General features: G+C 36.0%; 2 protein-coding genes across 3 annotated transcripts; both read left to right on the top strand.

Moving 5' to 3' along the window:
• The first annotated feature begins 8,870 nt into the window (after window positions 1-8,870).
• On the top strand, window positions 8,871-9,419 carry LOC145689254 (uncharacterized). The gene has a single exon (XM_081763392.1). The coding sequence runs from the start codon at window positions 8,871-8,873 to the stop codon at window positions 9,417-9,419; it is 549 nt and encodes a 182-aa protein (XP_081619518.1).
• A 15,579-nt stretch (window positions 9,420-24,998) lies between these two features.
• On the top strand, window positions 24,999-131,363 carry puc (dual specificity phosphatase puckered). 2 transcript variants are annotated; one of them, XM_081765042.1, is made up of 4 exons: window positions 24,999-25,131; window positions 78,934-79,578; window positions 117,447-117,803; window positions 128,738-131,363. In XM_081765042.1, exons 1-4 carry the CDS (start codon window positions 25,044-25,046, stop codon window positions 129,034-129,036), a joined length of 1,389 nt encoding a protein of 462 aa, XP_081621168.1. In that variant the 5' UTR covers window positions 24,999-25,043; the 3' UTR covers window positions 129,037-131,363. The 2 variants fall into 2 exon arrangements, with proteins under 2 accessions (XP_081621168.1, XP_081621169.1); XM_081765043.1 differs by lacking the exon at window positions 24,999-25,131 and adding an exon at window positions 71,685-72,042.
• Window positions 131,364-144,179: the final 12,816 nt, after the last annotated feature.

Below are 144,179 nucleotides of genomic sequence, written 5' to 3'. Positions count from 1 at the left end.
TGAAATCCAGAATGTTTTTACTAGTTTTTTTTTTTTTTTTCGTTTTAAAAATAATTCACATACCAAGCACAGCAGAATAGAAGGAGCATTTAAAACCGTCGTCCTTCTAAATATATGAAAGACAGGAACTCTCCATTAACTGAAATATCTATCTGTCCGTGTATGAGTCACCAGGCATGAGCGAAAAGGAGAGAGAGAGAGTGAGAGAGAGATTTCTGTTTATATAAGTCTGTCTCTCTCTGTCTCGGTCTCCCATCAGGATGCTGGCGCTCAGATTAGTTCACACTTGTTTGCTCTGTTCCCAATGTTTGTGTTAAACACTGATCAATAACACAGAGAAGGATGACACGTAACACACACACTTGTGTCCATGGCTAATCATATATATATATATATACGTAAATATACACATATATAGCATTTACAGACACCACTGAGGAATATGTATAGACTCATTATCATCTATATTATATTCATGCTACTGTATCTAGAGATAGTAAGAGATAGATATATGGAGACCAGTGGCGGCCGGTGGATTGTGGTTTCGAGTGTTGCAGTACGAACGATCGGAGACAGAGGATATAAACTGCACTAATCTTAACTAATCAGCTATAAACTATATTAACTAATATAACTATACTAACTAATATAAACTATATTAACTAATCAGCATAACTTTAGATGCAAATGCTATGTGACGTGTAAAATTAAATAAAATTCTGATTTTTTAAAAAAAATAAACAATACGCAGAACATTTTATCACATTAGTCACCTTATTTAATTAGTAGGCCTATTCTCCTCTCTCTGATTGGAGTAAATTTGTCTAATACATGTTGGTTGAACTCTGGTATTCCCATTATGAGGTCTTTTTCGATGGAAAGCATAACCAATGGTGGTAACCTTTCTTAGAACATTCAACTCCTTTCTTTTCGATGTGGAAAAATGCCTGTTTCCTTTTGCTGACGTCATAGGCATATTAATTTCAGGAGCTTTATAAATTCAGTAAATATTTTTTTTTTCTAGATTATTGCGAACAACTCATTCTAGCAAATCCAGTCCCTGACAATGATCAAAATTCCTCTGCGGCGTAGAATGAAGACAGTTCGTGCCAGAGATTACTGTTACTTAAAAAAATGTAAATTGAACACACTTTATTCACAGTTTAGCTAGGAAAATTTAAAACAAATTGCAGAAATATATCTAAGGCAAACAACATTGCTGCCGTAAGATTTCATGTGAATTTAAACCGGATTTTTTCGAACACTCTTCTGAATTGCCCTTTGCTTGTTTTTTCTAACCCCAAATTGCAAGTTTTCCTCAGTGGAGAGCTGGGCTTTTTCTTTTTTCTTTTTTTCTTTTTTCTTTTTTTGCAGGTTATTTACAGAAGACATGGTATAGAATTCATTCAGAATTTGTAGGTTATTTACAGAATTAGAGAACACACAACTCAAGTAAATACTAAAACTCAAAACAGCTGATTCACAAAAGACAGCTGATACAAAAGAGGTATATGAATCGCGAATGTCACATATACACCAACTCACACACGCGAGTAAAAGAAAAACTACATTCCAAATCATCAGTCTTGGTTGTAACCAATGCACGATGAACACAATATGCTTCCACACGAGGCGAAACAATGCTTATTAATGTGATACGTTCTGGAAAGCATACCTTAAACCCGATAGATGTAAGATCAGCATGTAACAGCTAAAAGTCAAAGAACATCAGAACAAACAGCATTGCCAGTTCTATACCCAGAAATGTTTTCTGGGGGATCCAATACGTCTATGTAATATCGAACCTGTCTTATTCTGCACCCGAAAAGATGATAAGTAGTTAATTACTGTTACCTATATTTTTTTTTAAAGAAATGATAGAACGGTTATTTTTATAAGAAAAGAAAGAGTACATGATGAGGCGTAAAATAAAATATTTAGCCTACATCTATTATTTCTCTGTTAAAAAAGAAAGTATAGTTAAGAAAGTCTACAAATGTTAGTCGAGTTTCGAAATGTTTGGGAGGTCCGGATCCGATGGACCACCCTCGTGCCTGCGGCCCTGAGCATTGCTAATTAGTCCCAAATTCAATGTGGCATTTCCCATCATACAAATTTATGTGGAAAGCTATCAAGAGTATAAAAAGAAGTAGTAAAATACCATCTACAGAGGGGGGATTCTATATATTGACTTATTAATATCTGGTTCACAAATTGCTGTACAAGAAGCCTTAATATAAGCTAAGAATTAACTTGTAAATGCGTATTTACTTTAATTTGTTTTCCACACTATTACATATTTTCTTTCTTATTTTGTAATTCTGGAATCATTTTTTTTTTAAATTGTTATTATATTGATTTGCTTCAGTATAGTCCCGTAATTTAAAAATATGAATGCATAAAATTAAGTTCCATTTGTAATTGGTAGTGAAATAAAATTCAAGAATCTTATTTAGCGTGAAAAATCTTCTCGTTCACTGGAAATCGTGCCGCGTTGTTGCAGAAGCTCTGCAACGACCATTGTTGCCACACTTGGTACAATTATACCAAATTCAGCCCTTTTTGTCATTCATTGGCCCGTTGGTACCACGCTGGCATTTTCAACCACTTCTGTGAAAAAGTTGGTACAATTCTACCTAATTCAGCCCCATAGATACCACTGTGACTTAAAATTGTTAATATGTTGTGATATCTTTCACGGAAGGTTCTAGGACGCTGGACCGGTTTTACATTTCTTTTTACAAATGTCAGTTTACTTTCCTTATATTCTTCTTACAGTCTATTATCCTCCTTCGGTCGTGAAATAGGCGAGAATACGGTGTAATAATTTATATTTTAATGTTTTATTATAACGTATTGTTTACACACGAACTCGGAGATGATTGATTTATTGCTTGTTTTATTTATTTTTTTCTTATATGACCATAATACTGTTTTGATTTATTTGTCACTTTGAAATAGAGGCGCGTTTGGTTTCCCTACAATACACACCGAAGATGATAATTGTTTTCCCTTTTAATTTGCGGCCTCTGTTATACTTCCTACGTGCGAAAAAAAAAAATCATCTACTTCCACGGTTGTTCGGGGTCGTCCTATTTGGACGTTTTTAAAAAGATCACTTTCTTGATTTGGACTCTTGGAAGAGGAGGGGGGAGAATGTTCTAGAACTTTACCTCTTTTAGCTTCATGTTATTGAGCCATGTATTACACTGGTATAAAATAATGAATGCAGCCCTTTTTGTTTCAATTTGGTACTATTTTTCAGCCCATTCGAGACCTAAGACTGTGGCAACACTGGCAACGACCAAAGTATTTAACTATTGAGATAAGGGAAAGGAGACTTAACATTCGCTCCAATTGCCGCGCTGAAGAAATGTGGTCGTTGTATGCTCGCTAAAACGCGATATAAATTAGAGACTCTGTGACGGATTGTTTTTTGCGTTTTAAAACGGATTAATGGATTTTACAGTTATAGAAGTAAAAAATATGTTATTTAATGTATATCGGAGTATTAGAAAGTATCTTTTTTTCCTGTTCTTTACTACTACTGCTAATAATATTTTTTTTCTTGAAATACTTTGGATGTTGCGCAACGCTGCAACACTAACATTAGCCGCCACTGATGGAGACACAAAGAGATAAAGGAAAAATAGTTTATAATTTTCGTAGTGCCATCTATACTCAAACACAAGATCTAACCTCATTCTCACTAAACTTCGCATTGTGCTTTGTAATTTTTTAATTTTTTTTTGTTTCATCTTTTATTTTACTATTTTTCTCTTTTATTGGATCACTTTTTCTCACATATTCATTATGACTCTAAAAATTTTTGTACAGGTATGCATATGCAATGACAACACTCAATACAATATTTTTATATAATTTTTCGCTGTAGATTATCTGTTTTACTGTAAAAAAAAAAAAAATCATTATTCTATCCTATGCCATTATGCAACCCAAAATGCTTTAAAGCTGGTATGTACAGTGTAACATCAAGAAGATCTTCATAAATAAGTTACGGTTTCTCATTGTTGAGACTACGGTAGGATAAAACTTCAAAATATGACTGGATAATAACATAACCAAAAGTAAAAAAATAACAATTGTAAGAAAGATGTGTTTCTTACAGTGCTTCAGCTTCTATAACAACAATGCTTCTATTAAAAAAAGCACGAAACCTTTGTTTTTTTCTTGGGGTAAAATGAAGAGATGAGAATAAGACTATTATAAAAACATTGGACCCAATCGATTATAATGTCCCCATGTTTTGCTGTGGGAAATATTTTGCATCCTTTTCTCTGCATCTTTCATATAAAATTCATGTAAACTCTATTGTCTCACACGACATTCGAATGTCTTGTATATGTATATTCGAATGTCTTGTATATGTCTTAGGAAAACACCTTTCACAGCTCATTTTCTTTCCATTCTAGCCCAAATATCTAAAAACGCTGAAACATACGTTTAATTATTTTAGATGAAAAGTTCAAACATAAAGTTTCATGTGTCTAACTTTACGGGATCCTGAGGTATGGATGTCTTATTATAATGATTGTAAGCCCACCCCTTTCTTTGTGCCCATCCATTTTCTTCTCTTCTGGTTATTTTTTTTTTTTTAAAGAGTTAAGCACTTGTTTTATTGTTTTAAATGAGAAATCCAAATACCTTTTCACCATTTTTTTCTTCCCCTCTATGTCGAATATCAAAAAAAACTTTGAAACATGTGTCTTATTATTTTAAATGGGAAGTCTAGATATTTACGCAGGACACTGGTATCTCTCCGTGACAGTCGGTCACGGAACGTAAAGTCTGCTCTGGTATGACTCCACAAGGAATCAGATTTCCAACATCAAAGGTGAGGAAGGCATTGAACTACAAAGGTACTCCATGTTGAGAATTGGACAACTTAGTCGGAATTATGAACGTAAATACCAACGAAATCGTTTAGTGTTCTTCCTTAAGTAACCAACTTATGTATGCACTGTGGACCAGTTAACTTAAACTAATCGATAAAAATTGGTATGGTTTTGGTAACATGCAAATGTCAACAATAGGATATTGTTTGACATATTCCATAATATACACTGATTAACAATGTTGCTAACCAACAAAATTATGTTTGTGTTTTGTGAGTTTTTCTGCGCACTTTCAGCAGGAATTCATAATAATACGCTGCTGTGACACTTCTTTCACATGAAACTCAGTCCCTGATTATAATGCTTTGGCGATCATAAACAAAAATCATTACTTTATCAACCTTTGATTGAGATCGACTGCACGTGTTTGCTTCTGGAGAAGATGGAGCTTTCCACTCGTTCGATTGTGATTTCAACTCCGGCTCGAAGTCTCTGATCCACGTTTCATCAATAGTAATAATGCGGCGCAAAAAGTCCTCACTCTCAACGTTGAATCTTTATTTTATGTGTCTGCTTCTGTTCAGCCATCAAGAAATAAGGGACCCATCGGGCAGAAAATTTTCTTTTCTGTAAATGACTTGTCAGAATTCGGTATACTGAAGCAGATGGATGTTGGAAAGTTCCTCACATGTCACACTTCGATCTTGTTCAAATGCATTTGCCACAGATTGCATACTTCTTTCACTGGTTGATGATTTCGACCTTCCTGGTTGTTACATCATCCTTTATGCTCACACGACCACTACGGAAACGAGTAACCCAACGAGAAACCTTACTACGGTCTACTGTTGTCTCGCCACAAACTTCACGCAAGGCACTGTGAATTTTTGTGGTGTTTTTACCAAGTAAAGTTTCAGTCTTTATGTACAACCTCTGATTTTCATTAGACACGTTATCCGTGATACCTGCCGCCTCCATTTCCAACACTTGGCACAGCCACGTGTCTTCACTAGGGAGTGCAAAAGCACACGTCCTGCTGCCTCAGGATCTCAGCTTCAGCTCACGAAGTACTTATCTGGATTGCATCATTCACTCTGCAGTGTTGTCACTCCGTAGTGCGAATTATTTATGAAATGTTCCTCGTAATTGCAAGAATTTGTTACAATTGCAGATACCATAAAAAGTTGCTGTAACACAGACGAAAGTAACATTGTTTACAATAATTTCCCAATGTTTTCATATCTCCGCAATTGTTTGAGATATCAAATTGCTGTAAACGGTATTAATATATTCACGTCTACTTAAACAATTATCGCATCCAATTACGTAGATTTTTCTGTAAGTATTTTAGCGAAATAAAAGTTTTTTTTTAAGCCAAATTTTGATTGAATCCTTTGTAACTTTGTTCATATTTGTTAGATATACGTTATATGATGATCATAGTATTTGACACAAAAATATTTGTGATGTGCATTCATACGTCCGTATCACATGCGTTATTGTTGTTGTAGAAGCCTCCAAATTTGGATCTTTGCGATATTGTAGAGTCATTACTTAGTAATACTGAATAATTAATGTGGTATTGTAAGTTTTAGTTTAAGATGTAGATTTGAAATATGTAATAATTTGACAAAATGCCATTTAAAAAATAGCTACAGTTCTTTGTTGAGTTGACAACACTCTTAATCTGCTAGTATTGCGGAGCATGTGAAACAATGTTTCAAGTGGACATTTGTGTGTTTATTAAAAATGTTTAGCAATTATTTTAAAGGTTACAAGCGCGTTTTAAGATAATGGTTCGCTCTGTACATTAGTTGTTTGTTGAAGTTTAGCATCGTTTTTTAGTACCGACGTTATATAAGATATAGACCTGATGTTTGAAGTGGAATTCACAGTGACGGATTTAGCCCGTTGCCGGGGACAGGGCTATGCCCCCAACTTCTTGACTAACAAAAATAATTTAAGCTATTATTTATATATTTTTGAAAGTTTAAAGCAAATTTATGATATACCTATCATAATCTGGAGTCTGGCCGCCCCTTCCAGTTTTTACCTTCTAGATTCGCCACTGGGAATTCGAAGCACGGTAAAGCATTCAATACTCCCTCATCCCCACGAGGAATCGAAATGAAATGAAATCTTTGAGTTTTACGTCCCACGGCTATGCCGGTTAGGCTAAAGGAGACGGTGATGATGAGTGATGAATGAAATGGTGGAATGAAGAAAGTGGGAGGAAACGGGAGAACCCCGAGAAAACCCACACACACGGTGTTTGTCCACCACAAAGTTCACTTTGCGGGGGCTGGGATCGAACCCGGGACCCCAAACACCAGAGATGAACGCTCTACCACTGAGCCACCGCGGCCCCCTCCACTAGGAATCGAATCCGACACAAAATCACGAGACCACCGGAAAAGTAAAAATCCTCCTTCTTGTTCTAGGGTTAATGTCATAGGTCAATTTTAATATTTTTCTTCCTCTCCCTCGTTTTCATTCCAGAATACTTTGTAATACACCTCTCAGAATGCAATTTCTTTTCAAACCATTTCCTACTAAACAATTTATGTTCCTCATTATTTCTAACAATTGTTCTTCTTTCCTCTTCCTTAGTTTTTCGGTTAGTTCTTCATTGTACTTTCATTTCATTCAATTGAGAATACGGTAATTCAGTGATAAAGTGCACAATTCTGGTGCTAAAGGTCTCTGATTCGATCCCAGGCCATGTAAGTCTGTGTTGAACAACATCGTATCCGTGAGTTCTCCCGTTTCCTCCCACATTATAATTTCAACAATTCTTACGTAATTATATATATATATATATATATATATATATATATATATATATATATATATATATATATATATATATATATATATATACTTTCAATAACCATGTGTCCCCTTTGCCTTGCCCCAGGGCATAATTGTCGGTCGTGAAACGAGAAATTTCATCTCTTTTTTTTTTCTCACCAGTTAATTTTGATAAATTTAAAAAAGCATACATTGTATTGTCGCTATAGTATCAAGTCGGGGCGCGGACAGTATCCCACTGAACAAAAGTCCACCGGCAAGAAGCCCACTCTAAATTTCAAAAGATAGGACTAAAGAACACCAAAAAGTTTTCTTGACTAGGGCAAAAAGCTCAAGACATTTGACGAGTAAACATTAAATACGCACTGTATATAGGAAACCAGTGTATACATTAAAATGCATTAAATTCGAATTCGGAATTCAGTATACAATTACTACTTTATACAGTATATGATAAGGAAATCGACGTATCTAAGCGAAAAAAAAAAAAAAGCAAACACGAAAATTAAAGAAATAACACTAGATTACTAATGTGATATGCAACAATGTTTGGAACTCTATTAGAAGAGAACACTTAAAAAAAAATAATGTAAAGTTGTCAGTCACACAGGCTCTCCCTGAATTTCGGGGCCTGGGGACTGCAACCGCTCTTAAATGGACTCTCGCGCTATGTACAGAAAAACAGTGTATAGACACATTAAAAAAGTAGTATACTTCAAATTCAAAGAACACCTAATTTATTTAGTATCATTACTACATTATACAGCACAGTATATTTTAATAAAATTGATACAGTATTTACAAGCGAAAACAAAGTGTAATCAATAACCATAGACTACTAATCTTGTATACACAACAATAGGTATCCACAGTCCAATAATATAAGGGGCGATCAACTGAAACCCGTTCGTTCCAAGTATTATTGGTATAGTGTGTTGGAGGATATTGTTTGTTCAATAGCGTGTAATAGCTAATGTCCCTGTGTTGGGTGTAGGAATGTTGTTGATATGTGTTTCCGTTTTGCAGTTATAACAAGTGAAAGATGGCGTTCAAGATCCCCAATCCGTCCAAACAGGTTCAGCGTGCCGTCATCCAGTTTCTGCGTGCCGAAGGTTGTCAAGCAGCTCTGAAGTGTTCCAGCGTATGAAAGATGTGTATGGAGATGCATGAGTCTCCAAAACAACAGTGGTGGACTTTGCCAGAATGTTTCGGAAGAGGCGTGAAAAAACCACTGATTATCCCCGTCCTGGTCAAGCCCATGTTGTTGCCACAGGAGACATGAGTGAAAAGGTGAATGCGGCTATAGCTGCGGATAGACGCATTAGTATTCAATCCATAGCGAACGGGTTAAACTTGAGTTATGGTACTGCTCAGAAAATTGGGAAGGATCTGGGGTATCATAAAGTGTGCGCGCAATGGATCCCCAGGGTGGTGACGGAAGACCAAAGGTTGGAGCCTATGTTTTGCGCCATTGAACATTTGCCACGCTACCATTTGGAAGGTAACGACTTCTTGCTGCGCATTGTTGCTGAGGATGAAACTTGGTGTCATCATTTTGAACCGAGTTCAAAGTCTTCCAGTATCCAGTGGAAACATCCCTCATCTCCACAACCCAAAAAGTTCAAGACGCAACCGTCTGCGGGGAATGTTATGGTGTCTGTGTTCTTTGATTGCTATGGACCATTATTGCTCGACTTCAAGGAACCAGGACAGTTCCTCAACGCCGCATGCTATTGTCAGACCTTGACATAGTTACGGAGAGCCATCAAAAACAAAATACCTGGTTTATTGACCGCTGGAGTCCTTGTGTTGCATGACAACGCGTGTCCACACATTGCAAACCAAGTGCAGAATTTGTTTCAACGATTCAAGTGGGAAATGTTGCGACATCCCCCCTACAGCTCTGACCTTTCACCTTGTGACTTTCACATCTTTGGGCCTCTAAAGAAGGTATTGAATGGTCAGAGATTTCAGTCTGACGCTGAGGTTCAGGACGCTGTGTGTGATTGGTTTGATAGTCAGCCGTCCAAAGTTTACATGAACGGCATTTGTAAGTTAGTGACACAGTGGGATAAGTGTCTCAACACTCATGGTGACTTCTTCTGAACAATATTTTTACTGCACGCTAACCATAGACGCCTCTAGATAGTGTACAAGTTGCCGCTCGAAATAAAATTTATTTCATGAATTATGACCACTGAACAGGTTTCAATTGATTGCACTTATACTTACAAGGGAAGTACATGAAGTGGTACGTGAGGATCTATATGTGTTATATTAAATCATTGGAAAGATCACACTGAGTACACCTCACATGTAAAGTATCTCTCTTGAATGGGACCTGTAGGGGGCGTGGCTACCATTTGAAGATCAGAACAAGACATGTTCCGAAGCACTAGAAAACGTGGACAAAATAGGAAGCCATGATATGATTATTCTGGGATGTGGTATATACCTAGGTATAGGTTTAAAAAGTAACTGAATACGAATCTGACATCAAATGTTTACAAATCCAAATGATGAATCCAACATGGCGGACACAAATTATAAATACAAACTATGGATCTGAAATTAGGTAGAGATATTCGACGTCGCTATGTATGAATCGAATACCAAAAATGTAAAATTCTAAATGGCGGATCCAAGATGGCGGACAAAATGCAAAACACTGCTATGGAACTGAAAGCGGGTAGGTAGAGGTTTTCATGTTCACGTAGTACGAATCCAATGTTCAAAGTGCAAAATGTAGTATGGCGGACAAAAAGTTGAAAAGTGCAAGAATGGATCCCAGACAGCATGCTTGTTTGCCTGTCGCTTTCATTTGATTTTTTCGCTTTCGCTTATACACAAAATCTTATTTTTGCTTAGCGCAAGCTTGCGGCGAAATAGTATGCTTCACTTGCGAGACGATTTTCTTTAAATTGAGGTAAAAAGCCTGCGCGCTTTCGATTTTCAGTTGTTCTAAAAAACCACGTGACTCTAACCTCTTAACTTTCGGCGCCAAGATGGTGTTACCGTTGTTAGCGTCTTTTTAGCATTCACCTTGAGTAAAGGACAAAATTTAATTATATATATATATTTTTAAATTGTGCTGCCTAGTACTCTAGTCCCACGTACCTATAATATAGCTCTTTATTTCCTCATATTTCGGTAACTGAGATATAACGAATTGCGGTATTTATGTATACAGCATAAATGTGAACATAGATGGAAGCAGATTTGAGCCTACTTGTTTCGCGAAAGAATACAGAACTGTTGCGGATATTTTAATATGAGCTTAAAGTTTAATTTTACATGACTGCTGTGTTTAGAGTTTAATTTTTTTCTGTGTTTTCATATAAAAAGGTAGAAATTTCAAGTACTCGCGCCTCGCGGCTAATATAGCAAGATGTTGGATATTGTTAAAAAGCAACGCCGAGTTGCTCATCAAAATAAAATCGTTATGATTATGATCATTTTAATTTTGTATAGAAACAGAGCGCAGTCGTGGATGTTTTCATGGCTGTACTTTTGCTTTAATTGTTGGACACGCTGAGATGTCATAGATATTTTTTATGTGTTCAAGAAATGCGGCATGGATTTCTTACTGTTTTATATTTTATCCAAATTTGCCTGCCTCAAGCTTGCATATGGCTTGCTTGGCGTGTCTTTCGCTTGCATTTAGGCTTGTCATTGATGAGTTTCGCTTGTACTTGACTAGCACTTGAGATAATATTACTGTTGTGTTTCATTTGTGAAGACAAGCTTGCAGCAATCCTTGCCCTGATGTAACTAGCTTGCCACAAGCTTGCCACAAGCAAATTGGCTTGCATAGTAAAGCTTGACCTGCAACGGCAAGTTTGGTGCAAGCTTGCAGCAAATTTAAATTGCTATCTAGATACGAGCCTGGCTCTGTATATCGAGACGAGCCTGGCTCTGTTTCGGTCTCGAATTAGGGACGAGACCAAGACGAGATCGAGACTAGTCTCGGTGTCGGTGCCATCCCTACTCATGAGCGTGGACATTTGTCATACATATGGATCACAAGTGTACACGGCATAATGTGAAACCAGAAAGAGTGTTGTGGAAGCTTAACGATGTTTTAAACTCCAACGCGCACTTTTCACAACCATTGTTCGGATCTTTCTGCAAATAATCGCGTACCCTACAGGCACGATTCAAGAGATATGTTACAGATGTATAGTGTATCCGGTGCGCGCTTTCCAACGACGTATAACACATGCTGATCCCCGCTTATCTCTTCTGGGGAGGGGGAAGGAGTTGGTAGTAAAATAATTGTTGTCTATGATTGCAATCTATTCGTATCATAAAACTTTCATGTGATCTACAAAACGTGCCATCCATTCCGTACCTCTGGCATGATTGTATACCAAAACACGCTACCTGTTTGTTGTAAAATATCACCTACCCTACTTGCCCCGTTATGTACTATAGGTATTTTTCTATTACATGTGTAAGAATCGCAAGTGTCCGTTCCGTACATACTTTTTGTATATTTTGTCAGCCATCCGATATATTGCACTTTGCACTTTTACTATTGAATTCGTACTCAGCGACCACGAAAACCTCTACCTATCCGCTTTCAGTTCCATAGCAGTGTTTTGCACTTTGTCTGCCATTTTGGATCCGCCATTTTGAATTTTACACTTTTGGTATTCGATTCATACATAACGACGTCGAATATCTATATACCGAATATGAGATCCATAGCTTGATTTTTGTAATTTGAGTCCGCCATGTTGGATCTGCCTTTTTGATTTGTAACATTTGACGTCAGATTCGTATTCAGCTACCATTTCAATCTATATATACCACGTCTCAAAATAAATACATCATAGCTCCTATTTCGTCCACGTTTTCTGGTGTTTCGGAGCGTGCTTTGTTCTGACCTTCAAATGGTAGCCACACCCCTACAGATCCCATTCAAGCAAGATATTTCACATGTGAGGTGTACTCAGTATGACCTTTCCAACGACATATAACACATGTCGATCCCCCTGTACCACTTGAAGTACTTCCCTTGTTCCCTTGTTAAATACTTTATGTACAATCATATATCTAATAATCAGAGATTAATACATAGTAGTACAGTACACAGGAAACTCTGGTCACTAGACATTACACATTGATCACAGAGCAAAACCTAATTGTTTGAGCAACTGAATTAAAAAAAAAAAAACTCGGAATGACTTTTGTACCATCCCTTATCTCACAGCATAAATTATGCATTATGTTATCTAATTTTAAGTGTTACCTCTTCTTTATTTTTGTAGGATACCGACAGTGACGTAACTAGGGGGCAAACGAGGCTTGTGCTGCGGGCGCCGGATTTGGAGGGCGCAAAATTGGGCAAATATTTGGGGTTGTATTTTGGTTTGGTTGGTCAGAAGGGTGCTAAGACGAGTTCTGGCCTCGGACGACAACTAGCGTATTTGCATCGCTGGATACCGACCCAATTCCAACTGAACGGTACATGTAACTGCAATAGTTGCTTTTTTTTTTTTTTTTTTTTTACTTAAAGCCGGCCTCCAAATTGATGGCTTACTAACATCAACCAAAGTTGTAAAACAACAATTCCGGTAATCTGGGGCATTGTGGAGATTATTGATAAATACTTTTGCCGCCCTTACTATTGAAGATAGAAGCTTGAAATTTTTTACACACATTTAGTGCACCCGTTAGTACTTTTCAGTTGATTTCCAGGTCTCTTGTGTTAACACAGGGGGTCCAGCGGGCTCAAAATTTAAAAAAAACTTTCAGAGAAAAATCCCAATTTCTCTGAAAATTCCCCGCCTCAGGGAGATAGTAGGGAAATGTGAATGTTACCATTTGAAAGGTTGCTCTATTGTGAAACAAAATGAGGTATGAACCATGATCCTACGATAAATAGGGATGATGGTATAGCCGCTTGACTGAAAGTCTATAATTTATCTTTAAAAAAAAAAAAGCCAGAATCCAAAAGAGTTAGGTAAAGTAAACCCTCTTCTACCATATCGAGTGAGAGGAGAACTACTGGGTCTAGCATCCCACAAAATTATTTGGTATCTTCTCTGTCCTTATATATACTCACTGTTGGATTTTTCTCCAGGTAGACTGCATCAAATGGAAAAAGCATCCCTTTAGATGAACACTATCGTGAAACACTGCTCTCACTGTCTGATTCAAAGCCAACAACTATTTTTTTTTGGGGGGGGCGGGGTAATATTTACATTTCTTATAACTACGCAATGACTATAATCAAATGCAATGACGTATTTACGATTTTGTTTCGGGGGGCTTTGCTATTTTTTGGGGAGCGCTTTGCCTGAAAATGTGAAAATTCTGCAAGATATATCATATACTTTACTATAGTAAAGAAGATTTCGGGGGGCCTAAGACCGGAATCCCCCCCAAATACGTCACTGATCAAATGTCTAAAATTAATAGCATTAGTAGTTTATCTTTTAGCGTGTTGAAAATTTAGAGTGGACTTAGTCCGGTGGGTAGGCTTTTGTCCTATTTTCATCAAGTCTGTAGCAATCGGGAGCTTACGAGACCATGTTCTAATTATACCTTCCTGAACAGCAATCAAAAAAATGAACTCTTTTATAGTTTAGTTGAAATTCTGATTTAAAGATTTGACTGAACCTCGCAAAACATATTTGTGTGTTCTGCCCATCTTAAAGATAACTGCTGGTTATTGACTTGAGCAGCAATAATTCAGGAATGTTCCAAGTATATTATTCAATTGACACCACTGTTTACATGTTATAATAACATACTGTATGTACATTATGTTATGATAATAAGTAATATACTATATATACATAGATACATGACCAAATGAAGGACTTTTAGTGCTCTCAAAAATAAAGAGTGAAAGCAGGAAGTGTCCAATTGAAGAGCATGGAGAGAGAAAGCATATATGTACGTAGTACACGTACGTGCATACGGCTAATTTTCGTGCATCTAATTTTTCTGGTTTCCCCAATTGAAGAAGACCCAGATCATGTATTATGTCTTCAGCTCATAGCAGAAGATGTCGTTTAACACTTGTCTGTTGCTTTTTAAGAGAAAGAGAGAAGTCACGTGTTGTAGTCGCGTGGAATAGGTGATGACTCATCAGCTGAAGAACGTAAAATAGCTTCACTACAACCAGAGAAAGAGAGAGAGAGAGAATGTATCACAGAACAATCCTCTCTTTCTCTTTGCTTACTTCCAATCAGTGCCAGAAACCCAACTCTTTCGCTCAGACCATTTCTCTTAACGAGATTCTTCAGTTTTTAAGAACACAACAAATGTATGAACAGATTCAGAACTAATGCCAACGACGTGTAAATGCTGCTGCGTACTGCTTTCAATAAAATTTAGTGGGTGGGGATAATGTAGGAAAAGAAGAGTTGTGCATGTAAGTATATATATGTTTATTTAAAAAAGATTTAAAAAAACAACCATACTGATTTAACATCTGACTGCCAAAATTACATCAATTCCTATCAAATAACTGGAGTCAATCAGTGCTGGGTCTGCTCATTATTTACACAGATGACAGTTGGACACGTCCAAAACCCATGTATAGCCCAATGTTGGACTGCCTATAGTCACCATCCTGCCAATTCCTCAATTCCACGTCGATACCAAATGTCGTCCTTACAGGTAAAAATGTCAGTCACCTCTATTTCCACCTCCTGCAGGTTAGTGAAGCATCGTGATTTCAGGAAGTGCACCATGGACCGAAACAGATAGTAATTCGAAGGTGCAAGGTCAGAACTATTTACCGGCTGTGGTGTCAGTTTGATTCCATCAAATTCCTAGTTTTTTTTGCAGCAAGTGTGGTTTCGCGTTATTCTGTTGCAACAACTCACTCTTTCGGTTCACGAACGCAGGACATTTTTGGTGTAATGTGGCATATATCTGCTTCAACTGTTTAGAATAAAGGTCGGCATTGCTGGTATGGCCTTTAGGAACGAACTCAAGTGAATTACATCCTCGTAGTTCTATCACACACAGAGTATGACTATATGGTCGAAACAGCCATGTTTGACGACCGGTTTTGGAAGTTGGCCCTTGCTCAATCAATGTTTATGCATATTCGGATTTCGGGGGGAAAATTTTACTTTTCGTTTCATGTGACAATCTGTTTCAGCAAACGCGCATCACGCTTGATTTTGCAGCAGTTATTGGCACAAAAATACTCTCCTCTTGTCCTGAGCTAGGGTCAACTCATGTGACACAATACGGCAGCTCTTGATAGTTTTTCCAAATTCATGAGGGTGATGCATTACAGTGGGCTGGAACATGTAGAATTGGTTTGTTAATCGTTGTGTGCTGGTGGATAAGTTTTCCTCAGTGGCATGTGGTATGACCTCAGAATCTGTTATCCTCGGGTGACTTGACCTTAACTGATCTTCGACACTGTCATAACCTACACGAAATTTGCGGAACCAACTAGTTGCTGTGCTGTAGTTCACTGTACTTTGTTCTTTTAAGTGACAAGTGTTTTGGGTTGCTGCCGCAGCATTATTCTAGAGTTTGTACTCATATGGTAACGGTTCATGTATAACACTTCGTTGAGCACTCATAGTCACTGTTTCTGAAAAGCTGACTGAAGAGACTGACGGAGTAGTAGCCTCGGTGTTGAATAGTCCGCTCAACATACATCGTCTTGGGCCAATTATAGCGTATACACGCGCCTGATGTTTGGATTGTGGAAATATTGCAAGAGTTATGATTCACCTTGTATATAAAAGTGGGGATTTGTTGAAAGATTTCTTAATGACGACAATGCTATCGTTGGCTAAAAATTCGAACCCAAGAAGAAGGACTACAGAAATATTAGTCTCATATCGCATACAGCAATAATTGAATTGTCTGAAGCTAGAGCAAACTAACTTCTGTGTGTGTGTGTGCAAAAGTAGTGCTATGGAAAGAGACGATTTGACTTGAATTTATGTCATTGGAAAATGGATTTCGTGCGACTGTTGCGTCAATTTCTACACTTAGTTTTTTGTAGCATAAGATATGGTGTGAAATACGTGAAACTCAAATGGGTTCATGCTTAAACGCAGAAGTCAGCGAAAATATACTTAGTACACTCTAGTTTCAGACAGCTCAAATAATAATAATAATAATAATATTGTTGAGTGTAATAATTATTATTTGTTTTCTTGTTTTACACGGATCTGAAATAACAAATGCAAACTATATATATTGGCAGCACTTTGCGACAAGTTGCTACTGTTTCCATAAGGGCTAATTTCCCTCGCATGCAAATGTAGTTTTTGCACTCTGGCTTCACTTCAGAGAGCTCAATTATGTCTCAGATACTGAGCAGAAAGCTGTATGGAAGAACAAACGACGAAGTTGAAGAAGAATACTTTGAGTTCAGGAAGAGTAAAGATATAATAGATACTATTCGTTTGTTATGTGGAAATGGTGCAAGGTTTAGGAAAAGAATAAGGAATTGAATGTTTTGTTCATTGTTCTAGAAAAGAATTCTGATTGAATGAACTGGAAATTTTGATGAAAGCTCTACAGAAGGTTGGGTTATAAGAAAGTGCCCAAGACTAATAAGAAGCTTATGTGTACATCAAAATGCAAGTGTTTGAAATAGGAAGAAGAAATGACAGGAGAACGCAATTGGAAGAAAAGTTCGAAAGAGATATTGCCTCTAACAAACTTATTTAACATTTATCTAGAGAAGATAATAAGCAAGTGCTTGTTTATTGAAGATGTTATTTGGGTAGGAGATAGAGGTGTACGGTATGTGGTTTGCAAATGATATGGCTTCTATTGTGGAATTTGAAAAGAAAACTAATAAGTAATTAGAAAACTCGGGGAAAGCTTGAATAAGTGGGATGAAAATAAACATTAGAAAGACAAAAGAAGTGTTAATTGAAATGAAGTAGTCGATATCAAATATAGAAATAGGAGGGAAGAAAATAAAACAGGTGACTAGTTTTCAGTACTTTCCGTACTTTTAACCCGGACGGTCCCTTTTTTCTTTCAATTGTTGTCCGGTTCCTTTTATTTTTCGATTCTCAAACGGGATCCCTAAATGTCCCGTTTTTGAGCAAATATGAATATGAACGAAGTGTCCCATAATCGTTATTCACTCGTCCAGAGGTCCAGAACTCGTCCTCTGCATGACAATTCCGGTTTCTTTGAGCCTCGTATAACATTACCGGATTGTCGGACGTAATGGGGCTATGCGTCTGTAACTCGTAGGTCCTAAGTTCCGCATGACCTGGATGGCAGATTTGGTATATATCCACCATTCCACACACTGTGCCATTTTTGGGGGGTTGGCCATTTTCGTCAGTGCATCACCTACGAAGACAACAACAAAAACAAAGGAAATTAGAGAAGAGAGTTGTTGGAAGTGTTGGTAAAGAACGAAACTTTAGGTGTGTGTGAACATTATACCGCAAATCACACTTTTCAATCTATCCCCATTTCCGACTTGGACTATTCTTCTTCAACTTCGTCATACAGCTCCATACAGCTTTTCGTTCAATGTCTTAGGCATACTTAAGCTGTCTGAAGCCAGAGCGAACTACATTTGTGTGCTAAAGGGCGATCAGAGTGGGAAAGATCATTTTGGAACACCCGATATAAATGATCAGATAAATTCTACACTCGTGCATTAAAATGACTGTGTATAGAGTTATTTTTGGTATCAACACTGATTGGGAAATTTTAGGCTATACCTAGAACTGGCAATTGTTGGGTATTACTTAAGAAATAATGCGGTACCACCTTTACTTGTTTGTTTTGTAGCTATAAAACATTAATTATTATTAGTAAAGACAGAAAGTGTGAATATGAAATAAAAGCAAGGATTGGAATAGTTAAAGAAGAATTTAGGAAGAAGGTAAGTATTTCTACGGGTCTTTGGCTAAAGACTCATAAAATATATCATGTGAAGTATTGCATTGGGAGCTACTTAAAGCGATGAAAAACACTTAGAGCCTTTCGTAATGTTCGTGTGAAGTAAATGAAGAAAATTAGCTGGGTCAAACTAGAAATCGATGAGTAAAGAAGAGAATAATATTGGTTTCAAGCAGTATTGTAGACCTAAAATTTTCAGAAGGTATGCGCTGTTTGTGAACGTGTATAATGGACATAAAAGGCAATATGACGTTAGGGAAAGCATTTTTTTAAAAGAAAACTAACGATGTGAAACGCATGCTTTAATAATTCCATAATTATACAGAGGACTAGCAAAGCCAGATGAGACTTTTGGAAGGAACGGATCGTTCCCTGGACGATTAATGTAGGCTTGAAATATGGATTTAGGATTTTAGATTTCTATGCTTTCTGTATCTAAGGCTATTTAGACCGTCACGTTTGAGGGATGACGTTCCTCGGCGAGCACACTATCCGGGAAAAGGGAAGGAAGAAAGGTTTGGAGAAGGAAGGAAGTGGCCTGGGACCTATACGTCAGGTACCACTCCGACAGTTGCCTGGTGTGAATGAGGAAAACCTCATTCAAGGTGCCTGGCCTGAAAAAGCGTTTTATACTTTTTCGACCGAGTGCCTTCACACTTGAAATATGGAGTTTTACATCAAATTAAAATAAAGTAGTATAATATTGTATATATGGAGCTATGCAAAGATAGCCTTTACGAGAGTCACCCTCACCACCCTTTCCTGGATTCGTCAGTGTTAGGGAGTGGCTCAAAAAATGTGTACACTGTTTAATTGTGAATAACTCTCAAGTGGGTTGACGAAAACGCCTCATTTTTGGTAGAGTTATAGTTTAATGTTCTGTATTACATTAAAATCCGTGTCGAATAACTGATATTACTTGTAGTATATATGTTCAAAGTGTTGGCCTTTAGCTTCAAATACACTGGCGATGCCGTCGAGCTGCTGCACGAACTACCGATTACAACGTGCCAACTTCGATATCTGCACAGGAACTTTCGATGGCTGCTCGTTGGTTATGCAATATACCAGGCTTTTATCCATAAACAACGTTCTTGACAGTCTTCCCTAAGTAAAAATCTGGAGGACTGAGGTCTGCAGGAAGTGGGGGATACTCGACAAACCCTCTTCGATCTATCCATCGTTCGGTAAAATTATCATTGAGAAAATCCCTGACAAGATTGTGGTAGTGTGGTGGGATACCACCTTGTTGAAGATCAAAACCTCCCGTCACCATAGAAGTCTCTGATGGCAGGTAAAATGAATGTCTCTGGCATCTGCAAGTACTCCTCATTGGCAGATGTGCTGTTAAAGAAGAACGGTCCAATCAAACCACGATAAAAAAGACAACGTACACAAAATATTCAGCACATATTTATAAATTCAAGTTTTTATTTATTTATTAATTTATTTTTGACGTCGATTTCCGGATTTACAGCGGGTCAGTAGTCACAACGTGTCGGTTTATTGTATCATTGAGTTTGAATGTGGCCCTACCAGACCGCACGACCATCTCTGCAAACGTTTCATCTTTGTCACAATGTTTTGAAACCACTCGCAGTACTCCAATCTATGATTTGCTATGTTGCTTTTGCTACACAAAAGTTGAAAATGCAACCATTTATTTGAGTGCAATGTAATAACATAACAAACATAAAACTATAGCAGTACCAAAAATGAGACATTCAATGATACAAAATGAGACAAAAGAGACAATAACTGAAATGATCAATCCATTTCAATTATTCACAATTAAACAGTGTATACATTTCTTGAGCCACTCCGTATATAGGCTGCGTATAAAGGCTCCGCATGAAGATTTTATCGTCCGAAAGCATTTTATGCTTTTCTTGATGATACTACTTAGATAAATCACTCCATTAATAACATAAATGAATGTTGGTATGTAGTTGGAATTAACCCATTGCAAGAACGAACAAAGAAAACCACGCGTGATTTACCAGAAAAAAAAATATGAAATTTGTGAGGAGTAGGATGAGAATAAGAATATCATGGTTAAACCTTGTTTATGTAATGATGTTCACTAATCAAAACAACAGAAACAGAGCTGACGTAATGTTTTGACTTTCTTCTTTGCCTCTCTCCGTCCATTCTCTTTTGTGATCACAAGAAAAAAACGGACTTTTCCGCATGTTCGATATCAACTAGCTCAACGGCTAAGAATAGGATAGAAAAGAAGGCGTAATAGTCAATTTATCACTAGAGTCATGACCCAATTAATTAAATAAATATATAGAAAACAGAACGAAAGTACTGTATGTTTTGAAGCAGAAGGTATACCCTAATGATATGACTAAGCAGAGGGTATATAGTATATATCGTTGTATTTTGAAAATAATGTCACACGTGTTTTCCTGCTTTCATATTTGTCTCACCATTTCAGATTTATAGAAATGGCCATGGACTTTTCAATTAAGCTTTTGTTTAAATTTTGACCCACCGTTATTTTACATAGGATTGTCGTAGGGAGTCGAGGCTTGCTCCATCTTCTTTCATCTCGTAACAACTTTCAAATGATGTGCTACTTAATCCCCACTTGCCATTTGGAATTTTCGAGTTGGACCCCTCTGGGATCCTGCGGGGTACTCTGGGGCAAACTTTTTTACTCCAAAGAGTGTGCCCTTGGAAATGACGGGATGCGTGTTCGTCAAATTTTCCATCTATCCAACCGTTTCCGAACAAATGACCCGCTTCAAACTATTCTGTCAGCTAAAAGCTTTTAGAGTCTACATTACAAACTATGTTCTAACTCACGATATCCCGTCCGATGGCATGTATAACTTAGGGATTCGTCTAGTTATAACATATCAAATGAAATCACAATTATCTCGTTTGGATCTCATCGGAACCAGTTCATGATCTTTCCTTGTCAGTAAAGGTAAGTTAAGTGTATTTGGTTGCTTAATCCTGGATGAAATTCCTTGTAACAAGAACATAACATTTCGGAGTTAATCAAGCATCGTGATATAATTGGGAAATCGTGTACTTGAACTAAGAAGCACTCAACTTCGTTCTTGTAACCCAGAAATAACAACGTTGGTAATCTATTCGATGACCACGCAGATGAATGTACAAATATTGAGGCATCAATTGCAATTAGCACTTGAATCATAATCGCTCGCAGGGAAGGCAAAGAAGTAGGAGGCAATTAGCTAACACATGATTTTCGAACAAGGTTCACTTTTTCGAAATAAACATCAAAACATATTACGAAATGTACTTACTTACATTCAGTAGTACTTAATATATTTACTATAATATATTTACTATATATTTATACTAGCTGAAATACCCTTCTTCGCATGGGGAGAATACGTTTGTGGGAAATATTTGGATTCCCCTTCTTTCTTAGAATATTTATTTCAAAGCAAGTGTAATGGTAAAAACACAGAACATAATCTGCTTTTGGCATAAATATTAGAACAATATACCTCACAGAATACACATTTAATCAAATTGATATGATTTAAAAACCCAGCTTGAAGTGAGAAATAGCTATCTTTCAAAATTCATTTTAAACTGGTCAGATGTTTTCCCGACCTTGAAAACTATAAATTCGATACAGATCTCAGCCGTTTTTAACATTTTATTTTTCATCTCCCCCATCCCACCCTCCACAGATGGGGATGAGCTTGACTTAAATTGGAAGAGTGATTATTCTCTTCAGCGATCCCGAAAACTATGGATTCGACACTAATATCGACTATTTTCAATTATTTTTTCATATAACAATTTCATCCCTCCCTAGAGTACTAATGATGCTGTATTTGTACTTCGAATATAAATAGTATCTGGAGTATCACTCTTTATCTAAGCGACCTCGAAAACTATGGATTCGACACCAATATCGGTCGTTTCTTATCATTTTATTTATCCCTCCTCCTTTCCCCCTAGCACTGCTAGGCGGTTTTACCCCAACTGGGAGTTGACCTTGGACTTAAAAGGCACTAAAACTGTCACCAATCAACTTAGGGACCCCGGAAACCATGGATTCAACATTAATATCGGTCATCTTCAATTATTTTTACATCTGACCATCCCCCTTTCAGGAATACTAATGGGGACTGAATTTGAATGTAAACGGCATCAGAAGGATCATTGTTCGCCTCAGTGACCCCGAAGACTATGGATTCGACAGTAATATTGGTCATTTTCAATTATTTTTTCATGTGACCATCCCCCTCTTAGGAGTACTAAGAGGCTGAATTTGAATTCGCCTCAGCGACCCCGAAAACTATAGATTCGACAGTAATATCGGTCACTTTTGATCATTTTTATATATCTCCTCCTCCCACTCCCCTCTAGATGTGCTAGGGGATACCCTGACAGTACACTTTTCTAAACTGTAAGTAATAAAAATTATGTGTACCAAGTTTCGTTAAAATTGCTCCAGGTGTTCCAGAGTTATGGTGGAAAATACACACCTAACCTATGCATTTACACAAATATACATCCATTTATATACACATAAAGATTAAGTACTATGGTATTGTATTTATTGTCCATACCACTGTATTTGTAACGCACCGAGAGACAGAACAAAGTAAGAATCAAAATTGGGGACTATTTTCTTCTTATCCCTCCCCACTGAGGCCAGCGTTTGCTGTACGTGCGTAAGTCATCCATTTTTTTTAAATCTTTGTTATATTCCTTGCAGTGGCTGTTTTAGCGGTTAGGCCGGGTAGGCACGGACCTACAAAATTTTGAAAAATATATAAACCCTAAAAGATACAATACAGAGTAAATATATTTTCCACTATTTATATTAATGGTAGATAATTATTTAACAAATATTATCAACCACTACTGTCAAAGTAATTTCCTACTGTCATTAATCAATCAAATGTGTAGGGTAAGTAAGCCTAATTTCGCAGTACCCCTAGTTTCACAGTACCATGTAATGTGAAGAATTACGAACTTGGGGAAGGTTATGGAATAGTTCTCTGCATGAGTAATATATGGCAGGTACTCCTTTATGAGAAGAAATGTTGTCCTGCTCTTCCACCTGCAGGGTCCCTCAGAAACTAGACGAAATAGAAAAAGTTGTGAAATAAAAAAAGTTGTGAATTTTTTTGTGCTCGTTGGGACGTGAAGTACAGCTGCTTATTCACCAGATATTTGTAATATACTTTAGGTGTTAGAGCATAGTATGTTATATGCATGTAAGTGTGTAGAGGAAATTACAAGGAATATAATGATATATGCAAAATATCTCTAGGCCATCGTATGAAGCTCAGTACTGCACAGGCTTAAGTTCGGTACGGCTATTTGAAGCCCCGGTATACAAGAAAACGACGCGATATTGGCCAAAAAATAGTTCCGATTTCGAGAAATTTAATGAGCTATATTTCGGGAACCGTAAGTCATAGAGAGATCATATTGGTGTTGATCAATACCTAAGAGGATGGTGAACACTTTGGTACCAAATAGTAACCGGAGCCACTGGTCAATTGGCCACCGTTCCCCAGATATTGACCAAAAGTGTTCGAATTTCGGGAAATTTAAGGAACCATATCTCGCGAACCCTAAGTCATAGAGAATTGATATTTTCCGAATTTTTGGGAGAAACAGAAGGTCCGGAAAATAAGATTTACTTTTACATGTAGGAACAATCACAGTTATCCTTCCCGATCCATCTCTTCATTTTTTTAAAGTTTGTTCTGGCATGCCCTTGGAGTATTCTGAACTGATTTACTTTATGCTGTGTGCGCAATAACTGTTCTTTTACATAAAGTATTATTTGAATGCGTTTATCAAGGTGTATATATTCTCGACTGAATTTGTCTGTTGATGTTTTGCCCCGTCCCTCTTTGGAATAATAACCGTGTGTGTGTCCGTGGTTTCAATTTTAGAAGAAAAAGAAAGGGAAAAAGTCACTTCTGGATTACTCAGTGTGTGTGTGTGTGTGCGTGTGTGTGTAAGAGTGTGTAGGATCCCTGCCTTAAGTTATCTACAAAAATCATTCTTTTTATCACTGTCACGTGTATAGATAAATCTACTCTAATCTCTTAATTACTCAGGTTAAAAGTACGCCTACCTAAAGAGAGAGAGAGAAAATAAAATATCACAGTGACTACATGTTTTAGGTTTATTTTTAAGAAAAAATTGCCAAAAAATGAGTAACTTTCTTGTTGGTCATACCGAGCTCAGTGACAATGTCTTACAAACATTTGGGAAATAATTTGTGTGTGTTTCATGCATAATGACACACAGAAAAGAAACATAAACAAAACGCGTACCGTATGTCTTTTGTTTTTTTCTTTTTCTTCCTTTAAATACAATATTAACAATTGTATTACACATCGGTTAGTGAGCTCTTCTTCGTGACGTCACGAGTATTTTGTCTTTCCGCTAAGTGACGCAACGACCTTGCATCATGGTCGATGCGAGGTTATAAAAGGGGATTGGTTATGCGTCATGGCGGAATAGTGATATCGAATTTGGATCATGAAAGTTGTAGTTGCTTGTGCTGTGAAAATGAAGCGGCGTTTGAAAAGATCAACAAGTTGTCTAGGATTAAATATTAAAGCAAGTTGTAAGTGTTAATTAATTATATATTTTTTCATTTTTTTAAACTGTACTTCAAGTAGCCATTTTATTTTCGCATCAAGAAAATAAACAAGTTTTACATTTGTTTGTGTGGCTGAATAACAATATTCGATATTTATGAGCAATTTTTTTTAAAGTTTGTTTTATTTAGCACGGAATGATATAAGTTAAGATCAACATAGATATTTTTTAATTATGTAACGGCGAGATTTTTTGTCCCATACGACCTATTTTTCGGATGATGATTGTCAACTGTTTTGTGTTTACAACTGCTTTTCTCTCATGATATATCCATGGTATCAAATGGGACCCAATACGATTGCTCTGTTCGCCAGCAAAATTAATATTAATATTGCATTGTATTTATTTATTTACTTTATCAGTGTAAATTGAGACAATATTCACATTTATATTGAAGTAGGCCTAATTGTGACAATATAGAGAGAAAAGAATGACAATATTCACAAGAAGTAAATATGTATACGTCAGAAATGGAAAATATCAGCAATCAGAAATCAAATCAAATCACAGCTTTGTTTACGGAAGTTAATGACGGATTTAGCCCGGGGCCAGAGGTGCCTAGCTCCCAATTTTTTTGAGTGACAAAAATGATTTAAGTTATTATTTGTGTATTTTTGAAATAGTAAACTCATGATATACAGTACCTGTCAGTTTGAGTTCTGGCTGGCACCCCCAGTTTTTACCTTCAAGATTCGCCACTGACGGAAGTATCTGATGTACACAGAATCATTTTGACGTTTTATTACTGTTATCTTATGTTTGTTTTAGGATAAAACACAAATTTAAAATCATACAATATTTGTATTTCGCAAATTACATAGAAGGCAGAAACTTTTTTAACGTCCCACTATTATGTGCCGAAATTTAGGGATTTGAAAGCGAAGCTATATGAGACGTGAACCTACAAATTAACGTGGAACCCGAACCACATGAGCTCCTGCCTGGCCAAGACTAAGGGAGACGGTGGTGATGATAATAAAGTAAATATGGAATGAAAAAGTGGTGGAAACGGTGGAACTTATGCATATGGTGTTTGTGCACCACAGTCCACTTAACGAGAGCTTAGATCGAACCAAGGACCCCACGCACGACAGGTGAGTTCTCTACCAATGAGCTATCGTGGCCTGCTCGTATATATATTCGTAGATATAGACAAATATTTCGCAAATTTTGGTATATCTTACTACGATCAATATTTTTCCCACCTTCTTTCCCACGAACCGTCTCTCCACGCCTTCCGTATTGAATTTGTGTCTGGAACAAAAATTATAGTTTTTAAAGCAAAAAACCTCTCTATACCAAATATCATGCATTTATTTCCAGTGATTTCCAACAAACATCTAAAAATCTTAAATATCCCCTTCACCTCACCTCTTTGCGACGGAATTTCCACTTGTGCAAGAGACACAACAAATGGGGATTTTCACCCCTTAGCAGAGGTTTTGCATTGTTGCCAACCTTATGTTCAACTGAAATTTTCATTTTAAAAAAAATCCAGTGGGAATTGAATGGGAACTCCGGTTGCCAATTATTATCTCTTATGATAGATTATTGCATCCTTTTCTGGGTTATTCCTTTATACAAGTTTTTAAAAAATCAAAATTTGATCAATATTTTTAGCGTGATGAAGATACGGATATAGTGACGTTTATTTACGAACATTCTAACAGTGATAATAATTGGTTTCTCTTGGTTATTTAGGCAGTGTTAAACTTACACTTCTTTTTTTTTTTACTTCGAGTATCCTTCTAAACTAACTAAATAGATATTAACTAAAACAGTGCAAGCCTAGTCTCTCTCTCTCTCTCTCTCTCTCTCTCTCTCTCTCTCTCTATATATATATATATATATATATATATATATATATATATATATATATATATATATGTATGTATGTATGTATGTATGTATGTATTACACTACACAAATAATGCAAAATATATTCTTGCATAAAATTGAAATTTCAATCACAAAATTTGTCAATGACAAGTTTCCCTGAATAAAGTCCACGTGTCTCAATTCCATTGGTAAATTCAATTACATTTTATCACCACATTAAATATTATTAATTACTATAAAAATAATACAACAGTAGCATGATTTTATACATTCCTAATGGTGATAGATAATAATACATTAAATACATGTTAATGTTTCGTCTAAAATTACATGAATGCCTTCTTTTTGGGAGAGAAAAGGGGCAATAACGTGTCATTAAACCACCTTGTTTGTACGGAGAAAATGTAAATCGTGTAAGTGTGTATTTTGGTTATTCAAATCTCCATGTGATACATTATGTTACAGTTTAAAATGAAAACAGACTTGCATTGCTTATAATTAAATTGCTAATACTATTAGAAATTAAATACGTGTGTTTGTGACTATAAAATTTTACGCAACTTCCTTAACTCCCCAAAATAATAAAAACAAAACAATTATCATTGTTCAAATCTTTACATAAACTATTATCTACAGAAATATCCTTGTTCTGGGAATTTTATATTTTAGTAGTGAAAGTGCTATAAAGGAATAGTGGTAATTCTATATATGTTCCAATCATTTCTAATGAATAAAATTGATTTTTTATCACGAAAGAAAAAAGGTATAAATATATAGGATCTGCATGTTAAAGAACAAAGAATATGTTTTCTTCTTAATGTTACAGAGTTTTAATTTATATTTACACTAGCAGCATGTCTATTTTTCGCACAGGAAGAATAAAAATTTTGGAAAATATTTGAGAGGGATAAATGAAGAGTTTCTGGTTCCCACACACTTGTTGACGCAAGTCCGATTTCACTGGAATACATAAACGCTCATAGGATGCAAGATATAAGCATATTGATAGAAGGTTTTCAACGTTTTCTTGGGGTTCTCCCGTTTCCTCCCACTTTCTTCATTCCACCATTTCATTCATTTCTCATAATCACTGTCTCCTTTAGCCTAACCGGCATAAACGTGGGACGTAAAACAAAAACTAAAGGTTCTACCTTTAATAGTATCGGAGATCTGCTGAATCCCACTAAAATATTCAAACTTTTCCGCCCTTAAAGATCGAAATATTCGAACTCCCTACTCTCTTACGGCCTTATCTTGCAAAATCACATCTTATCTATAATTTAGGATGCAAGGAGAATATTTACAGTAAATTTCAAGGTTCTACACTTAATGGTTTCAGAGATTTGATGAACGAAAAAAAAATCAAGCCTTCCGTTACAGATCGCATTCCGTAGAACTCCACCTTATTATCAGACTAGGGTGCAAGGCGAATATTTATGCAGAATTTTAAGTCTCTTGACCTAATAGTTTCAAAGATCTGTAGAATGTTAAATAAATAAATAAATAAGTCCCCTTTCTCCTGCTGAGTTACGGTATTTCCCAAAATCCTGTCTTATTTTTCAAAATCCAGAGAATATTTATTCAAAATGTTAGGGTTCTATGCCCAATATAGTTTAAGGAGTATGTTGAACTGAAAAAAAAAACTTTCAACGTCCCCCCTCTTTGACCCGTTAGGGGTCACATTTGCAAAAACCAATTTTACCTACAGTCTACGGTACAAGAAGTATACTTTTCACTCATACGTAACTTCAAGGTCCTACGTGTAATAGTTTCGCAGATCTAATAATGACTGAATCATTCGATATGAGTCAGTGGACATTTGCAATTTTCAACGAAACATTCTTACTCAAAGTTGTTAAATCAAGATATATATATCGATTTATACCTTGTACAATGAGAAAGTGAATGTTTGTGTGAAATTTCTTTGATCAAGTATCGATTAAAAAGTGTAAAAGAGGGAAAAAAGAAACAAAAGAAAGAATGTGGTTTAATTAAAGGTCTCAGCGCATATTATACCTATTATATTGAGAACATCCTAACTTTCACCACATAAGCTGTCCTTGTTAAATTCCATTCAATAAAAAACTTAAATTGCGTGTTTTGAATTTAGATTGGAACTGTTCTTCCGCTGTTCAGGGTTTGTTTTTGCAGAAGTATTAGTATTGTTGAATATACAGTAGATGTTTTGTGTATGCAATGCTGGCAATTCAAGGCTAGATTGTGCTATGAATTGTTTTGTCTCATCGAAACATCATTGATTAGAAAGTAGTATAATCTTTCTGTTTATTTATTTTTTTTTAATTCTTTTTTCCTCTCTTAAAAGCGCAAAACAATGCATTTTCCTTCCTTTATCACAAGTAGTAATTATATGAGTAAAGTGTAGGGTCATCATTAGGAAGAGACAAGCAACAATCTCCTGCTTAACAATGTATTTTCATAATACAGTGCATAAGTAAATATAATTATTTTTACACAACATCCCCTTAGGAGTACTAACGGGGGCTGACTCTGGATTTAAACGGCATCAGAAGTGTCACTGTTCGTCTCAGCGACCTCGGAAACTATGGATTCGACACTAATAACGGTCATTTTCGATTATATATATATATATATATATATATATATATATATATATATATATATATATATATATATATATATATATATATATATATATATATATATATCCTCCTCCCCTAAGTTACACAGTCAAACTGAAATGATAAAAACCATCCCAGGCTCGAACTTCATCTCTTGAGAATTTGATCTAGATCGGTCGGGTGGTTCAAGAGTTATTGTCACAAACATAATCACTTGAATTTTTATATATAGGGTGTTTCAAAATAACACCGACAACGTTTGGGAGGTGATTTCTGAGGCCAATATAAGACAAAAAGTATAGACCATCCTGGGTGCATTTCGGAGTTATAGGCTGCCGAAAACACGAAAAAATGAACTTTAAATGTCCATAGCTCCAAAACTATGGGACCTACCATGGTCGGGTTAAGACTTCACTTAGGAACTAATATTTACACCATCCAAAAGTACATGTTTCAGAAACCTGCGGTACTCACACAACAATTTTTATAGAGAGAGTTTGGCTACGGGTATATAATTTGAAGTACTCATCAACTATCTCTTTAAAGTTGTTGCGGAAGTACCACAGGCTTCTGAAACATGGATATTTGAACAGGGCACACTAAGTGAAGTCTTGACCCGACTACGGTAGGTCGCATAGTATTGAAGTTATGAACCTTTAAAGTTCATTTTTTCATATTTTCGGCAGGCTATAACTAAGAAAGGAAACATTTGTGATCCCAGGATGGTCTATACTTTTTGTCTTATCTTGGTGTCAGAAATTACCTCCCAAACGTTGTCGGTGTAATTTTTAACACCCTGTATATAGATAGATAGATTACCTTGACAAGTAGTAATCACCAAACACAAAAACTACAAATTCTTCAATATTATTAGCATTTGACGAAAAAATAAATGTTTGAAAGATAGGCGTCATCGAACGGAACGGAGTGTAAATTCTCATGAGTAGTTTTTGAGAAAATCAAGAAAACTTATTTATGGTTTATAAATCCAAATGCAATCAAGATAACCACGTCGCCTACTAAGGTAAAACTGACACTAATCCAACTTTTCATTGTGACATTAACGGACAGTATATAATATGGATAATGACATTTATAACCTAAAATTATGACCAAACTTTTCAAAATTTTTATTTTTATTTTAACTTTTTAACTTTGTCCAGCACAAATATGACATATATCAATTAATAGATCACATCTAGGTAAACAAAATGACATGATTAATTGTAAATTCTTATGCGTAGTTTTTTGAGAAAATCGCGAAAAAAACACTTTTAAGTTATTAAAAACCAAATCCTTTTTGTCGACAATTTGATGTAGTTGATAGTGCTTATATGGTCGGTATACATTTGTTTTTACTAATTTAAGTACTGTATGTTAAAAATATATGATATTACTGTAGCAGGTTGTATGCACTGTGTGTGATTTCTGCAACCTATGATGCACATACTACTTCTAATTTAATCGAATCAACAACGAATATGGAGCACTATAATTCTAATTAATGTAACTCCAAAAATTAAGATTTTCCAGGAGATAACTTTTACAACTTCAATATCTAATGTAAATCGCATCAAGAGTGTGTTTATTAACTACACAGCAAAAAAAAAAAAAAAAAGTGTTGAAACAACACAAAATGAGTACCACTTTAGCGTGTAACTTGTGTGTCAATTCAACACCAAGCGCATCGCCTTCAGAGCCTGTCAGAAATACCTCCTTACTGGCTGTAAGTATTTGCACTGTTTTCTATTGTTTGGTATGAGCAAAGCTTTGCGAAATATATTTCGCATTTACGGCAAGTAACTAATAACATTCTATGTTTTCTGTAATCGGTCACAATAATATTGTTGTAAACCTATGAATCATCTGACAACAGTTACACAGATAGCACTGCTTCCATCTATTTTCTTTATCTGTTATTCTTGTGTCTTAGCATGTATGAACAGAAGATGGCAGAACTGTTGCCTGTGTGACGGTTGTCAGAGGATTCACAGGTTTACAACAATATTATTGTGACCGATTACAGAAAACATAGAACATTATTCGTTGTTTGGCATAAGTGCCAAATATATTTCGCAAAGCTTTGCTCATATTAAACGATAAATATCAATACAAATTATCTCAGGTAGTAAAGGGTTATTTCTGATATGCTCGGAAGGCGATGTGCTTTTTGCTGAATTAACACACAAATAACACGCAAAAGTGGTAGTCATTTTGTGTTATTTCAACACCTCATTTTTTTAAACAGTGTATCAACTTTGCGAAATAAACTTCATAATTGTATTTTTGGTGGCAACCGTAAAAATGAATATGGTTTTTTCAAGAGATATCGAACTTGAAAAGTTCTCTCCTGTAAAATATTTCCATTTTGGAGTTACAGTACTTGGGAAAAAATGAAATGAAATCTTTCAATTTAACGTGCAACGGTTATGCTACGGTAGACAATTATTAAAGCAAAAGAATGATGATGGAGGATTTGGTGGAATGAGAAAGTGGGAGGAAACAAGAGTTCCCCGAGAAAAACCACGGACACGATGTTGTCCACCACAATCTTCGTTGATCGGGGATCGAACCAGGCACCTCACGCACTAGAGCTAAGCGCTCTACCACTTTTTTTCGTAAATCGTCCCAGCCGGAATATTAGTCTCCATGGTAATCTCACGTACCTTCTACATAATCCAAACACGGCAAGAACACCAACACAGAAACGTCCAGGAGAGTTAAAAATTCCGTCGTTGCTACCACAAAGGGATTCGAACCCCCAATGGGTTTCACCTCACGATCGTCAGCCTAACGTCTCAGACCGCTCGGCTACATCCACCGGCTACCACTGAGCTACACCACTTGGGATCATGCGCGCCAACTACGGTACGTGGGTGCTCCGGGGCTCCAGCACCCACACAGATAATCTTGTGGGTACGGCGGCGTACCCACAAGATTTTTAGTTCAATAGAAACAAAATAACATAAATATTTGTAATTTGCCGGTATCTAAAAGTGAGGAATTAAAACACTGAGATGGAAGTTAAAACTTCTAACCTCTAAAATATAATTGTTTGTTTCAAATGTGTTTGTGCAAAGCAACCAAGCAACACGCTTACCCCCCTTCTTGTCTGTCTCTGGCCAAGTCAAAAGCAGTCCCACCCCCCCAAATAAAAATGGATCTATATTGTGAAAACAATCGAGCATAGCCCTTTATGACAGTGTTCATAAAATATTTTAACTAAAAGGAAATCAATCAAAAAATATCAAGGTTTCCCTGAAAACATATAACACGGCCCGCTATTGAAATGTACCCACATAAATTTTGGAAAGTCGGCGCCGTTACTTGGCATCCAAGCAGTCCATATTATTATTGGGTTCTCAACTTTTTAAATGTTTTTTCTGCGCATTTGCTAGTATCTTTCACAGTTTGTACCATCTATTTAGATGAAACGTAACAATTACCTTTACATGTAAATAACATCTAACAATAAAAAAAGGTTAAATATAAAATTCTACGATACTACCACCATCTAACGGGAAAAGGATGTTTCAAAGATGAGACATATATACCAATTAATAGATTTTATTTAGCTGAACAAAATGGTATAAATTAGTGTAAATCCTCATGCGCAGTTGTAGATCAAAAAGAAGAGAAACGAGTATTTATGGCAGTAGAAAAATATGTAGTTTGTTACCATTATAATAATATCATAACTGGTAACTTTTATTCTGTTGTAACATATTGTTTATTTATTTTTTATTTATTAATTTGCTGCATATGTAAAAGTAAAATTAATGTTAACTGGTAGATTGTGTCTGTCTTCTAACAGTAACACAATACTCCTAACAGTGATATAGATATTATTTGAAGGTTCTAAAGTGATATCGAGTTGGAATTTAGCCACTATCTCAGAGCATACAATCAATGCTGCCGAGAAGATAGCTTCGTAAACGAAGATCTGCTGTCTTCTTGACACTATAAGTGAGCATATGTGGGAGAAATATTAAGCTATATTTTGAAATTGAATATCTGTTCAATGAAACGGTAGTTTCTCAGTTCTGATATCGTTAATCTTTAGAATCTCAACTCTTCCTTTACTTTAGCTTCATAAATTGTTTTGAGCCACGAAGAAGAAAAATAAAACTGGCAAACGTACTTGTGTTTTACTGGCTCGATGGCTTAGCCTCGTTTTGATAAGTAAACTGTCTTAAAATCTGTCTGCACGCAGAACGCTAATATAAGACTGAAAATCCTTTTCGTAATTAACGGAAAATATGCCCATTATTTCATTGAAACAATTTTTAAAGGTTCCTTCTGGATATATGGCTAGAGTACGTGTCTTCAGCACGAGAGGCGCGGGTTCGATTCTGACGAGAGTTTCGAATCCCTCGTTAAGCCATAGGTCTACATCTCATTTAACCTCAGTGGTGAAAGTAATGCTACTAAAGTCTAACCCAACCAAGTAAATCATAGAAATATTTATTTAATGATGCGTACGGGTGGCTACGGGTCAAGACTTAAGGCTGTCTCGTCTCGAAAATTAAACCTCGTCTCGTCTGCTAAACAATCCTAATCGTGTGGCTACCAACGTATCATAAAAGTGCAGTAAAAAAAGGTGAAAAATGGTACATAGAAGGTGGAAATGAATAAAACCTGTGAAAATAAAAGTAAAAGGGCCGAGTGTAATGCTCATGGCATTACCTTCATGAGTGCCAAATTAAAGAAAGTAGGGATGGCCTTTTTCGAAAAGTCTGTTTTTCGATTTTCGAAGATTTCACTTTTCGTTTTTTTTTTTTTTTGAAAAATTTTACGTTTTTAGTTTTTCGAAAGATTTTTCGTTTTTCGTTTTTTCGGAATTTTTTTCGTTTTTCGCTTTCCTAAAAAAAATTTTCGTTTTCGAAAAAATTTCGTTTTTAGTTTTTCGGAAATTTTTTTCGTATTTCGTTTTCGAAAAATTCATTTTTCAAAGAAGTATTTTTCGAAAAGATGTGGCCATCCCTAAAAGAAAGTATGCAGGTTTTCATGACCTGTCCCAAAAGTAGACATATTTCACATAGCCTATATTATAGAATCATTCATCACTATTATATTGAGTTATAAAGAAAATCGTTAAATACGCTTTTTGTGAAATATTTCCGTTTCTCCTTGAAGAACAAAATTATTATAGTAAAATTAGAAAGGAAGTTTTTTTTTTTTTTTTAATTGAGGGAGTTCCGATTGGTTGAACAATGTATTAGCCTGGCTTTCAAATACATGCCCGGTGCCCATATACTGACTTTACATCCCAAATTTACTTTATCAGTGTACTATTACCACCACAAAAGTTTAAATCCTTAGATATCTCGAGTTCTGTCTTTTCTCTCTTTAAAACCATTAAACAGGCTTTCACCAGGCCAGTAGTACCTACAAAAAGTGAGTACTGTTGTTCTTATGCGGGACATTATATTCAGTATGTTGTATGTAATATCATATCATGATTAATATTTTAACGTAGCTGTGTTTAAAAGGAAATGTCTGACTCACACCTTTTAAGTAGACCACTCGTGGCGGAAGAACAGGTGTACAAGATTTTGTTTTAAAAGAGAAAAACAATATACTACGCATTAAAGTAATTTTAGGTTTCTACGTAATTGTTTTCTCGCAAATTTCGTTACTAATTTCATTTACCAAGAACTCCTTTATACAGGACGTTTCAAAACAACACCAACAACGTTTGGGAGGTGATTCCTGACACCAAGATAAGACGAAAAGTATAGACCATCCTGGGTGCACACAAATGGTTCCTTTCGGAGTTATAGGATGCTGAAAACATGAGAAAATGAACTTGAAAGGTCCATAGCTTCAAAACTATGGGACCTACCGTAGTCGAGTCAAGACTTCACTTAGGAACTAATATTTGAGCTATCCAAAAATACTTGTTTCAGAATCCTAAGGTACTCACACAACGATTTTTACAGAAGTAGTTTGGCTACGAGCATATAATTTGAAATACTCAAAAATTGTCTCTATAAAAATTGTTGCGAAATTACCACAGGATTCTGAAACATGGATAATTGGATAGGGTACATACTAGTTCCTAAATAAAGTCTTGACCCGACTGCGGTAGGTCCCATAGTATTGGAGTTATGAGCTTTAAAGTTTATTTTTTCATGTTTTCGGCAGCCTATGACTCCGAAAGGAAGCATTTGTTCACCCAGGTTGGTCTATACTTTTCATCTTATCTTGGTGTCAGGAATCACCTCCCAAACGTTGTCGTTGTTGTTTTGAAACACTCTGTATATTCACTCTGTCCAGGAGAAACAAAACCTCAAGAACTACAAATGGATCATCATCAATTTTGGCCTGTGAGAAGAAGGTCAAGAAATGGCAATCGAGTTTGTCGATGGAGATAATCCATTTAGTTGATCCCAAGATATGGACAATGAAAACTCGATTCCCAATTTGTTCCTATGGGAGTTACTATGGACATCATCCTTACTTGATAGACTACCCGCAGTTCTATTCAGGTTAGCGGGTTAGTATAATACTCAGGCTTAAAAATATTAATCTATCCGGGTGGTGCAGCTCTAAAATGAAACTGATGAATTTCTACTCAACAAATTTTAAGACAAATATTTTCAAATACTCATTGATCTTAAAGGATACTTAATTTAATTTAAGGTAAAATCCTATATTAAAGCCTAGGCTTGGTAAAATTTAGCATGTTAAGGTGTTTGGTTTACCGCCCCCCCCCAAAAAAAACTCCTTTACGTGGTGTACACTTAAAAGCAGACAATTCCAGAGAGGCCAGCAGCAGCTTTCATGCACCATGGTCATCGCAGTCTTTTCATGATTATTATTCAATTCTCTAGCGTATAACAAAAAAAAAAAAAGTCCAAAGATTACCCACACTCCAATCGATACATCTCATTCAGTTGAACAAGCAGGGCCGTGCTGTGGAAGGGGGCGAGCGGGGCAAAAAATTCGGGAGAAAAAAGGAAAAAAGATAGGAAAAATTGCTTGGAATATATGTATGGGGCGCCGTCGTATACTCTCGCCCCGGGCGCTGATTTTCCACGGCACGACCCTGTGAACAAGGCAATATAAATCGGTTTAAATCCTCCGCGCACATAGTTTTCGAATTCAAAATATGGAAACACCAAAGTAAAAGGCAGGATTTTAAAAGAATTTGAAGAGGAACATTGCATGTTAGACTAACCAACACGACAAAATACAGAGATGAAATTTCTAACATCTGGATGTAAGGTTACAAAATAATTGATATAAGAATAGTCATTGAACTTTTCTATCCAGAATATCGTCCAGTAAATATATATAAAAATCCCTTTAAGATTTTCCAGTTTGCCTGCGGCTTAAATCTGGCCGCAAATTCAACCCCTTAAATGTCGAAGTTTCTGCATATACACAATGTGCTAGTAAGTAAATTTTCCGTAACAAAATTCGTAAGAATTATAATTATTAGGGTTAGGATCTTGATGATTTTACATCTTTTTTCTGGATTAGTATAAACATTGCTCGTTGTGTTATAAATTCTGTTTTATTAAAAAGAAGTAATTTAAGACAAACTTGTTTGTGCATTTTTTGCATTTTTGCCCATTTCTGTATATAAGTGCATTTTTTACAGTTTTTTGGTCATTTTACATGCGTATTTAGTATTTACTCTTACTTTTAACTGCATAATTCTCATTTTTCTTATAAAAACAATAAATTGAAGCAGAATGCTTCCGACTACACGATTGTAGTTTGAAGATTCGTTGGAGTAGGCGCAGCCAATGTCCGCAGACTGCAGTCTCTGGCGATTAGTGACATGAAGCGAAGGAGCGAGAGTTCAGTGACCTTGACATTCACTGTTTTGGTGAGCTGTTGGTAGACGCCTAATTCTACAGTTCATCTGGTTAAAATGCCTAAGATAAAAGAGAGTACTGCTTCCAGGCTTAAACGATTTGTGAGTGAATTTGGAGGTGAAAAAGTATTTACAACAGATGGAAGTGTTCTCTACTGCAAGGTGTGTGATACGGCAGTTTCAGCCGAAAGAAAATTTACCGTTGAACAGCATGTTTCAAGGGACAAACACACACGGGGACTTAAGTTACGTGCGAAACGAGAGGCAAACGCCGCGCAACAACTTCCCCCGCAGTGTGGTACATCCAAAAATCATTCTGTTTTTTTCGAAGACTTGTGCGAAGCATTTATTTGTGCTGACATTCCGTTGAACAAAGTGGACAACGTGACATTGCGTGCCTTTTTGGAGAAATACACTTGTAAACCCCTCCCCGATTCTTCGACATTAAGGAAGAATTACGTGAACAAACTACGAGAGAACAATGCAGTGTATTAGACAAGAAGTGGACGGAAAGAAAATATGGGTGTCCATGGATGAAACGTGTGATTCGGAGGGACGAAATGTAGTGAATGTTGTTGGAGTGATGCAGGAGGGTGGGCCGGGTAAAACATTTCTTTTGAATTGCGAAGTTTTGGAAAAGGTCAATTATTCCACGATCAGTAAGTTATTTGATAAATCAATGCATCTCTTATGGCCTAATGGCGTCCTTTACGAAAACGTGCTGCTCTTTCTAACCGATGCTGCACCGTATATGGTAAAAGCAGCGAACTCACTGCAGGTGCTATATTCGAAAATGATTCACATTACGTGCCTCGCGCTTGGTTGCCATAGAGTGGCTGAAGAGATACGTGTGCAGTTTCCTGATGTGCAGTACGCTGATAAACTCATAGTAAGCGTAAAGAAAGTGCTCAGTAAGGCCCCATCACGTGTAGCTGCTTTTAAGTCTGAGCATCCTGAACTCCCTCCACCACCTCGCCCCGTTCTTAGCAGGTAGGGAACGTGGCTAGAAGCCTGTAAATACTATTGTCAAAACTTCGAAGCTGTGAAGAAAATGATAGACTCTTTCGACCCCTCCGAAGCTTGCGCGATTCGAACTGCACAAGAGAGACTGGCCAATTCTGAAACTCAAGGTAAGTTTGTGTACATTCAATCTAATTTAGGATTTCTACCAGGTGTGATTACTTCCTTAGAGAAATCTGGAGAAAAGTTGCAAACTTCATTTGACTCAATCAAAAATGCAGTAAGTGCATTAGAAAGTGTTCCGGGGAAGTAGGACTGGAAAAAAACTCAGGTTACCATGTTTTGTGTGGGATAGTAGACATTCTTTTAGGCAGAAAATGTGTACTGCCCAAATTAGAAAGTGATTTAGGAATAAGTGATATGGTCTATTTCGAATATGCTCCGGTGGTTTCCGTAGAAACTGAAAGAACCTTTTCAATGTACAAATCGTTATTTGCAGACAACCACCATGCATTCCAGTTTGGAAACCTTCATATGATTTTTGTTGTTTATTGCAACTCAGTGTTACGTGACTCTTTTGAGAAAAACACAACAGAGTAGAACCACACACACACACACACACACATATATATATATATATATAGGGAATACACTAAAAAATAGTAACGGATGATTCTCTGTGAAAGCATTTTTTTAAAATTATAGTGCATTTTTTTTAGATTTTTAGTGCATAATTGCATTTTTTATTTTGCATTTTCCACGAATTTATAGTGCAATAAAATCCTAACCCTAATAATTATTATACTTAGATATAATATGACTTTCTTTTCAATCTGCCAAATCATCACCATTTGAGGGAGGGGGAGGAGAAGGGGTTGAATTCAGTCAAGAGTAAGCGGATGAATTTAACCCAACTTCATGGGGTGTGTTTCAGAAATAAGTAGTTCACTGATGTGTTGTATTCTCAGAAATTTCACGTTTTAATTTCCAGAAATATCTCAAGAGATAAAAGAAAAAAATGAAAACTGACCATTCCAATTATGTATGTAAATTTAGCAGCTACCTGTAGACACAAAACGAGCTTCTTGATTTAACTTCACCGGTTACAAAGAAAGAAAGAAAAAGGAAATTAAAGAAAATACCTAAACTACCTTGTTCAACTCTTCTTTATCAAAGAGGGAAGAGTCTGAAATTAAAGAGAAGAAAAAGGGGGGGGAATAAGAAGGTTGTTTGATGCCTTAAGCGACTCTTTGTTCTTGAAAATCACAAGGTAACGAAAGGGCCAACCAGCCCATTTACAATACAATATTGTTTCCTGGTATAGTGATGGTGCACACCTCTAGGCCGTTGAATGTCCGTTCGAGCAAGGTTCGATGATTCCAGCGGCTGACCCTGGAAGGTCGAGTGGCTGGAAAAAGAAACAACTGCTTTGTGATGTGACTGACTGGAATACTATAAAGCATCAACTCTCAGGATGAGAAGAATTTTAACACACTATTTTACAGCATGAATTTAAATCTTTTATAATAGTAGGGTATTAAAGTTAAGTAAAGATTGAACTAACAGAACACTTCTCAGTGGAAACCTCTCATTAACGGAAAATATTTCCAAGTTCGTACACAAATTTCCACTTATACATAATCATTCCACACAATTAAAACTGTATTACGCGGAACCTATTTAACGCGGAAATCGAAAAGCACAATGATCCTTAATAATGGACAATGTTCTGTACATTCATAATCCACTTGTTTTTATTTCTTTGTACATTTTCTACTTATTATTAGGGATTTGATACGTGTAGCTTTCGGATAGCGATGCTTGGGTGTTGGGTGTTTAGTATTTTGTAGAAATGTCGTACAGCAATGTTCAGGTTTATAGTACAGAACTGTCGGACAAGTGACACTAACGTAAGGTGACACCAACCACAGGAAAATGGCAACAGAAGCCAGTCATTTTCGAAATATGAACTGAAAAGTTAATTATGGATTTTTTTTTTCAATATTTTTGAAGTTATTCTTTGTGAAGACTGAGATTGTATGATTTTCACCTGCAGATTAAGAATAATGTTTGTCATGAATTCTGTAGGCCGTCATCATCCTGGACCAGGGGCGTCATTTGTGACTCCGGGGCTGAAAATTATCCTCCCTCGGCGTTTGAGTTTTATATACATTTGAATCAATAAGATAATAATATACCAATACAAAAAAAAAAAAAAAAAAAAAAAAAAAAAAAAAAAAAAAAAACGAAAATCTGCTTACATCGGTAGATCTTGTCTCCCAAGCAAGATCTGAAATAATGGTACTGTCCCGGACACTTTTCTTCGCAATGCATCTAACAGACTTTCCAGGTTAGATACAGTTGATTTGAAAACCAGGTTAGATACCCTGACCTAGAACCAGATACCCTAAGCAGTAGATGTGAAAGCTTTACCACTGATCCACTGCGGTCTTCAGTTTATTGTACTTAAGACGTAAGTTCTAAATAGCGGTAGCTAAACAAGTATTCAGTAGGAAAAGAGGACTGTTAACATCAAGAAATGTGTCGTTGGACGTTCGAAAACGATATATTAAAAACCCTGGTATGGTGCAGTGTTGGGTAAGTTACTTGTAAAAATGTAACGCGTTACAAGTTACTTTACTTTCTCTTAAAATGTAACGCGTTAGTAACGCGTTACTCGCCCCCCAAAAGTAACTGTTACTTTACTTCGAAAGTAACGCGTTACTAACGCGTTACTTTTAGGTCCGAAACTTTAAAAATGTGAAAAAAAAATTATGAGTTCAATTTTCCGTACTGCCATTACTACCGCAATAATAATAATAATAATAATAATAATAATAATAATAATAATAATAATAATAATAATAATAATAATAATAATAATAATAATAATAATAATAATAATTATTATTATTATTATTATTATTATTATTATTATTATTATTATTATTATTATTATTATTATTATTATTATTGCACGTTCTGAATCGCTTTATGTAAATGCAAGGACAAATTTTTACTTGATATATGAACGTTTTCATATAATGTAACATTGATAAAATGCCATAGCCTACTGCGTTACTCGTAGGGATGGACACGAGCGAGTTTGAGCGAGACAGACATCTTGACCTTAACCTGAGAACTCGACTCGAAAAATTTCCTCAAATTCGACTCGAATTGGGGTCGAGTTCCAAGTCGACTCGAGCCAAATCCGGTGTGTAGTTTCGAGTACATTCTTCAAGTATATTACACTAGCAGCGTTCACCCCGCTTCGCTGCGGTCACCCCGGAACGCAATAAACTTTGTTACTTAGATAATTTTTACTTTTTCGCTTTCAAATTGCAGTAAATGTTAACATTATAGCGCCTGTCATTTATGTTAACCCGCCGAGTGACACGGTCATGCGGGTTGCATATAAATACGTTTATTTTTATACCTATGATGAACTAACAAAGGATTTGTACGTTATGGACACTTGAATGGTCAATTATCTCAAGACACTGGTAATTAAAAATTAAAGTGATATGATAAAAACCATCTAGGGTCCAAATCCTAATAACCCCCCAAAAATGAAAGAAATTGGTTCAGCCGTATTAGCGTGATGAGCTAACAAAGGATTTGTGCGTTCTCTTTTATATAATAGATAGACAGTATAATTATTATCAATGACACTACTACTACAACAACTTTTATTATTATTATTATTATTATTATTATTATTATTATTATTATTATTATTATTATTATTATTATTATAACACTGTATATAAAAAGAAAGATAGGCGGTTTGTATTTGAATACTAAAAAACTAGTTGATTGCCAACCTCGGTAGTCGTGAAGTCTAGTAGTCAAGGACATTGTTCACGAGCTTCTGAATTTGTATTGAGGGTCTAGGTTGAGTATTCGGGCTCGAGCCAAACACTGTTAAAAGTTATAGAGACTGGCCAAATATCTTTAAAAGTGCTCGACCCGGGTTTAGAATTGCCAACGACTCGAACAGCTCGGCTCACAGCTCATTCACTATCGACCCGAACCGAGAAGTGAGCCGAGCCAACAGCTTACCCAGCCGACTCGGCTAGAGTCCTCGGCTCAGTTGAGCCGAACCGAGCAAATGGCTCATCCCTACCAAGCCAGATCGAGCCGATGGTTCACCCCAAGTGAGCCGGCTCGTGCCATCTTCTCAGTTGAGCCGAGCCGAGCTGAGCTTGTTATTAAAAATCTCTTGTGGTCTCGTTATCGAGACGAGACCGGATTCGAGCAGTGTCCCCTCTCGTGAGCAATACTATAAGTATTCCATGGCTTTCGTTTTCCAGTGTAATCAGGCCATGATTTCAAGACGACTTAAAACGAACGAGCCATTTATCAAACTCCACTGGACTCGAAACTCGACGCGAAAAACTGAATCGGCTCGGAACTCGACTCCAGGATATTACCCTTGACTTGACTCTAAACTCGACTTGAATTCGAGTCGTCGAGTCGAGTTTTAGCTTGACTTGTGTTCATTCCTATGCGTTAGAAAAAATGGTTGCTTATTATTATTCTGCTAAACTAATTATATAATAATAACAATGTTGTTATGTAAAATTAAAAATAAAGAATAAAGAGAAACATTACACTACTCTATAATCAACGGGACTCTAGGATAAGCAAACTGATCTGAAAGAACTCCAATATTACATGCATCGACAAACTATTTTCTAGTAATAAAGTAGGCCTGCTCATTAAAACACAGTTTATTCATATTAACCCCTTACTGTAAATCGTTAATTATGACACCCTAGCTGTTGATAAATATTTTCCGCCGGGGCACTTCAGACACTTTACTTTTAAATTCTGTCCACCATCATCCTCAGCACTAAAGAAAAAAGTATTCTTTCAAATGTTCGAACGGTAAAATATTTTCGTTCTCCATCTTTATAAAAACAACACCAATGAAAGTAAAATAGACTACCGGTATCATTGCACTACTAGTTCACTCACTGAATGTATTGATTTCTAGCTGTCAAAATCTACGACAAAATCTTCCAGATGCTTGCAATCAGTACACGTGATTTCCCTAAGGCTGTCCTCATCTTCAAAAAACAGCAAATGGCACTACGAACTTATCTGTTTCTCCGTGTGACCGTGACTGTCGGTCACAGACATACGTAGTTCATGCTCGATTGTTTCATTCTAAGAAATTCACTTACAGGAAAGAAACATTTGTTTCCGAAAAAAAATATATATATATATATTGTAGTTACTCATCCAAAATGTAACGCGAAAAAAAGTAACGCAAACTAGGTACGTTACTTCAAAATTTGTAACGCGTTACCGTTACAGTTACTTTGGAAAAAATGTAACGCGTTACTAGGAAACGTTACTTAAAAAGTAACGCGTTACAAGTAACGCGTTACTTGCGTTACGTTACTTCCCAACACTGGTATGGTGCGTGGCATTTTACGGATCAGAGACGTAGGCATTAAGAAAGCTGAAATATCCAAGCTGGAAGCATTTGAAATGTGGTGTTGGCGCAGAATGCTGCGCATATCATGGACCGAAAGGAAAAGGAATGAAGACGTACTAAAGGAAGCTAATGAAGGACGACGGGTCATGAAAATAATAGGAAAAAGAACAAACAGCAAGCTTGGCCATCTTATAGATAGAGAGAAAGGCAGAAGGAAAACCAGGAAGAGGAAGACCAAGGGTAGAGTACCTAGATGCAGTTACAAAGAACAGGCATTATCAAAGTATAAAACAGCTTTCCCAAGAAAGAGAAAAGTTTTAAAGTATCCATGTTGTTCACCAACCTGTGGTTGAGGTGAGAAAGAAGAAAAAAAATCTAATAAGAAGCAAGTATAGTAAGTGCGAAGTATTGAAGTAATATAAATAGAAACCGGATGTTGGGCAAAATGCCTATTTTTTAATATTAAAGATATGAGCAAAAATAACGTTTTAAAGTTTATATGGGAGGTTATAGTTTCGATTTAAGCCAATTTTATTTTGCCTACTTCGACCTTTACTGCCTAAAGAATTGCTTTAGTGCCTAATGTTGCCTATCCTATGCATTTTCTTCAAAATAAGCCTTCATTGGAAAAATATATAATTAATATAACATAAATAATACACACATAATACGTATATTAGGTGTTTGTAAACACAAGCACGTGGTACGTTACAATCCTGTCACCTCTTTCAGAGATCTTGGTGTTATTGACAGTAAGCTTACTTTTGCAGATCATATAAGCACAATATCTTGTACTGCTATGAGAAAACTAGGACTCCTTTATCGCTTCAGTGACATAAAAAATTCTAATTCCTTAAGCTTGTTCTATAAGTCATATGTTGCTCCCACTATTGAGTACTGTTCTCCTATCTGGTCTATGGCCTGCCCTACTCATCTGAAAAAATCAAATTCTGTAATTAATTTCTTTTTAGCCATTGTATCCTACCGAGTACCTCACCTCCGATCACTTCCAAAAAATGACGTTTTAACATTTCTCAAAATCAAACCTCCCCTAGTGAGAAACAAAATTTCTGACCTAACAAAGGTCTCTTCTCAACCGAATTGTTAGCACGTATAATCAGTTACCAGAAACTGTAGACGTTTTTTCAAATGAGCATACCTTCAGGTCATCTATAAATAAACTATCTTTGTAATGTTACTATTTTGATTTCAAACTGTTAGTCTATTGTTATGTTACATAATTGTTAAAATGTTTCAGTGTAAAATGGCCTAGTGCTGTATCTGAAACCTATTATAAATAAATAAATGTACAGGGTGAACTTCAAAGATGTGCACATACTTCGGGAGGTGATTTTGACATGAAAAGATATGACGTGATTTTGACATGACATTTTCATATGAAAAGAAGACCAAAAAAAAAAACCCTCTTGTATTTTGGCGAATTCCGTGTCGTATACAAATACAGTGGTGCCAACTTGGAATCGAAAATCGAATCTTAACAATTGGAACGGAACAGAAAGATGTGCACATACGTTGGGAGGTAATTCGTAACATGAAAAGAAGACAAAAGATCCTGTTGCATGTTGTCGAATTCCGCATCGTGTACGAGTGACAGAGGTGTCAACTTAAAATCGAAACTCGAATCCTGACAATTGGAACGGAATCGAAAGATGTGCACATACTTCGAGAGGTGATTCGTGATATGAAAAGAAGACAAAAAAATCCTCTTGAATGTCACGAATCACCTCCCGAAGTATGTGCACATCTTTCAAGTTTACCCAGTATATGTGGAATGCATAACAAGCTTCGTTTTTCATATATACAATAAAAGAAGATATTAACAAACAAGTATGTTTCTATCTTCTTTGAACATTATCTATGACGAATCTATTTTTGAATGGTATTGAGTATTTATCTTCATTATTTCGAGTTACATTTTAATGCCTATTTTTATAAATTTTAGTGCCTATTTGCTGCCTATTTTCCAGGTTTTTAGTGCCTAAACATCCGGTCTCTAAAGATAAACAATTATGTGCATAATAATGTCATTATGAGTGATAGTAGTTATTGGCTTAAGGAACTCTGCTTGGAGTGCCAAATCACAGACATCTTACAACATATCATGATAAGATCGTTTATCGTAACACATGCTTGAGGTTATTTGCATAATAGTTAAGATAAGAAAAATAAAAATTTACAAGGCCCATGTCATTTTGACCCGATCGTGGCGCTCTAATGGTTAAGTTCTACTGTATACTGTCTCTATGAGGTAGATGCTTATCACAACCAAAATAATAATAATCTCCTTCCTGACTAAGCGGTTAGCATACGGGCTTTTGGCGTGGAAGACCCTGGTTCGATTCTCATTGGAAGATCATGTGGTTCGGATCCCATGTTAAGCTGTAGGTCCACGACCCATACAGCCTCGCTGCTAAAAGGGACGTTGAACTCTTAATCAAATCATCCAATCGAAATAAAATACGGTACTCTGGGCATTCTTTAAATGCATGTAACTCTATATTTCAATACCAAGCGAGTATAGTTGAACATCCATCCATCCGATGTGCGCAGAATTTCGTCAAGGAGGGAATGGGGCACATAGTAACAAGTTCGTATAGTTTCAGGTGATTCCATATCATCTTAATATGGTAAATGTTTACTTTGCGTAATATGAAAGTTCCCTTTATGTATGTCACTGTCTATTGTAATAATAATAATAATAATAATAATAATAATAATAATAATAATAATAATAATAATAATAATAATAATAATAAAGACTCAATATAAAAAATATTTATTCAAGTGAATAACATCTGACAGTTCCCAATTCTTGGATATTCTTACAGAGAATTTTCTTTGCTTTTTCATATACTTCTTCACCATCTTCTGTTTGTGTGTCTGTAACTCAGTATATATAGCAGATAATTCCAACGACTCCTTTGCCCTCGCTCTCAGACATCCGTCCTCCTTACAAGCAATTCAAGTGCACTGAGTGAGCGTGTGACTCATCGAATCAACGAAAGAAGAAGGCGAACGAAAATCGAGGTCTCTCACCAGACAGAAAAGAACACAAACTACTTATAGACAGGAGGAGAGAGGGGCGGCCGGGACGACAGAAGAAATTGGTTCGCTCAATTTTGGGGAACAGCAAGAAGTGATATACTGCAACAGAGGTAATAATACTGCTTCAGAGGAACTGCCGTTAATATTATACCTAAAACAGAAGATAAAAATAATGTAATAGCCACCAATTTACGTAGCAGATCACGTCTGGGAGAAACAATTGGCAGTCGAACTGTTTTGGTTTATGTTCTGCTCGTGGTTTTAACCTCATAAGAAACAGGAAACGCGTCTTTCATCAAGGAGATTGCCAGGAGATATACATATTTCATACAATTACTTTGAATCGTTCTTCTGCAGGCCTAGATCAAAGTCACCATAATTATGTACAGCTTGTTTGTTATATGTATTGTATAATTGACAAGCTCTTTATGCCCTGAATATTGGGTAAAATATATGTAGGTTTGGTTATAACTTTTTTTTAAGTATAGCCTACCGGATATGGACCTGAAAGACCTCTATCTTCAATTTTAAGCTAAACTCTTTTAAAGTTGAAGGTTTAAGCCTACCAGAAGAGGACTAAGATGCGCGATGTGTAGTAGCGAAAGATTCTGATAACTTCTAGAAGAAATTAAGGAAAAATATCAGGGCAGAAAAGGTTTTCTGACAATCGAGACAGAATGAGAGAGAGTTCTTCGAGAATCGACTCGTGAGCAACATTAACTATATAATTATAATTATAATTAATAATTATAATTATTTTACACTTTGATTACTGTTTCGCTCGGGAAGGTGTGGAATTGCAATATATAGTGAGTTAAAGTATACTACGAAAGTACTGGTAACTTTTTTTTTTTTCTCATTCATTCATTCATTCCCTGGCCACCCTTTAAAATCATCACTGACTGTATTCCTAAAAGCAATAAAGCAAACAAACAACCAAATAGTTAGTTTGCGAGTGTTTTGGTGTGCGTGATCCCGCGTTCGATTCTCGATGATGACACTAAATTTCTTTACTGACTGAATATCATGTAGCTATGGGGCAGTGGCGTATTTAGAGGGGTGGCTTCCGGGTTTAAGCCCCCCCGAAATCTTACTTAGTATAGTAAAGTAAATGAAATATCTTGCAGAATTTTCACATTTCCAGGCAAAGCCCCCCCCCCCGAAAGTTAGTAAAGCCCCTCCCGAAACAAAATCGTAAATACGCCACTGCTGTGGGGTAACAACTTGAATTATGGGTTATCAAACACCAGTTTAGAAAGCTAGAAAAAAATTGCGACGGAAGTCGAATGCACTGACTACATTACCCAAACCCCGGTTAGTCTTGTAATAGCTGTTCGTAAGCTGGAAACATCATGGAGTTAGTTCATTTATACGGCCTTTGTTTACTTGTTTTTGGTAAATGATTTGTGGACTTTTACGCAGATCAGCTTGCCTGTCGAGGCGTCAAGTATGTAGCAACGTAACTTAATATGGCTTCATCCAAATCATTTTATATTTCCTTTTATATACGTCATAATTTATACCGTTTACGAAACTTTTTTTTAGGGTTATCAAAGCAGACCATATAACGCCATAAGGACATAAACATCGTATAAGTAAGAAGGCTTTAAAAATTTTATCTGGAATTCCAATCTTAAAAAGACCATTAGTAACTCTTGAAATGAAATCTTTCGGTTTAACGTCTCACTGTTATGTTCTTTAGGCTATGATTAAAACAAGTGATTGATAATGGAAGAATTGGTGGAATGAGAATTGGGAGGAAATATAAGTATCTCTAGAATATGCACGGATGCTAAGTTGTCCATCACAAACTTACTTGGTAGAGGATCGAAACAGGGACTCCAAACACCTGAGCCACTGTGCTCCCAAAAAGACTGTTTGGCAAGGTGACCAGACGTCCCGTTTTAGCCGGGACAGTCCCTTTTTTCCAACTGTTTCCCCGTTTTTTTTCTGATTCTCGAACGGGGCGGCTAAATGTTCCGTTTTTAAGTAAAAATGACCTAGTTGTCCCGTAATTATTATTCAAAATATAAATCGTTAATGCAAATTCTATTCTTCCGTACCAACACTCGTTGTCAAGGTCCAGCCGTGTCTAGAACCTCTGAATTTTCAAATGGGAATTCAGTGTTCGTGGTTCAAGTGGGAATTGAGTGGGAATTCTGAGTGTTCAACTAGTTAAAAGAATTGGTGGGTAGAACTGGCAATCCGGAACCATTATTAGTTGTGTGGTACACGTAAAGTTAGAAACGGTGTGTTATCACTTTTACTTGTGTATTTGTAAATTGAGAACACTCCTGAGTCCCAACTCAGATATCCTCTTCCCCCTTCCGTAGCCGATTCGTATGCTTCCCGTTTTCGCAAGTGAAACTTCTGGTCACCTTGCTGTTAGGAAGACCTAGGCGGGACGACAATATTAAGATGTATCTTCCACAAATAGAAATACAATATAGAAGCTGGATTCAATTGGTTAAGGACAGAAGCCAATGGAAAGCTTTTGTGAATATGCTATTGAAGCTCCGAGTTCTATAGATCATAGAGTTAACTAGTTATAATTGGTCTGACCAATCGTACGTTTTAACTACATTCTTTACAGCCCTATTGACTATTTTATTTATTTATTTATTTATTTTAGTTTTTCTGAAGCATTCTTTATTTTGGTGAAAATAAACATTCAATTTCAAGTTCAGGATATCTTCTTTGAAACTCAATGAGTAATTGTTTTAACTCCAAAGAAAGAAATTCCGATATATTTACTCACAAGAGTCCTTTCTAAATCATCAGAAATATGACACTGTTAATAGCATGGAACCTTTCCTTGCGGTTTTCATAACTATACAAGGGATTTTCCGTTTTGGTAGTTTCCTCAACGATTACCTCCGCTTTTGTTATTAATCACAGCATTTACCCTCTTCGAATTTTCCGTTACTAGTCACTGCGTTAGGAGGTATTTGAAGGTCATCCGCCTCAAAATGGTTTCAGTTTCGGTTTTCTTGTTATTGCAAAACAGATCAGCATCTTGGTTGTTTTAATCAGATTAGTCACACTAAAAACTGTTAGATCTCTATTACGGATCTAAGAAGTTTTCATCTAGGACATGAGCCAATTGAGCTACCGTTATAACACAAGTCTTATCAAATACATCAAACACCTGAAAGAAGAAAAACAGTGCAAAATTACGCCTGTCTGAGAAGAATGTCATTTAAATTTTCCGTACATATTAAGACTACGGTGTCAAATTGATATAATAATTAAACCCAGGGGCGGATCCAGGACCGACTTCTGGGGGGGGCGGTGGGTTGTCATACTGCTACTTTTAAGTGCTCCAAACTTTGGGATGGGTTTTATTTATATATATAAAATAAGAAAGTTTCTTCTTCTGGGGGGGGGGCGATCGCCCCGATCGCCCCCCCCTGGATTCGCCCCTGATTAAACCCACATTTCTTTGTAAAAATACCATCATAATGAATTCTGCCCCTCTCTTTTTACGTAAGCGCCTGACCGAATACTTCACTTGGTACAGGTAAAGTTAAAAGATAAGATCAAAAATAATTTTAAAAATTACAACTCTTTTGTTGTCTCCTCCTAATTCCTCGTACACTTTTGTTTTCTTGGCACTTGCCCACCAACTGTACACAAAGGTACGTATAATGTGCCTTAAAGCCTAAAATGATATATATAGGCCGGAAATGATATAAACTAGAAAATGATATCTACAAACTCAAATGATATAAAAACGGCAAGTGCGAGAAACATGCACCACCTTGTGCTAGATGGTCTTACAAGCTAGGTTTGCAGCTAGGTGGTGCTAGCTGGATCCATCTATCCAGTTCAGGATAGAGGAAGCTAGATTATCTGCGAGTGGGTATGTGCACATAGGAAGATAAACAGTTAAATCACGCACCAACTTGTGCTAGATGATCATTACAAGCTAGCTGTGGTTTATAATTGCATAATAATGATCCTTACTTTTATTATTTTGTCCGATTAAATCTTTATATCGAAGCTAAAAACTAGCCAAAGACTATTTAGTTAGAAAATTACTCAGATAAAGATATATGACAAATTGATACATAGCAAAAAAGATTACAATAACACAATATTTGTTGTGTGTTTTGCTTTTAGCCTAGCCGGCATAACCTTGGGACGTAAAACTTAAATATTTCATTTCATTTGAAAAACGAATTTGATTGATGAAGCCGTCAATCGGTGGCCAATAAGATTTCAATATTTTGTCAAAATCTTGACTAGAAAACGTAATTATTCTCGACTCAATCATATTTCACCCGCCCGGAATGGACAGATATTATGCACTTGTATATACTTAGCTTTCTAAAAGTACTGGAGAGGTTTGAATAATATCCTCAGGCCTCATCCTGATTGAAAGGAAAATCACAACCTACACCTACTTGTGGGACAAAGTGAACATCGCCAAAGATAGCCAACGTAAGTGGAAACCGATTAATTCCCGGATAAGATATCAACTTCTACAAGGTGCCAACGTCCTCCTCTAGGATTTTAACGTTTAGGATTTTAATTTTGGGTAAGCCCACTCCCTCGCTTATGAATACATATACACATTTGATTGATTAATGAGAGTTGGAATTACTTTTACAATAGTGATTGATACTATTTGTTGAATAGTTATCTACCATTAATGTAAATAGTGGAATATATTTACTCATTTAGCGTTTATGTACTTTTCAATTTTTTGGGGTAGGCCTGTGCCTACCCGGGTAGAGGCCAGGGCACCTTCTTGTCCTTAGGAGAAAGAACTGTCCTAAAAGGCGGAGGAATCACAAGATGGCCAACGGCATGGAGATGTGAACAGGAAATGAGAATACTACCACAATATCCTTACCCGAGAAGGACGAATTAGAAAACAAACACAATAGTAGTTTCTCCTGAGGTGAAAGATTCCGGATGTAAAATAGTCCCATTTTTGAATCTCCGGGTGGGGACAATTCCGGGAAGAATCATCAAAGGAGAAAATAATAACTTACATTTCAGCATAGGAACTTGGAACGTAAGAACTTTACGATGGGTGGGTAAACTTGCAAATTTAAAGTGGAAATAGTTAAGTACAACGTGAATATAGTGGGTTTAAGTGAAATGCGATGGTCGGAAAAAAGGTGAAATAGTGTCGGGAAAATACACAAAATTCTAATTGGATAGTGTTAAGGTCGAGAATGGTATCGCAATAACAATGAGAAACGAAATAGTCAAAAGTGGAATTCTACAGTGAGGACTGCTTGATGTTTATAAAACTAAGCGCAAACCCAATGGATACTGTTGTAATACAGGTATACTTATCATGATGGATGACAGTGAGGAGATTAGTGACATATTACATCAAGAAGGAAGATGTCAAGTTAACCCCATAATAATGGGAACGTGGTGGGATCATTTCAACTAGGGAAAAGAAACGTGCAGGGACAGATGCTGATCAACTTCTGTGGGCAACATGATTTGGTGGTGACAAATATATGGTTTAAGAAGAGTAAAACAAAGCTGTATGTGTGGAAGAGTCTCCAGGAGATAAAACATCGTGTATCGATTATACTCTCGTCAAGCAGCGTTTCAGGAATAGTATAAGGAACATTAAGACACTACCAGGAGCGGACATTGATTCGGACCACAATTTCTTAGTGATGGAAGTGCAAACCTGGTTAAAGTCAATCAAGAAAATGAAATGAAATGAAATCTTTAAGTTTTACGTCCCACGTTATTGCCGCTAGGCTAAAGGAGAAAGTGGTGATGCGAAATGGATGAAATGAAGAAAATGGAAGGAAAAAGGAGAACCCCGAGAAAAACCTCGCACACTGTGTTTGTCTACCACAAAGTTCACTTGGCGCGGGCTAGGATCGAACCAAGGACTCCATGCACCAGAGGTGGACGCTGTACCATTGAGACACCCAAGGCCCCTAAAGTTATTCAAGAAAAATGGAGGCGAAATCGAAAACGGAGTTTAGAACGACTAAGAAGTATGTTCAGAAATGTGAAAGAAGGAATAGAGAAAATCTGTGCAAAGAACTAGGGAAAAGCTAAGCAGATTCCGGTAGATACACTCAATAATGACATTGGCAAGATGGAAAGAACGCCTAGCATGGACAACTGAAAACATGCTTAAGAAGATGGAAGAACGTAGAAGGGTGAAAACCCCGGACATCAAAGAAAACTGAATGCTGAATAATGAATTGAGAAGTGAAGACATAGCCGGGAGAAGTGAAGCAATATGTGAAGAAATGATGGAATTTCAATGCCGTGGCAGATATAATCTAATGTATCAGAAAGCACAAGTATTGGATGAAACAACTAACCAAAGTATAAACGCTGTTGGAATCGAAGATTAACAAATTCACGCGGTCAGTTACCATCAAAGAATCCTTAGGATCTGTGAGGCATGCATAAATGACCCGTATGACCAGAACTGTACACAGTATACTGAAAAGTGAAGTAGTAGTGCACGCCATCAAAGTCATAAGAAGAAAGCAGACGACTGGAGACGACGAAATGCCAGTAGACTTGCTCAAGGGATTTCCCACACTGAAAAGATTATTGTGGGAATAATGAATAACCGTTTGCAAAGTAAGACAGAACAGAAGGAAGATCAATTTGAATTCCGGAAAGTAAGAAGAACCAGAGATACTACTATTGGGTTGATGAGAGTTATATCAGAACGAGTTCTCGAAGTAAAGGGAGAGTTATGTTTGTGCTTCATCGACTGGCAAAAAGCTTTTGACCGGGTCAATTGGATCAAACTTTTGAAAATATTTAAAGATCTTAGAGTCATTTGGAGAGATCGTCTACTCATTCGTAACGTGTACATACGACAAAGAGTGAATTTATTTATTTATTTATTTATTGATGACTTATTTTACGTGGCGAAATTAAGGCTCTGCAGCCTTCTCCGAGCACTTAACCATGTGCATACATTCTTTTTTTTTTTTTTTTAAAAAAAAAAAGCACCAATAGATAGAAAATATTAACAATTACAAAAGAAAAGTATTGAACCACATAAAAAAGAATATACTACTTAAGTAAAAAAAAAGTTAAACACTTCAAAACAAAACTTGAAAATAATATACAATGGAGGAAACAAAGTAACCTGGAGAAACCTAAATTGCATATTGCATATAGCGGTACTACAAGTATGAATATATATAAGCTGTACAAATTAACATAGGTTACCTATTGATTCTGGGTTCATATATGGGTTATTAATAATTTGGTAAAACGAAGATGCCTTATGTGCTACCAGTATCCTTATTTTTACTTAAGAGAAGGGAATTTACAGATTTTTTAAATTTGGCAACTGTGGAAAAGTTGTGTATTAATTGAGGTAAACTGTTCCAGAGGCGTGTAGTATTTACTGTGAAGGATTTTGAGTATGAATCAGAATTGTGACTGGGTATGGAGAGCAAGAAATTATCTTGTGATCTTGTGTTTCTAGTATGGAAGTCTGATAAATATAAAAATCTACCGGCTAGGTACGATGGTTCTGACGTAGTAAGTATTTTGTCAATAGGGTAAGATCATGTAAATTTCTTCTTTCAACTAACGTCAGCCATGACAGTTTAAAAAAAAAAAGATGTGAGATGTTCCCTGTAAGTTAAATTGAAAATAAATCTAATGCAGGCATTTTGCACTCTTTGCAAGTACTTTGATTGATTTTCTGTTAGATCAGAATAGATTGAGTCGCAATAGTCAAGATGTGGAAACACCAGTACCTTGACAAGTTTGATCTTCAGAGATATTGGTAAATTTCTTAGTCGATTTAACGTATGCAGGGCATCAAATGCTCTCTTACAAACTCCATTTATTTGATCTGACCAGGAGAGATTTTGATTTAGTGTGACTCCCAAATTTTTGACAGTTGTAGAGAATGGAATAACAGTATTGGACAATTTTATATTTGGGAGGTGAAAGATATTAATAGAAGAGAGAATTTTTGAAGAACCAATTAAGATACACTGCGATTTTGTTGCATTTAATTTTAACCCGTGAGCCGTAGACCAATCGCTGATTTGGTTTAACTCGGTATTTATTTTCTCAATCGCATTATTAATATTTTGTTGGGGAAAAGAAGCATATAACTGAAAATCATCAGCGTAAATATGGTATTTACAATGTGAGAATTTTAGGGAGATCATTAATGTAAAGGGCAAAGAAAAGGGGACCTAGTACGCTACCTTGCGGCACTCCACTGTTGATACAATGCCATGTCGATATGTGATCCTAATTGATCACTACTCTTTGTTTACGTTCGTGAAGGTAAGAATGAAACCATTTAACTACTGATTCAGAAAAATTAAATAATAATGATAATTTCTGAAGTAATATCTCAAATTCAATCATTTGAAATGCCTTACTATAGTCAAGTAGAGTAAGGAGCGTCAGTTTTCTGTTATCAATAGCCCATCTTATATCATCCGTTACATTTACTAGTGCAGTGCATGTGCTAAGATTACTTCGAAAACCAGATTGAAATGTATCCAATAAATTATTTGTTGTTAAGTATTCCCGAATTTGATCATTTACAATATATTCAAAAATTTTTGAAAGCACGGGAAGGACACTGATAGGATGATAGTCTGCGATATTGTCAGCGTTGTTCTTTTTTAGAAGTGGGCGGACCTTAGCGAGTTTCCATACTGTGGGAAAAGTACCTGTGGCAAGAGAGTAATTAAATATCAGGATGGGATTAAGTACATGCGGTAGGATTTTCCTGATCATGGTTATTGAAATATCATCTGTACCAGTAGCTTGAGATTTAATTCTTTGGATCGCTTTTAATGCATGTGCAGGCTGTACGTGAGAAAACGAGAACAGAGAGTTAATTTCCGAAACTACAATATTATTCATTGTTTGCAGTTTCATGGAGGCTGGTATCATATGGCTCTGACAGAAAAAAATGTTCAATTCATCTGGCGTATAGTTAACTGCGTTCTTGGCTATGTTTCTCCCAACACCTAATACTTTTAGCGGTTTCCAAAGAACTACTCCATTATTTTCGAATTCAAGTATTTCATAGGCAAAGCGCCGTTTTGCCTTCCTTACTTCTTGAGTGCAACGGTTTCTTAATAGTCTATAGTTTTCGAATTTTGTATTGGGATTTATTGTGCTATCACTAGAAGAAGTTACAATTGAACCAAAAGGAAACAAACAGCGTAAAGATTGGGAGAGAAATCAGACAAGGCTGCAATTTGCCACTTCAGTTATTCAATGTTTACAATGAATGTTTAATGAAGGAAGCGTTAACGGAAGTTGTAGATTTCAAAATTTAGGGACAGATCATCAACAAGATGAGGAGTGCGGATGACGTGACCATAATAGCTAGAACCGAGAAGGAACTACAGAAGACAATCAACAGAATAATTGACACTGGGAAACAATATAGAATGGAAATCAACTTCGAAAAGTCGAAAATCATAAGAATATCCCATGGAAACACGTCCTTCAGGATCACAGTAGAATAAAGAGAGTTTGAAAAGGTCGATTATTTCAAATATCTGGGAGGTATTTTGACGAGAGACGCTTGCTGCTCCAAAGAGATAAGGTTACAATTGCTGTAGCAAAAGAGTCATTCAACAGGAAAAGATCACTCCTAACTAGAAGGCTTAACATTGAACTAAGGAGGAAGCTGATCAAATACTACAATACATATATGGAGCATGGGATTGTATGTTTCAGAGAGAAGAAATGCTTAGAGAGCCTCTAATTTGGTGTTGGAGGAAGATAGAGAAGATAAAATGGACAGAGAGAGAGAGAGCAACAAACGAAGAAGTTTTAAAAAAGAATAAGAGAGAACAGAACGCTTTTATCCAGCATCCTTCAAGATCCAGCATCCTTCGCGGATTGTCACATCTCGCGAAGAAATTGCCTTCTTCATACGGGCAGAAAGAAGTATGGACATAAAATTACTGAGCAATTCGAGAAGTAATATCGAATACAGCCATGTCGCAAACGATTCTCCCTTCCCCTCCCGTATTATTTAGTCAAGCTATTTCCCTGCTTAGAATGTTCTTTCTGGTTGCTCCTAAAATGGTGTTCACAAACAATTCTATACTCTCTACAGAAATCGACTTTGAACGAATCTGATTATTTGCATACAAAAGAACGGATAGTATAAAATCTCTGAATTTATCAAACATTTAGTTTAATTTTCACATACGTCGATAATTTCTGTGAGTGGGCATCATTTTTCAGCTCAATAAATTTTTCTGAGCAAAATACAAAACCTCACTAAAATTGAGCCACAATGTCCTATTCAACGCTGCTATTGAGGCAAAAGTGAATCTAATGGAGGTTCACTGACATGAAACCACTCTGGACCTGTCTCTTTCAGAATAAATAATAATAATAATTTAAAAAAAAGTTCGCGCAAGGGGTACAAAAATTGGAAAATCTGCGCTGGAGCACTATTTGGTAAAAGACATGCGCTGTATAAAAGTGGTGTTTATGAAATGAAATCTTTCAGTTTATCATCTCACGACTATTATGACTATTAGGCTAAAGAGGACGAAGATGTTTTAAAAAGAATAGGAGAGAAGGAAAGTGAATGATGATAGAATAATTGGTGGAATAAGAAAGTGGGAGGAAACGGGGGGTACCCAGATAAAACCCAACGGAAACAATTTGTCACTTGGTCGGAGATAAAACCAGGGACTCCACACACCTTAGGTAAGAGGTCTACCACTTAGCTACTGTGTCCCCAAGGGCGCCGATTTCTCTGTAAATTGGAAGGGGGGGGGGCATTCAGATGCAGAAGGTATATATATGAGGATTTTAAGACAAATTGCATTCAAATTTGCCAAGTACTGTATATTCATAAATACAACAGGGGGCCCACATGAGCTTTGGGGGGCCGATCCCCCAGGATCGGCGCCCTTGCGTGTCCCCCCAAAGGTGCTGTTTAATCCCAATTAGCTCTGGGTGGCAAACTAACTCCGGAGAGCAAAGCTCCCCAGAAATATACCTAACAGGCATTACTTAAAAGTTTTAAGAGATATACGTTGGTATTACAGTACTGTAAGCATTTTCTTTAAACATTGTTCTTTGTACACGTAACGTTAAACAGAAAGTATTAATATGAACAATAAAGCACAATAAATAAATAAATAAATAAATAAATAAAAATGAGTTTTGGACAGGCACTTGAATGTCAAACAACTACTTCTTAAGGACTTTTTTTCCAAAACGTAATTTGCCCTAAACATTTCTCTATTATATTCCAGTTAGTTCTTGATGTGCAGCTGTGAAACAAACTAATGCAGCTTCCTTTTATATTCATCCCAGCACCACCACCCACCCCCCTATCCCACTGTGCGTCGGCCGCTCTTTTGTAGAGCAACATAAATTTTCTCATATGGGACACTATTTGCCTGTTGAGAAGAGTGCTCCGCATTTAACTGACGTCTGACACTCTCTGAAGCGTGTGACTCAAGCGCTATGACGTCATTGCGAAGAGATTGCCCCGGAGGAGGAAATGGATATTTGTGGCAGACGATATAATTTTAGCGGTTTCGTTTAGTTTTTAACTGTTATGACCAATCGCTCAAAAGCAAATATTTATTTTTTTTTAAAACGATCCACGGTATTTATTTATTCTTCTTACGTGTCAAACTGAGCATATTTGAAGATTTTAACTCTCTGTTTGCAATAAACTGTCATGTGTTTTGTTATTGGATTTCTATTATTCATAATAAATACAGAACAAATAGAGCACTTATCTCCATATTGTCTTGATTTTTCTTGTATGCTTATCTCTGTTCTAAGTTTAGACACATTTCATATTTTTCAGGACGTTGTTGTCCCAATCAAACAATGCGCTATTATTTTATCTTCGTTCCTTTTTTTTTTCTTTCTTGCCTGAAAGTGGAATGAGGAAACGATTAGCACAGAGCGCACAAACAGCAGCTGTGTAACTTAGCGATGACGAGTGTAGAATGGAGTGCACGGATAAAACGTAAAGTTACTCTCCCGAACAAACCTTTGATTCCACTTCCTCCTCCGTGCATAGTAACCAAACACGATAGCAGCTGTAGCAATAGGCGGGCGTTCCAGTGACAGATTGTAGTAACTTTCGGAGCTTGTTACGAAAGAATTGTGATTGATTCTTTTACTTCTTTTCTTTTCCTACACAGTTCCGATTCTTTAAAAAATTCTTTGGTGTGTATAAATGGAATCAATAAAATATAAATATTATATATGCATATATTTTTGAATGCGGAAGTAAACTATCGATTGAATTAGGGATAAAAAGTTATTATTAGATAAAGGTTTTGGGATTTTTTTTTTTAAATAGTTCATCTATTTCAAGTGAGAGAAGTAATGTTCAATGTGAATCATATTTACCACAAGTTACAATTCAGCCTTAAATGGTGTTTACGTTATTGCTCTGTATGAGTACTATCTCAAATAAGTCGGAACACATAATATAAATTTTATTTCCATTGTCAAAATGTCATGACATTTTACAATTAAAATCTTGGAATTATTACTTTCTTATCTACAGCAATCCTCAATGTCAACTAACAATACATTAAAAAGATAGTGGCAGGTCCTGGCTACTATGAAATATACTACAGTTTAACGTTCTACGTATATATATCTTGTAGGCTGAAAGATGGATACAAGTAAAATGATAATGGAAAAGTACATGAAATGATTAGAATGTGGGAAGAGAGATTGTAAGAACTCAGAGGAAAGATACGGATCCGATTTCTATACCTCCCCACCCAACCAGGTACATTCTAGGAACGTGCTATTTAAGTTCCATATGTACCGTTTACGTACCTGGTACTTGAAAAATGTACATTTCATATGCATAGCACGTGTCGCTAGGTACGTGCCTTTCGAGGAATTTCTGACACTTGAAAGGTACTTTTACATGCTTCACTGGAATGTGAGGAATGTGAATGGCACATACCCCATGTACCATGGCATGGTTGTGCGTAAGTTGCTTCGTATTGCGACTAGGGTTGCCAATTTAGCCACTTTGTGACGAGATCTGGCCATTTTGAGAACGTCGTTAGTCACATAATTTCCAAAGAGCCAATAGTGGCTTTTTAGCCATATGCTTTTCACTTCTATAGCCACTTTCTGAGTTTAGCCACATTGTAATATATTGTGTGTATCATTTTGCAATTTTCTGACGTTTGATGCGTTCTCTAGGTTGTAACATTCTAAACCCCACTGTCAGAATTGTCCTCATAAAATTAGCATTGATGGTTATATTGTGACGTTACACAGCAGAGAATTAGTTCAAAACCTGTACGTTAAAACTAGACGTTAAATAAAATTTTCGGGAAGACGTAAGTTTAAGTATAAACTAACTCCTTAAAGAAATTCAGCCTGATAATATAGACATCCTTCAGGAAATGTCGCTTTTCAGTGGCAATAAGCTTGAAACCGGTGAAACATCTTTTACTGATTTAGCTTCTTCTTTCACCTTCTGTGGAATTTGAAGATAATATCGACAAAATTGAAAATCAGTGGCGATTATAAATCTTCGATTGAAGAATTTTTGCAAGAAACTAGCTGAACCTGCGCTCTCTACACAGCGCATTATTCGCATATGAGCATATATCGCCTTATCATTCCTTACAACATCTGTACATGTCTCTTTACAGACACAAGTTAAAGACGTATTGATTTAAAAATAGCCAAGGGGTATCATAAAGGGGGATTTTTCGATTATTTTTCTGAATATCTCGCACCGTTTGCAAGATTTGAGCCTACTTCCGGTTGGAGTTTCTAATTCATGTACGACCAGTGTTTTCTTTCTTCTTGCATGCAGTATGTAATAAGCAAATACATTACATACAAAATTAATATATTGTCAGTTCTATATATGGTGCTTATTGGGAAAAACACTCCCCAAAAAAGTTCATCTTAGACTGGAGAAATGGTTATCCTTCCTTTTCCATTATTATTTGGCTATGAAACAAATGCCGGAGACATATACAACCGCTATATACAACAGTGTGGTGTTGGAATGTGTAATGATTAGGATGTGATGTTTTATTTTATTTTTTTGAAATTTCAACACTTCCAATGTACCCGTAAAAATGTACTAAAGAAATAGTGCCCATGTTTTTTAAATATTCAATTAGAACTGGACAATCTACATGAAATTTGCAATCGATCAGTGAAAACGTCATCTTTCTAGAGCCTGTAGTTTCTGAGATCTCATTGTCGAGAAACATATATGTGTATTTTAAAAGAGCTCCAAAGATGGCAGCACAATTCATTTGCATGTATTTCGGAGAAGGCTTACTAAAGGCAAAGGCCTTTGAACAATAATTTAAAAGGATACACGTTGTGAAAAATATTTATTTCAGTGATTTATTTAAACTACACTCTTTTAAAAATATTTGTCTTTGTTATAAACGTGAAATCACAAATAACCGTAACTCAAAGGTTTGAATGCTAAGATTATAGGTTAGAGCTCGGTCGCTCGTAAATGTTACTGTAGTATTTTAATAGATAGTTAAATTGCCACACAGATGCCGGAGGAGGGCATATATTTTCAGAGTTAGTTGCTTGGCTTTTTTTAAAAGTACAAGCTTCTAAATTCGAACGTAAAAATGAAGCGTTAAGGTTTTAGTATTTAAGTACTCGCACCCCCAGTTGCATAGCACTGCCCTAAGGAACATTACTGACATGCCTAGTACATTCCTGGCACATGCCAATGCCAAGTAAATGTGTCAAGTACATACACGGTACGTGATATACACATAATAGATACATTCCTCGGTATGTGTCATGCACGTACTTTTGGGCGGAAGTAACCTTATTCCTTACATGTGTATTTCACATGATTGCTCTATTCACGTACCTATCATGTACATTCCAATGTACCTCGAGGAACATTCTTTACACATGATCAGTATGTACTTGTGTTGGGTGGGTCATGAGAAGTGAATACTCTACCACCGGGCCAAACGTTTACAAAGTTAAAGTAAGCTTTCAAAATGGGAGAGCTTAGTGGCGGACCTAGAAGTTAAATACTGGGAAGGGGGTGGCAGCCAGAACACAGACTATGATAGGTATATCATAAGTTTTCTATAAACTTTCAAAAATATATAAATCATCTTCTTTCTCACCTAAACCATAGGTTAGAGACAAACACCTAATTAAGAGTTTAGTTCTTAAAAGTTTCATAACAAGTGTAAAAGGTTATAAATAGGTGCGCAAAAAGAGAAAGTGATAGCATCTAATTGAAAATTTACTTTTTACTTTCTAGAATCAGTTAAAAGTTTACGTTTTTGTAAAGAGAAAGTGAGCGTGTCTTGCATTTAGATTGTATATAAGCTGTCAAAATTGGATATTTTTCTCATAATGTGTCTGCGGAAGGCTATGTTGCACAGCTGAAACTATAACACATATATATACTTTTAAAATATATATACTGCTTTGGTCAGCTGGAGTTTTATTAGCAACCATAGATTGCTGGGCAACATGGAAATTTTAAAACGTTTCTCTCTCTTGGGAGAGCTGTTTTATACTTTGATAAGGACTCTTCTTCATAACTGCATCTAGATATTCTATCCTTTGTCTTCCTTTTCCTGGTTTTCCTTCTACCTTTGCCTATATCAGCACGGTGATCCAATCGGAGTGCCGAATAAGATGGCCAAGCATGCTGTTTCTTCTTTATACTATTATCTTCATGATCTAGCTCAAATTATGTCACTCAAACAATTGGGGTCTTGCCCCCTGACCCCGGGGTAGATCTGTCATTGGGAGGGGTGGGGGTAAAAAAAATCATCTATAACTGCCCATTTATTCAAGGAGTAGTGAAGCTTTTATTCATTTGATAAAGCCTCTCTGAGATATGTCTGAATTCCACACTAAGCCACAACCACCTGATTACGTGTAATTAAGAGATTCAAGATTTTCTGATTGTTTCCAGAGATTTTCCTTTTTCTTGGTTATGTGTTGATGTTTAGCATCGCTTTTCAACACCAAGGCTATATGAGACGTGAATTTGCCGTTTAAGATGGAATCCAAACATCATAGTACGTTTAACACTCTCCCACTGGGGATCGAAATCGAGATGGCATATACCAAAATAACGCACACTAGACTTGCAGGGATTGCTTTTTCTTCGGTCATATACGCACTCATGTAAAGAATAAGATGAATCTCAAGGTGTCACTAGCTTTCATTCAATTCAATTTATTTCATTGTTGACCAACATTTCAGTATTTTCGGATCCTGAACGGCCATAATATACGAATGCAAGATCGATTAGCAATGGCGGATCTAGCCCAGGCCCTAGGTCCCCAGTTTTTGAGTGGAGAAGTTATTATTTATATATTTTTGGCAGCTTATAGTAATTTATGATATATCTATCATAATCTGGGTTCTGGCTGACCCCCTCCAGTTTTTACCTTCTAGATCCGCCACTGTCGATTAAAAGTCTTGTTGGGGGCTCATTCCATCTCTTTTTGTAGGGCTCATTCCATCTCTATACAGTTTCTATCAAAGAGCTATATGGTCAATACCCAGTCTTCCGTAAAACACCATGATTTAGGGAATACTCAACACTATTTCCTTTATTAAGTTTCAGAATACTTCAAAACCATTTTCATGAAAAGCTTGCAACTTACAATGCTTCCATTGAGTTCCTATTTTGTGTGTGTGTGTGTGTTTTCAATTTCTCATAATTTCCTTTAACATGTGTCTTCCACTAAAGCAATATTTACTTTTAAACTTGATATGTATTTCAAATGGCTCATTTTCACAGCTCCTCTTCGGAAAAAATCAATGACGAACTATGCGCTAGGATCCTCTCTCATGGTACCTGACTTCCAAAATCGCGTAAGATTTACGAACAGAACGTCATTTTTACTCTCTTACTTGAAATTCTAAAGACACAATCAAGACTACTCGCAGCACAGGGCAGTTGCCCTTCTGGATTCTCGAAAAGTGTTCAGTTAAAACATACCATGCTAATTTGCTCTCACATATTATAGTACAACATATATATAGTGGCGGATTCAGGGTATGATCAAGGGAGGGGCTAAACCATAGTTTGTCGTTTTATCCAGTGTAAAGTAGGATTGAAGCCCATTTTATCTAGTGTAAACCTGAGCGTCAAGGGGGGGGGGTCTATTGCCCCTTTGGATCCGCGCCTGTTTATATATATATATATATATATATATATATCCTGCAGGTGTCCCTGGACACAAATATTCAGTAGATGATGCGTCGAGTAGCATATTAATTTTTTTAAAAATTCGTCACAATATTATAAAAAAAAAAAAATAAACGAAAAAATGTTTAATTTCTGCATTTACAAACCCGTTCCATAAATGAGGTGCCAAACTGCTCAATGTTTTTCTTGTTCAAGTTCTACACAAAAATTAAACAAGAACAAAAATTAAGCAACAAATGGAGTTGTTTAAGTTAAGCTATTACAAGTATCTCTATAGGTGATGCTTCTAGAAACAAAATTTTGAAGTTCCTCGCAAAGTTTCCAGAGAACAAGATGAATGTGCTATTATCGAAATAGCGAATTCACAGAAATTGTTTGCCATTAAATTCTATTAAATTGTACGCCATTCACAGAATCGTTGATAACTGACTGTCATTGACATGGTAACGGTAAAACCAATGCATTTAAATGCCACAACAAAATCAAAGTTAGCAACAATGAAAACTGCCTGGAATTCCTATAGAAAAAATATGTATGATCATGCGCATAATAATATACGAGGATAGCGTCATTATATCTCAATACATCAATGTATCACCAATGCTCAAGTACTCAGCTTACTTTTAGTCGTATAGTGTAAACAATTCTAGTCAAGAATTCTGATATTCTTTTGCGATATACATAAGGGCGGATCCAAGGAGAGGGCTATAAGGGCTATAGCCCCCTCCCTTGACGCTCAGATATACACTGGATAAAATGGTTTGCAATCTTGTTTTACACTGGATAAAACGGCAAACTATTGTTTATTCCTCCCTTGATCATATCCTGGATCCGCCACTAGAGCGGTGAACTTACACAACATTTCCACCACTCCGAATGTCGTATCAGAGATAGACGTGAATGCCAAACAGTGTTGATAGGTCTCCTTAAGAAAATTTCCCTCAACCGACTCAAAACTTTCCCTAGTTTAATGAGTGTCTTATTCCTATGACGAAAGTTATATAATAAGGTTAATTTAGCTACATTAAAGGAAGTGCCAATCACATTTGTTTTATTAATTTGTTTTTTTTTTTACTTCTATTTTTCCTATTTTTTCTTCAAATTCTTCTCTAAGAAAAGAAATATTATGCAAATACACTCAGCCAACACTAAGTTATGCTACTTTGAACACACACAAATTATTCGTAATGTATTGGTTTATTTCTAAAGAACAAAGAAAAGTTTAAGTATTTATATTGGTTAATCAATCAGCACGAAAATTTCCCTAGGTTTTCAAGTTTTATAGAAAAAAATCCCTTTATCTACTTTTTACTAAATTTAGGGTAAATTTACCTACGAAATTTCCCTAGATTAGGGAAATTCCCTCAAACTACGAACACTGATGCCAAACAGTAGAAGGATCTCTCTCTCTCTCTCTCTCTCTCTCTCTCTCTATATATATATATATATATATATATATATGTGTGTGTGTGTGTGTGTGTGTGTGTTTAAATTTTGCAGTTACAAATAAGCTCAACAGATGACGCGCCAAGCAATATACCTAGCGCTAGGCAATACATTAAATTTTGTGAAAATCATTCCAAGATTATAAAGAGAAGAAATTAAGCTCAAACTTGTACTTAGAAATATATTCACTAGATAACGCGTAAAACAAATTTTAAAATATTGCAAATTTCGAAGTTTATTACAAAATTGTAAAGGAAAACCATAAGGCTCTTTATGAAATGTTTTATTACTTAGCGAAATAGTTAATCTTGTAAGTGTTCTAGGTAGTAAATGTTTATGTTTCCGATTTATTTTAAAGTTCTTACAATGTAAAAAGAGACTGTCCAATTTAACATGACTAAGCATACTTTCCATACAGAGTTTTAGCAAACGAATGGAAGTCACATTCATATAAAGTCGCATCAGTCTTATACATGTAATGATCCAGAACTATGGGTTATAGAAAAGTTATAACTAGTAATAAGGTTTTTAGGTAAACTTTTTTCTCTTTTATAACAAAAACGAGTTCTTTGAAAATACCCAAGTTGTCAAGTCAAATATTGCTTCCAGATAGGAATAGAGGCAGTTATCCAGTAATTGTTTGTTTTCTCCTTTTGGGCCCTATATTCCCTTATTTGCCCAAATCCTCTTTTCTTTCCTTTCTTCTTCCTTTACTATTACTTTTTTTTTTTTAAAGGAGTTAGTTTGACCAAAAACTGCTTTATATAATTACTTTGTCTGTCCGTGAGAAACAAAATCTTACGAACTACTTGATGGACCATCATAAGTTTTGTTCAGGACGTAGAGAGTCATTATTTTGGTATCAAGCTCGTTGATGGAGCAAAGATAATCCATCCAGTTAATTCCAAGATACGGACAATCAAAAATCGGTTCCCCGGGACAAATTATGAATATTATCCTTGCTTATTAGACTATCCTTCAGTGCTGTTGAGCTTAGCGGGTTAGTATAAGGCTCAGGATGCAAAATACTAATCCGACCGTGGAATAGAATGATTAGAGTGAAGCTAAATGACTTTCTAATCGACAGATCTAACATAAGGCCTTTAATATTTTCTGGTTTCAAATATTCAATCGTCTACCAAACCAAACTCCAGCACGTGGTGTACACCTTGTTGCTGCTTTTTGTTAAAATTTTATTCCAAATTTCACAGCCATCATGGACATTAACAAGAACTTGTTTTTGTCTCCTCTACTGTATGAAATCCCCTAAAGTTTATTGCTAACAGACTGTGGAGTTCCAAACAAAAGTGCATTTTTCCCTCTGCTTTTTTTAAAATTAGTAAGTTCAGTAACAATAATGTTACTGAACGGATGAAATTTAAATGAGCAAGGATAGTAGTTAGTAGGTTAGTAAATAAAATTCAAGAAATTTTCCAGTCAAGACAGCAGGCGATTTACAACCCTATAATCCTTGGAATCCCCAAGAATTAGTAGTTGTGCAATATACTCAGTTGGCACAGTTTCTACTACTTCTGGATTATGTTTTTTATTCTGTTTCTGAGATACTTTATTTATTTATTATTTATGCTCCATTTTGGCTTACCGATATTTTCAGCTAATTGTTTATTGGAGATGTAATAAAAAGCCAATCTTTTGTTTGGAACAGAGTTTTTTCATAAAAGGCGGTTTTTTGGTAACGGAGGTTTTTTGCATAAAAAATCAGCTTTTTCTTTTTTTTAAAAAAACAGAAATTTTCTTTTTTTATAATTTTCTTATTCAAGCATTACTGTTGTTTCTTTGTAGTGGATTCTACAATTTAGAAGGTGTATTTGAAACACCCAGTACTTGTAAAGTTCTATGTTTAGTCGGGAACTAATTGTCTTAATTGATTTTTAAACTGGATTGAAATTGTTTCCAACAAGTGTATGTTATGCAACCATCATATCGCAAATGTCATTATGGTTGCCTAACTACCCTCATCCTGATATGATGTCTTTTACTGGTTGTCTAAGTGCAATCCTGGCAGGCAAGAAAAAAGTAGCAGAAACCAAGGAACAAAATAAAATTTTATTGTGCTTATATCTCGTTCTCCGTTCGGGAAACATTAAATTTGTCAGTTCACTTTTACAAAATTAAAGCTATAAATGGTTAATTTTGTATGATGTTAGTTTAACATCGTAATTCACAGGATTCATACTTTCTTCGCTGTTATATTTTATCGAAAATTTTAAAGTAATTTATGAATAGCGTTTTAAACGTTCTCTTTCTCGAATTTAACCGGCATCAGTAAAGTTTACATATATTTATATTGAATAAATTTTAAATGATAATTTAGTTCCACAAAATCTACTACTTGTTTTTTTTTGTTTTTTTTTTTTTTTTAAAGGACAGATATATTGCTAACACTATTAAACTCTTGGTAAAACATTTTTTTTATCGTTGAACGTTAACTTAATAGTTCTATAAATAATTTCGTTGGAACTGGAGAGAATCCACCGATTTGAACTTTACTGTCCTATCGAATGACTGATTATCTTTGATTCTTAATTGTTTTCAGGATTTCCTCTTCAGAATCTAATAATTACATTTTTTAAAAATGTTATAATGGAAAAAGCAAAGAGGAATGTACTGTTTGCTATCTCTCCACCAAACTTGAAACTTTTTTTTTTTAAAAAAAAGGGTCCAAATTTTTCAAGACAGTGATAATTTTAGGGATAGGGACTGGGAAGACAATTCCCCGAAGGTACGAAATTCTTATACATTGCAAACCTCCGATCGTGTTCAACAAGGATTACCAATATTTTTCCCAGTACTGTTTCAACCGCCCTGTGTATTAAAATTCCCCCTCGGGAGGAAAATCGTCTATAAATCATCACTGTTCTCAGGCCCCCCCCAAAAAAAAACTACGGCAACAACTTATTCTTCTTTTTTCAAAGAACCGTTTTTCGAGTCCTTTCATATCTATTTTTTATACATATGTATTTTTATACATATGTATTTTATACATACATATTTTTATACATACATATTTTTATACATACATATTTTTATATATACATATTTTTATACATACATATTTTTATACATACATATTTTTATACATACATATTTTTATACATACATATTTTTATACATACATATTTTATACATATGTATTTTTTATACATATGTATTTTTTATACATATGTATTTTATACATATGTATTTTTATACATATGTATTTTTTATACATATGTATTTTTATACATATGTATTTTTTTATACATATTTCATCTGGGAACAAAATGTCCTACCGGGGTTTCCTTAAATGTTTCGAACGATCATTAAAAATTTAGATCATTACAAGTAGCATGTGCTTTACTGTTAGGAGAAATCAGTGGCCCCGCTTAGGGTAGTCACTAATGCCCTCGTCTTTGGTACGAGAGGTCTTGCGTTCGATTCCCAGTGAGGACACTCGGTTGAAAAAGTGTAAAAACTTTTTAGGTTAGCTATCCTGTGTGAAGTTTCCCTGGATTTTCCTCATTCACACCAGGCAAATGCCAAAATGGTACCCAACATACTAATCCCACTCCCAGGCGGCTTCCTTCCTTCCCTTTCCTCGATAGTGTAGTCGCCGAGGGACGTCATCCATCCAGAAATCTAATTCCTAATCCTAATGTTGAAAGAAATCAAAGAACAATAGATATAAATCTTCTACTTATAAAGTACATAAAGTATATAAATGAACAAACAATAAAGTATATAAATAAAGTACCTAAATAAATAAACAATGAAGTATATAAAGTACATAAATAAATAAACAATAAATTATATAAAGTACATAAATAAATAAAGTACCTAAAGCTTTCAATCATTGTTGGAAACGAATGACATCCTCTTTTTTGAAATCCATAAAAATGCGTTTCCTCTCGATTTTCTCAAAAAACCACGCATGAGAATTTATCCTGATAGGTATACTTTTTTAAAAAAATCTTGATGTCATCTGTCTGGATTAGGATTAAGAATTAAATTTCTGGGCTTTCGGCAGCTCAATGGGCAATTGTTAACCCGTCACATGATAAGTCATGAGGTCCCTCGGCGATCACGCTACTCGAGGAATTGGAGAGGAAGAAAGTGACCTGGGCTGGGACCATTATGTAAGGTATCATCCCAGTATTTGTATGGTATGAAAGAGGAAAAAAACATCAGTCAGGGCGGATGTCCTAAGAGAAAACTTTTACACTTTTTCCGACCGAGTGTCCCCCATCGGGAATTGAACCGGGAGCGCACCAAAAGCGAAAGCGTTAGCCATTATATATCTGATCACATTGGGCAATATTATCTCAAAAGCAGTGGCGGATCTAGCCCGGGGCTGGGGGGCATAGGCCCGCAACGAATCTAGCACGGGGCCGGGGGGCATAGGCCCGCAATTTTTGGGTGACAAAAATAATTTAACTTATTATTTATATATTTTTGAAAGTTCATAGTAAACTCATGATAGACCTATCATAGTATGGATTCTGGCTCCCCCTCCCCCAGTTTTACCTTCTAGATCCCGCCACTGCTTAAACCAAAATTAAAGTTTAAAAGTCAATCATAATTTTGGATTATATCTCATTAACAATACTAGGTACTGCTGTCTTGCTAGCAGTGACGGCACCAGCTTTTATTCTTGGTGGGGAACAAGCGAAAGGGCAGGGTACACCTTGCATACTAAAAAATAACATGTTTATATTATTTGACCTAAATTACAATACATGTCGAGGGGGGTTAGTCATCAGGGGCACTTGCCTCCCTTGTCCCCCGCACCCTCTAGCTTTCTTGGACGCGCGGTAGCTCAGTGGTAGAGCGTTCACCTCCGGTTCTTGGGGTCCCTGGTTCGATCACGCCGTGTGGACTTTGTAGTAGACAAACACCGTGCTCGTGGGTTTTTTCCGGGTTCTCCCGTTTCTTCCCATTTTCTTCATTCCACCATTTCATTCATTTCTCATAGTCTCTTTTAGCCTAACCGGCATAATCGTGGGACGTAAAACTCAAAGATTTCATTTCATTTCATTTTTGCTGTAGCTTTCTTTGCTAGTCATAATAGTAATAATAAAAAAGTTTGAGAATTTACTCATCTATATAATTTTGTTCAGGTTGAGATGTATCGAAATGAGAACTTTCAGTTTAACGTTCCACGTTTATGCCCTTTAGATTAAGGGAGAAAGAGTTGAGTTGAGTTGATTTTGAGTTTAACGTCCCTTTTCAGCAGCGAGGCTATATGAGACGTGGACCTACTGATTAACATGGAATTCGAACCACATGAGCTCCCGCCGGGTAAGGGAGAAGGATGATTAAGGCAAGTGAATGATGATGGAAGGATTGGTGGGATGAACATGTGGGAGGAAACGGGAAAACCCATGAACACGATGTTGTCCACCACAAACTTACTTGGAAGGGGGATAGAAGCACGGACCCCACACACGAGAAGTAAGCGCTCTACCACTTAGCCAGCTTGCTCCTTTTTGAGATATATCGATAGGTCAGAGGCGAATCTAGAAGGTAAAAAAATAGAGGGGCCAGCTAGAACCCATACTATGATAGATCTATCATGAGTTTACTATAAACTTTCAAAAATATATAAATAATAGCTGAAGTTATTTTTGTCATTCAAACTACTACAGGTCCTGGGTCCCCCCGGCCCAGAGCTAGATTCGCCACTGCGATAGGTATATCTCATGTTTGGACTTCTTCTTCTTTTAATGAGACACTAACAATGTCATCGAATTAAAATATCCAAAGTTTGGCCCTAGTTGAAATCTTCTGCTCAAGACCTTGACCTATTAACGAATTTGTTAAATTGAGTTACGCTGGTCTTACCCAGGCAAGAACTCGAACCGACTAACTTCTCTTGCACCAGACGGACAGTCTAAGTACGTTATGTAACTATCAAGTCACTGAGAAAACTGCTTATCGAAATTGACATTTACCTCATTCATAAGGGCAACTAAGTTTAAAATTGGTCTGAGTAAAGTGAGAAATAAGAAGTGTTAACAGCGATAAAACTTGTTGCATTGTGGGTTTTAAATTACTATGTCGGAAACCGGTGGACATAATTTATGTTTTCTTTGCGCCAATGTGTTGTTGTGTTTCCCTTGCAAAGTAGCTCCAGGCTGCGTATTCTTGGAACGACGTTACAATCACCGGAATCGTCACGAAAAACAGCAGCTGAATGTAGTGCAAGCCTGTCTGAGCTGCGAGAGCTGACTCATACCAGCGACACGTAGCAAAGCAAGTAAGAGAAGCACCCAGTCAGCAGTCGAGCAAAGACTTGATAGCAGAAACTGGTCTGTTGTGTTTTCGTGTTCCTGTGTCGCTTTTTGCCAATATGGAAATAATGACACAGCTCATCCGACTTTCAATATTTTTACAACAAACTTTATTGTGCTAGTAGTGAACCCGTGTTTTTTGTGTGTTGTTTCGAGTGTAACGATATTTTGAAAAATGTGTGTGAGAAATCAGGAAATGAACTAACTGTTTTCATTCATTCACGAATTTTCTCCAGAAAGGTAAGGACTTTCGTAACTTAAATGCATAGAATAACAGTTGGTGTTACAGAGTATGTGACAAATCACCAGAAGATGTATGGAAATCTTTGTATTTAAGATTTTTATCATGCTTGAGATGTTCTTTTTACAGAAATATGTCAACGTGCAAGTAGGAAGTTCGTTTTTAACTGTTGGGTGTTTATTAGGCACTTGCACTCAAAACTGCTATTTTTAGACCACCTTTTTTTCTTCTTAAAAACGTAAAGATAAAACGGTACTTTTAAAGCTAATTTATTGTAGCATACCGCAGACAGCTTTGACATGAGAATTCTTTTAATTATCTTGAATGAAAAGCAAGTGCAGTGTTTCGGAACGGAAAGCAGTGCAAAGCACTGAATGAAGATATGAACGTGCAGTCTACCGTTCTGTAGCAGTGGGTGGTTAGGTTTATTTTTAGAGTACTCTCGGTAACAATAGTGTTTTTGTGCAGGTGTCTCGTTAGTGTGACAAGGATATTTTATTGTTCTGTTCGATTTATGAAGAGCATCGTTCATCTTGGAATTTTTGCTTCGTGGTATCATTTACATATAAAGTTAATATAAGTTATAAATTAAATCATTTTTAACTATTTATTTATTATTTAAATAAATGACGGCAAACGTGCATTTAGGATTTTGTAAATTATAAAAATATGTCTCTTATGATCATATTTTCGTCAAAAATTATACAATAGTTTATCATATTGAACTTTCAATTAAGACCAGTGGATAACTATATAATTAGTTTCAAAACAATGAGTTGAGAAATAATGGAATGGTTATTTGTATGTGATAAGACATCTTATGCGGACTGGGACGAATATATTTCGAATTTGTGGATTTTAAAAAAAGGATTTAATTTGATTCGAAATTAAGGAAGGGGTAGGGTTTTTTTTTTTTTTTTTTAAGCATTAACGCTATATGAAATAGGGTCTGCTATTTTAAGTAGACTTCGCACCACTACTCGTGTTGATATCTTAAGGTGAATTCTCCCGCCGGGAGTCGAACCCGAGACCACACGTGTTGGTAGTTCAATTGTATAAAACATAACAGAAACCCTAAGTTGATCTTGTAATTAGGCAATAATAACAATGTGGTTAGTAAAATAATGTTTTATGTGTCGAGGATAGGTCATGTATATTAACCGTTAGGGGGAATGAGGCCGTGAATTCCTAACGTTACCGTACTTCATTGATGATGAAACACAAAATGTTTTAATGAAATGACACTTTATTGCATTTCCTTGCAATCACGAGTAGTAGTAACTAGTGATACAGTTATTTTATTTCATCCTCTAATGTTGCCGAATTCTTATGAGAAACACAGTAAGTGCAAGGCGAATTTGATGCCAAGATTTGTGTTTTCATCCCCTGAAATTTGTCGCCTTTCATATTGAAGATGAGTATAAGTTTACTTACTGTTCCTTTGCGATGAAACCGAATCTATTGAGTTTATGATATAATGATTTTGTTTGTTAATGTGCCGTTGTTTAGTGGATATTAGTGATTGCTTTAATCGCCGATGCGGGGATGCACATTTCGTGTATATATATATTTAACACGCTTTTATTACAGTAGTTGTATATTTAGGAGTTCTTCGCGATAAACAATGATGTAAACCTAGAAGTTTACATGTGAAGAACTATCAGGAGGTTTGTATGAATACATGAGTACTGTTTTGCTATGGTGTAATTAAATTAAAAAGCTTCTTTCAGTAAAAAGTTTAACAGGAAGATAGTGACATTATTCGGCTTTCACGGTTTGAGGTCGTATTTAAAATATAACGTTTTATTTTCTGATTTCAGTTCAAGTTATTAATAGAAATTTGTAGTACTTGTATTTTCGTAATGTCAGTATTGTAGTTTGTTTTTTTTTTCGCTTGTGTATGTGTGTGTGTGTGGTGTGATATAAAGAAAATAGATTACGGATGATTTTAGTTGGTTGACTTTAGCGTAACGTGGACCCAATCTACATGTGGCCTTGCCAATGGGCTCTACGCGCCATTCCGAGATCTCAGTTTACTTATGAAAATTAAGAAGATCAAATGGCGATTGTTTATGTAATTATGCGAGAATTATAGTCAATTTTGTGTGCACATATATTTAAGGATTCTGCTTGTTTTCCCCCCTCCCCCACTTTTATGTACATTTTTATTTTATTTATTATTATTATATTTGTAAACGAAAGTTCACTCAAATATCTGACATGCTTTAGGGTGCATTTTTTTTAAAACAAATTTTTGTTTAACATATCATTTTTCTACACAGCGCACAGTATACGCGCCTTTGTGTGGCACACCCGGGTTCTATTCCCAGCAGAAGCTCATATGGTTCGGATCCTATATTAAGCTATTGGTCCACATTTCATACAGCCTTGCCGCTGAAGAGGACGCTAAACTCAAAACCAACTCAACTTAGTCCAATATCCGATTGATAGGGCAACTGGATAAAACCAGCTACCAGCTTGAACCAAATCGCTTCTTTATTGGTTGGATGCAAATGCATCAACGCCGGTAACTTAACACCATGCACAGAGTTTTGACAATTTTTAATATTGAATATGAGCTCAGCTAGGCAAATGCAATATTAGTGTTCTGTCATGCCAGGTGTGCGTGAGTACGGGATACACACCCATTCATTTTTCCACATTGTCACATGAATAACTCATTTCTACCAGATGCTCAGAAATGTATGCCATGTTAGTAATGTTTCGTCGTACCTGAATACGGTTAGGCCTATCAGTAATTTTATTTCAAGAGTGTGGCTTAACATAAATATTAATGATGTGATTTTTAAAGTATGGCGAGCCATTTACATCATTGTCTTGAATGGATTATAATTTACACTTATCTCCGGGGTGTTCTAATGTTTTTATATTCTTTTTAAGCGGAAACCCAGAAAAGGTGCTAAGGACTATATTTTTGTCGTTATGTATATTATGATAAGCGTATTATCAGGCGCTATATAAGATATTTAGCGTACATTCCCACACTTAACAGTGAGCTTCAAAGAACTTACGTTATGAAAGGATCTCTCTCTCTTTTTTTTTTTTTTTTTTTTTTTTGTATGTTGGTGGGGATGTTTCTCTCCTCTCCCCCTCATGTTTAAAGGGTGTGAGGGCTGAAGGGAGCGGAAGTTGGCCTCTACACCTGGCTTCATTGTGGTTCGCAGCATTCCAAGCTGTTTGCTCACCGCTCTGCTTGGATCTTCTTGCGTTCGGTCGTATTCGATTATCATCGGTTCCCATCGTCTACGCGCTATGTTTAGGTGCTGAGTCATGTTTACATGTTCAGAACATACGCGACTTGTCCTGAAAGGTTGCATATCTTTTTTTTGCTGCAGCCAAGGGCCCTAAACTCCCAAAAGCAAATCAGGACGGTATATGTATTATCAGCTGGTGTTTTCAAGGAGATGTTAGAGGGGCATCAGTATCAATGGATGCTTTTCTTACCTTTGTCATTATGATAATTTGGCATCGTAAGGCGAGGACCCAGACACGATTTCATTGGAACTGTAGAGTTATGCTCTTTGACATTAAAAGTGGCTCCCATGAGGCTGAGAGTGTGTAGACATTTTTAAAGACATCACTTAAATAAAGCTTTGTTACTTTTTTTTTTTGAAAGGTCAATGTCATATCCATTTATTAGGTTGAACTTAATCTATATGATGCATAAACGTTAATTGTAGAATACATATGAAATTGAGTAATGGAGCTGTTTGCAGAAGCACTAGTGAAGCGAGAAATTCGTTACTGTTACCTTAATAAATAATAGACTGTAGTGAACAAAGGTTGATATTCTGATTTTTAATCGAGCACCCCTAAATTCAACTCGCAAATCAGTCATGCATCTTATAAGAGTCAACGTTATTGATATTACATTGCAATTATAATATTGAGTGTAAGTATTCTGAATGGCACAATAGTAATAATTTCCTTATATATGGGAAGGCGATATGGGAACTTACAGCCCATCCCAAAAGCAGCTAAAGAAACGCTATCTTTCGAATTCATAATTCGTCATAACCATACAGTACATTTAAAAATGCCCATGTCTATGCCCATGTTCATACAGAGTTTTACGCACATAGGGTATACATAGAATATACTCAAATATCCTTCCCCCCAGAAAAATAATCCTGGGTTCGCCTATGGTAGTAGTACTCTCTTAAGTAGAGTCGGGATCAATTCCCGATGGGAACATTCTGTCGAAAAATTGTAATTAAGCTTTTTCAGGCTAGCCATCTTGAGTAAGGTTTTTCTTCATTTACACCAGGCAAATGTCGGGAAGGTACGTAATGCAATGATCCCAGGCCGCTTCCGTCCTTCTCCATTTCTTACTTCCTCGGCAATTCCCCGCATAATGTGATCGCCGAGTGACGTCATCGCTCATACATGACGGGTTAACATGACCATAGATGCCGAAAGCCCAGAAACCTAATTCCTAGTCCTGATCCCTACAATCAGACACTTAAAGTAAGGTATTTGGTCAGTTCAGTAGTAGTGAGAGTGAGTGAATCGTGGTTAAAATGGACTGTTGCTGCATGTTTCCCGAGAATTTAGTCATCTCTGTTTAATGGTTTTCGTTTGCCCGTCCATCCTCAACACCCAATTATAAGATGTACATCTTTAGTTTACTGGGGGATCTGTATATAACCTCTATTTCAATTGCAAGGATCGATCTCGTACTTTTCAGAGGAAGGCGAGAACGGTAGTCAGCTCTAGCTATTTTAGACAATGAATCAATCTAGAAATAGTCTGTTATATGTTTATACATCCGAAAATTCATTTACTTTTTGTCTTTAACTTCCTTGACTAACTATGATTTGTGACACTTATGGTTAATCGACATTATATTTAACAAGTTATTTGTTAACTTTACACTTCATTCAAGTTTGGTTAATGCTTTCTTAATTATCATTTCCCGATATTGTTGCGTTAAAAAGAAATCCGAAAGATTAGGGATGATTCATTACAAAGCTTTAGTGATATCAAATTTTCTTATCTAATGTTGTACACCGGTCTTTCCCCAAACTGTGTGTATATACACAGTGATAAAGCACACCTGGTAACATTTGGTGTGAATTGGATATCACTATATGTATATATATATATATATATATATATATATATATATATATATATTTGGTATATATTGATAGCGATAACATACGAATCAATTTTGATAGTGACTCAGTGAAGATATTGTTATTAGTTCAAAGATGACTATGTTGAAATATATTTTAACTCCGCCATTCAAGTATGATTGGAAGATTACGGTAATTTCCTGTTTGTCAACGTAAATAAGAGAACAGCAGTTTTGAGACAGTTCTAATTGTTAAGTCCATTGTCTTGTAATGTTGAGTCGTCATAATTGAATTATTTACATTGCCTCCAATAATAAAGGACATTCAGAATGCACTGATAATTCTTACTGAATGACAAGTGCGGGGAAGAATGGTGGGGTTCCAATACCCACAGTTGGGAGACCAAAGTGTTAACCGCTTAACCAGGGAAGGTTATTTCCTTAATTTGGAGATCAATGTAAGACACTGTCGTATGGAACTACTACGATCTGAGCAAGATTAATGTAAGATTCAGCAGGGAATTTCTAGACCCCTTCATCCCCCTCAAAAAATAACTCAGAAGTTGTAAAAAAAAAAAAAAAAAAAATCCATTCCGTCTGACTTCTAAGTAATATTGACCCAGAAGACCGGGAGAAGTCCAACATTGTAACGTTAATTGAATTATTTTCACACATGCGACATAGTGTAGTTTTTATATTGATTAAACAATAATAATGGTAAATAATTTTCCTTCCTCCTTGGGTGTGATGCAAAATTTTACTGATATCAAACCATTGGGATTCCTTTGTGATGCGTAACGATCGCACTTTGTATGTAATGATTGTAAACATTTCTTTGGACTGTAGAAATTGATTTCCGTTGATGAACATTATCAATTACGTCCATATCTCATTTTTGGATTATTCATAGGGAATTGAAGCCATAATATTGTGTTTTATGTTTTAAAAGAAAAATATACAAGGAACGCTGTAAATCTTCCCAGCGTACTGTCATCTAAAGTATGCTGTATTTACTTATTTATTCGAACTCCCTTATAACAGTAGTTTACAAATAAAGCGTACCTTTTTATGAAGTAGGGCTGAAAAGTTCTACAACATTGCTTGTATATTTTTCTTTGAAAGTCTAAAACAGATGTAGACATATCTTGAGTTCAGGTACCTCTTGTTGAGTTTTGGCCAAATGGTTATACGTACAGGAGGTTTGCTTGGATTTCCGTTAGAAGCACATATAATACAATTTGGATTCACGCTAAACTGTAAATCCCTGTCTCATTGCCGAGAAGAGAGATAATTAACAAAACACCTTCAGTTGTCGCCAGACCGTTTGGGCTAAACTTGAAGTCACTACAGTTAAATATGTAAGCATATGTGTGTGCGTGCTTATATTTTTGGTAATGTTATTGTCTACAATTTAGTCACTGAGTACTGACAAGTACTGATAAATCCGTAAATTTGATTGATATGTATGTATGCCTGCTGTTATCCGATTTGGATGGCACTGAAGGAGATGAAATTTATGGATTGACGGATTTGATTGTTGCCAGTTACGTAAGAGAGTTGAGAACCTTGTACAGTAAGCCTTTATGTGTTGTTTGTTGACAATGGCAAGACAATAAATGCTGGTCATTCCGTACTTTTCCGCAACATAATAGTAAGTTCGAAAGAGAGAGCATTTCTATTTTTGTTTGACGTCGTAGAAAAGGTGTATTTTTCTAATGCTTTTTTGTTCTGTTTCTATGTTTTGGCACTTCTCCTGCAAGTGACACCTTGTTCTTTCTTCTTTTGCTTACAGATATAACTGAAACTGACGTCATCGCAGCTATGTCTCTCCACATCCACGCGGCATCGCCCCTCACGTCGCTTCTGTGCGAGGGCCGCCGGGAAGGACTCAAATTAGCCCTCAATCGGAGTCTGAGCGAGCCTGGCAGCGGAGCCCAGGGTCCTTGCTTCGCACCTCCGTTAGCACCTTTATCGCCGGGAACACCACCGAAACGTTGCAAGCTGGAGTCTGTTAGTTTACCCGCCAGCCCATGCTCTGAGAGCGCGACGCTTCAGCGCTCTCTTGTGATGAAACGAGTTCGAACTCTGGACTCTGATAGTTTGGTGAAAAAACTTCAGCGAGGTGCTAAACATCAGTCATTCCTCGTTGTCGATTGCCGGCCGTTCATCGCTTACAATATGAACCATATACGAGGGTCTATTAATGTTAATTGCTCTGATCGTTTCAACAGAAGAAGATTGCAACAGGGTAAAGCGACCCTCGCGGACTTGGCAACGACAAAAGAGGGTAAAGACTTGTTAAAGAAAAGGTGCTACAAGGAAGTGGTCGTCTATGACGACAGCACTACGGACTTTGAAAGACTGCCTACGTCACATCCGTTGTTTTTGGTGTTGACGACGCTTGTAGAAGATAACAGGGATCCAGCGTTTTTATTGGGTGAGTACTGTTTTGTTTTCTTTCATTGTTTACAGTTTTGTTTACAAGGTAATGTAAGTACAACTGGGCTAGTTATTTCATGTAAAGTTTTGTGGGTATTTGAAATCTAACTGGTGTTTAAAAGCTGAAAAGGGTTACCCTTTTCTGCTCTGTTTACAATTCTGATAATAGGTCACATTTATTAGTACTGATTGCAATAACAGAAAAAAAGAAAGTTGATGTTCTTTGCGAAAGTTAAAAATAAAATTGTTGTATTTGAAAATTCGTGGCTTTACTAAAAATATTCGAGATCTTAGCAATTTAATCATTATTTATCAAAATAGTTCGATATGGCCAAATATAAAATGCCGAAAGACACTTTAGTAGGTATTTTGATCAAGAAATATGCAGTCAAGATTTTGAAGATCGAATTGATTAAACCATTAATTTATTCGTGTAAAATAGATTACATCATAAAATTCCGTTGTATATAGCATATCCTTTAAGGATTGTTCGTACTATGATTTTGAAATAATTCACATGGAAGGAAGTAACCATACAGTGCTATTTTTATTGTTATTGTTAAATTTAAAAAGACTTGGAAGTGAGTGAGTACGTACAAAAATAACAAGGACAGATGAAAACAATTAAAATGTTGTAAAAGGTTCAGAGATGTATGTACTGTATACAAATTCAATCCTTTAGTATTTGCAAGACATCTATTTTGAAAAGTTATTTGTAATTTCCCGAATTAGTTTGCAGAGAGAGACTATATATATATCTATCTATCTATCTATCTATATATATATATATATATATATATATAAACTTCTATATATATAAACTTCTGGTGGTATCTATAACAAATGAATTAGCCAATTATACTCACCGTACGGAAAGTGTTTTTGTAAGCCACCGTAGTAATCCCTGCAATCTTGCTATATACTCAACGTCAGTATAAAATTATATATTTAAAAAATCACGAAATGGAGGAAGTCAAATAGGTTTCTAAGAAGAAATTGGTAAACACACAAAATTCCAGTTCATCCAAGGAAAAATAACATCCTCATATAACAAAGATGGCGTTAAGATATATAATAAAAAGTAATATAAATAATAAAAAAAAAAAAAAGGAATAATTCAAATAGTAAAATAATTCATATTTTTCGTTCGTAGCCCAGCTTTTAAACTATTGTGACGTTATTATACACGAAAAATAAGAATAGAAAAGTAAACATTAGAAAGCCCAACACAGGTGTTAAAAGTTTTGTAGAATTGAAACAGTTCAAACAACTATTGTCAGTTATTTTAGAAACAAAAGAGGGAGGATTTGTTCAAATAATTTACCACAAGGTGTAGAAACTTTTTTTTTCTTAACTGTTAAATTTTAAATGAGTTACTAGTTGATTTTTATAGGAAGTTATTACAAAACAAATAGCTAAAATTGGGTTTTATGCATTCTTGTATTTTAGAAATTATGAACCGACATTTTATTACTTCTGTTATAATGTCAAGAGTTCCAAGTCATTTTGCATAGCGTTAATTTTGTTTTATGTTCGTGTAATTCAGATATTTTTTTACAAATTTACCATTAAAAACCTTGAATGAAAGTGTTTGGGAAATAAATTCAACATTGGTAATTAATTTCCCGTAACATGGAACTGATAATTTATATATGTATATATACATATATATATATATATATATATATATATATATATATATATATATATATATATATATATATATATATATATATATATATATATATATATATATATATATAAATTGGCATCTGTATAAAAATTGGAATTCTCGTGATTGTACTATTGTAAATAATACTGCTGTATACACCAACAAGGCAAAGTGACTTAGTCTTCTGGAACAAAATAATCATTTCTGAATGAAAAAACACTTATCTTTCAGCATCCAGAGTAGAACCAAAGAGTTGTTTCACAATAGTGAATGTTATCCTGAGTTCAGGTTTGAGTGTAATGTATAATTAACCTAGGAAATAGGGAAAGAAAGGATTGTTGAAGCTCTATCCTGCCCGTCCTGATCGGTGTTCATTTTTCCAAAGCGTTCTTACAGCTTGTCCTTGAATTCATAGCCTAATGGCTAGTGTTATTCTTTGTCAGTAGGGTGGAAGGGGGGCTGATAGAGATTTGTCCTTAGTTTCATCAGTGTAATGTTGGGATGACATCTTTAAATATATGTCCTGACCTATTTCCGTTTGCTTTCCTATTGCTATTATTGTTAATCGTTATGACTCTAGTGTATATTGGCTTGCAGATCTAGGAATTTGTTACAAAAATAAACAAATTACATTAGAATACCAATAATGCGAGATGTGTGGAAAAAAGGCAACATCTGATTATACGGAAAGGAAGGCAAGATTTTTTAGTTTTGCAGATTTTCTACAAGTACAATATAGTATAAATAAGCTACAGTACAATAAAAAAAAAAAAAAACTTTATTATTCGACCTTACAATTTATAATCGTATTATATTACTAATGTCTTTTAAAGAGGTGCGTACCTGGGTCTTGGAAGCAGAACTGTTCTATTTTGTTCCTATTGCAACTATAGTTTCCTATATTCATTTCAAATTCAATGTTCTGCAGCAGTCACTTCTATAACTTCGCCTCGATCTAATTTCTAGATTGCCTCTCAGTTTGTTTCTGTAGGTACAGTTTCCCTTTTTATCTCTGATTTTTTTCTCAATCAAATAGCCTTAAATGGAGCGGATGTCTTGAGAGCTCTGCTAGAGCAATCAGGGAGAATGAAGTATATTTACGTTACTGTTTTGCATATATCTGATATAATTATCCATTGTATGCAGTAGCGTATTCAAAATTTCATCAAGGGGAATCAGGCTCTCTAGCTCAAATCGTTTCAAAGTTTTTGTATACATATCTTCTTAATATTAGAAAGTCCCCTTTGCGTACGCCACTCATTATATGTAACTGATTTCAAAGTTACCCCGGAACGAGTTGACGTCTGTTAGCGTCCTTTTTTTTTTTTTTTTTTTTCATGATGGGGCGGATTGTAGGACCTACATAACTTCGGAGTATCGATACTTTACTGTAATAGGGGAGTTTCAATAGAATGGAAGTATCAGAATTTGTAGTGTGTAACATAATGTCGAAGCTCGCGGGCCCGGCTCTAGAGCTCAATGAATGAGCAGAGCCAGAGACTGAGGACTTCAACTTCGATGAGATTAATAAGCGCTAGATCAAGCTAGTGCAAGTCTGAGTTAGCCTGAACCTCATTAAGATTAGTAAACGTGAACTTTATTGAAATCAGCGAGCATGAGCCTTATTGAGATTAGTGAGCGTGAGCCTTATTGAGATTAATGAGCGTAAGCCTTATTGAGATTAATGAGCGCGAGCCTTATTAAGATTTGTGAGCGTGAACCTTATTGAGGTTAATGAGCGTGAGCCTTATTTAGATTAGTGAGCGTGAGCCTTATTTAGATTAATGAGCGCGAACCTTATTGAGATTTATGAGCGCGAACCTTATTGAGATTTATGAGCGCGAACCTTATTGAGATTAATGAGCGCGAGTCCGAATGACCCGATTTTCAAAATGACCATCTCTGGTGTATAGTTAGGAATCGGTAGTAGAAGAACAAATAATAATATTCGCTTGGAGAGGGAATTTGGAAAGATCTCAATCAGGACGATAAGAATCACCTTTAAGCTAAACGGCTAATTCTATCAGTTGATTGTAACGTGCAAAAGTTCGCAGCAGTGAACGGTGCCAAATACAAAGCCGTGATGAAATATCTACGAATAGCGTATGCAAAACATAGAAGTGCACGTTCTACAACAACTTAATCCTTCAGAGCTTACACGAAAAGGTCATGTGCCAAACTCAAGGAGAGAAACGGATCCACAAGAAGAAATGAGAGTATTAAAAGCGTCTGCGCCTACCGTATCCAGTTTCGCAAAAGAAGTTACGAGAAACTTTCTTTATAAAACACTCATTCCTACTGTATGTTCCAAACGGATGTATAGACAAGAGCTACCCACTCCGACCTTCTGTGATGTTTGATCGTTTTGGCCTCAACCTAAAACATAGCTTTAGCCACATCTCTACAACTAAGCGAAATCCTACATGTAAAGAAAAATTGCATCTCTACGCGGTCATTGTATTCATTTCCTTAAGATTTGTTGTACATAAAGAAATATTATGACAGTAAATTGTGAAATTCTAAACTATTATTGACTTTCTTAATAATCTCAGTGTTTCCTTTTTGTTGTGTTCGTTTTTTCGTCTTTCTTTTTTCATTCTTTGGCAGCGAGATACAAACGAAACAAGCCAAAAAGAAACAACCCTGGGAAAATATCCAACGAACCAGAACAATATTTCTAATCTGACTCAGGTTGAGTTGGAAGCTCACAAACACGCTTTACGTCTTAATCCATGGTTGGTGTGGTATTTATACGCACGTTGCGAAAGATAAACCAACTTGAGTCTTTTAAAACAGTTCTTACTGTGTCAAGGTAATGCGAGTTAAAAAAAAAAAAAAAAAAAAGTTGGAGCAATAAACTGTAGAATCTGCAAATAGATTCTTTCTCTGGCCATACACATTTAATACTCATTGGTAATAGCTACACGATTGGTGGACCACACTGCCTTTCGTTTCTTTTACAAGGCTTCTTAATTTATTTATTTATTTATTTTTTTTTTTTTGTGAGTATACATTCAACTTGTTCGTGTTGGGTTCCAATCCTGCTGCATCCTGACTGACGTGCTATATATTATTCTTCATCTTGTTCAAGTTTCGATATGAAATCTCCATTTAAGATAGTGCCACTATCATATAAAACGAACTGATTTTAAAAGTTCTTGGATTTAGAAGCTGACTGTTAAACTCGTGTCATAGGTGTCGACATATCATGCAAAACTAAGAGCGTCTAGGTAGGTTTTAGTTGTTTAATGAGTGGTCTAACTCGGCTCTCCATGGGGGGGGGGGGGAGGGGGGCACGGTTGCTCAGTGGTAGAGTGTTCACCTCTAGTGCGTAAAGTCCTTTTTTCGATCCCAGCTCACGCTAAGCGAACTTAAAACCGTGTTCGTGGATTTTCTCGGGGTTCTCCTGTTTCCTTCCACTCATTCCAGCATTGCAGTCATTGCTCATCATCACCGTTTCTTTAGTCTAGCCAGCATAACCGAGGGACATAAAACTCAAGGATTACATTTCGGCTCTCTATCACTTTTCTTTTTTTGATCTTTTAGACCGAAATTCACTACCTTTTAATTCAAATGGGCTTCCAATTGTCTCATTCTGCTGAGTGAACATTGAAAATCAGTATAGTTTCGAGTGGAATCGAACTCAGCTACCCGTTGGTATAGTGGAAGATGCTTTTTGATCCCAACAGAGCTTTGGGAGAACAATAAGAATAAACGTTTCTTTTTTCTCACAGCGCGTGCATAAGATCCCTGATTCCCGGTGGGAAAGCATGGACAGATTAGAGTGGCTCGAATCCCAACTGTATGTCCACTTCTCACATAGCCTCGTTGCTGAAAAGGAACAGGAGCTTCAATAAGACACGGAACAGGAGCGTGATAAGAGAAACCTAATCAAATCGAACCCGGTATATCGTACACATAGGTACTTGCGCTTACCACCGGTTACACAGGAGCACTGCGAGCTACGTTGTGCATTTTGTTGCCTCTCAGTAGCATGAATTAGCTAGTCAAATATCTTCGAACATTATTTTAAAAGAGAACAGAAAGAGAACATTAGAAAAACCTAGAAAGATAAAATGCTTCGTTTGACTCAGCAGTACCCTCCACTAGCATCACATCATCGTTAATTTTCCATCATGTTAATTACTTTTTTTTTAAAGTATATATAATGTTTATGCCTAGTTAACTGATAGATTTTCCCTTCAAATTGATAACTTAATATAAAACATACTTTAATTACGACGAAAGTAACGAGTCGGAAGCTATTTGCTTGGATGAGCTCATACTTATTTCTTAGATATCAGATAAGAATGAAATATTAAATAAAATAATGCATTTTTATAGGAAATATGTTAAAAATATAAATCACGCAACATGTCAATTTTATAGCTCTATTCACGTCATTGAAAGAATTGCGTGATAAGAGAAACCTAATCAAATTTTCAAACCAGTATATATATATATATATATATATATATATATATATATATATATATATATATATATATATATATATAGGATTTGTTTCATAGCTGGCGCCATGTTATCTATCTACATGACCTGAACATTTTGAGATATACTTAGCGTTTACTTCATGTCTAGAAATAGCAAAAGAGGCAACCCGAGTAAATACAGCATAGATTGTGAAGGTTGGCCTTGAGATTCTAATGAGAAATGGATAGGGCGAGAAAGCAGATGGAAAAGCTGCAATAGGTTTTTGTTGTAAACAGTTTGGATTTATGGGGAGGTCATACAGAATACTGTGTACAGTCAAGGATAAAATGCTTATTTTAGCTAATCATTTTCTTATTTATGCATGTATTTTAGTCCATTTTTATGCTTTCACTAGCGTCAATTGCCCTCTCGCTGGCTTAAGATAAGAAGAATTAATAATATGTTCCGTTATTCAATCGCCGTTTACTATTACTAAAACTTCTCTGATATCAGTCATTTCCGATTATATATCCCTCTCTCCCAACTTGCGGGACTGAATTTGGATTTAAACGGCATCAGAAGTGTCACTATTCATCTCAGCAACCCCGAAAACTATGGATTCGGCACTAATATCAACAATTTTCGATCAGTTTTATATATCTTTCCCAGGTTGCACCATCAAAGTGAAATGATAGAAACCATCCCAGGCCCGAACCTCGTGTATGTTGAAAGTTTGATCGAGGTCGGTGAAGTAGTTCAAGACTTACGAAGTCATAAACATAGTCACTTTCATTTTTATATTTCATTTATATATAGATTAGGTTTCCTTGCACATTCTCATTCCACCAAATATTTCATATTGTTATCTTTTGTTAATAATCCGTGGACTGTAAAAGTGGAACTCTCAATTTACTTATTGTTTAATCATCAATCTCTCAAAAGATTTGACGTAGTTTTTCATTCTTCTCTATCCTGAGCCATTTTTTTTTATTTCTTTGTAGTTTTTCTTTCCTGTATCTTGTGTTATTTGTTTCGTATATTTCAGTCTATGCCTTCCTGTAGGCATTATTTTTCGTATTCCGTTCTCTTCATAGCAAATAGCGTAATTCGTCCATGTCTTGAAATTTATCATCTCTTTTTGATTAGCCTTCAGTATACTTTTTTTTGTTTTTTATTATTATTATTTCTACAATTTTGAACCGTATTAAGAAAGAAAAAGAGAACTACTAGCAGTGGTTGAGAAATTGAGTATTGTAACTCGTCACTTGGTTGTTATTTTAGGCCAGGATTTCTCAACCTGTGGTACGTGAGCCTCGATGGGAAAGCCTGTGAGAGCCCCTGCCTTAGACAGAAGGAGACTGATAAGATTAATGAAAGTGAATGATTACGAAGCACTTGGTGGAACGAAAATGCGAGAGGAAATGTATAAAACCTCGAGAAAACCCACGGACATGATCTTGCCCGTCACAAACTCTCATGACCTGGAATCAAACCAGGAATTCCACTAATTAAAGGTGAGTGTTTCATCACTGAGCTGTCATGCCATTTTAGCAGTGGTATGAGTTATTATTTCCCAGCTACACAAACTTCCTTTCTTGGGTCCAGGTCATTGTTTTCTGGGACTTTTTTTATTTTTATTTTTTTTATTTATTTATTTTATTTTTTTATTTATTTATTTATTTATTTATTTTTTTGTACTTTACTTTTCGTTGATGCTGCAATGTTGTAGCGATATACAATGACAGACGGCTGAGCCCGAAGATTTGGGATTTAGCAGTTCAATAACAACCAGTGTGTTCGGCATTTCTTACAACATCTGTTTATAAAGTTTGCTCGGTTAGTCCAGACGCTTGGTTAACCGGGACTCTGGTAATCCGGGCTCTACTGTATGTGATGAAACAATTGGTCAGTTAATTGTTTGAATAAAAAAACAGTTCTTCGTATAATTCTTTGAATGTCAATAAAGTGTTCGAATAGGCTAATTATTTCAATAACAAACAAGTATTCGGATAACTATTTTGATGGTCGCGGTGGCTCAGTGATAGAGCGTTCACCTTTGGTACTTGGAGTCCCGGGTTCGATCCCACACCCCGCCAAGTGAACTTTGTGTTGGACAAACACCGTGTGCATGGGTTTTCTCGGAGTTCTCCCGTTTTCTCCCTCTTTCTTCATTCCACCATTTTTTTCATTACTCATCATCACCGTCTCCTTTAGTCGAGCCGGCATAATCGTGGGACGTAAAACTTAAAAGATTTCATTTTTCATTTTCAGATAACTATTTTGAATTTGAAACCCAGTGTATGAATAATAATTTTTAGTTCGAAACAAGTGTTCGAGTAATTGTTTAAAGGTTCGAGTACCTGTTTGAACAACGGATTATTTGTTCAAGTAATAGAGGAAAGAATTATTGTGACAGTGAATGATTTAAAGAGCTAATTTGAACATGCTATTTTTTTTTTTTATTATTTATAGTATTAACATGTGAATGAAAGACAATTTACCATGAGTACACACAAGAATGAGAGAAAATAAATATAGAGAAGAAACAAATGAAGCTAGTACTATACACTTATGTCAATAAAATTCACTGAATCACGTACGCATGTGGGGAAAATTCTGTACCATTTACCGGACGATTGTTAACCAATCTGTTCCGTTCATCATTTCCAAAGGCAAAAAGAAGAAGAAAGTGTGAACAAAATAGATCTAGTACAGACCTTTATCGGTCACGCATAAAACAATAATTGACATGACATTACGATTATTTCTGTAAATCGGTCCGATCGATGATTGTGTGTGGTTATTCTGAATTGGACTATTATTACCCTTATTTTCAATAGAGTATATATATGATTGTATGTGTATGTTTGGAGGAATTCTGGGAAGTGCCCACAGTCACGCAAATCGTGTTCCATCCACCTGGTCGGTAGTTAACTTAGAGAATTCTTATATATACACACATATATATAATAAAAGGTATGAGTCATCGTCCAAATCTGGAAGCCAAAGGGGCTATTGATAGAGGTAGGCAGCACTTTTTAATGGCTAAACCCTGAAAGAAATAACGGGAGTCGTTTGCATTTGAAAGCACGCAATAAGATGAATATTGTCACGTAAAAGTGATACTAGCAAATAGATATGCACGTGAGGAAGTTCTTACGTAGAAAGTGTATGTATATGTAATGATTGATGAGGGTGTCGCGTATTGGCATGCGACCCTACGTAAATGTTACTTTTTTTTATTTTGTTTTACTTTTTTTTATTTGTTTGATCGATTGCTGTGACATATTTAGCACGGGAAGTTGGTTAACCGGGTACGATCGAATATACAATAATAAAACATTCAGTATACGTAGGTGGTAGCGAAATGTATATTTAAAGAATTTTTTGTACAGTAGAACTGTACTTGTTCGTAACTGTGTGAAAAGTTGAATAGTCATCATTTATGGATGCAGATAATTTTATGATATAAATTGTAGGATTCTGTGTCATACGAGATAATTATAAAGGCCCTTATGTTGAAATCTTTCTGTGGAATATTGCAATATTGACACCGAAACTGTGATAAGCTGTTGTTCTTTAGTAAATAATGTATGGTCAGAGCACCACATTCTTTTGCTGTTAATTCCGACTTTCTAGAGCGAAATATCTTATCTTAATTTACATAGCACTTCAGCATCAACTCTGTATGCCTGTACGGAAATTGAATTTAGGAAAACTCATTTACGACTGACTTCTTATAATTAAATTTATTATTTTCTTTTTAAAGTTTAATGTTCCACGAAAGGAGACGGGTGATTAAAGAGTATCAAAGTGAGTGAATATGAAATTAAGATCTCGTGCTCTCCCACTTGCCATAGACCGAAGGCATACTCGCTAGCTACTAGACCAGGGGGAGGGCATGGTTGACTTCGAGGATTTACGCCAGAACCAGTGGAACAGTCCCGTAATACAACTTTCTTGGAGGAGAGAGAAATGTGATGGGGATAACCTAAAGTATGAGAATTAGTGTTACATGATAGGTTTTTGCACCTGGTAACTGCTCTGGGTTCGACCTTCGGACATAATTCATGGTTGCTGACAGTGGCGGATCTATCTCGGGACCGGGGGCCCTAAACCCCTAGTTTTTTGAGTGACAAAATAAACTCATGATATACCTATCATAGTCTGAGTTCTGGCTGCCCCCTCCCCCTGTGTTTACCTTCTACGTCCGCCACTGGGTGTTGCCCTTCATAACCTCATATTTTACATAAGTACGTCCAACACCGACGTTCAACTCGATGATTTACGAAGTTGAAACATATTTTTGACCACATTAAACTCTTTTAATTTTCAACTGTGATACCTGGTTGTTAATTAACTATGCTCTATGGTATACTTTTTTAACAAGGGTCCGTTCCGTTTCAGAAAAAAAAATATTGTGTTGAAATATTTCACAATATTTAAAAAAAAAAAAAAAAGCTACCACACTAAGAGTCCTTATAAAACATTTTTGAGAGAATTTCTTTCCCGGTATATGTGTTTTAGAAGGAGCAAAGGAAAACAGTAAAAGATAAATTATTGTAGGAAGTGCTACCCTCATTTTTAAGAAAAGTGACTATGAATACTTATATTTATTATTATTATTATTATTATTTTACAAGTCTGCCAGTTGGGATCATTGACATTTTTTTTTTCTTTCAAGCAGTATATGATGAGTCAGACAATTTCAAACCTTGGTTAGGCGGAGCTTAGAACGTATTCCGTTTCCGGAGACCTCACGCCACTCGCTTTTTCCGTCCTGCATGGCATCACATTGATGACGTCACGAGAGCGTGGAAGGCCGCCTCAATAAGAAAGTAATAAAACAAAAAAGTTCGTGCTTTGGTTTTTAAATTTTGCATACTGTACTTAACAGTCGCTAGAAAGATAGTAGATCGTTTTAAATCATTTTTGAGTTCATATATATATATATATATATATATATATATATATATATATATATATATATATATATATATATATATATATATATATATATATATATATATATAGGCCTATATATATATCGGTGAGTTGCCGGTGTCCTTGTGAAATGGTATTGCTAGAGTTTCCGGGTTCACATCTCAGTTGTAGGAAGGTTAATGTGTCAATAGGGCTTCTATATAAGGAATAACTTTTGTTTGTAGAAGTGTAATGAGATGCTAAGATTTTTGTTCCTGAAAACAGAAACTAGGATGCTCTAGTACAGTGGTTCTCAAACTTGTTGTTACTGCGACCCACATTAAATAATAAAAAATATTTGATGGCCCACCTGCTTTTATTCAAATACACATTGACATTCTACGTCATGGTGGTGTATTTCAAGGCAATTAAATTTTGTAAATCATATTTAATTCCAGTTTGTTCAATAACAGTCCATGTGAATGATTGATATATAATTTATTTGGGAATGTTGTGAATACTCCGAGCGACCACGACTGTTACAAAGTAGAGCTCAATGCTTAAATTTTAATAAATCAAAATTTAGTTGTTTTTTTTTTCCGGCCTATTGTAAATATCTCACTTTCAAACTAAATTGTAATGTAGATTTATGAATATAATGGCCCTGTCGGTGACGATCGAGCAAACAAATATGATGTAAATTTCTTTCTCAATGACTGTATCATATGAAATTGTGCGTATGCACAAAGATGATTAAAGTGTTTTCCATGGAAGAGTAACACAGAGGTAACACTACTCGTGACGCAATGCCCTACCTCGTGATAGGTTTTCAGTCATCCCACTCTCTTTCCATCGTAGCCCAGCATCCCTACTGACTGTACAACAGGAGAGCTCTGAGTAGCCACTTAGCGTACTCTTTACCCACAATTTTTTTATTTTCTCAATAGTACTTCACAACAAATGTTTCTGCATCAAAATAAAATTTTCATAATTAAAAGGAAAAACTTCTAACGACCACCAAAAAACTGCCTGCGACCCACATTTTGAGAAGCACTGCTCTAGTAGATATTGTCGATCAGGAGAACCGAATGGGGAGGCGAGATACATCTTAAAAAAGCAGAGTTTCCACCGACCTGGAAAACCTAGAAAATTATGTTAATTCAGCTTACTCGTATAAAGTCCGGGAAAAGTCAGAATTTCATGACAAGCTGGAAAAACCTGGAAAAGTCAGGGAATTTTATACGGATTTTTAGTTTTCAGGACCCGTTTCTCTTTTTTCCTTACCCGCCTGTTCGGTAGGGAATATCTTATAAAATAAATCTATTTTCACCATAGATATAGATATACTGTATATAAAAATACTTGTATTATAACTACCTATTTAAAAATCGAAGTTGAGCATCATTAAAAAAAAAAACATATATGAACAATGTACTGTTACGGTTATAGAAACATTCAAAGAAAATGTTTTGCAAATAAGGAAAATAGCTGTTTGTGCTTATGAATTTGTACATTTACTTTTATTAATTATATCAAATTACTTCAATAAAATCAAGGGTTATTTGAAAATGGTATCCCAAAACAGATATATTTTGGCATCCCGACAAGCTATGTTGGGATTCCGAAACATGTGAAAATTCAGGGATGTTCCTGGTAAAAGCAGCTATCTGGAAAATACATTTTGCATTTTAAGAGCTCTAGCACTAAACAGTAACGTTCTTCGTCTGTGCTTCATGTATTTCTAGGGTTGTAGTAATGTATTATTCGATATGTCATGTCTTACAACGCATTTAACCTGTAACGTCCGGTAAACTTAAGTAATTTATGTCTCCGTTTGTGTACTTATCAACCTTGTTTGTGTAACTTTTTTCTTCTATCTTTCTTCATTTCTTTTAATTCTTCCGGTATCCTTGACAAAAATAAGTGTGGAATATTTGATGCCAATTGAACTGTGTATCCTGTGGCAAAGTGTCACTTATAAACTGGTTGCCTCATGCGTGTAGAATGATGATTCATATGGGTCTTAGGTTAGTCATTGAAGCACTTTACAAGACCTTTCGTATGTGGAGCTTATGGGGGTTTTATCTCTCTGGTTACACTGATAACAATTGCGTATTAAACCGTGTAAAAAAGAAAAAAAAAAATCAATGTTGCTATATTGATGAGATTGGAATGAATTTCTTGCCAAAATAATATCCTATATATTTTAGAAGATAGTAATTTTCTAGCGTAATTAAGCAACTTCTTATCCTCCCCCTCACCTTTTCAAAGTCAGACTTTCAAAAAATTGGTTATGCTTATAATCTACCATCATTAGGGTTATCCACAACAAGGGACATCAAAAAATTGGTTATATGCTTATAACCCAACGTCATTAGCGTGATCCACGATATCAGAAAGCGCTTTCGCGAAAACTTGTTCAAAACGAAACGGTCCTAAATATTATCCCGTGGGCAATATTGCAAACAACTTCCGTAATGAGATTCAAGGAAAGTAGGGATGCGCACGAGACAAGTTTTGAGGCTGTCTCGTCTCGAAAATGTGCTATAGAAGCCATGTCTCGACTCGAAAAATTTATATTTCTCTATTGGAAGAGCTGTGTCTCGACTCGAATTTTGTCAGAAAAATTCAGTCTCGACTCGTCTCGAACGCATCCCTAAAGGAAAGACATAGCTTTTCCAATAGAAATAGACTTTTCGAGTCGAGACCTCAGACTTCAACGATACCTTTTCCAAACGAGATAGCGTCAACTCTAAAACCATACCCTCCATCATACTAAAATGATTATGATTCAGAAAGTAGCTTTGGCATTATGATGGAACTCCAAACAGATTTTCATAAGCTTTTGAAGGAAGTCACATCAGGTAAAATTTAACTTACAACGTTTGCTAGAAGGCACGGGAAGAAAACTTTCCTAATTCTTCCCCAATATAGGCCACTAATGCAGTTTTCTAAAGTATTTTTCCTTAGCTTGTTACGATAAAAAATTTCTATGTGACTTCCCTCAAAATCCGCCACTTTATTATTGTCAACCTGTCCGTTATTTAACCTGAGAGTTACGAAAGGTTCACCAAATGTGAAAAGGTTGAGAACTTCTGATTTAGGCAGAACATTCTTCGTATGTATAGTTGAAAACACTGCGTTCTCACATATATATTTTTTAAATGATAACAGATATCTTCCTTTTTTTTTCGCAAGTAAGGATAAGTAATTCATTCTCTGATAACATGAAGACTCAACAAATGAGTCACCAACGAGAATGGAAGAAATGAAGGAGTAGCGAGTAACTTTTTTTTTTTTTTTTTTTTTTTCGACGTGGAATGCAGATAGCTACACAGGTAGAAATATATATTTTTTTCTCCTCACATATACTGAACATTTGTAACCATTACAATATTTGGACAGCTTTGACCTTGGCAATCGTTTGAAAAATCTCTCCAATTCATCTTCAGACCTAAATAAACCTCCTGTTTCAGGCATGCTGTCAAAAAGGTCTTTTGTCAATTGAGCATCATTATTGCTTCTTGCAGTATGTCCGGTCCATTGTCATTTCATTGTCTTTATTTTCGTGGTGATATATATGTCATCTGTCTAATTCATGTAGTCGTTTCCTATCTTTGTGTACTAGTCTTAACTTACATCTTTCCATGCTTCATTGTGTAATCTGTAGACGGTGAATACCTTGAATTTGTTAAGATTCCACGTTCCCGATTTGTGTGTGAAAACAGGCAGAATTGAGGATTTTACATTTAATATGTATAATACGTATTACGCATTTCAAATACAGGAATTGTGCACTTTTCAGAACTATTGTAGCTCACAAGTCTATACAAATGTAGTAATATGTATTAAATATTGAATATATAAAAGTTGACTTTATTTTCCTTCGTTTACGTATGAAAAACATTAGAATTCGTTACTGCTATCTTAGTTTTGGTTTGGAGGTTATCAGGAGCACACACTACACGCTTTGATCGTGTCTCAGGGTATATGAATTAGTTCTCATCTCTGGCTCCTGCCCCCCCCCCCCGGTCAAATTCCAGCTCCGCTAAGTGGACTTTGTGGTGGGCAACACCTTGTGCATTGGTTTTCTCGGGGTTCTCCCGTTTCTCCCCACTTTCGTCATTTCAGCATTATATATCTTCCATCTCATCGTCACCGTTTCCCTTAGCCCCTGTACATAATCATGGGATGTTAGACTAAAGAAAAATACATGAATTATATGAAAAGACAAAGAAAATTCGTTCAGGAAGAAGGGAAATCGCAATATTCAGTGATGAAGAATTATAGACAACACTTCTCGTGACTGGTTGTCTTTATATGTTAGTAGTATATGTAAGAGCTGTATAAGACCTATTTACATTTGTTATGTGTGACTAAATCATGGTGTTAATTTCGTATGAACGCACTGCTAATGAGCCTCGTAAGTTAACGAATAGAAGATCCTGTTGCAATAGAGAAACAAATGATTCCTAATTATTTAGTATACTGTAGTGTGTCTCAAGATTATGATAAAAGTTTACTTTTTCCGAAATGCTCAAATGTATCAGAAAAGTGCAGCCAAGCGAAACAAGAAATTGCGAAAACAAGATGTGTACTGGAGATACGAGTTGCTTTTACTTGACAATCAATTAAAAATATAAAGAAGTGCACATTTGTTGTCCATGCACCTTCATTTAGGGAAATTTGCGCTTAATTAGTTTCTTACCATTACTGTATAATGAGTAGACGTATTTGTCCATGTCCAGACTACTACTACTACTACTTGTAGTAGTTGTTGTTGTTTTGTGTTCGACAGAAGGTGTTCTGAACTGTATAATCTCCCGACAGAGGCTGAGAGGATCGTCAGCGTAGATCGAACTCCGTCCTTCCCTATCACAGAGATAGTTATTTTGCAATTAGCGCTCGCGTGGACTGAGTCTCACTAATCTACGTGAGATTTACACTGTCTCAAACTCGCTATCCACAGTGTAACTCGAATTAGCTCCTTCCCACTCTCATTAATTTCGTGTGTGTGTAAGGAAGGGGGGGGGGGTCACTTTGGTTCTGGCTCTGCTATCAACTGATGGAAATTGTGATCCCTTGGATTCGCGCTTATTTTTTCATCTGGAGATCTGGATTTGAGAGTTTACCCGGTTATCCAACAATGATTTTGACCAGACAATCAGTCTTTGTAGATGCATTGTAACGTAGCAAATTGTTATGTTGATCCTAATAATGCTTGAAATACATTGCGATTGGATAATGCAAAATTATATTACTAAGCTTTCTATACTACCTTTTGTGTCATATCGTCCAAAGCATATGTAAGGACATCTCAAGATAGTACTTTTTTCTTTCTTTTCTTTTTCTTTCTTTCTTTTCTTTTTTCTTTTTCTTTTCTTTTCTTTTTATTCTTTTTTTTTTTTGCATAAGCATGGGAAATTAATACAGTATTTATTCGAAGTTTTTCACCTGTGAATACAGCAACAAGAGTGTGCGTGCATTTTTTTAAGGGGTGGTGTACTAGGTGCATAAATAGTGGTAGTTGTAGTCAATATTAGGGTGCGGTTGTTACCCACCTGCCCTGTAGAGCCACGCCCACTGCGAAGGAGGAAGAAAGGAAGGATATAGAGGGGAGTGGAATTATTTCTGTTTCCCTGGGAACAGATGTCCCTGTAGGCTTCCCTTCCCGATGACTAAGAGGAAGGAATGCGTTGCAGGTGGAGAACATGCAGCCAGATATGGTCGACGGGTGTAATAAAACTCAGATTTAAATACTCTGCCTTTACTGCTGTATATGGGATTTCTCTAGTCCTGCACTACAAACAAATTTATTAGGCAACCCCTCATCTCGCCCTTAGTCTTTGTTTAATGAATAGAAGGTTGAATTCGTATCTTAGTGATTTTCCTTTATGGGCTCAGCTGCACTATTTTTTTTTCTTTTCGTAATTACGTTACCATACGAACGTTCTGCACTTGCAATATATACTATAAATTCTATATTAGCTTCAGATGTAATGAGATTTCTAACCGAAATCAAGGAAAACTTGTCTGGTTAGTACTTGGGGCTAGGACGGGGGGACTGAGTGTTGACAATGCGACGTTTTCACCCATCCTCGTGAGGACACTTGGAAAGGTGATTGAATCCTTGAATGTGAGAAGAATAACGAATTTCGGCCAGGAAAGTCAGCGACAACGGGAATGGGACTAGCATAATTCATTTTCTAACTTAACGGGTTAGTCAGTTTGAGTCCTTCGGGGCTTCTGGCCATCTTTTAGTCCTAGTCAAACTAGTCATGTTAGGACCGTTATGAAACTCCCCACGTCCTGTTCAATGTGGGTTTCCAGTATTTTCGCAGTACTGCTTTCAGTCATACACCCGTGCACAGAAAGAGCCCCCTCCCCCCTTTTTCCCCGAAAGAGCGCAAATCTGAAATTATCACTTCTAATGGGTAAGACAATAAATAACGTGTTTATTTAATTTTCAAGGAATGAAACATGTATGCTTCTCCCATCTCTTATGCGACCACATTTACGCCGACGCTGTGTGTGTTGCATACGCACACGGTTTTTTTTTTATATATATATATAGTTTCTGAAATTCGAATGTGGCAGAACTTGTGCGTTCCCATCACATCAACCAAGATAGGTTTCGTGCATTGCAATGGTATATTAAACATGTTCCAAGATGGATCATTGTATTTGTGCAGTTAGAGCGGTCGTAAGATGAAAAAGAGAGTCCTGTTCTGATTCAGTAGTTGTCGTCATAGAACAATAAAACAAGAAATAACAAAAAAGACTCATATAGAAAAAAAAAATAGCTGCAATGTATTATATAGTTTTTTCATTGTTTAGCCCTCGGAAATGGAATACTTATTCTGTAAGTTTTGTAAGACCGTTTACCCACATTTGAAGTTCCAGTTTTTAATACAATATGTGTCAGCTGCATTTGTAAACAATCCTTCGTACAGGTCTTAGTAATTGGATAAATGACACATCCAGATAGCAATGAGTAATCTGTATTAAGTTAGTCAGATTTGTTTCCCAAACCACAAAACAATGTGTTGCTTCAATTACGTCCTCACAATAACCTAAAGACATAATGTAAATGGTGACCTCATGCATTAACCTGAAGATACAGATTGTTGATAAGACAATATAAATATAAGATCTTTCACACACCTCTCATCTACTTACAGTTTCCTTTATTTAGTGACTGGGTTTTCCTTTTGTTTTTTTGTTGTTTTTTTTAACGTGAATTTACAACAATGTTGCAGACAGTGCCCGGAGGTTGTTTGCAGTGACCTTAAGGTTGCCCTCTTGATTCCTTCGTGGTGAGATCATACAAGGTGAAGTCATCATACCAAGACAACAAAATGTGTGAAATAAATTGCAGAGCGGGTAGTCAAGGATTTAGGAATTAAAACGTGTTGTTAGACGATGGTGTTCCTAATGATCCCATGACAATTCTGTAATTTAAGTTCTTTAAAAAAAAATGCATCCATTTATGTCATAAGGTATAAGTGCGCCATAATCAGTTCAGAAAAAAAGAATGCCCTTACATTACCTAAAAAAAAAAGAAAGAAAAACATAGGAAGTTTCGTTATAGCTGGCTATTGTCAAGGACATATTCGCTAAATGCATATAGGCCTATCAATGTATGTGGAGGCATACGAGTAATGTAGGATCTCGGGGCAATACGGTTTGGTTGGCCTGAATATTCTTATCTCTTAAATTTAATTAACTCTTTGATAAGGGGGCCACCGTGGCTCAGTGGTAGAACACTTAACCTTTGGTGCGTGGGGTCCCTGATTCGACCCGGCCAAGTAAGTTTGTGGTGGACAACATCGCGTCCCTGGGTTTTCTCGGATTTCTTCCCACTTTCTCATTCCATCATCATTCATTTGTCTTAATCATCGTGTCTCTTACCCTAGAAGGACATAACCGTGGGACGTTAAACTGAAAGATTTCATTTTATTTTTAACTCTTTGGTTTTATATTCGAATTAGTGATGCCAGCAGTATTTCGACCTAATCGAGGCAGCAGATAGTGACTTGACTGGAACTACATTGCAGAAACTCAACTGAACAAATTTATATGATAGCCCTGTGTGTTACGTATCGTTATTTTTTTCCCTCTTCGCAATTCATTTGCTTTGTATTATGTTATTTTATTTATTTAACAATCACCAGATATAACTCAGAGGCCATTTTATACTTGATATCAATAACAATAACAATGGAAAGAATTTTAGAAAGTATCGGCCAGAGACTGTTTAGTACGTTCCATCCCGGCATTTTCCTGGTAGGACAGGAAAGCCCCAGTCAGATTTGATCGGCAGCGGAAATCGAACCCACGACTTTCCGAATTCGTAGCCAACGCTCTATCACTTTACCTGCTTCGCTCACTAAATTAGCACTGATAAAATTCGAAAATAGAGTAATTCATTAATTGAATTTTCGTTTATTCGAATAATTGGATATTGAAAACGGATATTCGGATAATTTTAACGGCATCATCATCAGCAATTAAGTGGTTCTGGAGTAATGAAATAGATGACTAGCTAACATGAATAATATTCAGTACAAAATATTGAAGAATTATAGTTTCGTAACAATAATTGTTTGTCATATAACTACGTTTTTTGTATTGTGTTTATTATAGAGTAAGTACTGTGGGAAAGCGTGACTGTTGGGTTTACGAGATGAAGATCCTGATATATTTTTGCCCAAAGAAGAACGTCGGGTTCCGGGCAATAGTCTCAATCTAAAATGATAAATAACGCTTATATTTTATAAACGTAAAGTAGCTTGTAATATTATTATTATTATTTTTTTTTTATTAGCGTGAGGTTGAGATTAAATATTCCAGGGGAAGATCTTTCTTTGCTTTACGTATGGGCTTTCCATTTTCTCTGTCCTCGTCCCCCTCTCCTCTCCTGCTTCTTTCTTCTATCTATGAAAATGCGCGGTGGCAAAATAGCGCTTTGGGAAAGATCCACATCACATTGTTTGCATGGCATGGGATGGGATGGGAAGGAAGCCTGAATCTGCCCCTTGATTCCCGTGTGATGACATCATTGCAGGTGAAGTCATCGCCTAACTGGTTGGGACAACTTGGTTCGCCGTTTTTTTTCACTCCTGGGAAGGATATGTTCATCATTTGGGGCTTCTTTTGTGGTTGCTAAGTTCTCAGGTTGCAACTGCTGGATGTGCATTGTCTGTTATACGATACGTATTTAGAAGATAATGCGTTGCACAGATTTCATTGGCATCGTTCCAAATTATACCTCTTGCAGGTATATAAGTAGTGTTTAGCCCTTAATGGAGGAATTTTTCTATAGAGTAAATTTCGTTGAAAGACCCTATTCTGTTCTGTACTTGGTTCTTCGATTAACTCATTTGATATCCTGTGAAATAAAATTTAAAATTGATCGCTTGTTAGATGAATTATACAAAATATAAGGGCTACGATTTCTGTTCTGCACACTTTTTCTACCATGTCTTTTTTTTTTTATATACGCACTGAAGATACGAAAACAATAAAATTGTCGTACCTCACTATTTCTTTTGTATATGGTATGTGAGTAAACGCGTATTTCTTCAATATTTCGGCTGAAAATCATTAGCCTTGATCAGAAAGATAGGATGATGTGGCTTTTAGAGGTTTTGAGGGAAGATGTGGATAATGGAAGCCTTGAGGTGTATCTACAGCAATTTTAGGAGTACAGTTGAAAATCTTCATTGCCCGTGTATCTCCTTAACATCTTTAAAACAATGTTATCATATAATTTATTTTTCGTCTGTGTCTTATATATCGACACTAATATTTCTGAAATTCTAACTGCTTCCATATTTAAAAGCTGATAAATGCTAACGTTTCTGAGGCTCTAACTTTTTCGATTTTCAATGCTACACTTCTTCGGGGCCACTGTGGCTCAATGGTAGAACGTTCACCTCTGGTGTGTGGTGTCCGTGATTCGATCCTAGCTCGCACCAAGTTGACTTTGTGATGGACGAACACCATGTGGATGTCGGTTCTCCGGGTTCTCCAGTTTTCTCCCGCTTTCTTCATTCCACCATTTTCATTCATTTCTCATCCTCACCGTCTTCTTTAGCCTATACGGCATAACCATGGGATGTAAAAGTGAAAGATTTCATGCTAACGCTTCCGAAGCTCTAACTTCCATCTTCAAGACTGATAATTTGTTTCTGAAGTTTTGCCTCTTTTTTTTTTTTTTTTCAATGCTGGTGATGCTACCCCCCCCCCCCGAAGCTTTTTCCATTTTCAAGGCTGATCATACTTAAATGTTTCTGAGGTTGTAATTACTTTCATTTTCAAAGCTGACTTCGAAGTAGTTTACGTTTCCTAGGTCGCGTTTCGTCTTTTGGTATACTGTCGACTTTGTCTATTGATTGTTTTCTTTTTTCTTGCAATTTGTCCAGCTATTGTCTATTGATTGTTTCTTGCAATTTCTTCAGCTCACTGCTAGCGTACGCGCCTTTGGCGTGGGAGATCCGGGTTCAATTCCCGGCTTGAGCTCATGTTCGGATTCCACGTTAATCAGTAGGTCCACATCTCATATAGCCTCGGTGCTAAACGGGACGTTAAACTCAAAATTAACATACCTCCATCTCACTGCCAGACGATCCCTGCACAATACATTTATGTTACGTTTTAGTTTGTATTAATTTCTTAATAAAAATTCAGAGCTTTAGTTAAAACAATATAATGTTTGCTGAAATGGCCTAAAATTAAACAAACCACGTTTTTCAATGTAATTTTAAGTAAAAGAAAATGTAAGATTGTGGGAGACGACAAAAAATATATATAATGGTTAGGCCTGGAATTTTTGAAAAAGCGTTGAACCCTGCTCCTACCCTAGTAATGACGATGATGTCATGTTAGGTGAAGTCATCGCTTAACATAACCATTTTAAGTGTTTATTTGGTTGAATGTTCTTTAGCAGTAGTAAATAAATATATAGATATTGCCATTTAGTTTGTTTGCTGTTTCAACTCCACAGTTTCAAGTTATATCACCCGAGCTCATTAAAATTCCAGACACACCGTTCACTGTAGTAAATATTGTGGAACATCCTCATTTAATGTGTTCACAAGGTGTATCATGTGTTCAAATGAGATGTGGTTTGTGACTTTGGAATATTTTTTCTTTTCTTTTCTTTCTTTCTTTTTTTTTTTTTTAAGATTTATGATATGAATTTTTTCTTCAAAATCTTTCCACTCAGAATTACCCCAAAGGAACAGTAGTCATATATTTTTTAAAGATTATTTGTCAAGTTTGCAGAATATATTGTTATGTAAGATGGAAGAGAATAATAGCTCTTATCTAGCAGTTTTGTCGATAGATAATAACGAGTGACTTATTATTGTGGAAAATTTCCGATGATTAATACATGAGTTGAATTTTAAAAGATGTCTTGTCATTGTTTGGGAATTTCTGCGTATGCATGTGCATGCAGTATTTTTTCTCCTGTTCTTTTCTTTTTTTCTTATTAGCATCATCCAGTGTTACCAACTTCAACGGTGTTTTTTTTTATATAAAAAAACTCTACATGTTTTGTCTAGCGTTCTTCCTAAGGGAAATTTCTAGCTCATTTACCTCGCTTAGCTAGGGGGGGCGTAATTAAGCATTCATAGCAGGAGTAAAAGGCCAGCTTCTTTCCTATGTGAAAATACGTTGCTAAAATGAAGACACATATTGACAATTATGGATATCACGTGTACAGTCAGCGACAAAAGTTCTTTTCATGTGATGAAATTAGTTTCATAAATAACTTCAGAGTGGAAGAACAATTTGAGTACAGTTTTCAGTAAATTAAACAGAATGTAATTTTTCTGTATGTTCCAACCTTGAAACTCGGTGAAACTGTGTACGTTCCACCGTTATTCCGAAAATAAATTTTACCAAACGGAAAGAATTTTTGTCGTTGACTGTACAAGAGTTGACAAATCGGATAGGTATTCAATATTGTCAATTCAATATATTTTTTTTTCGATATATAAAGGAATCTAACAATTAAATCCTTGAAGGGACAGTGGCTTAGGGTAAAGCGCGCAGCTCTGATGGCGAGGAATCCGTGGTTCGATCTCAGACTTTGTGAGTTTTTTGGTGGACATCAAGGCGCCCGTGGGTTTTCCCGGGATTTATCCGTTTTCTTCCCACATTCTCATTCCATCAGTTTGTTTCCTAGTTAGTCACTTTCATTAATGACTCGTCGTCCTTTCCCCTACAGCGCAAAACCGTGGAACTTAAACTTACAGATTTCATTTCCATTATAACCGTGATTGTTGCTGGTGCGAGCGGTCCCGGGTTTGATTCCTGGTGGGGACACTCAGTCAAGAAGGTTGTAACAGCTTTTTCAGGCTGTCCATCATGAGTTGGGTTTTCCTTATTCATATCAAGTAAATGCTGGGATGGTACCCAATATAATAGTTCCAGACCGTTTCCTTCCGTCCCAATCCCTTTGTTTCTCCTCAATTCCTCGTGTAGTGCGATCGCCGAGGAACGTCATCCCTCATATGTGTGACGGGCTAACATGGCAATAGATGCCGAAAGCCCAGAAATCTAATTCCTAATTCTTAATCCTTGATTTATTGAATTTGGTAACCTGCTTCGATCCTCATTGTTAAAATTGTTCGTAATGTTATCCGTGAGACGATAAATTTTTCAAATTTGAGACGAGATGGCAGAATTCTAACATAACGCCGTAGTTTTAGAATAAGGCAAGAACGGGTAATTAATAACAATTCTAATTCAAAGATTGGATTAGGAATGAAATAGCATCTGTTGTATTTCATGGCGTTTGTTTCTGGAGCGTTGAACCATCGGATTCCTTCAAGCCATGAAAGCTAGTTATGGCTACACTTACTTCTCTCACTGTTAGTTCTTTTTAATGAAAGAAAGAAAGAAAGAAAGAGATGTTTATGCTTGCTGCTGTTTGCCTTGAATGAAACTGATGAATGCGCACTTGCTTTGACCTTGATCCTCGTTCCTGCTGACGCACACTTATTGTAGACTGAATCTCATCAGTGCGTTCATCCTCAGCTACAAACGACTAAAATTCTGAGATGGAATTGCAACATCATGTAACTAACAGGATGATTGCTCGACAACTGTGCATGTTCTGCAAGTATTTTTTTTTTTTCCCTCGTGTGAATTTTCTTCCAATTTCAGTGTCATCAAACTAAAATCTGCTAGTTTGAAAAAGAAATTATAATGTAATGTCCTGTAGGCTAATTAAAATGATTAATAAAAGTTATAGTCATTATGAAAGAGTTGGTGGAATGAGAATGTAAGGGGAAAAGAAGAACCCCGAGGAGCCTCACAGACGTTGTCCACCACATTTAGATATCTGAGATCAAACTAAGGACTTCTTCCCGCAGAGGTGAGCGTTCTACCACTGACCCTTAGACTTGGTCTATCAGAATTCCTGAAAGTTGTTATAAATTTAAGGCATGGAATAATGAATTAAGTAACGCATTAATCATATGTAATAGTTTGTTCGTTACTCGTAATGAATTGTAAATAAATATTCACTGTTCACGCGCGCATCGTGTTGTCTTTGGGGCAAAAGTGTTCACAAGGAAGGGATAATAATGGAAAGAGAGTCACTCAAATTTTGCGAGGTCGAGAAAAAGTTTTTACCGTACAGAAATGTGTAAGCCATACAAGAAAATCTTTTCTTGGGCGAGGAGATGTCGCTATGTATTTTTTGGGGGAGGGGGGGGGGAGAAGGGAGCGCTTCATGAAGCATGGAAAATGGAGCACCCCAACTCTGTGCTGTACTTGTTTTCGTCCAGTGACAGAAAGCGAAATGTTAATATTCTTTTATCTCTTGCAACTCTCCGCCTCTATACAACTACCACTATTACCTCGTCTCATCACTGAGTAAGGTCTAAATAAAAAAGAATACTGGAGATTTCTATTGTTTTCAAGAGAAATTCGATGTACTACTCAACTACTAGGTAACGAACAGCTGATGGTGAATCACTGTTTTATGATCTCGCGTGAAACAGGCGATGTTTGTGATGGGGTTGAAAAGAGACATCTTTTAAACGTTGCATGTTCTTGAAATTCAGACCAATGGCGCCGCTAGATTAATTTAGTGATGGGAAGTATCTTCTGATTGTGAGATCACATCATGTTGTTAATTGCTTCCGATAATCTCTGTAGATAGTATATACAACCCCACACTGTCGATTTCTCTTTTAAGTAATGCTTAACAAGAACAAAGTTTCATAAAAGAAACAGTTTTACAATTTGTTCAACTATACAACGTGTTGCAGGCAGTAATCATGTCGTGGCTGCAACTAGGGAGACAATTACGCATACTCAAGATATGAAGCAAGATTTAAATGAGATATTATTTTCATATCTATCATATTCCTCCTCCCAAGATTGCAAACCATTGCAGTACAAAGTGTTACAAAAAAAAAAAAAAAAAAAGAAGTAGCAGATCCCATGTTTAAAGTTCTCTTGCAAGTTTTTTATAAAGCAAATTAAATAACTTTTCTTACTAACTGTACAAGACTCCGAATTGTTAAAGTCACTATTTGCACTTTGTTCCCGAAGCCAAGTATGTACTTAGAAACAAAAACACATTACGCAACACCTGCCATCATCATGTATGTGGATGTACTAGTTCTCCACTTGTAATAATGTAGTGGTGTGTTCAACCATGATAGGATTCGTGCTGGAGCTTCAGTTGCAGGTAACAAGGGGAGGTAATATATACCTTTAGCGTGGATGACGTAATGCAGCTGTTCTTTATAAACAGTGTCATCCACCGCAGAAAGATCTTCGTTTTTAAAAATCAAATTTCCAGTAAGCTATTTAATCATTTCCAAGTAGAGCTGTTGAACATTTAAGTGCAGGTTTCAAATAGTAATTAAGAAAAAAAAAAAAAAAGCTAATAGGAATGATGGTTTAATCTTTCGGATGACAAGTGGTATATTCTGAATATTCATGTAGAACAGAGTGACGACTATTTGATATAATGCAATGATAAAACTGAAATCTAAACGAACTCCTCCCGTTGCAGCCCACGAAAGCCTATGACTGGCCACATAAATTGAATGATGTGGGGGGGGGGGCACGGTGGCTCAGTGGTAGAGCGCTTACCTCTGATGCGTGGGGACCTTAGTTCGATCCCTGACCAAGTAAGTTTTTGGTGGACAACATCGTAGGTTTTCTCAGGGTACTACCTTTCCTCCCACATTCTCATTCCTCCATTTCATACATCATCAGTCACTTATATTAATCATCATTTCCCTTAGTCTAATGGACATAATCATGGGACATTAAATTGATAGATTTCATTTAATTTATTTTTTGAATGATGTGTGGTCAGTATACGAACTCTCATTGCTATTATTATTATTATTATTATTATTATTATTATTATTATTATTATTATTATTATTATTATTATTATTATGATTTCTACACCAAAGTTCACTACTTCTTAACTCAAGTTATTCGTAACTGCAACACATTATTGGTACAGATATATTTATGCTTCCAGAGAATCCAATCCCTCAGTATTGAAAGTACACTCAAATACCATTGTGTAACACACTTTTATTAAGTAACCGATTTAAATATTCATAACAAATGAATTGAATTGCAGGGCTCATAGCGAGTCACTTTTTTCTAACTAAAAGTTACTTTTTTTTTTCAAGTTGGTCACTAAAAGTTACCTTTTTTTTTTCAAAATTTTCAGTAAAAGTTATTTTTTTGGGAGGTAAAGTGACTTTTTCGTGTGATTTATGTTTTGCATTGGCAGTTTTCGAAGAAAAATATTATCAAAATAAATAGAAAAATGCAGAAACTTGTTACTCATTACTCTTCTGAAAGCTTCAGTACTTGCTGCCACATGTGAAACGGTCAGCTTTATTCTCACTTTAGCTTTTATTCTTTCTAAAGCACAGTGGATGGTTGGTAGATGCTTAAGCTCTCAAAGTGGGGTTGAGAACTCTTCTGTGTCTATTCTTTCTTCTATTATAATAATAGTCTTTTAGTTTTCTGTCGTAATAGTTAACGCTCCGCTCAACGTTGTGTGTGTGTGTTTGTGTGGTTCATGTTCGTCTTGTGTTATGCTTCTTGTATATTCTTCTTAAGAGTAGGCGATGAATTTGAATATTTCATGGTTTTGAGAACTCTCAGTGCTAAGTTAAATATAATGTCTGGGATGAAGAACTTCGGAAATAGGCCAGAACTAGTTCCACTTACTCAGAAGCTTCTTACATCTGCTAAGTCTGCTTACCGTAACTACAAAGCATACTTAGAAAACCTAAGAAAGGAGGAAGCTCAAAAAGAAGAAGTAAAGAAGAAAAGATGAAACAAAACAACAGAGAGAGAGGTGATGGAGAAAATGACAAAGAAAAAAAGGGGCATGATGAGATTTTGGTCACTTTTTCATGTACTTTTGGTCACTTTTCAACTATTTACAAGAGACCAGACCTCTACGAGCCCTGGGATTGAACTATACTATCAATAATTGGATTTAGGAAACACTATGAGAATAATTTGTAAATCGTATACTGTGATACTGTTTTCAGTGGCATTAGGAGTATTAATTTATGTAACAAGACTTGCTTCAAATGAAATATTTTCAGTACAGTATTTCTTTTGATAACGTATCTTACTTATAAACAATACTAATTTCTTCACGAGCCTGTGTAGCAATTATGTCTTTATCGAAATAAAATAGTAAAATGTAGCACAATTTTGCGGAAAGTTTCCTCATCTTCAGGGTACAATTAACTTCCATCTGATCCTAAAAATTCTAACATTTTTTGCCCATTCATTAGCTTTTGCTCTGAGCTCTGTCAATTGACGTTAGGCGCTGTGACTCGTATGCCCTGAGATTTGGGACGCTATAGTGGAGCCAGCAAGAGAAGGTCTCTGACAGCTCACAGTGACATTGATACTATTCACGTGTCAAGGCTTTTTTCGGTGCATCTATAGTGGCAATTTAATTAATGGTGTAAGACACAGTGACCGTGGTTGCTAACACTAGTACCAAAGTAGGAACTGTATTTTCCCTTCGCATGTGGTAAGAAACTTCAGAGATCATCTCTTGTTGTCCCTGCTATAACACCATCTCGTTCGCAAAATGCTTAATACTTTTTCAAAAACGCGATCCCGATAACGGTTAAAGTAGCTTTACATTGCATGATATTATACTAGCAAGATATAGAAATGTAATAATTTCAACTAATGAATACTGTGCTTAGTATGTCTGGAATGTAGGCAACCTGCGGTATTTTCCTGTATGTTGGGTTGCATGACATGTGAGGATGGGACGTTGTGAAGAAAAGAAATTGATTCTGAATTTCTTCTCCTTACTACCGTAGATTTTTGTTGTTCGATTTTGAGTTTAGCGTCCCTTTCAGCAGCAAAGGTGTATGAGACGTAGATCTACAGCTTAGTGTGGGATCCAAATCACATGAGTTTTCGCGCCGAGAATCGAATCCGAGTCTTCCATGCCAAAGGCGCGTATGCTAACAGCTTAGTCATGAGAAAGCTCCACTTCAGCGTATTTATGAATATCATAAATATTTTGTCATAATTTGTAGCTGCTTTACATTGTACGGTATTTAGTGGACTATACTTAATCTTGACGTAACAACAGTTATTTATACCGTCCGATTGATCTCTCCTTTTTTTTTTTTATCTTCCCACCGTACTTTCTCTGTCGTCCCTTAAAACACAATTTCTCGTCACTTTGCTAACCAGTTTCTTTTTCTAATATATTCGTTTTCTCGTCCCAGACACAACTGATTTTTTTTTTTATTTATTCTTTTCTACGTCCAAAGTTAGAAAACCTCTAAACATTTTTAATTACTGTTTTGGTGAATGTGTTACAGACATTTCCGACACTTACAGAATTAACGGAACTTTTTAAAATTGCTCCTTCAGATTAAAATCATACTTCGGTTATGTAATTGAGCCAAACTTTTTTTTTTTTTAAAAAAAAAAAAGAAAACACAATAAAGACTTACAAGCTGATCAAGTGTATTAAACAGCGAGAAGGCATATTTTTTCCAAGTTTAGTGATGGATTTTAATGATATTTTTTTGAAACTGAAATTACTTGTTACTTCGTTATAACAGTACACCCTCCCATAAAATGTATGGTATTCTATTGTTAAGCTCTTTCATTAGACTCTTTCATTATACTCAAGATGTCCAACTGATATTTGACTTTAGTTTTTGTTGGATTCAATTAATAAGCAGAAATATACGAAATTAGAAAGGATATGTCGGATTCATCTGTTAATTAGGATTCGAGAAAATACAAAAACAGCCATCTCCACTGAAAAAAAAAAATGTGATTTAAAAAAAATCAATAATAATAGTGATTCCATTAATGCACCCTAAGGTGCGAATTAAGTACTTACTCAAGGGCGTTTATATGATTGATTCCAAGGTAAGGGAAGGACTGGCAGGCGCTCTAATTACAGTACTGTCATTTTAAATTTTACACTGGCAGAAATTGCTTTATAGGCTTTTATTCAAGTATACATAAATAAAACTTGAACATGAATTTTATCATAAATAAAAGTAGAAATAACTACAATAAATGCAATGTAGGTGTACTTTCGGTCTTCCATATTTTTAAAAATGATTTTGAGATTTTTTTTTTTTTAACAGAAACCGAAGATTTCTCTTTGCCCTCAAATTCTTTATTGCTGTACAGACAGCAGGAAAGAAGGGAAATATTTATTTTGAGTTGTTTCAACTTTTTCTACATGTAAAATTGTTTGGAGTGCCAAGAGGGAGTGATCTTATAACCCCCTCCCTTTGTTCTTCTTTATAAAGAATGTATATAATAATAGTTACAGCTGTGTTCGATGAAATAAAGACCGTCTTTGGGAAATAAAATAGGTGAATTTGTATTTTTTTAAAAATATTTCTTTCAGAACTCTGTTGTTTAGGCTAATCCCATGGAATCATATTTGCTTTAGAAGACATGTGGGTAACCACTTTTTTGAACATGGCAGTTCAAAGATTCTTAAATTATTGCTTGAAGATGAGTAATTTCAGTTACAACATCTGATGTACAACAGTACTAAGGGTTTTTTTTTCTTTTTATATGTCGGGCAGGGATGAGAAACAGACAGTCATAATTCTTTGGAAAGTAAAAAATGTTGGTGCTTTTGTGCGTCTTTTTCTTTGTGTGTGTGTGGTATGATTCTGATTTTTATTTACGATGTCTGTGCGTAAAGGGAACACTTCCTGGAACAGATTAGGGAGGAAAAATAAAATAAAAAGATGTTAGCTATGATTAGTTGCATGCCTAAGCTGGAAATAGTCGTTTGCTAATTTGTCTTTGGTGGTTGCCGCTTTTCCCATGCCTTGGCATGTTGTTTTCCAGGATTTGCTATGATTCACTGCCAAGCTGAGCCGGAATAGGCTGATTCTGAGGAGCGACCACCATGTTTAGGGATTGGTCATTCCATAGTGCTTGAGTCAGCGCAAAGGTCGGTCGGTGGGAATCTTGAGGAATATTGCTTTAAGGAGAATAATTGTTTGTTGAGACTTGTGACTAAAATAATTTGTCACGTGTTTGTATCCGTGTTTGTGTGTTTTGTAAATAGTTGTATAGCTGTACACTATTCCAGCTCATATACTGTATAACAAAGTACGTATTCTTAGATCATTGTACATTTTTAGATACAGTTCTATTTATCATGAATAGAACCAAACAAACCCAGGAGAACCCAAGAGAGATTCTCCACATATTATCTTTTTCAAATGAAGACAAAATGAAATATTTTATTTGATAGTCCACGGTTATTTCCTTTAGCGATTATGTCCTAAATAACACAGATGACTATTGAAAGTAATGGCAATGTGGGAGGAAACGGAAGAACCTAGAGAGAACCCACGAACATGATATTGTCTACCACAAACACATAATATTGGATTGAATCAGGGACCTCTTGCATCAGAAATGAACGCTTTACCTCTGAATCACCGTATTTCCTAAAGAATCGTTTTTTGGTCAATCCTTAGTTATTTACCAAAAGTAGAGAAAGTTTCATTATTGGGAATACGCTTCTGAAGAAGAAAATTAAGTGCTCTCAACAATGAAACAAAAAAAAAAAAAAAAAAGGTTTATTCCGATTATTTATTCATCATTGGACAAAGTTTGAATATTCAACGATCGGATTTGATTGAATTATTTTCTCTTCAAAATACACTTTCACTAGCTGAAATGCCCGTTCCTCGTACAGAAATAGATTTATGGAATGCATTTGAATCCCTTCCCTCTTAAGATAACCAAGAAGGGCGCGTTTTGACTTAAACGGCATCGGGAGCGTAACTGTATATCTAAGCGACCCCGAGAACAATGGATTGGACATTAATATCGGTCGTTTTCAATTTTTTTTTTTTTTACGTCATCCCAATTTCTGCCTCCATCTCTCATTCCATACCAATCGAGACTGAACTTTGACTTAAACCGGTATCCAAAGTGCCATTATTAATCTCACTGATCCCGAAAAGTGTAAATTCCACTTTCAATATCCATCGTTTTTGGTTGTATCGTTCATTCTTTTTCTTCCACACATCCCCAGATGCGATAAAGGTACCTCACCCCATTGGGTGCTAAAGTTAGACTTAAACACCATCGGGTGTGTTAATCAGTGACCCCCAAAATTATGAAGTCAACACTACTAATGTCGGTCATTTAACTCCCATTAGGACCTTCTTAAGGTAGGCCTTCATCCACTCTTGTACCAAAAATCATCAAAATCAATCCAGTGATGTAGGAGTTAGTCACCAAACATTTTTAAATTTTATTTTCATATATATATATATATAATATTATATTATATAGTTAGTTTAACTGTAATCCAGAATCTCGTTAATAATACGTACTTATTGATTGCTAGTGAAAAGGCAGTAGCATTTTTCTAGAACATATATCAGCTTGTAATTCCCAATCCAATCTTATTTGGGCAATAGCTTGGGCCGAACCGTACACACGACACACTGCACGGCTAGTCGATTGACATCAGCTATTAGATTGTAGTTACGTAAAGAAACTAATTTATGTGTGTTGTTTGTTGACCCTTGTTACGTAGAAAATTTTTCAAAAAGTCAACTTGCTTTTAGCAGTATGGCAAATGTCGCATTAACAACACTAAATAGCATTGACATTCGATCGAGAGAAAAAATAAAAAATAAATAAAAATTGAAAAGTCCGTAAGCAATTGCGTCAAAACGTGTAAGGCGCTATGTTTCTCTGATTAGTTTTTGTTCCTTGTGACGTCATGACCTTGTGTGTGTGAGTGACTAATCCACTAGCTGGGATTGTTGATTACAAAGTCACAGTGAATTCCCCTTCGGCCGCCCCGACCTTGATGTTGCAAACAAGTTTTCATGAAGAGCCCACCATGCCATGCCATGTGGAAATCCCTTATCAACACGAGCAACCAGCATATTACCCCCCTTGTCGCTTCTTACGTACACATACGGGGCTTCTTCTTCGGCAGAATAAGTGACGTCACATTTTGGCCCAAGTCGTAGTTGAGTCTTTCCTTGTAGTACTGTGAAGCCGTATAGTTGAAGTTAGTAGCTAGTGGAGTAAACATGAAGATGAATAATAGGTGTTTGTGCCTTAGAATACGACCAAGGACTAACCCCAGTGGAGGTACGTGGTGTGCGAATGTTTACTTAAATGCAGTGGTAAACAAAATCATGTGTTCGAATCTTGATAGAAGTTGTGATTCTTCTGGAAGTGAAGTGTGTGATCTTTGTGACATGGGTCAGTTGATCTGACCTCTTGTGTTTATTGGTGATTGATAATGGATAAAAGGATAACCAAATCTTTTTTTTTTTTTCCTCTTGTGTGTATCAGGTTGTTACATATTTTTAGCTGGACCTTGGAGATCGTTTCTATCGTGCTTTGCAACCCACAGTTGTCTTTGATTTCTCTCATTGCCAGGATTTAGTCTCAGTCTTGTTCGGAAAATACTTCACCTTTCAGTTATCTGTACTTTCGTTATTCATACACAATATTTCCTTTGTGGCTAAATGATCCCTGGGTGCAGGAAACTCATGTTTTATTGGAGGGCGAACTATTTAGATGGTATGGGTCTCACGTCATATTGTAGATTCCACGTTTTATTTACCCTTGCTGCTGAAAGGGGGTACTAAACAATCAAAACTATTTCATAATAAGTAGCCCGAACTAAACACGAATCCTAAGATTACATATAATTTTAATGCAAACCTGTCTATTTTTTTTACTTTAAACATGAGAGTATCGTCCCAGTTTTTAAGTAAGCTTCAAATATAGTATTGCCAGTTTTACCATAATTTTATAGTTCTCCTGCATAGGCCTAGTATCTCATTTCATAGTTTTGAAACATCAGTTCATTAAATTTTTATAAATTGTAGTCGCAATATATTTCAAATTTCGAGAGCTTTGAAATTGTAAACTTGATGTAAAATATAAGTTGGCTCGTACGAAAGGGTACTTCGAATGTATAATAGGGTTTGCAAATCATTATTTCGAGGCGAGCACTCTCATGGCTAAGCGGTTACCATACGCGCCTTTGGGGTGTGGGACTCGGGTTCGGTTCTCGGCGGAAGCTCATGTGGTTCGTTAAGCTGTAATAGGTCCACGTCTCATATATAGCCTCGCTGTTGAAAGGGACGCTAAACTCGAAAATCAAATCAGCTGTTTCAAACAATTTGCTCCGAGGTCGTTGACTTCGTACGAGAATTTTAATAGCAGTGGAAAATACGTAATCAAATGCGTACTTGATATATAGATACATGATACTTGGCTGAATCCTTATACTACCTACTGGAGATCTCTTTAATTAGGTCCATCAAATTATTATTGGGGAAATAAAAGAAACGAGGTTTAGTCAGCGATGGCAGAAGTTAAGATGAACTTTTTTGAGCATTGAACCAGGAGCCTCCCTAGATGATGGACTACCGAAATCTTCAGCAGCATATGTGACAGTGATGTTTCGTTTGCAAAATTTAATGTTATTTATTATATCAAACATTTCAGATGATGTAATTATTCTTTCGAAAATTAAAAGCTGCTTGAAGTAATTGATTTATTAGGGGATTAATCTCTCCCCTTCTGAGAACGGATTCTTTTGAATATATATACATATGTATGCGATGACAGCTGAGCCAACATTAAAGCCATTTAAGTGCTCAGTGTAAGCATATTATAGCATGTACATAAAAAGACAGAATTGAAAATAAATTAGTATGAAGAAACGGGGAGGCTGAGTGAGGACGTTATAAACTTGTCTATAACCAAGTCTTGTTCTAATGTAGAAATCAGTGACTCATTTGAACTCAGGCTGCTATGAGTCATGAGATTAATAAAAAAAGAATAGAAACAGACCAGGCAAGATCATTTATTTATGAATCACAGCGCACCGTAAAAAGAAAGAACATATTGTGTCACGCTTGGTTGCAAGCGCTTGTTGTTCCGATTTCACTAACGCCATTCTATTCAAGACTACCATTGCCAGTTGTGAATTACCTACTATTGGGTAAAAAAGCTACTACTACAACTGTGTATTATTCTTTTACTCTCTCTCTCTCTCTCCTTTGGTCATAGTGTAAAGTTGGCAAATTGGCATCAACGCTCTGGCTAAACAAAAACCTTCCTCCTCGCCCGAAAAAGTAGCTTTATTGTTTTTATATGTTTAATCTGTGTTTCTACATTGCTTTCTTGTAGAACTGGCTTTAATTAACATAGATACTTGCTTAATTTAATTTAAACGAGGCTACGGATATCAAATTACGTACGTAATGTGAGTTAACTGCACAAATCAGTTCTAAAATGCGGCAGGAAATGATACTCGCAATATGTGGTGTGCATTTTAGACCCATAACCAACAGTAAACCATTTAATTTAGAAGGGGAGCATAAACAGTTCATGAGGTGTTACGCCTTACCTTTTTGGCAGTTTCTTGACAATTTACGGATGCAGGAAGAATTAGAAGAGAATGTACTAGTATAAACCCCTCCTCACTTTTGAGCTGGTGCATTCGTTTTAGATATTGCTGGCTGGATGTGTAACTTCTTAGTCGCATCTTACAGACGCCTGATCAGAGCCACTGATAATATCTAATCACGAAATTGTTTCTCCTATAACTGAAGTATTTTCAAATTTCGGCTGCGTAGCCTATAACGGTAGCTTTGTTGTGTTTTCTCCAATTCTTTTGAAAATCTAACACCCTTTTCCTTCAGCTTACAATATAGAATTCCAGTCGATATTTTCAATGTATCGAGATAAATTTAATCAATCGATACATCTCCGTCGAACTAAAAAAATAAGCAAAATGTAAAAGCAGTTGAAAGTGATGTTTATTATGCCTTATGAGTAACATTTTTTAAAACTTGAGGGATAATGGATCTATGAATGACATTCAATCATGTCATGACATTTAACCCAACAGAAAACCTTAATTTGGGGAATTTCCTCATTGCAGGGGCTCGAAGTGGCATAAAATCGAAAAAAACGATTTTGAGTATTGGCTGTCCCCATCCTTATTTAACTTGCTCAATCAATCATAATAATGCCATAACGGAATTCCTTCTATTGACGGAGATGCAAACTTTCTAAAACTGGTGTATCTTGAAATGAATAGCTCATGGTACAACGTTAATCGAAACATTTTAAATCGCTCTCATGTGAAATCTTAAAAATCAAGATACGCTATTTAGCACCTTCAGCGACGATTTGTGTGCTATCAATGTTAGGAGAAAGGTTTTCTCGTGAACTCTTTCTTCGTAACGACTACAGCTTTCACTTTCTTCTATAACATTCTACAAAATTGCCAACCACTGTTAAAGAATACAGAATTTCAAAGTTTAATTGGGTTAGCCTTGGAATTTGCAGGTCTTTATCAATTTATGAAATAGTGCGAACGGTCCCGGGTTCGATTCCCGGTGGGGGATACTCGGTCGAAAATAGTACTATTTTTTTTCAGGCCAGCCATCTTTTGAATGAGGCCTGACATCAGACAAATGCCGGGATGGTACTTAACATATAGGTCCCGGGCCGCTTCTTTCCTTCCCTTTCATCGGATAGTGTAATCGCCGAGAAACGTCATCCCTCGTACGTAACGGGATAACATTTCCATAGATGCCGAAAGCCCAGAAATCTAATTCGTAAAACCTAATCCAATTTATGAAATGTAAATAAATCGTGAACAAGTAAATGTAAAGATATTACAGTACTTAATTCTTAAGGCAGGATAGTTAGTGACTAAGAAAGTACATAGATAAAACAAAACGAAAAAAAAAACTAATAAGGTTTTCTTAAAATAAATAGATAAATAAAGACGAAAGGCCATCAGTTTGAATGCAAAAATTTTCTTTTGATGCGTAATACGAGTATCATCTTACATGAGGCATTGTCATACATAAAATAAAAATCAAATGAGTAAGTAACTGATTACTAATAACGATTACTAATAACGACTTATCGCAAATGAAAATTCTCGCCGAATATGTTGTACTAACTCACGCTGATAATATGCTATTGTAGTGGGGAGGGAAGGATATTACCGAGTGGAAGGGTGTGGCGGTTGACTAACACTGTAAGCAAAATGAGCTCATTCGAAGTGAATTCATGGTAGGATGACGCTATGAAGTTGTTGAGAATGATAATGAAGAAGGAGACATGATCTTTTTTAATATATATTTACATTTGAACGGAATTTTTGGGGTCTTTGTCATACTTCATTGTAGTGATGATGTATATTGGAGGTTATTTTAAACGTTGAAATTTAATGAAAAAGTTATGATGGTGTGACTCATATTTTTTTGAATGCCAAAAAGTAAGTTAGAAAGGGGGGGGGGGGGCTTACGCAGCGGTATCGTAATCTCATCGTACTTTGAAACTTCTTCGATTTATTTCTCATTATCGACTTCTACTGGCGGCTCGTGAGTGAAGTCTCATCGGTAAAAATTGTAATTTTACTCCAGATGCTAAAGGAAGAGAACGTACCTAACGTCCTAAAGCTTGTAGGGATAAAATTTAAATTTTTACCCATGAAACTTCCCTCACGGCCCGCCACTGGTACATCTCCTTATTGCATCTTCCTTCATTGCTTCCGGATTTAGGAATTAGATTTCTGGGCTTTCGGCATCTATGGTCATGTTGGCTCGTCACGTATTAGGGATTGACGTCCCTCGGCGATCACACTATCCGAGGAAAGGGAAGGAAGGAAACAGCCTAGGACCTAAATGTTCGGTACCATCCCGGCATTTGACCGGAGTGATTGAGAAAAACTTAGGAAAAACCTCACTCAGGATGGCTGGTCTAAAAAAGCTTTTACGTTTTTTCAACCGAGTGTATCCACCGGAAGTCGAACCCGGGATTTATTGCTATCCGTACAAAATAAGAACGTACAGTCAATCCAGACCTAAACAAATTTGAAATATGTCTGTGTTTGATGTCACTGATATTGATCAAGATGTTCAGAAATTGAGAGAAAATACAAAAGAAATCGATCGTAACGGGAATATCTCAGCATAATACAATATAATTTCATTATCCGTGGAGTTTTGTTTGCTTCACTGAACATCGTACCTGCTAGAATTTCTGTATGCTTAGATGGATTCCTCTTTCAGGGCCTAGTAGCGTTTAATTTCGTTTCAATTTTCTTCCATATCTTTATATTAGAATAAGATCTTAAGAAGTTTTTCCCTTTTGGTTACTAGCCCAGGTTAGATATATCTATATATATGCATAGGATAAGCTTTTGTGTGTGTGTGTGTGTGTGTGATGTGTGTGAGAAACTGCGTGACTTACCTGATGTTCTCGTTTTCCAGGTGGTCACAAAGAATTCCTTCGTCGACATAAGGACTTTTGTGAAGACGCCCTTCTTCCCCCAGTGAGTCGCTCCTTAACAGTGCCACGATCGGGCTCCGAACTGGACGCTTCTTTAGAATCAGACATCGATGGCCATCCGGCTACCAGGGTATTGCCTTTCCTGTATCTCGGCAACCAGCACGACGCAGCGGATTTCGAGAGACTGAGAGCGCTAGGCATCACACGGGTACTTAACGTTACGTCACATCTTCCAGGGTACCACGAAAGTAAAGGAATCACGTACAAACAACTTCCAGCGTCAGACAGTGGGCACCAGAACCTAAAACAGTACTTCGAAGAGGCATTCGACTTCATAGGTAAGCAGAGCTTTGTGTTCTTTTGTTCTATTAGGCAAATTAACGTTGTATATTGAGTAAAACTTTAAAGGAAATTAACATTTAATCATTCGAGTAAATGTTGTTTTGTAGCTTGTGTCCTCTGTAGCTTCACATTTCTTAATTTTTGATCTATCGTCACAGTAGTTGTGGGATTTACTCGGGGTTCTCCTGTTTCCTCCCACCATATGTCGATTTTTGTTTCTATAGCTTTCCGTATATGTTAGGAAAATTTTATTGACTACCCATAAAAAGAGACTACAAAGAATTGCAAATTTGGAATGCATCGCATTCTATTCAGGTCGCGGTGGCCAATTTTCATCTTGACACACCATCCGTTTCATTATCTTCCATTATTTCTCATCATTAATAATAATGATAATGGAAGAAGAGAATTTTGACGTTGTAGATTTTTGGAACTAAATTAGGACGAAACGATCAACTGAATTATAATGAATACAAAGTCGCTTAATAATAATAATAATAATAATAATAATAATAATAATAATAATAATAATAATAATAAGAACCAGTGGCGTATTTACGATTTTGTTTCGGGGGGGCTTTGCCTAAAAATGTGAAAATTCTGCAAGATATTTCATATACTTTAGTAAGTAAGATTTCGGGGGGCTTAAGCCCGGAACCCCCCTAAATACGCCACTGATCAAAACTATTCTGCCATTATTAGTAGGTCACTTACTGCAGCTGAGAAGTTGTCATGCTCCATAGTCTTCAGCTAACCTCTTCGTCTTCATAACGAATTATCTGTTTTGATACTGTCCATCAATTGTAGCCCCCCTCATCCTCTTCCTCTCTTTCCCACCACCGTACCCTCTAAAACGTCCCTCATGATTAGCCAATGTCCCAACCAGTTTCTTTTCCTCTTTCAGATAATATACAAAACTGTTCTTTTCTTCTTAATCACTTCTAACACCTCATATGTTTTCCGCTCGACCCAATTAATCCTCTCCATTCTTTTCCACACTCTTGTTTCAAAAGCTTCCAGTCGTGGCATCATGAAAAATGGACGACGAAAAAGAAAAAAAAATGACAAATGCCCCTTCCCTTGTGAAATTCTTCCTATTAACTGTTGTGTTTAGTAGTACCAATATTCCATGCATTTATTATTTAGAAATGATGTCAGTATTGTAAAAGGATTGTTTGTTGACTGCCAAGCAGTAAAACAACAGAAATAGTGGCTTCAGGTGGGAGAGTTTTAAGAAAGTAATTGAAATTTGTTTGCGAGGGACTTGAAAAGTTTAATTAATGGAAGTATTGTATAAATGTTTTGAGTAATATGAAAACTGATGGAAAGATTGGAGATAAATTGTTGGGTTAGAGTATGAAAGTAGGGAAAATATTGCAAAGAGATTTTGAGCAGTGTTCTTAAAATGGTGGAAATATTTCAAATGAGTTGTTGAGTAGTGGAAAAGTAATGAAGGTATTGTAGAAAAAATTGCTGGGTACATTGGAAATAATAATACGGATTTTTTTATTACCAGGAAAGGGGAGTAGAAAATTTGGGGAAATAATGAAAATATTGCAGGTTTTTTTCAAAAGATAGGAAAAATTAATCTATAGTCAAGGATTAGATGTGCTTTGTACTAACATTATCAGTGTTAGGCATAAGAACACACATTATATCTATTATGCATTTCTGTTATCTTGTAATCTTACTTTGATACTTTTGTTTTCTCTGAAGAAAAGCCTTGGTTACTTTATCTTGCTTGTTTTTATACTGAATTATGCTGTGTATCTGTTTATCAATAAGTTAATTGTCAAAGTTATCTTTGTACTCAAGAGAAATCGTTATAAATAGTAGTGTAAATGTGATAAAATTAGGAAAATTTTTATTCGTTTTATTTTCTTGATGGAATTATTGCTAAGAAATTAAAGGATCATAGTTTACTGGTATCACTAGATTCTACGCAGTGATTTTCCAGTACATATTATTGCGCTGTTAGATGCATTTTTTCAAGGCGATGAATAACATGTTTCATATATCGACATAGTAGGTGAATAGGAGTGCCCAAGTGCTTTTGTGTATGGTTACTGTTATCTAAAGTGTTTGAATCATCATTATGGCCTAGTTAAACAGTGACTATGTCTAGTTAAAGCTCATTACGTGTATTGACCTTACAGAAAATCGTAAATACGTATCCTTTATGTTGTCTTTTAGGCTATAAACTTTCGGACTCACTTTAATTCCGTCCTCGTATCGATTGTTTAGTAGGTTCTTTGAACAGTTTATAGCCTTAAAACATAATTTGAGTGTAACTCACTTTTAGCGATATATATTCATGCATGGAAGATACGCTGGCTATATTCATTCGACTACCAGAAAGCCCCCAAATGCATATAATTTCAGCATAGTGAAAGGTCCAGTGGCATAGAGCTCGGGTGGGGAAGGGCGAAACACACACTAGATACTCTAAATTTAGGATTTTAGATTTCAGGGCTTTCGGTATCTACGGCCTTTTTAGCCCGTTGCGTTTGAGGGATGACGTACCTCGGCGAGCACACTATCCGGGGAAAGGGAAGGAAGAAAGTATTGGCTTGAAACCTATATATTAGGTACCACCCCGGCATTTGCCTGATGTGAATGAGAGAAACCTCATTCAGGATGGCTGGGCTGAAAAAAAACCTTCTACACTTTTTCGACCGAGCGCTTCCACCGGGAATCGAACCCGGGACATCACCATAGCCATCAGTATCGGGTTCAGTTTACCTTTTTCTTCGCAAATGAGTGGATATATAACTTCCCTTTTCCCTAGGAACAAATAAATGCCCAGCTAGTAAGTAGGCCTTAAAATGTTATGTCAAAACTATTGCAGTCACAAGGTTGACAGATATATATGGCGTATGCCAACTTCGTTATCAATATTATAACTTCGTTAGCAGTATTATACCTCTGTTGTCAGTATAATAACGTTGACAGATACAACATGACGTATGAGAACGACGTTGGCATACGCCATGTATCTGTCAACTTGTGATTCTAAATACTTTTGACAGAACATTTAGTAATTTTCCAGCAGGGGTATTTAATTTGTTTCTAGGGAAAATGTAAATTCATGTCAGCATTTCTTAGTATTCCTCGTTTAAAACAACAATTACCGACGTCATCTCATTGAGATTTTTCCTGTTTTTTTGCCGTATTCCAGTCTTTTCTCCTTAAGTAGTATAACAATTGACATGGCGTGCAGGTTGACAATTTATTTCTGTGAAACTTCGGTTGCAATGATAACAGACTAACATTCAACATAAATAGCACATTCTTCATGTGTAACGGATTCTCTGAAGCTATTACATTCTTCATAAGAATTTTGAAAAATAATTAAAGTACTTAACAATACGATCCTATTATAGACGTCGTAGTAGATGGTACCTTTTTTTGTATTTTTTACTCTTTTTTTCCGTAATTTTAGGGCTTTTTTAGTTTTCGCTTAGGGGTAAATAACATCGGGGTTCACGGGCACCTGTCCTGTCTATGCAACTTCAAGGTGATCCTGTTTGTGAAGGCCGTTTGAGTGGCATTGTTCGCCCTTCCCTCCAGGTGCACCTCGGAAATGTTTAATCTTTCTCGTTTTCTTTTTTCTACTACTACAGTCGGTAGTGTTTGTTCAAAGGAAGAAGCGTCTATCTTCAGGTTGTTACACTTGAGATTTAAATATCACACATCTCTATATATGGGCAATCTTATGAAAGGCTGGAAACATCTGTGCTTTCTTCTTCTTTTTGGGTTGTACAGTCCATTCTGTGCCCGTGGATTGTTTGAAGTCTTGTTAGTAATTAAAAAAATAAAAAAAAAACTTACTATCATACTTTCACTTCCGGTTTTCTGGCGATTAATAAAACGGAAAGGGAAGTGACATTAGACTATGGTGTTTGTTACCCACTCTTTCTCACCAGAAGACAAAACACAATCTGGATGCGATCCTTAGTTTAGTTAGTTCACTTCCTGTTTAACTAGTTTCATTCTTCAGCACACTGGGATCAGAACACTTCTTTGTCCGCTGCAGCCCTCTCAATCACAGATCACCGCGAGAAGGTTCGGCGGCTTCCGGTTTTCTGTGGATACACACAAGATGCATCACTTCCGGTTTTATGCAAACACGTGTGTTACCAGATGTCAGTTAATAGTAAAGTAAACCGAAATCAAAAGAAAAGCTGGCAGTTGAATTCATTCATAGAACTTCTGTTGAGAACGGAAGGAGAGGTGTGGTCATAGAGGTTTTTAAGCTGAACTCCCTAGCATGAGGCTCCAGATTTGGAGTTTCAGAGGGTCTCTGGCAATGGGGCAGACGCTGACTCAGGACAGCACTCGCCTTTGGTGAGGAATTTCTGGCTAGGTTCCAGACCACGTGAGTTTATGGTGAGTAGCATCATGTCCTTGGGTTTTTTTGGGTTTTCCCGTTTCCTCTCACGTTTTCATTCCATCAATATTACATAATTATTCGCTTTCATTCTCCTTATTTACCCTACAGGGTATATACGTGGGACGTAGAAATATACACTAATGTGGCGATTCACCTTTGGAATCTAGGCGACCAATCTCTCATTTTGTCTGGGAAAGAAACAGAAAACAATCAGAAATTCAAACACATGTTTCAAATCCGGGCCCTACAGTAAATTTGTTGACATGTACCTCTGTATTCAAACTGAGACATGCCACTGCTCCGACTTCAAAGAGACTTTCGACGTAATTGTGAAAATATGTATTCATATTAAATAAAACAAAGTTAGTGCTTGATAATTTCAGTATCTAATGTGCAGGGATATAGTCACCCTATTTTGATACTGGTTTCTGACTTAATTTCCGGTAATTCTTTTCTCCCTTTCGTATCGTAAAGTGATGGTGGTTAAGCGAACTTCGTTGTCACTTTGTGTGTGTGTATGTGTAGGAGGGACCGTGGTAAATGGAAGAATTTGGTTGGAGGCAGCAAATGCGTATTTCCGGAACGGTAATGTGAGAAAATAGATATAAACTCTCATTCAGTTAAAGAACACGACAAAAAATGTAGTAAAACAAAAAAAATGGCATCGGGACTTCTGATGACGTCACATCTCTTCCCCCAATCGTTTTTTTTTTCTTGACCTGATGTCCAAAAAACGTCGACACACCCACCATGAGTATAGATAAAAGCGCATCCTCTATTAGTCTCAAACTGTTGGGGGTGCTTTGCTAGACTTGATTAAATGAAAGCCAATAATAGTCGTGTGAGGAGAGACAACAATTACACCCCAATTATCGAACTTGGTGGTGAGTCAGTCAACAACTAGGAGGGCAGAAGGGGAGAAAGGAAGGTGAATCACTTCCACCCTCACCAGAACAGCAGCTGATGTCAGGGAAGCCCTGCAAATGCGCTCATCCTGTTCCCGTTACTGCGCTGCTACTGTTTTTTTTCTTTCTTTCTTATTTCTTTACCACAGTGGTTAACATGTCCTCGAACTTGTCTGTTGGTAATGAAACTGTAATTTATTGCTATGGTAATTAAATGTAAAAATAGTTGTTCTAAAGGGATTAAGGGATCTGGACAGAGATAGGTGCGGGTAGTGGGCACTTGTCGTAGCTCAGGCAAAAAAGAATATAATTGTGCTGTTAAAAGATAGCACCACACTGATTGAATAGAAAGAGTTCCTTTCATAAGTAAATTTAGCGCAAAGACAGGGAGAGTTTCTTGCTACATTAAATTCATCAAATGTTTAGTACAATTGACTTTAAAAAAATTAAATATTTCAGTTTAACATACCATGATCATGCCGTTTAGGCTGAGAGAGACTATGATTAAGCAAGTGAATGATGATGGAAGAATTGGTGGAATGAGAAAGTGGAGGAAACGGGAGTACCCTTGGAAAGCCCACGGAGACGATGTTGTCCATTACAAACTTACTTGGACAGGGGTCGAATCAGGAACTCTGCGCACCAGAGGTAAGCGCCACTGAGTCACCATGCCCCCACTACAATTGACTTGAACAAGATAGTTTTTCTTATAGTTTTTCATATTTAAAAAAAAGAACTATAATACGCTCCCCCCCTTTTTACTTTTTGGTACATCTAGGAGGCAATACAATCAACGCTTTCGCTTACACCATTCAAGTTCCTTCATATACCACCAGAGTCTGGTTGCAACCTCATTGTGGACGAAACTGTTTTGAGGTTCTATTCATTTGTTGAAGTAGTTTGTAGAGTAAAGACAATAAACATTCTAGTTTTAAAGATGTTAACCCAAGATTTCGACACAAGGCTAGGAAAACTAAGAGAAAATCCTCAGTCGGGGATGGCCAACGTAAGATTCGAAGTCGAGACCTCTCCGACTGCATGGAAAGAACTTCTGTTCGCTTAGTTTTTTTTTTTTTTTTTTAATTTCTATTAGCAGAAAGTTTGTTCTTACCTAAAATGCATTTTCTCTACATTCTTTGTATCTGTGCAGGATTGTATTGTGATGAAATCCGTAGTTCATCGTAATGCAGCCTTAAAATAAATAAATAAATAAAATAAACAGTTTTTGATTATAATAACCTACTATATATTACTTTGAAAAGGCGCATAAGTAATTCACATTTCAGGTCGAATCTAATGAGAAATAAGTAAGCATCATGGATTGATTTTAATATTTACATTAAAAAAATATAAAGCACAATACCGTATATCAATATGGGCAATTACTTTTTTTTTTTCTTTTTACAAGAACAGGTTGGAAACACTTAAAAATACGTTTAAATAAATTATAATACCATTTGTGAAAACCTGGCTGCCTCCGACAAAGTTGCAGCATGATTCTGAAATAGAAACAAAACCTTTTTATTTGTGGTATATATATAATTGTATGCAGGTCGATTTTCCCCAAAAGCAGCATCGGAATTTTCGTGCTGTGACGTTCTTGTGCGATGACTCATGCTGCGGTGAGGCTTTAAAAAGTCTTGCAAGTGGTCCATGCCAAGCAACTTTCGCCTGAACTGATCTCCCCTTGCAGTGGGGAGAAGGGTGAAGTTTCCATCACAGCATCTGTCTTTCCTTGTGCCAGCCGATCGAAGCGCCTCTCCGTGTCGAAATAGTACGATAACATCACGGATAGGTTAGACCCAAAACACTGGTTGCCAGATTGATGCAAATTGTTCGGAGACCATTTTTCCATTTTTGTGTTGTGTTTTAAAGAAGGCTGCACTGCACACGCTATGGGAATATTAATCATCCACAAATGATTTACACCAAAGAAACGGAGAAACATGGACACTGGAATTTTTCGCCACACCGGAGATCCTGATGTAATTTCCCATATCTGTTCCCATTTTCTCTAATTAGGATATCTTCCATAGTATTATAGAACAGAGCTCTAGTATCGTAGAAATATATATATATATATATATATATATATATATATATATATATATATATATATATATATATATATATTCATAAAGTCAATTAGTTATATTTTTAATATCAAAAAAATCATTAACTGATACATATGACAGGTGTTAAAAATAATGAAGTGTACTCCGTAATATAACAAGAGAACATGTGGGAGTGAAGTGCTTTTTTTAAAGGCAGTCATCCATAATTTACATATTGAAAGATAATAGCCCACCATTGCGTGATAATACTGAGAAAGAGAAAAAAATAGTAATATTTTGCACGAAATTAGAATCCGACACCTGCTGATTACGAATCGAGAAATGCTAGTGGTTACTTGTCACGTATTCTGGCAAAAAAAAAAAAAAAAAAAAAAAAAAAGGTAACATGAACAATGGACAAATGTTCAATTTGTATACGAAATTTTCCTTTTTAATTTACCTAGTCTCAAAGAAATATTCTGTTATTTATTTGCTATTTTCGGAGCTTAACACGTTCGCTCTCATATCCGACCTTCTCTGATTTCAGTATGAAGTAGATCATCATCTAACGATATGCACGAAATTTCACAGGAAAAATATTAAAAAAAAAAAAAAAAGTGTTCTTTCTTTTTTTATTAAATATTACTCAGTCCTATTGTTTAAGATGTAAACAAACATTGTTCTACACCGAAAATGTCGCTCCTGAACAAATTCTGATGAGTGAATTTCTTTTAGGAAGCCACTTTTTTCTTAAAAAGAATTTCCTTTGAAGCGTTGTAAAATTATTACTCATCACGCCATGCCGTTTTCCCATATTTATATGATTACTCATTTTGAAGAAACGTTGTTCACTCGATTAAAACAAGAAACACGTAATTCATTATATTGAAGGTTATTTTTTTCTAATTAATGCGGAAGCCATGCTGGTAACACAACACACACACACACACACACACACATATAAATGAATAAAAAAAAGTGCGTAAGAGTGATTATACATTATAGAATTCAGTGATTTGTGTATCATGCTAATAGAATACGGTATTGTACTGTTGTAAGTACCGTATTTAGAATATACAAACACTTTGAGAATATGTGTAATTACAAGTGTATGACTTCCTCATGTGGAGATATTTTCTGACAGGACCTAAATTATTTAATTTCCATTGTATGACGTACATATGACTTCGTTAAGTAGAGAAATACTTATTATACATCTTGGCCACTAAATAGTGGAAAACTTAGTTTCTCTCTTTTTTTTCTTCTTTTTTTTTTAAATTTCATACTTAAATATTGAGGAGCCAGGCCATTAGAGTCTTTTTTTTTTTTTTTTTCGGGTTGCTCCTCTTCTTTCAACATTTTCATGCATCCCATCAAACTGTTTCATAATTACGACATTCATTTATCATCTGTCTCCTGTACTTAAATATCATAACTATTGGGACGTTAAGTTTTTTTTTTTTTTTTTTTTTTTTTTTTTTGTTATGCCTATACAGGTCTATACCGTTTTCAATTCAGGATTTTCGCCGAATTTTATCCTGGTGGAAGGACGCATTTACGTAGATAGTTTTTACACATGTGATTTTCTTTCTTCAAAACCCATCCATATAATATGATTGACAAGAGTTACTGATAGCTTTACTAAGTACATTCTACTGTTCTGTAAATGAACTTTTCATAAATTGGAACAGATTAATAATTATTTTGTTACGATAAAGTTTTTGATTATTAACGTACCTGTTGTTTACTGTGAACTGTTGTGCCATTAAAAAAAAAAAAATCATAGACCAAAGACCTGTATTGAAAATTGTTTATGACCCATGTTAAATCGAAATTCATACTAACACTATCCGCGTCAAACTTCGTTAAATTCTGTAATAATGTGGTCTGTGTCCTGGCAACGCTGTTGTATCCGAGAGATCCCGATGCATCCCGATCTTTCTCCACCTGAGTACAACATGGTAGGCGGTGGAGAGTGCGGTATTTGCATGACCGGGCGAACTAAATGTGGATTTCCACTCTCCCCCATCCCATCCCATCCGCCATCACCGGGAATATTACAGCTGACGTCAGTGGAGATTATAAACGTCATTTCGTATGACCTTTTTGGTTCTGCGTTTGTTTCGTAACTTTGGAACTAAATCGTTCAAATCTTCCTCTTCTCGCATGCGGGGCAAATTCACTGAGAAATTAATGATGGTTGCGCTTTATTTTGTGATAACGATGAATTAACCAGTCAGCCATATACATTTTTTTTTCTTTTTATGCCAATATAGTTCTTTCACCTTGGATTATGTTATTTCTCATGATACTCATAAAATACATCCTGTATCCTTTTAAAATCACGAATGTTCTAAGCGAGGTTACAAATATTTAAAAAGACCTTTCCAGTTAATAAATAAGAGTGATAAACACAGTATTTTAATACATATTTTATTGTGAACTGTTGCTGTTAACAGCGTACTTGCCATATCAATATTTCCCCACACCACGGACAAACGTTGATAATTAAAAATAAGCATTAAATCCAGTTCCTACATAGTCGTAGTATATGTCAATGGAGTTAATTATCAGCATTGCGCGTTGGTTTTATATATTCAGAGCGGTTCGACGACATTAATTTTGATTGGATGAAGTATATAAAAATCTTTCAGTTTAACGTCCCCACGATTATGCCCTTTAGGTTAAGGGGGACAATGGTTAAAGCAAGTGAACAATGATGGAAGAATGGAATAAGAAAATAGGAGCAAACGGGAGTATCCCGGCAAAACCACTTACACGATGTTGTCCACCACAAACTAACTTAGCCGGGATCGAACCAAGGATCGCACACACCAGAGATAAGCACTTTCAACACAGAACCACCGTGCCCCCTTGATGAAGTATATGAAAGAGAGAAGAAGTCATTGAGGGAATGTAATTTGTGTGTACATCGTCGGGATACAATTCATTTATCTTTCTCTTAAGTATCAACATTAATCCAGCTTCTGTTGTTACCAAAGAAGCTGGCCCACTTCCAACAAAGTTTGTTTTGCAGATGGTAGCACTACGCCACCCTTGAAACATAGTAGGTGGGTTACCTGGTATTTAAGAATAAATTCATAGTTATGCCGACAAGTTGATTAGACATAATTATTATGCTATTCATCATAATATAATAGCGTGTGCATACATCCTTTGAGTTGGTTTGCTTCTACAGCATTCAGGAGAAATTATGGCTCAGTGGTAAGATCGCTTACGTCTTGTCTTGTACCAAGAGGCCGCGGTTTTTATTGGAGCTCTGTTGTTGTCCCACATTCGCATTCCGCCAAATCTTGTAGAATTCTGTAGCTTACGGTGCATAATCGTAGGATGGCAAACTAAATTTGGTTCTCCACAATTTAACAGGCAGCAGCTTAATTTAAAACCTTAGGTTTGAAGCAGAGAGAGTAAGATCTATTATATATGAAAGGTTGTGTTATTCATTTCAGATGTATGAATATCGTTTCTCTTATTATTCGATAAGATATTAATTTAAAATTATACTAGAAAAGTGATTATAGAAATTAATGTTCGTAAATTTTGTTTTCTCATTGCAGACGAAGCTCGAAAAAATGGTTACAACGTGCTGGTGCATTGTCAAGCAGGTGTTTCCCGTTCACCAACTATAGCCATAGCGTACATCATGAAGCACACGTTAATGACTATGGTGGAGGCCTACAAGTTAGTCAAAAGTCGTCGGCCTATCATCTCGCCAAATTTGAATTTCATGGGTCAGCTTTTAGAGTTTGAACAAGGGTTACGTGCTTCGAAATTAGAACCGGACTGCAAACCTTGCCACCAGTGCAGATGGACTCACCAATCCAGCGATGAAGTGTCGTCAGGTTGTAGTGTGTGACACCTGTGGTGGAAAAACGTACTTCGGAACGTACCAGTATTGTTTTCACAAGTCAAACAAAGAAAGAGAGAGAATGAGAGAGAGCATGCATGGCTTTATAAAATGAAGAAGTTGTTGGCGTGCTTTGTTTTAAGGAAGTTTGTTAAAAAAAGAAGTGTGTGCATTGCGGTGAGATTAAAAGTTCTCGATATTGTCAGTATTTGCAGCGAATATCTGAACATCAGAAAGAAAGAAATATACAGCGAAGACATATCGAAGTAAACGGCAGGGTTTTAAAATTAACGTAATGATTATTATTACTATTACAGAAAAAGGCGTAATGTTTTAGAATGAAAAAAATGGAAAAGTATGAACTATTACTGTAATGAATAGAATGTTACGGGTTTTTTTAAAAAATCATGTTCAGAGTCAGATGGATTTGTTTCTGAAGACTGATTTGTAATATTAAGTAACGAGCAGTGATCATATGGTATAGATATATATAAAGCAAGTAATACACACACAGATAGTCCACACAAATACACTTAACATTCTCATTTTACACATATAATTAATCCACATAATGTATGTATGTATGTATTTACATACGAATATACAAGTAAATTACGTAAACGTGTGTATACAATAGCATGCTACCATGTTTTGTTTCTTTCGGCGGTATCTGTGAGAGGTAAAGAGAGAAAACCAAAGTTGATAAAGAAAGAAAAAAATAGGATGAAAGTTATTTTTAAGTTAAATAAACACGGACGTATGTTGTGAAGGCATATGTGAATATGTGAGAAAGGATAAGTGGAAGTCATGATGTCATATGTAAAGAACTTATTTAAATATTATTATTATTAATATTAGTTATTCAGAAATACAGAGAAATGAGTCAAAAACTTTTTTTTTTTTTCGTTTTAGAAGTTGTAATTGAAATATCTAGTCGTTAGTGTTAAAAAAAAATATAGGCTGTGTTTCCACCAGGCTCTGTAGTGTTTTTTTTCCCTTGGGATTTTTTTTTTGGAAAGGGGGGAAATCATGTGTGTGCATATGAAAAAGGTTAAAAAATAACCCTATCTTTGTATGTATGTGTATCACTTCTTATGAGTAACGATTATTTTCTTTCACAAGAGTGTGTGTTGCAATATGATTCAGTACATGTAAAATCCATGGTCAGTTAACGAAGTTTTGTTTTGATAACACGGTCCTCTTACTCATAATAGTGTAGGAACATTCTTGTCACAGGTCGCGAAATATTTAATATCTGTATTCGTTCAGTGTGGCGAACTTCTAACCATACTTAAAACATGTGCTACAAATGTATAAACAATGCAGAACTTACCTGTCAGCCATTACAGTAGTTTTTCTATTTACACTTTAAGGTCCTGTGAATCAGTTCCGGATGACAGTTTAGTATTCCTGATACCGTAATTGTAGGATATTGATTTTTTCTAATATCCTCTTCAGTACCAGTTTAGTAACCAAGTTCGATTCCTACCCTGATATGTCAAGGAAGCCATAATAAGAATCCTAACGTTAGTGTAGATCCTGTAGAGAAAGAAAGATACCTTTCCAGGATTCAGTTCGTTTCTGGATTTCACGTATGTACTGAGACACATTGCACCAAAAAGCACAGAAAAAATAATATTTATGCATAGAAGCTATTGTCATTCGAAAATTAAATTGACATACTGGAAAATCGCGATTTTTTTAAAAAAATAAAAAGTATTTGTTTAAAAAGTGTTTATATACAAATGTATAGCAGCATGTGTGGGGAAAATATGTATTTATGTATGGGGAAAAAACTCAACCCAAGTGTTTTTTATTAATTTTTTGAATCGTGTATATTTAAGCCCTCTATTCCTTGTTTTTACAAATAGAAAGCGTGCCAGTGATATTTTATTATTCTTGTTTCATTATAATTAAGTGTATATTTCCACACATGACTGCTAATTTATTTTTTAAAAAAAAATCAATTTGTGAATAATCATATTTGGCATAAGCAAAAGACAAAATAGTGTTCTTGCACGAAGCAATGATAGAACACGATTGGATTGGTACTAAGACATAGCTCTCCGAAGATATTTTTTTTTTGGTAATACCGGTATAATCTTCCTAGTGCTAAAATAAAAAAAAACATTCAACTAATTTTTTCTTCCAATTGTATGCAGTGTGTGCATCTAATCTATTTATTTGTATGTTTTTTTGGTCCTTGAAATAATAATATAAAATGTATTCCTGCAACAATGAAAACAATCTTTAAAAAGAAAAAAAGAAATTGTACGTATTCTGTTATTAAAAGAATTTGAATAGAAAATATTTTATTAAAAATGAAACCAGTGTTTTTTTCATTATTTTCCTTTCTCAAATAAGAAAAAAAAAGTTTTAAAATAAAGAAATTGACATTGATATGTACGTTAAGAGTACAAAATATTTACGTATCTGTTAAATTGACCACCTACTAAAGGGTCTTCACTACAGCGAAATTAAACTTCCGCTAATTTTAGAGTTTTTCTGTAATATCTTCAAAACAAATAAAAATATTCGGAATACAGAAACCGTGGTGAACTAGACAATACCATTTTGCATGTGATATCTTTACCACAATTCACCTATCTGCTTTTGGTATGCCGCTATTTAAAGAATCCAAAAAAAAAAAAAAAAAAAAATGATAAATCTATCTATAGTTGCAAATCGAAAGCAGATAGATGAGTTGTGATAACGGTATCACATGCAAAATCGTATTGTCTAGTTCACTACGTTTCTGCTTTTTGAATATTTTTATTTGTTTTGAAGATATTACAGAAAAAAACTAAAATTAGCGGTAGTTTAATTTTGCTGTAGTGAAGACACTTAATTTGGTGGTGTCATATCTGGAATTACGTGAGTAAAAATAACATCTGATCAAAATAAATAACTTGTGTTAGAGTTAGCAATATACTACTGCCATCACCAGTAACATTACACAGCAAAAGACAATCCGCCTTATGCAGAGTCGTTTCGACGTATGATTAGGGTCATACTAAACTACTGACTACTGCAGGAGACTTATGTTAGTCGAACTCTTTAGCTAGGCACTAATCGCGCTTCAAAACGACTCTGCATAAGGCTCCATGTGTTTGATGAGGAAAATGTTTATATATTAAAGAAACTATAACACAGGTTGCTTTGATCAATCTTTATTATACGTCATGTTACACGCAGTTCCAAAGGTATAATAGAACGAACAGTAGTCTGTGGAATTAATTTAATGATATCAAGAAAACTAAAGAACAATTAATTTCTTCACTAGCTACAGAAACATTATAAATTTGATAGCGTATAAGTCAAATTATACTTTTCAGTAATTTGTTAAGTCGCTTTGAAATTGAATGGCTGCGTAGTATAAAACGATGTAAACTTTCCGTTTTCGAAGAAAGAAAAAAAAAGTTTGCTTGCGTAACTACATGAATGACATACTGAAATATTTAAGTGTTGGAAATTGAATTATCAGGTTTCAAAACATCCAATATGCTCAACTTTGGCGTGGAAGACCCGGGTTCGATGCAAGGCGGGAGCTCATATGGTTCGGATTCCACGTTAATCAGTAGGTTTCGTCTGATATATAGCCTCGCTGCTAAAAGGGACGTTAAATTCAAACTCAACTCAATATGCTCAAGTCATTCAGTCATGAAGAGAAAATATCATAATCTCCCGAATATATGAGACTTACTCTAAAAGACTATCTAATCCGAGCTACACAACAGATCATTCAGTGTGAACGTTAATAGTAATTCAAAGCAACCTTCCTAAACATATCAAGCATTTTCATTTTGATAAGGAAATTGTACCGATTCTTTCTGCAACGATTTTATCTATCACATGATAATTTTATTCGTTCTACATTAATCGTGGGAACGACTAACTGGATAAAGCATGCAAAATGGAGATAAATAAGAAGAAAACCAAAGTGATGAACTGCACAAGAACAGGACAGGAAGGGGCAAACGTATGGCTAGAGGGAGAGAAAATCGGAGACGTTAAGACATTCCCCTATTTAGGAAGTCTAATATCCTTGGACGGAAGAAGTGAAAAAGACGTAAGTTCCAGAATAGCGTGGGCTAAACAAACATTCAATAGGAAAAGAGGACTGCTAACATCGAGAAATGTGTCGTTGGACGTTCGAAAACGATTTATTAAGACCCTGGCATGGAGCGTGGCGCTTTGCGGATCGGAGACGTGGACATTGAGAAAAGCTGAAATATCCAAGCTGGAAGCATTTGAAATGTGGTTTGGTGCAGAATGTTGCGCATATCATGGACCGAACGGAAAAGGAATGAAGACGTATTAAAGGAAGCTAATGAAGGACGACAGATCATGAAGATAATAGGAAAAAGAAGAAACAGCATGCTTGGCCATCTTATTCGGCATTCCGATTGGATCACTGTGCTAATAGAGGGAAAGGTAGAAGGAAAACCAGGAAGAGGAAGACCAAGGATAGAATATCTAGATGCAGTTACAAAGAAAAGCACTTATCAAAGAATAAAACAGCTCTTCCAAAGGAGAGAAAAGTTTTAGAATTTCCATGTTGCCCACCAACCTATGGTTGTGAAAAAGAAGACACTATTCGTTCAGTGTAAAGAAGTTCAACGTGAAGACAACATTCTGTAGAGATGAGCCTCCAATCTCTGTCATGTTCTGCTGCTTTGTTACACAAATAATATTCCTTGCTGGCTTCCGAAGCAAACTACGAAGATTTAGGAAAATCTGAGGCATTCAACTTTTTAAAAAAATCGAAATGCTTTGAAAAATGTGAGTAGTAATTACAATTCATAAAAATTTGCTGATTAAGTTGGAATAGATGAAAAAAGTACAAAACGTAACAATATTTCCGGCAATACGGCCTAATAGCAACTTGCACAGTGCACACTAAGAATACGGATGCCAATATTTGGAGAGCTTATTGGTAAAATGTACTAACTCACAAAAACTAATATTTGGGAACTTTTTAATGCAGGTCCCGTTTTCACCGAAAGAATCAAATCTAAATGACAAATGTGACTCATAAATTGTTAATATAGAGGCCATTACCACGTAATCCTTCCTAAGGAGGCAATTACACACAATATAAACTCTGTAACGCTTTAATATGGATTTCTCAAAATATTTCTAATTTACATGGACTTTAAATAGCACATTCGGCCCACTAACCCTCTGTGCTCATCATCTATTTGTCTTACTACATACTTAGTAAGGTACTTCTAATCTTCGACTTTATAAAGCGCACATTCCAGCTTCTTCGGCACTTTAATCTACTGTACTGCACGCCTGCCTTAGCTTGCTACCATGTTTTCAGACTCCTGTATTATTTCCCGGTGGATTATGAAGGAAATGCTCTTTGTGAGAATATGTAGTCAAAATTGAAAATCATCAATAGGATGAGACTTTTTTTTTAAGTCATTAAGAGTGGATATTATGCGTAAGGTTGTTTGATGAAGTTTAGTGTTACTTGTCAGCACCGAAGTTATGTGAGACTGGAACCTACAGTTTAAGATGGAATCTGAACCACTGTAAAGCATTCAAATCTCAATAGTCTTCTACCGAGAATTAAACACGGTCTCTGTGCATCAAAAGTGAGCACTAGTCACTAGACCAGCCGGAAGTGCTATATTATGCATAAGAGAATATGTGTACTGTCTTACGCATACGCTTCTAATGTCAATCTGCACGTGTGAGTTATGACTAAAATTTAAATGCACCAGTAGAATAAAATCTTAAGAGTCTTCATCCCGGCGAAATTAAAATACCGCTAATTTTACAGTAATTATGTGATATCTTCAAATAGATAAAAGATAATCGAAATGTAGAACAAGAGCGCCTTAGACAATATTATTTTACATGAGAAACCGTTATCACGACTCACTTATCTGCTTTCGATTTCGAGCCATTTTGAAAATCGGCATTTATTTTCGCGTTTCTAAACAGCTGAAAACGGAAAACCGCTAGGTGACTTGTGATAACGGTACCTCACGCAAAATAATATTGTCTAGGGCGCTCTTGTTCCATATTTCAATTATCTTGTATCTATTTGAAGATATCACAAAATTACTGTAAAATTAGCGGTATTTTAATTTCGTCGGGATGAAGACTCTTAAGGCATTGGAATTTCTTTTCAAAAAGTCATTTTAGCTTGATATCTAGTATTTTGCCCCAATTATTCAACATTTACAATGAATATTTAATGAAGGTAGCATTTAATGGGAATTGGAGATTTCAAGATTGGAGGGCAGATCATTAACAAGATCAGGTATGCACATGATACGGTTATTATAGCTAGAACCGAAGAAGGATTACAGGAGATGATTGACAAAATACTTAACACTGGAAAACTATATGGAATGGAAGTTAATATCGAAAAATTAAAGATCATGAGAATATCTCGTGGAAACGCGCCCTTACGGGTCAGAGTAGAAAAAAGAAAACTTGAAGAAGTCGATAATTTCGAGTATCAGGAAAGTAGTTTGACGAGAGACATTTACTGCACCAAAGAGATCAGGTCAAGAATAGTCATAGCCGAAGAAGCATTCAACAACAAAATATTACTTTTAACTAGCAGGCTCAATATTGGACTTACGAAAAAGTTGGTCTAGTGCTATATATGGAGCATCGAACTGTATGGTTCAGAGACTTGGACATTAGAGAAGAAACATTTAGAGAGCTTCAAAATGTGGTGTTGGAGGAAGATGGAGAAGATAAAACGGACAGAGAGAGTAACAACGAAGATATTTTAAAAAAAGGATAAGGGAGAACATACTTTTAGCCAGTATCCTGTGTAGGAAGGCCAATAGGATTGGACACATCTTGCTAAGAAATTGTCTTCTTCATACCGCCTTAAAAGGAAGGCGAGGAATAAAAAGAACACAACTAATCGATGATTTAAAGAATAGAATAAAATATTAGGAGATAAAAGACGAAGCTGAAAGTCGAGAACCGTGAAAGAAACATTTCTAGGCCCAAACCTAAATAATAATAATAATAATAATAATAATAATAATAATAATAATAATAATAATAATAATAATAATAATAATAATAATAATAATAATATAAAAGCTGTCAAAAGGCAGAATACCTTATAATAATAATGTCTAGCTTTAGCATTTAGCGTTTTGATCTCGTGTCTATCTCCCTTACTGAACAAGCTACTAATTCCTTTAGTGTCCACTTGGTAACCACGTTGCATAAGTGTTTCAACTCACCTGTAAATCAGTTAATAATAGCCAGCTTGGTTTCCAACCTGACTTCATGACCAGTCTCTATTTCAATAGATTTAATTTAGTTTTTTTTTTTTTTTTTTTTTACTTTCCAGTGATTTCAGAAATGGATATACAGTAGCATTTTGAAGTGAACAAATAAATCGAATTTGAGATATTGGCAATTTAGACATTTTCTTGTTTGATCAAGATAAAAAAAATACGAAAATCTCAGGTTTTAAATGTCCTCCTCATTCTCAGACGCTGCTGTTCAATGATTGAAACCCATATTTTAAAGTAATTTTTGTTTTAATCCTACAGTGAAGTACTGTAATTAGTCTAGTGGTTTTGCATCAAATTTTGCCAAATCTAGAATGCTACCCAAGCGGAAATCATTCAATTGAATTGGTACATTCGATTTTGAATGAGAATTTGTGTATGAGGAGGAGAGTGTCCGCGAAATTTGATTTAGGCTTTCATCGTCAAACACAACATTCCTGTTTGTCGTCAGCCTCCTTACTCACTCAACATGGCTCCGTGTGACCTTAGATTATTTCCCAAGCTGAAAATGCCTCTAAAAAGGGGAACCGATTTGAGTCAAGAAAAGACAACATGCAGAATGCGACAGCACAGTTGCTCACCATTCCAAAAAACTGCGTTCCAGAAGTGTTTACAAAAATGGCGAGAGCGTTAGGGGAAGTGTGTGCATTACTAAGGAGACTACTTTGAAGATTAGTGTTTCGGATTTCTTAATCTTTTTTGAACACACCTCGTATATTTCCCTCAAGTACTATTAATTAAACATGGTTAGCACTGTCAACTAAGATTCTGTATTTACAAGACGCATCCAGTTAAATTGAGACGAGGGAAGGGGTGTATCCCCTAATCTATTCACTTTGAGTAGTTAATTCCTACTAAGTGAAATTAAACTTTTGTCTACGTGACTTAAGTCATGAGGTCTCTCGCAGGATTAAAAACCGAACTGATTGCTTATCTAGACGCACATCTTGTTAGACATTTCCCTGTTTGATAGTTACCTAGGTAGGAAGAATTTAAGATTGATAAAAAGTTACTGCCAATCAGGAGGCAATCAATCGAGGGGAGTAAATAAATTATTATACACATTGTTGTTTTGTATAGAATATTAAGTAGCTTGGCAACCCTGATATTATCCTGACATATCTACCACCAACCACCACCACTAGTCATACGCACACACCCCTCGTCTTGTGTGTTGATGTCTTCACGTGCTTTTCTCTAACCGTTGAGTCATTGAACTGGTGGTATTGACTTCTTGCAGTGGATGAATCACTGTGGCAACAACTTCCATCAAAGTTTCAACAATGTGTGTAAGACTCAGAAAAGAGAGAAATTTATTGACTCAACAAATAACACCCCCTCCTCCTTCTCCATCCCCCCCTAGTCCCTACTATTTTCCGATGATCTAAGGTCCATTCAGCGAGTGTACCTTTGAAGAGTCACGATTTATTCTACATATCTTATAAAGAATGAATCAACGCATTATTTTAAAATAACGAGTATCTATTGAATCTTAAGAGGGTAGCTACTAGATTAGACTCACTCTGAAGAGAGCAATAAATGAAACGCATAAATAAATAAAGAGCTTTTAAACTATAATTGCATAGTAAACATTCATACTGAAATAACACTATACAATAAATTAAACCTTATGTCGTTTAAATGGGGTGGGTGGGTCTATGTGTTTTTCAGCCCCGGTGTCGGTCTGTTAAATCATTTTGGTGCACCTTACGAGTCCATTGAAGGAAAAGGTAATTGAATAATTACTGAAAGCCCTCTCTATAGAACAATTGGTTTGAATTAAACCCTTTTCGAATATTGAAAACAACTAAGAAATTCGCTGTAAAAGTATGATTTCTTATTACAGCAATGCATTCCGTGGTATCATGCTAAACATGCTCGTCGTAAGAAAGGAAGAAAAAAATCTGATCTTGTTTAGGAATTAGAATTTAGATTTTTCTGGACTTTCGGCATATATGGCCATATTACCCCATCACGTAGGAGGGATCGATCATATTATCCGAGGAAAAGGAAGAAAGGATTGGGGAAGAAAGGAGTTGAGTTCATTTTAACATCCCTTTCAGCAGCGAGGCTATATGAGACGTAGACCTACTGATTAACGTGGAATCCGAACCATGAACTCCCGCCGGGAATCGAACCAAGTTCTCCCACGCCAAAGGCTCCTACGCTAACCACTGGCGAAGAAAGGAAGGAATTGGCCTGGGACCTGCATGTTAGGTACCATCCCAGTATTTGTCTGGTGTGAATGAGGAAAACCTCATTCAGAATGACTGATACTAAAAAAAAACACACTTTTTCGACCGAGTGTCCTCACTGGGAATTGAACAAGGGACAGCTCGCCAAATCCGATCTTGTGTTTTAGGTCCTTATGTAGTACAGAGGTTATAAAAGATTGGCAATTTTTTGTTAACGTAGGTTCAGAATCGCGACCGAGAACTGAATCTGGTACAGTTGACAGGTGCACAGAACATCATGTAAGATCAATCCTTACAGTGGTAAAGGCCGTTGTCCACATTATCTTGCCTCTAATGAAGCTAGACGGCATAACCGCATAATAGTTTGCGATTGGACAAGATATGTGGTAAACACACGGTTGTCCACATACAAGTAATCCGGCATGGTCGTCTAGGCTACTTTGATGTGAACCATCTTGTATAATAGGCTATAATGGCTATGGCACACATGGAAACTAGGCGTACTTGCATTTCCTCACGCACCTTAAGACAAAAAAAAAAAAAAAAAAAAAAAAAAGTGCCCCACACTATTATACGAAGAGTAGAAGTGACTAACTCATTTACTATAGGTAGGAATGTGAAATCTGGACAGAATCAAGGGATCTACCGAGTCCGCTTCCCCCCAAAATAACTTCCAAACTTACTATACATTTGTATATACATTTCTCAATAAAACTATACTTGTTTAACCCTTATCCGGGCAAGACATTTTTGTAACGTAAACGGGCAACCGGGGCCTGTGAGGCCCAGTATATATTTTAAGTGCAGAATACACAAAATCAATGCCTATTGTCACTTACTGTTTAGACTAGTCTAGAATGTAGTCTAGAATGTACCGGTATATATTTTTGTCAAGTAGCGAAACTTCGTGTCACGCTTTTGTAAGCCAAGCAGAATAGCAAATCCGGTCCAGACATTTTTGTAACGTAAACGGGCAACCGGGGCCTGTCAGGCCCAGTATATATTTTAAGTGCAGAACACTTAAAATTCAATGTCTGTTGCCGCATACTGTTCCAATTAAAGGTTACAATAGTCACGTGTTCAATATATAATTATGTGACAATTTGATCTAATATTTGACAGGAATTTCACTAAAGTTATACGGGGCCTCCTAGGCCCCGATTGCCCGGTTACGTCAGGAAAAGATTTTCAAATTAAAAAAAAAAAAAAAAAAAAAACATTAGCTTTACCAACTCGATATGTTCATGATTTTAACTTCGACGAGAGATAGAAGAATTCAGTATTTTATGTCTTCGAAATATGTATGGTTATTGAGAAATTTTAGAAAAATGAAGCTACTGGGCCTGGGAGGCCCCGGTTGCCCGGATAAGGGTTAATAGGGAAATGATTGATGTAGCATGAAAATTAATTAGATCTGTACTTTTTCTCTTATAAAACAATCTAGATCTATCTTTTTTATTTTGGTAATATAGGTGGAAGTATCTTGAATTTACTTATCATCTTTTCGGGTGCAAATTAATACGCGTTGAATACTACGTAGTGGCTTGTAGTATTGAACCTCTGCCAACAAAAATTTCTAGGTGTACGCCTGGGCAGAATATTCCTTTTGTCATAAAAGCAAAGGATAAGAAATGATTTTTTTTAAATATGTATCATAAGGTTGTCATTCTGGTCTCGAATTGTATATCTCATGAATCCCTGATGTCAGGGGAAACGAAACTCAACATAGAAATTCTTCCTCAGAAATAATAGATTCCTTAGGAATGAATAGGTGTTTCAGCGTTTTTCTTTTAAATTATGCAAAGCGGGGGAAAGGGAGGACAGTTTATAGTTCTAAAACACTCAAAAACGTTTCTTTGTTTGGTCAGACAGGGTCAAATGTAAAAGATTCGCTTAAGTTGGAGATTTCAAATTCGGTATATTGACTCAATTAAACATAAGGAAACGAATATTTCAACGTTTCTAAAAATCCCGCTTCTAAGGAGAAGAAAAAGGAAACAATTTCAATAATGTTAAAATTTCTCTTTATTTGATTCAAAAAAATTCCGAATGTAGGGATTCGCTTAAGTAGCAGGTGTAAAATTCAGTATATGAATTCTCGAATAAAAATAAAGTGATATGTGTTTCAATGTTTTCGAAAATTACACTCCTAAGGAAGGAAATTGGACAGTTTCTATTACGTTGAAATTTCCCTTTATTTATTCACAAAGTGTCAAATGTAGGGATTCGCTTAAGTTGGAGACGTGAAATTCCAACTACAAAATAAAAATAGAACATGTGTTTCAGTGTTTCTGAAAATTTCACTCTCAAGAGAGAGGGGAGAAAACTGTAATATCCAAATTTTACTCTTTTTTAAATTAAGAAAGTGTCTAATGTGAGGATATTATATTGGAATTTCTCTTTATTTATCCTCAAAACGCCCAAAAAGTTGGGGAAGTGATTTGTTTTTCGTTTGATTTTAACTTTAGCGCCCTTTTTCGAAGCGAGACTATATGATACAGGGACCTATAGTTTAACGTGTGATCCGAAGAACCAGATAAGATCCCACCAGGAATTAAACTCGGGCCTCTCGCGCCAAAGTCCATAAGCTAACCATACAGCCATGAGGTGTAAAATTTATTATACCTGTATAAAGTCCTAAAAATAACGAAACACGTGTTTCAGCCTTTTCTAAAATTCCGCTATTAAGGGCTAAAAAAAAGGGGGGTCATTTCTATAATTTTCAAATTTATCTTTCTTTATTGGGAAAGTGTCCAATGGGAGGATTCGGTAAAGTCGGAGATGTGAAAAGCAGTATATAAATTCTTAAATAGCAATAAGGGTATACATGTTATAGCATTTGTGAAAATTCCTGTTTTAAAGGGGAAAAGGCAGGCAATTTATGGGATTTATGATTTAGATTTCTGGGCTTTAGGCATCTATGGCCATGTTAGCCCGTTACGTATGAGGGATGACGTCTTTCGGCGAGTACATTATCCGGGGAGAGAAAAGAAAGAAAGGATTGAGAAAGGAAGGAAGCGGCATGGAACCTATATGTTAGATACCAACCCCGCCTGGTGTGAATGAGGAAAACCCAAGAGAACCTCATTCAGGATGACTGGCCTGAAAAAAAAACTTTTATACTTTTTCGGCCGAGTGCCCTCACAGGAAGTCGAACCCGGGACCGCTCGCGCCGAAGGCAAGAACATTAGCGACTACGCTACGCGGGGCCACAGAGAGACAATTTATATAATATTATCAAGTAGATTTCCCAATTTATTCTGAAAATGCTTGATGTAAGGATTTACTCAAGTTGGAAGTCTGAAATTCGATGTATAAGTTCTTAATTTAAAATAATAAGGGAGCACAAATTTCAGCGTTTTCGAAAATCCTCCGAAAGATATATTTCAAGCTTCGTGACTTTGTGTCTCAACCTGAATGTAACATAATAGCAATGTAACTGGAACATTTTTGGAGAATTCCTAATAAGAACAAACCGACATGTGAAGTGTCACTTTTTAAGACATAATGTCAAGGGCATTTTTAGAAATGAAGGAAACGGTGGACTTATTTGCTTCATATTTTCAGTCCGTCTACAAAGAAAATTTCGGCAACATGTAACATTGATGAAACTACAAATCTGAGTGTAAATTCGACTCACATGACTCATTTGTTTTTCTTAGTGTAACGTTAGAGAAGGTTCAGAAAACCATAAAGAAACTGAAACTGAAACGTTCTCATGTACCTGACCTTATTCCGCCTTAATTTGTAAAGGGCTGAGTAGAGATATTAAAAACTCCTATCTACATAATAACAAATTTGCCAGTTAAAAGTTCTACATTTCCGACTAGATGGAAGAAAACTATTGTTTATCCTATTCCGAAATCCGGCTGTAAATGTGAGATTAACAGTTATAGTACCCGTTTCCATTCTTTGTAAAATTGTATGAAAATATCTTATTGAACAGAACTATAAGTCACGCTCGTCCTGCAATCTCGCTATATCAACATGTTTTTTTTTAAACGGTAATGATAAACTATTTCAAATTTGATACTAATTATAAATTATTTTGGTTACAGTTCTTGATAGAGTTGAACAAGTGTATGTGTACACTGATATAGCAAAGGCATTTGACACTGTCGATCATGACATAAGCTCAGTCTCTTTAATTTTTCCAAACCTGCTCTAGAGCTTTTAGCTTTATATTTTAATAGATTGCAAGCAGTCTGTCCTTTATCAAGAGTGTACTTCTAAGTTGATAGACTTTCGATTTGGAGTACCTCAAGGGTCGAATCTAGGACTCTGACTTGTTATACTCTGTATTAATGACAACCTATTCTGTCAAAACATCAAAACAATTATTATTTGCCGATGATCTTTAAAAAAAACTGATTCGATTATTCCTACACGTTAGCACTCCATTAATTAAAGAAGATATGATTCAAGATCTTGGAGTTATATTCGATAGTCATTTAACATTTGCAACCCATATTTCTTTTATAGGAAATGGAGTTCGTACGAACTTGGATTTTATTATAAGAGTTGGCAAGACTTTCAGAAAAATTAAATCTTTGTAAGTACTTCACGTCGCGTGCGTCAGGTCGAAACTGAAATATGCTTCTCAAATATGGAATGCGGAGTATATAAAATATACTAGCAAAGTTGAAAACATACAATCCAAAATTTTAAGATTTCTCACTTTCAGACTCAGAACTATCACAAATATGATTCAGATTCCTAACTAAATGCTAATTTTAATTTACCATCCCTGGTAAGGAGAATATTTACTCATGATGTGTTTTCACATAAAATACTACACGATAGAATTGACTGCATTGACTTCTTAGAATAGATCTCCCGTGTCTCATCCTAACACGGAGATAGAAATAATTAAATTTCTGCTCTTTTGCAATAAAAAGTTCCCTCGTGTCTAAGTATTTAGCGTATGCGTCTTTAGGGTAGGAGACCCGAGGTGGGTTCCCAGCGGAACCTCATGTGGTTAGTATTCTACTTTAAGCTGTAGGTCCACGGAACATATAGCCTCGCTGTTGAAAGGAACGCTAAACTCAAAACTATAACAAATATCTTAAAGAAGACTCCTACACCATTTTCGTCAGTAGCACAAACTTGGCGGGGCGGGGGGGGGGAGACAGACTACCGGGGGTACTAGGGTGTATGGAATACCCCAGAAAAAGGGGGATTCGAGGGTCCTTCCGCTGAAAATTAAAAAAAAAAAAATAATCTTCGTGCATTGCATTTTAAAGCATTTTTGAATTAAAAAGCAAGAAGTTAAAAAAAATGTTTTATTTTTACCTTTGATAGTCTAGTTCTTTTGGAAAGTGTGGTACTGAAAAAAACAGACACACGCCTTACAGTTGAATTGATTTTGCGTTTAACGTCTCTTTCAGCAGCGAGGTTATATGAGACGGAACCTACTGATTAGCATGGAATTCGAACCACATGAGCTCCCGCCGAGAACACACACATTCTACAGTTTGTTTTAGTGGTTGGCACAAAAACCGGTTTTTCGGTTTTCGGTTTTTAGACCGGTTCGGTTTTCTTCAAAACCGGTTATCGGCTTTCTCCAAAACCGGTTCGGTTTTTCACCTGATCCGGTTTCGGTTTTCTTCAAAACCGATTCCGTTTTTTTTTCAAATTTTGTTCTATTTCTGACCAGAATGGTGTTTCGTTGTTC

This window comes from Thermobia domestica, chromosome 7 (assembly GCF_964235325.1).
Source record: "Thermobia domestica chromosome 7, izTheDome1.hap1.1, whole genome shotgun sequence".
Classification (NCBI taxonomy): Eukaryota; Metazoa; Arthropoda; class Insecta; order Zygentoma; family Lepismatidae; genus Thermobia; species Thermobia domestica.
The sequence above is the reverse complement of the archived record's forward strand: the minus strand, read 5'-3'. Positions and strand labels throughout refer to the sequence as shown.

Bases quoted from the DNA above. Each gene is read 5' to 3' on its own strand.
- LOC145689254 (XM_081763392.1), top strand. From the start codon at position 8,871: ATGTTTCGGAAGAGGCGTGAAAAAACCACTGATTATCCCCGTCCTGGT.
- puc (XM_081765042.1), top strand. From the start codon at position 25,044: ATGAAAGTTGTAGTTGCTTGTGCTGTGAAAATGAAGCGGCGTTTGAAA. The intron at 25,132-78,933 runs GTAAGTGTTAAT...TTTTGCTTACAG, and splicing joins ATTAAATATTAAAGCAAGTT to ATATAACTGAAACTGACGTC. The intron at 79,579-117,446 runs GTGAGTACTGTT...CTCGTTTTCCAG, and splicing joins GGATCCAGCGTTTTTATTGG to GTGGTCACAAAGAATTCCTT.